The following is a 144,179-nucleotide window of genomic DNA, read 5'->3' as shown; positions in this document are numbered from 1 at the left end:
CTACTTACCTGCGGTCGCAGGGTTTTAAACACCTTGGAGCAGCTCACCATCCTGCAAAATGATTATGAGTGTTGTCATATGAACAGAGCTTGTCAGGTCAAAGAGAAACTAGCACCAGCGCCAGATTAGCATCTATAACTGTGAAGTATCGCATAGTGATTATCTGACTTTGATCAATTTTGTTTATATTATGATACAGATGATTTTTAATTGGGCGGGACGTTGGCGCAGCAGGTAGTGTCGCAGTCACACAGCTCCAGGGACCTGGGGGTTGTGGGTTTGATTCCCGCTCCGGGTGACTGTCTGTGAGGGGTTGGTGTGTTCTCCCCGTGTCCGCGTGGGTTTCCTCCGGGTGCTCCGGTTTCCTCCCACAGTCCAAAAACACACGTTGGTAGGTGGATTGGCGACTCAAAAGTGTCCGTAGGTGTGAATGTGTGTGTGTCTGTGTTGCCCTGTGAAGGACTGGCGCCCCCTCCAGGGTTTATTCCCGCCTTGCGCCCAATGATTCCAGGTAGGCTCTGGACCCACCGCGACCCTGAACTGGATAAGCGCTTACAGATAATGAATGAATGAATGAATGAATGATTTTTAATTGATGAAATACATTTGACCTCCATCCCTTGTTAGAATGAGTTTAAATTGGGATCAACAGTGATGTTAAAATTTAGGAAGTACTATGTTTACATGTATTCTAATGTAAACCCTACTTTATGTTTCATTTGCACTTTAGTTTTATACATATTTATACAGATTTGAATGTATCATATTTAAGCCTGGATTCCATACACATATGTTCACCACAAATGACCTCAGATTTAATTACTGAGATGTAGTGTATATTTTGTTTGACCCCTGCTGTAATGGAACCCCCTCAGGGTGATCTGGGTGGCACTCGGACCCTGCAGAAGAAGTGGACAACCTTTCAGAAAGCCCGGCTGGTCTGTTCCATCCCTGAGCGCCACATCACTTTCAACAACCTGAGAGCCGTCTTCACTCTCCCAGCTACGGACTGGAGAAGCACGGTCTTCTACGGCCTGTTCCACGCACAGTGGTGAGATACAGGAGCACAGAACACACCCACTTTCTCACAGACTATGCCCCTCTCTCTCTCTCTCTCTCTCTGTTTCTATACTTCTGCTCTTTTCTATTTCCATCTCTTTCTCACGTTGTCATTACCTCCTGTTTTTTTGCTTCCTTTCACTTTCTTTCCCTTTCTGCTGCTTAATTTTCTCTCTCCATCACTTTTACTGTTCTTTGCATTTTTATGTCTGTCTTCTAACCCTGTTATTTTTCATTTCTTTCCCTCCCCCCTCCTTCTTTCTTTTCATATTTATCAGTAGCCCTACTTCATTTATCCATCCCTCACTCTCCATCTCTCTCCATCGCTCTCTCTGATGACCCCATCTATTCCTTTCTATCAATTTTTACACTGTCTCTCCAGCCTACTCATTTTCTCTATGTCCTTTTTCCATTCTTCTCTCACATTTCTTCCACATTCCTTTTTATTCTTTTTTCATCACTCCCTCACTTTTTCATTCCCTCCTCTTTGGCATATTTTCTGCTTATTTGTGTCTCCCTTTTTTCTCTTTTTCTTTCTGTTTATATCTCCCCTTGGGTTTACTGTTATTTTTATTTTTATGTCTTTCTACCCATCTGTTACTTTTTACTCTTTCTGTCTCCCTCCTCCCCTCCCTTCATTTTTTCATATTTCTCCGTACGTCTACTGTTTTGTTTTATCTTTTTTTTCTGTAGCTCTACTTCACGTATCTGCCCCCCTTCTCTCTCAGTAGTTGTAAAAGTCACTCTGTCCTCAGTATTTATAAGAGTGTGACAGTGCCAGAAGTCCAGCCGCGCCCTCCTCTGCACTGGAGGAAATGTTGATGTGTAATTATGATCACAAAGACACTTTCAAACTATAATTCAGCAGCCTGCAACATCCCAATCATTCACAGACCCCTCCCCCCCGACACACACACTGTCTCTATCAATATAGTTGAGCAGTGCTTTGTCCAAGCTATTAAGAAAAAACATAAATAGGAGAAAGTGATGATAACTCACTAAATTGTTCACTAAAATCTCTTTCTCGCACTCTCTATCTCTCTCGCTCTGTCCCTATCCTTCTCTCTCCATCTCAGGGGGGACGTGGACGTGTCCGCTGTGTGTCAGTACCAGATAGCGGAAGTGAAAAGTGTGTTCGAGGGTCCGTATAAGGAGTATCGTGAGTCGTCTCAGAGATGGGGGAGATACACCGGCACCGTGCCCAGCCCTCGCCCCGGAGCGGTGAGCGCTCAGCCAAACCATGACTCAGCACTTTCAGCCAAAAACACAGCCAAGAGCATAAGTCTCTGATGTTCAGACTTTAAAGGGCCCATATCATACAAAACCTAGTGCACCTTACAGGGTTTGATATTAAACATAAACACAGTCAGAGATTCAAAATATAATATTTACTCCTGAGTTTGCATGTACATAAATACATTAATAAAATAAAGATGCCTAAGGGCTTAGCTTTCACTCACTGAAAGGCTCTTTAGGGAATCAGAAAGTTCTCCTTTGGCATCAATGCAAAGGGCCCTCTCATTGCACCTTTATTTATTAAACAAGTTAATAATAAATAAGAAAACTAGACTTCCAGACCAGTTCAGCTTTAAAGAGGCAGTGAGAAAAATGTCTGTGTACTTCTAAAGGCTGGAGAATGTTACAACTGTATTTATAAACACATATAAACATTATAAGTGGACTTTAGTGGGAAAAAAACTAGCATATGGGTCATTTAATGGGAGGACAACAACTGTTCATTTGGACGGAGAGAAGTAATGAGTCGGAGAGTTTAGTGTACAGTTAGCCAGGATGCAATGTTCTAAACAGATCCGCTGATATAAAATGATACAGTTAGATAGGATCTGATTACACAGTGTTATATTACAGAGTTCAGGACACAGTTTAAATGGAAAGCCAATCTCTCCTTCTCCTGTTTACTGCTCTCTCTCCCTCACTAACATTTTTTTTCTCCTGTGCTCTGCAGTGCATCACGAACTTTGACCGGGAGAATGGCTATAACAGCTCACTGCAGTTGCCGGACGCTACACTGAACTTTGCAAAGAAACACCCTCTAATGGAGCTGAGAGCAGAATCTCGCCCCCTGCTTCTCACAAAGGGAATTAACTTCACCAGACTGGCAGTGGACAGAGTCAATGCCCTGGACCAGAGAGCATACAACATGCTCTTTATTGGAACAGGTACACAACGATGGTTTAAAAAAGACGGATGGATGGATGGATGGATGGACAGACACGTAACGGCTGGGCGAATGAATGTACTAATCATTGAACTGATGAATAAACAGGGTGATGTAATGATGGAAGGCAGGATATAGGACTCTATGCCTGGACAGATGTCACACAGTCAAGTACTGACGTGGATGAATGGAAGGATGAATAAAGGAATTGATGTCAATATAGGGATGGAGGGGAGGATACAGAAGTGGATGGAGGGATAGACGGTTGGATGGGTAAATGAACAGATGAATAGATGCCAAAGTGCATAGATACAAAATGGAGGAGAAGCAATAAGGGTGAACAGTCACGTACCTAGATGGGTGGATAGATGGATGAGGCAGATGGATGGATGGATGGATAAATAGCAAGGAACTGACTGATGGATGAATGATGAAGACAGATGGACAGATATAAGGAAGGATGGATAGACAGAATAAGTGGACAGCGGTAATAAATGCAGTTATGTTAAGTGTAAAGCAGCTCAGATGAAGAAATGGAAGAATGGAAACGGATTAATAGACATAGGGACGGATGGATGAATTGATTTATACATGGATAGATGCAGGGAGAGAGGATTAGACAGAAAAACATGGTTAAATGTACAGAGGCACACATAAAGAGAGACAGGGTAAAGGCAGAGATGGAACGATTGTGGCATTCATGGATGAATGGATGTATGGATGAAACAATCTTTGAAAAAGAACGGTTGGATGTATGAATTCTTAGAGGGAGGATGGGAGAAGGGATGAATGGACAGACAGATGGAAGGAAGACCAGATGGATAGAGGGGCACATGGATCAATGGATGGAGAGATGGCAGGTTGGATGGATGAACAGATGGAAGGATAAGTAGGTGAATAGACACCCAAACAGAATGAAATGAATCCGAATAAGCCCCAGTCAGGATGAGCTCCACTGTTCGTGTGGGTTCAGAGCAGTTTCGCTATGGAATTGAAGAGAGTCTGATTGGCTGCTTCATGCCTGAAGGAACAGCGATTTAAATTCTGTCTTTTCACATTTCGTTGTTGTTCGATTGAGTTGGGGGAAGAAAAAAAATAAATAAAACGCTGACTGAAACCTTGCATTTGAAACCCAATCCTTCTCTAAAATTGGAGGCAGGGTACTATAGCCATGGCTGTTTTCCAGGAAATATTCTCGCTAAGAAATTGACACCGGAATGAAGGAGTAATATAAGGACCAGATGGATGCATACTATTTGTGAGCAGTGTAGAGCGACAGGGTCATACACCACATGCAGAACCTGGATTTATAATCTAAGCCCATCTGTACGTGTTTGATGACACCTATTTTAAGGAGTGTTTTGAGCAGCACTGTGTCTGTTATCTCCGGAGGAATGTATAGACCAATAGATTGGGACATTTGAAGCAGCTGAATATGAGCCTCATCTCAGTGCCCAATGCCAACCATGAGTACTAAACTTGTGGCGTATCAGATCCCAAAACAACCTGGGGAGACAAATGTAAAACAGACATTTTAGTTTTCAGTTTGAAATGATTGAACAGACCTGACCCCACTCTGCTCACCGGGAGCCTCACTCTCCACCACACACATCACACGTGGACATGTAGTGAACTGCGGCGCTAACAGGGTGCTTTGTTAAAAGAACGGTTTGTGATAATTCTACCTCAGAATTACAGGATTTACTGACCTGTAATACGGAGAATACAATACCTCTGCCATTGCTATTCTGGGGGAGGGTAGGAACACCCCCCACCACCATCACCACCACCCCATTGATTTCAGTACCGTTACTGCTCTAAGAAAAAAAAAATAAAGGTGCGGTGCAGCCTTGAGGTCCAATACTGGGAAGCTTAGGCTTACTTGATCTTGTCTACTTCCAACTCACATCTTTCTGTATTAGCCTCTTTGTCCTTCCTGGCTTTTCTCCTAAAATCTAAACAGGTTGGACAGGTGAAAGCAGGCGCTTCATTAAAGCTAATGCTGCGTCTGATTTAGGAGTCTAGAAAATCACTTCTGCCAATTGATTTAGGGGGAAGGACGGTCATTTAACTAAAAAACGCTGAAGATGTGTTTGTCCTTGGTCACCTTTGAAATGCACACACACACACACACACACACACACACACACACACACACATACAGGCCTTCTCTGTTCCATGCATGGCCAAAATTTTGGCTCTAGTTATGTATACCCAGACACACACACACACACACATTATAACCTGCCAGGGCCACCTATGCCTGACTGTGAATAAAGCATTCTCACTTAAGGATTCAGCTCAGTTTGACTAAGCTCAGTGTGGCTGCTGTCACAGCACGAGTGATATTGAGTCTCTGACACATTCTCTCTCACACTCACTCTCTCTCTCTCTTCCTTTCCATGTATTTTTCTGTCCAACTCCCTCTTTTTTTCTCTTCTTCTTTGTCTCTGACACTCTACCTCACTATCCCTCTCTCTGTCCATCTATCTATCTATCTTTCTTTCTGTCATTATAGCTGACACACTCTTACTTCCCCCTCTCTCTCTCTTTCTTTGTCCAATGACATTGACTCTATTTTTTCTGTCTCTCTAGCTTTGTTCTTCTTTCTCTTTTCTTTTCCTCTGTCTAGGTACTGATGTAGTTTGACACACTACAACTAATTTTCACCGAGTCTTCTCTCTCTCTCTCTCTCTTTCTCTCTCTCTCTCTCTATCTATCTCTTTATCTATCTATCTATCTCTACTGGCACTGACTCTCAGTCTCTCCTCTCCTTTTTTTTCTCCCACCCATGCTCTTGAAGCTGACATTGAATCTCTGACGCACTTCACTTTTTGTTTCTTGTTCTCTAACTCTTTCCCTCTCTTCTTGCCCGCTGTGCTTTGGAGCACAGACTCCATACAACCCTGCCAACGGACACACACGGAAGCACACACCTCCACAAACACACATTGCCAGTTGGACTAGAGGCTTGATTAGCCATTAAGTGAGGAGAGAGCAGCCCAAGCACTGAGACGTGCGTGTGTGTGTGTGTGTGTGTGTGTGTGTGTGTGTGTGTGTGTGTGTGTTTATTTGCCAGTGCATGTCATGTACTCATAATCTAACTTGGTTGCTGCAGTGTTGAGTACTGGTGTCGGATGGTTATGCTCCATCACTCCTAAACATGGAGTACTAATGCTCCACAGCCCTGTGTTGTGGGCCTTTAAACCTCTTAAAAAACAGTTTAATTCCATGTGCTTCTGTGGAGATTTAACAACCCGTGTGTGCACAACTGAATGTCTGTGGCCACAGCGAGGGCACCTTAAAGGAGCCTAGTTCATTTGTTAGAAAATCTGTCCATGAACTTTAGGACACCATGTAATTCCGAACACAAGCTAACATTTAGACCGGATGAATATTTTTGGAGAACAGGAATGCCTTGGCTTTTAAACTTCTCACTCTGTCTCTCCCTGCTCTCTCTCTCTCTGTGTGTTTCTGTCCATCTTTCACTCCTTCACTGGGTTATCCCTCTCTTTCAGCATCTGTCCGTACAGAAGTTAGAAGGGTCAGTGCCACATTATCTGTGACAAGCAGTGTGTGTAAGGGGGCATGATGTTTACACACACACACTAAATCCCCTCAAATCTCTCACACTCGTGCGCACACACACACAGTCACACACTCAGACTCACACACATTTGGTCACAGTTCAGCTGGATCTGATTCAATTGTGCTGGAGATAATGTGTGTAACCTGGTTCTCAGTGACAGACCTACAGACACCCATGTTCCGCTAATAGACGTTCTCTCTTCTCTTGTCTTGTCTATTCTTGCTTTTCTTCTCCTTCCTTCCCTTCTCTTCCTTTCCCTATTTATCGCTGTCATTTATCTGTGCCTCATATCTCTCTGTTGTCTGTGTTTATCTGTAGCGGACGGCTGGCTGCAGCGTGTGGTCATTCTGATGTCAGAAGCTCACGTAATTGAAGAGATTCAGCTCTTTGTTTCTCCACAGCCAGTGGATAGCCTGACAATCTCACACAGCAAGGTAACACTGACCACAGTGAAAAACACACACAAACACACACACTAATCACAGTGGAGCTATATTTATGTGCCCTAAGCATCTTGACCAATCAGTTCCAGATGAGACGCTCAGAATGTGTTTTGATTAATCAAGGTGCAGACATAGCCAACATACAAAATTTCTTTATAGTAAAAATGATTCAGGCTTTAAACCCTTTTAACCAATGCTTGGCATTGAGTATGGTGACCAGCTCCAGAATTTCCTACTACTCTGACTGTGTGGTCATTTGATTTGATGCACCTAGGAGTGAAGGAATCAGTATGGGCACACAGCCCCTACACAGCAACCTGCAAGGCACTGTGTGCACTGAAACCTGTCTGTCAGAGCCAGCATTAACTTTACAGCAGCATGCGCCACACTAGCTCCTCCATGGGATTAGACCAGATGAGCCTTGGGACCCATGACAAATTTTGTTCAGTACTAGGCCCTGCATACAGAGAACACCACCTCAAGACCTGCACTTTAGGAGATACCCTGACCATCACAATTCCGCCCTTGTCAAAGTGTCTCAGGACCTTACGCCCATATTTCCTGCCTCCTATGCATATCATTCAGCATTAACGGTGCCTTCACAGATGTGCATGTCACCCAAGCCAAGTGCACTATACTGTACCTCCTTATCTTCACGGATGCTGGCTTTTGAACTGTACTAGCCCAGAGGATGTCCATGAATTGAGGAAAATGAAAAAAGAATTTCAAATGTTGATTTGACTGACAAAAAAAATGCTATTCCATTTAGCCTCAGTCCATCTTAAATGAGCTTAGGTCCAAAAAAGGTGATAGTATTTCAGGACTTTCTTTATTTATAGGGTTTCTTCTTAGTCTACGGACCCACCGGAATGGGATAAACAGTTACGGTTAATGACTGAATGAATGAATCTTTGTTGCATTATCACATTTTACATTGGATTTCAGGATGCATAAATGAACTGTGTTCATAGACAGAGTTTTTGGGAAATATTTCTGAGCCCATGAAGTCATTTCCGCTATAGAATATTATTTGTATTTTAATGCAGTGGCTTCTGAAGGCCTGAAGATCGCAACCACCCACTGTTGGTTTTGGGCCTTGTCCCTTGCAAGTAAAGCTTTCTCTAGGTTCTCTCAAACTTTTAATCATCTTATGTACTGTAGATGAAGCAATCCTCGGGTTCATTACTATTTTACATTGAGAAGCATTGTTCTTGAATTTTTGCATTATATTCCCATTTATTTTCTGCATACTATTTTAAAATAAATATAGGGTTTAAAGTTTTTTTTCGCATCATTGCATTCTGTTTTTATTTATGCTTTGCAAAGCATCCCAACATTTTGGAAACAAGGTTTGTATATCCCACCCCCTGACAGGTGACACTGTAATGTGATAATTAGTGTTATTCACTTTTCATACACATCATTGGTATTAATCATGTGGCTAACTAATGTATAGAGCACATATGCACTTGCACACACATTCAGAACGTTTTAATGTCTGTTTCTCACTGATCCTTATCAATCTTATCAAGTTTGTGTGTGTTGACCCACCGCTGCTAACCAGCTTTGCTAAAAGTGTTGCTAAAAATGGAACAGCGCAGGAAAACCAGGTTGTGTTAAGGTGTTAAAGGCTGAAAATTATTATCCTAATATTTTTCGTTCTCAACATTTTTCTCCCTCTCTCTCTCTCTCTCTCTCTCTCTCTCTCTCTCTCTCTCTCTTTCATTCTGTGCCCCCATCTTTCTCACTGTCTAGAAGTATTTATATATAGGCTCGAGGTCAGAGGTTCTTCAGTTGCCCTTGGCTAATTGTAGCCGGTATCAGTCTCAGCCGGACTGCCTTTTGTCCAGAGATCCGTACTGTGCCTGGGACAGTGAGGGACGAGCCTGTGTTCGGATCGACCTCCACCGGGGGTACACACACACACACACACACACACACACACACACACACAAACGTGCACGCAAACACACGTCTTTATCTCTAAATCCTCCAATCAGCTCTGTCTCTCACACAATCATCCTTTGCCCTATATGACGCCATAGCCTATACTCTCCTTATCTTTTCGCTCCTGTTTTCTCCTCCTCTACTTTTCTCCTTTCTCAGATTGATCCCCCTTACTATACATATTCACTTTATCTTCCCTTTATCTTGTCTTTATTCTTCCCTCTTTTTCTCTTTCCCTCCTATCCTCTGTTCTTAATCTCTTCTCCTCTCTACATAATTATGTACACACATATATACAGATACGCATACATACATACATACATAAATATACATATATGTGTGTGTGTCTGTTGTTTATCAATATATCTGTACCTGTCCACCTGCAGGTCCATGTCCACTCTGACTCAGGACCTCATGCTGGAGAGGTTTAAATCCAAAGCCAAGTTTGAGAAGCCCGTCTCCATCCCTAGCCCTGGTGAGCTCCTACTGCCCCCTGCTGGTCATTGTGTATATGAGGGCCAGCTCAATGGGGTTAATGCCGAATGTCTGAATATTAACATATACCATATTACTGTTACCATAGACATGTGTGCATTAAGGCCTGTTTATATTATTAATATTTACTTGTTGACTAGTTAAAGTACTCATGTTTTAGTATAAAAATGCTAGTATGTTTCCACCAGTGAGTTACAGTCATCCTTGATATGATTGCTGCAAATTCTGGAGTGCCAAAATGTGGCCAGAATTTGTAGACACCTGCCGATCTTTTTAAAGTCACTATGAGTCATTATGAACTCTGCCCCCATTTGCTCTGCTGGGATGTTAGAACATTGCTGTGAGGGTGTGATTTAATTTTACCACTCATGTTGCTGTGGAGCTTCTAGAAGCTATCCATCAGTGTTCACACCAGGTGCACAAGTAGTTCAGACTTTTTTTTTTTTTTTAATCTTACCTATTATATCTTTTCCTTTTTCCAGAACATTCCCGTTTACGGAACGTGACTGTGGTTGTGGGATCTGATTTGGTCCTCCCCTGTCAGCTCGTGTCCAACCTGGCTCAGCCGTCCTGGTTTCTGAATGACAATGAGCTGCCACTGTCCCCTGATGAGGAGTCTGGGGGGCCTCGTTTTGACCAGGCTCTTAGTGCACTGGTGGTCCCACAGGCTGGTGCACCGCAGGTGGGGCGCTATGTCTGTTACTCAGAGGAACGAGGAGTGAAATTCCAGACGGAGCGCTACCAGGTGGGTTTTGATGAGGATTATTTTTTTATTATTATTAAATAAATCGTCAACTGATGATGTATTTGTTGAGCATATTTGCATTAACTATAATATACATTTAAAACCAACATAACCAGTTTAGCAGCTATACTGCAGATGTAATATATAGGTATGGTAGCCTTATTGTAGTGGAGTTATACTGTAATTCCACAGCTGCTGTATTATAGCTGTATTACAATGGAGGGCAGCACAGTTGTGTTCTCCCTGTGTCTGTGTGGGTTTCCTCTCTCAGTCCAAAAAGACGCATGTTGGTGGGTGGTTTGGCTAGTTGGTTGATGAGCGTGTGAAACACTCTGATGGATTGGCGCCCTGTCCTGTGTGACCCATGAATTGGAATGGGTGCCTAAACAAAACTCACTTTAATCATCACATTCCTCATCAATGTTTCTTTCTCTCAGGTGGCTGTGGTGGCCAGTGCTCCGGTCTTCATGGAGGCCCGAGTGCCGGACGCCAGCATGGGTCTGTTCTGGGTCCTGGTCATCACTCTGGGTGCCGCCTGCCTAATGCTGCTCATCATGGCCCTGTACCTGCGGAGAAGGCTGAAGTTGGCTCTGGGGAAAGGTGCTGAGATGAAGCCCCTGGAGAGCACGCTGGTCTACCCCATCACTTTACCCAAGGAGCCTCCCACTTTGGTGCCCAGCAAGATGGCTAACGACGAGGACCGCTTCTGGGAGACAGGCGCTAATTATTACTGCTCCGATGGGTCATTAAAGATTGTGCCTGGCCATGCCATGTGTCCGACCGGCACTTCGTCCTCTCCTAGCGCTATCCCTGGTCAGCCCCTACATTCCCCCAGCCGGCTGAGTCTGACAAATATCCGCGGCTCCAGCTCTAACGGCTACGTCCGGCTCAACCTGAGCGTAGGTGGGGAGGAAAGGAGCGGAGCCAGTGGAGGAATAAGTGGAGCCAGCGCACTGGGCTTGAGCAGCCGAGAGAATGAGTACACCAGCACATTTAAGGAGGAACTGAGGAGGACCCTACAGCAAAGGAGCGTGCTGCCTGACGCTAATCCTGAAGAGTCCAGTGTGTAAAGGTCGCAACGTGACCCCGAAACAACCTCACCTACCTCCCTCCTTCACGGAGAAACACCCTCTCTTACTCTATCATTGATTTCTCTCGCTCTTTCTCCATTCAGACCGTTCTCTCTCTGAAGACGCTGTCCAGCTAAGGCTGTGTATGTTTTTTTGTTGTTGTTGTCCTTTTCAGCACTAGTTAGGTCATTTCTATTTCGCAAGGACACAAGCTTCACTGCTAGCCTTGCTTCAATGCATCTTAACAGAGCAGGTCTTTTTTTGTATTTTAAACAACACGACGGCAGGCCCACGTCCAAAGTGGTCAGCAAATATAACATAAGGTACAGCTCAGCGACTGGATAATTGGGCCTCAATAAAATAACTGACAAGTGAAAGGATCTGCATTGCTTTCATTCTAAAGCACAGCTTTTTGGCTTGAGGCAAGTGAAGGGGTCTGGATTTATTTCACTTTTTTGCGAGAAGAGAGGGAGAAGAAAAAGGATTTTGGACAAATCAGAACTTTGCGCTAGATGACAATCATGCTTTTCTCTCAGGCGGTGAAACCTGAGGAGGAGAAAGTGTGAAAAAAGAAGAGAGGAGAAGAAAAAAACAATGAAGGAAACTGTAAAATAAAGAAATAGCGAATGGATACTGACATAAGAGAAACAATCAGACTTTCTATACAGCTCGGTTTCAGATATTTTTTCATGTTGTCTTTTTCTCTCGGAATGTCTCGAGACTCAAAGCACTAATATATTGTGATGTTGTTTGTAATTTAAAAGACTTTTACAAATTTTTCTGCTTTTTTCTGCAACATTTGGACTGATGAAAAGTGAGACTTGCTGATTTTTATGGGTTTTGAGAATGTGAAAAGAGAATGGCTCATTTCTCTCTCTCCCCAAAAACCAAACCTTTATTTCACTCCCACTGTGTAGAAGGAGAGCGGAATGGCTTGAGGGGACCTTGTATATCATGACTGTACTGGATGTTTCAACAAGTGCATTATTGTGTGTTTGGCTGGGGGGAAACAAGGACAAAATGCCAAGTGAAATGGACCCCCAGCAAAACTGCGTAGTGGATAAAACTGTGGGTGGTGAAATTTTCTACACACTGCCTGTTGAGCATGAATTGCTTTAAATGAACTGGATACCAAACTTGACTTGGATGGATGCTTCCACAAAAAAAAAAAAAAAAAACAAAAACAAAAAAAAGGGTCACCTGATTGGATACTTGAGCAAACCCAAAGGATGGATTAAAACAGCAGTGACCAATAAGAGGCTGAGACTGGCTGACACAGGTAAATGTTTTTAGGAATATATGATGACTCAAGTATTTCATTGTGATGGACTGCATCATCAGTTTTGAAAGATGTTTCATATTTAATACACATTTTGCTGTAGCCATATGGGTGAAAAAAGTCATCTTTAATAGTTCACTTAAATTACTCCATTACAGATTCTAGTCCATCTGTTGCTCTGCATACTTGGTTAGCCACCTTTCACCCTGTCCTTTAAAGGTCAGGACCCCCAGAGGACCACCATGGTAAACATGGATCAGACACAGCAGTGCTGCTGGAGTTTTTAAAAACTGTGCCCACTCACTGTCCACTCTGTTACCCACACCAAACTTGTTAGTCCACCTTACAGACGTAAAGTTAGAGATAGCTCATCTGTTGGTCATCCTCAGTGACATTGAGGGATTTACAAATTTCAGCAGCACTGCTGTTTTAGATCCACTCATACAACACCGTAACCATTGAAGGAATCCTGGAAATTGCAAGACAGATGAAAGTGGGCTAACGAAGTATGCTGAGCATCAGATGGACTACAATCTGTAATCGTAAAACTACAAAGTGCATCTGTATGGCAATTGTGGTTAACGTAATGGATAACTATAGGAATGTAATTTTAAAGTTTTGGCTGATTGATGTAGGTCATATATTTGATAGAACACATAGCTCCTCCTAGGACTCGTCACAGTGGAGCCTCTTGAGGTAAACTAGAATGTTCCACTTTGGTGGTGCTTTTGTTAGTTGGCTGCTCATTGACTTATTCATAGTTTTTCTGCATGCACTGCCCAGCGTGATCTGCTGAAGGAGCAAAAAGTATTGCTTTAAAAGCCATTAAGCTGTATTAGCTATATTTGGTATCGTGTTTTTGATCTGTTTTTACTAAACGACAAAGCAGCTATTCTGTAAAACTATAGTTCTATGAAACTTTGACTGGGTGGTATGGGCACAGCAAGAAAAAATGATTTGTTATTTCAGCTTGGAACTGGTTCTGTGTGGTTTGCGGTTTGAGAGGTTTGAGCAGTTTTAGCATCTCAGCACTTCCAAGAGAAATAAAGGTGTGCCTGTTTCTCTCCTGTACAGGGTCCTGTATCACATCCACATGGACTGAAGCTTCAGAAGGACTCTTGCAGGACATGAGAGATGGACATTTTTCTTATTTGTGCTCAGAGAGAAGCAAAATAAGGAAACCATTGGTCATTTAGTGTAACTCCAGTGCTGAAGAGGTACTACCAAGGACAGCGTGGGTCTCTACTTTGTTTGCATGATGCGCTGCAGAAGCACCGTGGTCCACCACAACCCACCGTTCTCCACTGTCATGACTGCTGAAACGTAAAAACTTCAACAGATCCTATTCATGGTTGAAACCTTTTAAAGAAAACATTGTGATTCTGTTGGGTTTTTTTTCTTTCTTTCTTTCGCTGTGCCTCTTCACCTTGAGTTAAGCCAAAGTAGACTGCAGATGTGTTTTATTTTCTTTTCTACCCATTTCCTTTTTCTTATTTTTTTTTTCCTCTCCCATTTCTTTATTTAAGTCTGGAGTCCGTCCACTGCACAGGAAAAAAGAAAAACTGCTCTACAGAAACTTACTGAATATTCTTGTTGTTATTAATCTCTTTTTGATGGAAAAAAAATATATATATTTTGTGGCATGACAGCTTTATGATGTTTTCCAGCAGCTATTTGTTCTGTAGCGATCTCTACCATCGTTCATTACAGAAGGAAACTTAAAATACGATTAAAAAACAACCACAGTAAAGAAAATCCAAGGTTTAGAACAGGGATTTACAGGCTTTCACGTTAGTTTTCTAGCTCATTATTCACAAGTCAGCCTTGCTTATTGAGGCAAAAAAAAAAGAAAGAAAACCTTCTCAGGGTGGGGCTTTTTTGACTATATGAAAAAAAAAGAGAATACAAAAATCCTGTGCCAGCTACAGGTGGGAATTTCATTATTTGTTTCCATTTTGTTGTGTTAATTAGTTATGATTTCATTCAACAAGAACAAATGTCTTAAACGATGGAGCCATATGGCCCGGTTTATTGCTGCCTTTAGTGAATACGAATCTGAGAGCTGTTGCTATGAAGCCTATGATTGCCATTTCAAGCACTGTTCATGGTAAAAGGTTACTAAAAATCCATATGTGCACATTTAAATTGCATTTTGTTGCTGTTGTTCAGTCTCTGTCCTTCCTTGTTTACACCTAATGTTAAAGTTAAACTTGTTTAACATCACCCAGTCCAAAACTTGCTTTCATTTATTGGACACTGCCCAAAATGTGGTATAATGTGATATATTCTGGAGCGACTACTAATGATCCAAGTGGACTAGAGGTTCTGAAAACCCTAGCATTGGCACAATGCTAATTTTTGTCCCTTATGCTTCCATTAGCTACTAGCTAGCTATATTATCCTTGTCGCTCCAGTGAAAAATGAAAAAAGCATATTCAAATCACCAAACATGTCTTGGCTGAATGATCCCATCTGAGGTAAGGGGGAACATGTGTAAATCTGATTGCCCACCACTGACTTTATGACCAGAAGTAAAGAAGTAAATAAGTGCAGAAGTAAAGAGACTGAGAAACAGCTTATGCGCTAAATGCTAAATTCTTCCGAAATCAGGACACTGACCCGAGTTTAACCCGTACAATAGACTTGAAAGTTATCAGAGAAGAACGCGGTGCATGGCTTGTTTTGTAGCGTTTCTTAAATTGTGTTGTCACCAACAGTGTCAACTTGGGCTTTGTTCAATTCCAGGCCATTTCTGCTCCTGTCTCTACTTCTACTAGATTCTAAATCTGCTGTTTCTTGCTTTAATTTGTGTTTTTTATTGATAGCTTGCCTACTTTTTTAATATTTGTCTCTTGTTGTCGCTGTTTTGTTTAGTTTTTATTACTATTATTGTTTTTTATTTTATTTTAAGGATTAAGTAACTTATTTTGCTTGTACAAAAAATGTTGATATTTATTATCATTGTACATATGCCCTTATTTTTTATATATGTATATATCTACATGAAATAAAGTAGAGTTCAATTCACAGTGTGGACTGTTTCTGTTGTGCTCCTTGGAGTGATCAAACTCCATCGAGTAAGACTGGGTTGAGATGGAGTGGTAGGTTTGTCGCAGAAGAAACCATGGGCAGTACCTAACTGGACATATGCTCTTTTGGAAAAATGCCTTTAAATTGTCACTGAACTGTTTCACCATCTAGTGTACATCATTACATTCCAATGCTCCTAGCAAAGTAGATTAACATTGAGTTAATATTGATATACATGTGCATACACAATCAGACCAAAGAAATAGCACACTCATTGTCCCATTATCAGCTCCACTGACCATAGCATTGTACTTTGTAGATCTACAATTACAGACTGTCGTCAATCTGTTGCTCTGCATATTTTGTTAGCTTCCTTTCACTTTTTTTTAATTTACAAGACCACCACAGAGCAGGTATTATTTGAGTGGCGGCATAGTGCGTTACAGTGCTGCAGTGACACTGATATGGTCATGGAATGCTGTGTTTTAAAGTTATACAAGTGGATCAGACACAGTACTGCTGTCACACACTCAGTGTCACTGTGGGACTGAGAATAGTACACCAACCAAACAGATCCAGCTAAAGGTGTCCTGTTGGACCACTGAAGGGCTAGACAAACCCAAATTCTGTGGCGACAGATGAGCTGCTATCTCTGATTTTACATCTTCGAGGTGAACCTACAGGATGGGTGTTGTCAGAGAGTGGGCACAAATTTGAAAAACATCAGATGTTCATGGTTTCCATGCCATTTAAGGTGGAACAGTGGAAAGGAATGTGTAACATTTCAGACACTGGAAATAATCACAGAGCTAGTATTTGCCATTCCACCTTAAATGGCGTATCGGTTATTAGTACCGTTTTGAATGAGTTAGCAAAAAGTTAACACTAATTAAAAAATAAATAAAAAAGTACACAGCAAAACAGCTTCCACCTCTTGAAGTGTCTGGAGACTAGTCTGCTAGGTATTTATGCTGAGCACACTTTTCTGGATATATGAGGCACAACAATGACATAGAACTCATTGTCATTTATTTACTCTAGTTATTGCAGTATGTGATTTGCATCTTGAAAAATTGTGGATTTGAAATAGGAATGTATTTAAACATTTGAGAAAGAAACAAGGGGAGAAATTGAAATTTATTTTTCTCATTTTCTGAGCCCAGCTGGCACTGTAACAGAAAAAGAACATGATGTTGTGTCTCCTGTGCTTTGTTGGGATGTAATTATGATCTATGGCCTGTAAAACGGTTATTAGTTTTCAGGATGCGACGGTTATAAACATTTCAATCATAATCTTTATCGCTAGTTATCAAAGCTGTATCGCTGGCATTGTTTCAGAGTTGTGCTGGTGACTGTCGTACTGCTGATATCACATATTCACTCATCCCCAGCTGACATTCACACAGCCCCAGACACCAATCTAATCTCGCTATTGTGCAATCTATTCTCATTAAGTCTCTCTCTGTTTCTCTGTCTCTCTCTCACTCTCTCTCTCACTCTCTCTCTCTCTCTCCCTCTCTCCCTCTCTCTCTCTCTCTTTCGTTTATCTTACTGTTTTAGTCCAAAGTAGTTTTATTATTATGACAGCAAAGAAAACAATATGGCTGCAAATGCACTGCTCATTAGTCTCAATGTCTCATTCTTGTTATCCGTTTGTGTGTAAGTCACACACACACATGCATAAACACACACACACACACACACACACTCACACAGCTGCAGGGATCAAGCTTGGAGCTGACCTGATAAATACACCCATCCTCATCCCCTACTCTGACAGTTTATAATTACAGCTATCAACCTTTACCACCTTACAAAACAAAGCCTGAATCATTTGCATTCCACTGCATCTGTGAGAAAACGGAAGGGAGGGATGAGAGAATAGACAAAGGAATGGAGAGATGAGGGAGACAAATAATGTTCCGGTGGACATGAACAGGATCAAAAGCTTCTTCTTTTGAATCTCTCTGATCAGCAGCTATTTATTCCCCACAGACATTCAATCAGTAATCCAGTGTCCAGCCAACCATCACACACACACACACACACACACACACTCACTCTCTCTCTCTCTCTTATTCGTGACCTATGCCGGCCTGTAGAGGATTAAAGCAGAATAGCTCCAGCTGGGAACCTTTCTAATGCACACAGCTGTGGCATCACATGTGTGTGTGTGTGTGTGTGCGTGTGCTGGTATTACTACACTACACATCCTAAACACCTGAACATCCTATATTTCTTCAGAGATGAATAAAATCAATGGTGAGTTTGTCCCTGCAACACTAACCCTTTCTAACTTGTAAGAAAACGCCAAATTGAATAGTTTGAACATTTCTCTGATGATTTGATGCCATTCACCTACAAGAGCAATTGAGATGATGGATGATTAGTTCACAAGGTCACAAAAGTGCTCCATCATTCAGGTCCAACATATATGGGCTTTACATCTCTCTGGTTGATTCTTGCCACTGGACCAGTTGATCCTGTACAGCTCCAGAACATCTTCTTTCATGTCGTCCATTTTCTATGGAGGTCATCTTCGCTGTCCAATGGGAATGATTAGTTTACATCATCATTTGAACACAGCAGCTGTCCTTCATATTGTGTAAAAATTCATGGACCAATGCTCCACAGTTACTTGGGATAAAATCGTTTTACATTCACTTCTACTGAAAGATTTTTTTCCTTCTTCTGTAAAGTTACTAGGTTTGGGAGTTAAATGTTTTTCACTGGACAGCGATGTTATAGAAACTGGATAATGTTTGTATGGAGTGTGGACACAAATAAATGTCTATAATAAATGTTCATATGATTTAAAGTAATGAGTTCACCCATTATAAGATGTGTCAAAAGATTTTCGACATATTACACAGCCATCACTTGCAATAGAAAATATATACATTGTTTGACTGGGTTATGTTCAGTTTAAATTAGCCCCTTTTTTTTGTTTTTCTAATGGAAAATATACATTAATAATATATTTAAGTATCACAGAAAATAAATTTCTGTGCATTTAATGCACAATTACTGGGGAAAATATAACATGTCACTATATTTATATATTATGTTGTTTTCCCCAGTATGTTAAACCCAGCACATAAATAGAAACAGTGCCCTGAATTTGCAGAATGCTATATTTAGGTGTGTTCCCCGTAGGGGATGTGTTCACATATGGTCTCTCAGAAAATCTACAAAACATGTAAAAACAAAACTGAAAGCAGGATATATTTTCTTTCATTTTATCTTAAATTGCCATCTTTGTGAGTGAACTAATGCCCTTATACTAATGAATAAACTTGTCTTTAAATATCACACTCAGTATTCACTGGAAAATGAAAGGAATTAATTGTAATATGTGTAATTATGTGTAAAATTATGGAAACAATTTGTGTGTAACCATAAATGGAATATCAGTTTCCTAAATATTAATTCAGTAGTTGCACCTTTAATAAAGGTTATTGCCCCAAACATTGCCATGGTCCTGAAAAAATTGTATGTTTGTAGTGTAAAAAAATACTTTCACTTGTTTCTGCATTGTTTCACATTACGTGGACCCAGTGCAGTGATTAGAGTGACCCTGGTGAAGTGGAAGACAACACACTAGAAGTGTTTGCTATCTACATTTAATGCCAAAATGACTCATTTTTTACCCTCTCTTCAGACATAGACAGATCACAGGAAAAGGACTGGGTTGTTGTATTTTATGTTTGTGGATCGGTAAGAAATACAGAATACAGTTCCCCAAAATGATGAGCTACTGCACTCCAAAAGCAATTTTTTTCGTAATATATCCCATTTAAGAAGCCTCTATTGCTGACAAAGGTGTTCAGCTGTGTAAACAAAGTTTGTATTATTTGCAAAGAAATTCAAACTGTATGCCTACAAATGGATAGAATAATCTTTAACATTATAACAGTATTATATTACCATAATTTAAGACTATGTTTCTGACCGGGGTATTATTTTATCCAGTGTAGAAAAGTGTGTGTGCTCATGCTCTGCTGTTGTATACAGAGAGAGGAGATGGTGAGATCAAATATAAATATAAAAGGCCAGTGTTAGTTGTGTTCCAGCTGAATGCTGGCGTGAAGCAACTAATGAGGGAAAAGCCAGAGAGGTTTGCTTGCTTTGACAGAAATGGGCCAGGCTGAATCAGCCGAGCTCCAAGCCATGCTGTATGAAGTCCCAACTGACTTCATAGCACAATCCTGCCTCCGTTTTTTCAGGGTTGTAAAATCAGCGCTGTGCATTCAGCAGCACAACTCCGTGTTAAAATACCCCACTGCAAACTATACAACGCCAGCTTTTACCTTAAATCTATAAATGTGTTCCAAAATATCCTGTGCTGCTTAAGACACCAATAGCAGTAGTGAACATACCCTGCAAAACAATACTGCATATAGTAGGGGTCATATAAATAACATTTTTTACTTGTGTAAAAAATGTCTGAAAAAATGGGACCCAATACTTTTCACATGATTATTAGATGCTAATTATTTTACACCAATCATTCAAATGACTCTCTCTCTCTCTCTCTCTCTCTCTCTCTCTCTCTCCCCAGTAGCTCCTCAGTAATGGAACCTTCAATCAAACATTTAATTGTAATTGTATCTCATTTTTGAGGGCAGCCGTGGCCTTGAGGTTCAAGATGTGAGCTTGAGGACCGAGGGTCACCCGTTTAATTTCTGGGACTGGCAAGGAAAAATTAATTCACGGCTGAAGTACTCTTGAGCAAGACACCTAACCACCAAACTGCTCCCTGGGCGTTGAGGTGGTTGGCAGCCCCCTGCTCAGGTTGTGTGTGTGTGTTAACTGCACCTAGTGTTTGTGAAGAATTGCTCTCTAGTGTTTGTTGTTGTGTTCACTGCCACCGATGGGTCAAATGCAGAGACGTAATTTCCCTAAGGGGATCACTAAAGGTGTTTGTTCTGGCTAGTTGTCTGGTAAGAGATATTTGGAAACCACCATGATGCATCTGATTAAAATGCCTTAGATGTAGTTCAGTGCTTTCTCTTTACTGCAACGGGTGGAATATATAGAATAATACCGTAGTAATATATTTCTAGAACCCTGCTGTGTGTGTGGTTCTTAAAGAAACAGGTACAGACGATACGTAATATCAACAAAGTACACACACACACAACAGCTGCTAACAGCATAAAAACCTAAAGTGGCTAAATGAAGGTACTTGTGTCAATGAGGGGTTTCTTAACAACATTATTATTAAACACTGAGTTAGGTGAGGAGCAGAGGGCCATATGCCTCCACTATAAGCAATTACTACTTGGTATACAAGTTACATGTCAATTAACAATATTAGTGTACAATTGAGCTCACACTTTGTTTTACCAATGCAGTCCCAGTGGTAATAATAATGCTAACATTTGAACATTATCTAAGTTAAGGGAGCTGTATTATGACCGTAATAAACTCACAGGTATCTGAACGCACACAGTGGGGGAAAAAAATCAACAAATGTTCCACACAAACTATAAACTACTTTCCCCCATCCACTAATATAGGTCCACTCCACTTGTTTAAACTGCTACACTGCTGAGCACTCTCAGCTAGTCTCTAGACTCACAGTCTGATTGGCTAAAGGAGGGGAGCAATGAGGGGTGCATGCACTGTGAGTGTGATTCAGTGGCAGCAACCAATCAGGATAGTCTATGATCCAAACCTTCAGGCCTTTGTAACAGTGGTTCTTATTATTATTATTATTATTATTATTATTATTATTATTGTTTTACATTTGTTACAGCAGCTAAAACTAAAGTAAATAAGCACAACACAAGGTGCATTTTGAACTCTACAGAGAACATATATGTTCTCGACCTGAGCACTCCAGCCAAAATGTGGACTGTACAACTGGACTCATGATGATTCTTAAAGCATCAACAGATGTTTTATTCAAATGCCACATTTCATGGGTTTGACCACCTTGTGGCACCACAAAGGTGCAGCTCTATCAGAGCCACCAAGTGCAGCAGAATTGGTTATCTACAAATAAATCTCTCGAGGTGGGCCTCCTGGCTTAAGTTTAAGCTTACCAAACTTTATCAACAAAAATGGTAATACAAGTCTGATTCACCTCAGTGCATTGCCCTTCTTTTTTGAGTTTTATGCATTTTAAAAATGACCCCCAAATAAGTGAAATAAGTTATTTTTTAAAATATAAATATAAATGCAAAATAAATGTAAGTGCTTCACAATATGTTATGCTTCACATAAACTTCAGTTCCTATGCTGAAAGATGTACTAGAGATTGTGGAAGTTCTGCTGCAGTGCCGTAGGGAACTCAGAATTGAGGTGTTTTGGCCTCAAACTCCTTTAGTTATTTAAAGATTTGAAATATCTGGGGTTTAAGCAGAAACATCTGAGGCCTTTTGAAGGCTGGGATGGGGGTGGGGGTGGTGTAGTCCTAACTTCCATTCAAAGAAAAAAAGTTTATATTTTAACACTGGTTAGCGCTATTTAAGATCAATTCATCAAAACCTATTTTTAAAACATCAGCAGCAATTAATTTGTTGTTGAAATTCCATGGTTAATTGAACCAACAGGGCTGCTCCAAAACTGATCAGAGTAAAGTCTGATTATAGTAGGTTACATGGAAACTTTGGATTTCTGCTGTATAGCTGCTATTTTGGAGCTACAAAAGTTGTTCTTAGAGTGACACTATGCTCATTTTTTCACTACCACTTCTTCTTAATCTGTTTATATAAGATTAACCGTCAGCTACCTTTTTATTTTACTTGCACATGATTTTCATAAATATTAATGTATTGTGGACCGGTTTCCTGAGGATTTAAGTAGAATTCCTACAGCCCCCCTTGACCTCAGGCTGTAAAAACACAATCTAGATAATACTCTAGTAATAAACTGTACAGAGTTGTCATTATTTGTGATATTCCAGAACCAAAGATGATATCCACCCTGAGCTGTAATAGCTGCTCACAGCAATATTTCCAATTCAAACTAATTAGGCCCTCAGGCCAAAATCTGAACGAGGAATTATAAAGTAGGACGCAAATGTATTCTGTTCTCTATTGGTCAGTGTCAATACACATTCAAAATGTATGGGATATATTTTTTTAATATGTATGAGATTTACAAAAAAACACAAGCAGGTGCAGCATGAGAAACAGAAACAGAAAAACAAGTTTACAATTATTGAGTTTTTCAGCCTTAAATTTCAGCAAGTGACATCACTCACCATCAATGCCCAAATTATACCAAAGTCGTCTCATTGTCATGAATTGCCCTGTCTAGTGTCTTCCTGCTCTGCCTGTGTCCCTTGTTTACTGTCATGCTTTGTCTCTCTGTCTTTTCACTTTGTCTTTCTATCCTTGTTTTGTGCTTTGTCATGTTCCCACCATGTGCTCTACTTGTTTATGTCAACCATGTGCTTGTGACTCCTCATGTGATATCTAGGCCCCTCATTTGTGTCATGTGACTCTTGTTCTCAGGTGTATCTCATTTCCCTTTAGTTTATAAGCCCTGTCCCAAGTCTCAGTGTTTGTCCACCATTTATCTTCTTGCCTTTCTCTGTCTAGGTTTTTCTCTATTTGGGTCAAGCTTTCTAGGTCTCTCTGTTTAGCTTTCTATGTCTCTGTTTAGCTTTCTATGTCTCTGTTTAGCTTTCTATGTCTCTGTTTAGTTTAGTCTCTCCGTTTAGGTATTGTCTTGTAATTCTGAGTATTTGTTTAGGTCTCCATAGTGTCTAGGTCTGCAGGTCTCTGTCTTGGTCTTCAGATTGTCTAGGTTTTTGTTCTCCTTTTATTCAGTTATTTGAGATTCTTTTCTTGTCAATCTTAGTCTTCATGTCTGTGTCTAGTGTTTTGTGAAGTTTCACATTCTTTGATAAGTTATTTTTAGTTAATGTATCCTTGTTTGCTCTATTGTGTCCTTTTGTTATTTAATAAACCCTCCCTGGATTTACCTCTGTCCCCCGGGTGACATGCATTGGTCATTACCATGACACTCATGCATTGGTGTGATTGTGCTAATTTGTGCAGTTACAAGAAACATTTGTGCTCTTTTACAAATCTTGTTGTTAAGCAATAATTATTGAATTTGTGATGTCAGCAGCCCCTCATTTGTGGCCAAATTGCACCAAATTGGGCTCATTCATTAGTCCTACGTTTGTGTGGTTAAAATAAATACTTATGCTCATTTACTGGGTTATTGGCTATGAAACATTTATTTGAGCCGGTGATGTAACCTGCCCTTTTCTCACCAGGTTGAAGGCAACATGAAACTTGGAAGTATGGATGTCATTATAGGTTTAAAATCACACAGTCTGATCAGCCACAACATTGAAACCGATCTGCCTAATATGATCTAGACCTTAATACTTGCCTGCCCATATTACCTACTTTCAACACATCAACTTCAAGACCTTAATGTTCACTTAAGGTATCCCCCCATGACAGGTGCCACTCTAACAACATATGTCATCTGTCAGTGGTTTTAATCTTCTTTCTGATTGGTGTATGGTATAAGTAAAACATATTACTATTTCTTCTTCAAAGAAGCCAAAATTTTGTGTTGTATGATTCCTGTTATGTCTCTTCCACAATCCCTCTCCAGGTCCAACCAGACCTTTGATGCTGGTTTAAGATGCCCCTAAACAGGAGAAGAATTGCAACCTAGCAATCTCAGATTCAAACACCTTTAGAAACATTAACATGAGGCTTTCTCAACAGAAAAGAAATCTCTCAGAGAAAGTGTGTCTCAGAGCAAGTGTGTCTTGAAGGTTGAAAGTATCTATATAGTAGTGTATAGTAGTGTTCCTCTAAAAGGTTCCTTTGGCACAAATTTTTCGATTCAGCTCAAGAAAAAGTACTCAGTCATTTATTGCTCAAGTAATCTGGTTTATAAATCTCCTTGAGACACAGCATGGGAATCTCAAATCAGAATGTCCAAGCAACATAGTGCTTTTGAATAGCACTGAAGAGCTACCCCCTTGTTTAAGCAGTTCCTAAATGTGTGTGAGTGAGTGATGCTTCACATCTCCAAACAAAAGCTTTTGGCTCAGCAGTAGAATCTATAGCTTTGAAATCCTATGCACAAGGTAAGACCTTCTCTGCAAAACCATCGATTTTCTCAGTGAACAGCTTTTTTAAAGGACCTGCAACTGGCCTTAATAAGCTGGCAAGCCTCAGCTGACGCTACCAATCAAAGCCACAGTGAAGACCACCTGAAGTAATAAAGATACAGGAACAAAAATATGACCAGAGCCAAGATTTAAGTTGTATTGATTTTATGTCATAAATCTAATTAAATCTAATAAATATTTTTTATATTCAACAAAATGCTGAAATAGTGAGCTACTATAATAAAAACAATGTTGAAAATCTACTGAACAAGCAGAAGTTGTGTTCTAATATGGAACACACAGTTGATAAAATAGTAAAATATGCCTCTAAGTGTATCAACAATGGGCAAACAATGTATGAGCATTCAGCAGCTCATGAGCCAATAGTTGTCCTCATGGGTAGATTTGAGGGTTTAACAATAAATCCTGCTCTATTTTCACCCTCTACCACACTACCCTTCAGATCATTAGATTTCAAGTGTCTTTCTCACAGTTATCTAATATTATTTAATATAGTTGTTTAATATAATTATTTACTTCCACCACTGTTCTCACTACAGGTGAGTTCCTTAACTTCATAGAGGATTTAGAGCCCAGACTAAGGGTGTTATCTCAGCCCACCAAATGAAGTTAGAATCCATGTCCTAAATTAAATCATATATCATGTACCTCAACAGAAAAAAAAAATATGAGAAGGACAAGTCAATAGCAAATTTGCATTTTTCCAATAACAGAGATATAATAAATAAAATACTGACATACATTAATGTCAAAATAGGCAAACAATGCATAATAGTTAATAATTCCTCATTAGTAAACTCAGGATAAGATGTCATAGATATATATTTGATCAAAATGTAAAATAGAGGACAAACAATGTCCTGGTTTCCAACAGAAATCGTCCCCTAGCTCTTTATATGCTTAATTTATTCAAAGCCCACAGCAGTACAGAAAGAATATAATATTCTGCACTATTATCAGACTCATCAAGCTGAAGAATACAACAATTTGCAAGGGCAACTGAGAACAGTTGGGGTTGAAGAAATAGCAGTTTTACTCATAGCCTGAACATCAGAAATGCAGCTGTTCATCTCATTTTTATAATGAATTGCGTCTGTTCATCTGTTTTATAGATGAACAGACTGCCCACTTGAGATTGGATTGAGAATAAAGTGGACCATTACCTAAAATCAGTTTGACATTCTTGGCTTCCTAAGCAGTGATTGATTAGGAACTGGGCAGTTATTCCTATCAGCAAGCTGGTCGGCTCTTTTCATTAAAAGGCTCTAATACAGACGCCATGCTGAGCATTATGAGCTTTCCTACTCACTTCGCAGCCAGTTAACTATGTCTAATATATATGATTCAGTACCAGATATCAAACTTCAGTACCAGATATTTAAGTGTTCCAACTTGGAATTATAATTTTTTATAAATTATAATTTATAAAAACTTTGGATACACTGTGTTACACTCTCTCTCTCTCTCTCTCTCTCTCTCTCTCTCTCTCTCTCTCTCTCTCTCTCTCTCTCTCTCTGTGGACCATGCTGAAACACTGTAAACATTAGTTAAATTGTGGGATTTGCTGATTTGTCACCCATTTACAATACTCCCTCAAGATCACAGCACTTCCTGATAACACAAACAGATGGAACCAGAAATGGTAACTAAAGCTCATTCATTAGAAATGACACATTGCAGACATAGTGGCTTTATTTATTATTAATTATATATTCTCTAACCTTTATTTAACTTTTTTTCTCAGAATTATTCTTAATCTTAATCTGTTAGTCTTAAACTTTTTTGTTTATATATATATATTAGTACACTTATATAATAACGTTTTAAATAATAGTACAACAGTAAATAAAATTAGATCTGTTTTTAAGGTCTCAAACAGCTCCTTAATCCCTACCTTAATCCCTACCTATGTTGTACACACTACTAAGGGAGCAGGGAGCTTTATGAGATTTGAGATTCAACCAGTCTCTTCACTACGCTACCCTGGAGGCTGCGTATCACTTTCAGTTACAATTCATTGGACGGCTTTTTATCACGTGACAACGATCTTAAACCTGATTGGATTATTCATATGAAAAGGGGCGTACTCTGTAGTTCTCTTCGGTTAGAGTTTTACTGTTGAATTTTAGAGGTTATGTTATATATTTTGCTAGTTTTAGTGTCATTTTCATGTTTTAAATATGATACAAGTTACTTTACTGTAAGTAAAGGAGGTCCTTTCCATTTTTATATAGCTCTTTTCAGAGGTTTTGATTGGTGAGTCGGCGGCTTGTTTCTGTAAGACCCGGTAAGGAGCGAATTTTGAATTTTAAGTTAACCTTAGCGGTTAGGGCTCCTTTTTCTACAGAAAGAATATAACATTCTGCACTATTATCACACTCACCAAATGAAAACTACAATATTTTGCAAGCTGAGAGCAGATATCGCTATTGGGGTTGAAGAAATAGACAGCAGTTTTACTCGTAGCGTCGAACGTCAAAAATGCAGCCTGTTCATCTCATTTTTATAATGAATTGCGCCTGTTCATCTGTTAGATTTATAGATGAACAGACTGCTTACTTGAAACTGGATTGAGGATGTTTGTTTTCTAATGTTCGGTTCCACCTTAAATGGTGCAGCAGTACAACGTATCCCTATTTAAGGTGGACGGTATTGTGATATAATATGTGATATAGTGATAAATATTAGCACCGTTTCGAAACTACTTGTCAATGGTAGAAACAGACGTGCACTTTTACAATTCCAGTGTCTTCACAAGTGTAACAAATCTGTTTTTTCATGTCTACAGACCCACGTGTCAGATAAAAGGTAACGTTATTTTAGTTTTAGCTAACGTTACAGTAAAGTCACCTGCTAACGTAAAAAATTAACGTTAACCCAGCAGATGAGACTGAGATATTATCCGTTGAGCTCAGTGACTTTTAAACTGGATTTCCATTTTGTTTCTAAACCTTGTTAACCATTCAGTCTTGCGATGTAAACAAAGGCATCAAAAGTGATATGATGTTGCTCCACAGAGAAACTCATTTACCGGGTTGATAGTTGGAACCAGATATTTGAGGTTGTTCAATGCCTCTGAATACTGCACTACATAAATACATTATAGTGGAATGGATACAAATGCTATGAGACTTTGCTTTTATGTAGTTTTGAAACATTTGGCCTTAAACTCTTTGCAATAATTTGTTCTTGGCTTAGAAACGCACACAGGGCTTATTTCATCTTATTCATAACTTCTATTGTAAAGATCTGTTTATGTAGTGATACATGTGTAAGAACCAAGAAGTTGCATGCATTTTTACGGCTGGATTTGGGTAGTAAATAAAATTCAAAATTGCATTATAAAAATTGGTCTCTTTGCTCTGCAACGAACCACTTTACATCCAGACAATCTGAATTAGTTTTTTCCCCTTCTAAACATCAACCTAATCAGATGATCTAAAAACTCTGTTGATTATTCTTTTAATTTATACCCAATCCACATGGATCTGAATATTTTCACAAAAGCTTTTGTCTGTATTTTAGCCTCTCATCCACAAAAAAATGGCATTTTAGGTCACTGAAAATGGAGGTTATTGAAAACGCCATGATCAGTGGCGTAATGTTTACAGCAAAAACACAACTTTTTGGAAATGCTGACATCATCTACCATGCTTGTCTCAGAATGCAATTCAAATAGCTCCTTGCTCCCTATATAGTGAATATGTAAGCCATAAAACTACAATGCATACATGCAGATAGCACTAGATTTCAGATTCATACATATGAATAAGGGTGCCTACACACTAGATAATGTGGTAGATGCATACGCATTCATTGCACGTCCGTCTAGAAGGCATGTACATGGCTGGAGCAAGGGTGGGGTTTGTAGCCCGAAATTCATCAGGAAACAAGACATTTTACAACTGGAAGGAAATATGGACCATTGAAAACCAGACAAAAACCTGAAAAAACAGTTATTTCATGCACTACATCGCGAGTATGGAGTGATTTCAGATTAAACATGCCTAAACATTTCTTTCATGTTGTTGTCTGCTCCTGTTGTTTTGATGTCTCTGGAGATACTATGGCCCACTACTGTACTGACATGATGATGCAGGAAAGAAAACATCCAGTTTAAAAAAAAAAAAAAAGGTCCGTGTGGACGTAGCCTTAGACATACGAGCTGTATGCACATGTTACCATATAACAACTCGGCCTACGTATTTTCCCCCAGAATTAATCTGTTTAGATGCTGAACATAGAGATACAGAACATAATTCATGACATAATACCTAAATTAATTTATTTAATAAAATAAACATTATAAAATTGGTCTTTAAATGATGATTTTTTTTATCCGTCTTATTCTGTTGTAATAAATCCAGTTTATTTATCGTCTTTCTTATACTGTGCATTAAAACAACTCTATTGACCAATTTACATCTTTTGTTTAAAAAACATTTTGGCTCCAAATTCTGAGACAAGTCCGCCTTCTGTAATCAGGATGCATGTCTAAATTGTTTATCTTTTCTTGTGTTTAGTGAGCAGATTCTAACAGGACATCAGCATGGACAGTATTGAGGTTGTGGGCAGCCGGACCCCACTGGGTGCCCTCTCTTCTTCCCAGCAGAACAGTGAAGCTGGGGATGCAGATTTTACAAAACTCACCCCATCTGACTTCGGCATATCAACAGACAGCTTTTTAACTTTTTCCAAAGAAAAAGGTAAGAAATCATAGAACATTTGATGTGTCTTTTAAGGCCACTAAAGTGCCAGATATTGCATAGGGTTGTCATATTCAGGATTAGAGTTTTATTGTAATATGCCAAATTAAACAGGAACTTATTTTGACTAGGGATGCATAAATACTATTTTTTTCCAACCAAGGACGAGTACAAGTATATGTTTTTGTTCTTGCCAATACCGATACTTAAACTTAAGCAATCAGGAGCATTGTGTAATAGTATAGTTATCAATTAAATCATTTTTTAAAACTTTATTGTTCACACTGTCAATCTTTTATTTAGCATTTTCCCACATTAAACCATAGTGCTGGACAATGTAAGCGCAAATCAATATCACGATTAATTGTACATTTTACCATAATTATGATTAATGAATGATTTTGTGTTTGTATTTTTGACCCTCATACTCAGTGACGAGGCTTGTACTGTAAATGTACAAAGTGCTGACGTAAATTTTACTTCTTGACAACTGCCACCACCTCATAACACAAAAGACATACTGGTTTTTCTCCTTGAAGCACAAACATGTATTCACCTTCCCATCTCTCTTGAAACTGTCTTCCATTGGCATCAATTTAAATTTTCCTGGACAATTTGGGATCAATATTTGTAGCTATTTCTTAATTCCACTTGTTGAAAAAAATCACATCGAAGATGATACACTGTAATCTAGTGGTGGAATGCCATCACTTAGCGGGCAACATAATCGGCATGAATTGTGGGAAATGTAGTTTAAGGTCAATGCATGCTTTAGAATTAGTGGCGGAATAATTAAGTCTAAAAGCGTGTATTGACCCTAAACTCCATTTCCCACGATTCATGCCGATTATGTTACCCGTGAAGTGACGGTATTCAGCCACTAGATTGCAGTCAATCAGATCTTAAAAGCTCTTGCGGGCCACATCAAATCACACGGCGGGCCACATTTGCCCTGCGGGCCTTGAGTTTGACACATTAGCTGTAGAGTATATTGCTAAATGAAAAAGAAGTCATTGAAATACATGTACGTTTTTTGGGTTATGACATTTTAAAGACTTACACAATATGTCCTACGGCACAATATGGCTTTATATTCACAACTTAAGATTTTATATATAGTCTAGAATAACAAAACAAACAAAGATATTAGCCCTAATTTAAAAAACAATGCTGCAATTTAAATTTCAGTTACAATGTTGATTCCATATTTTGCCCAGAATAATTCAGCCTTGGCTATAATATGATAAAGTAACTTTTGTTTATCCCCAGATAAATCCAGAGTGGCACAACTGAAACTAAGACGGCGATCCAATATTGGGGCAAGGGGATCACCTGAAACCAATTCCCTCATTCGCTTTAGAGCCAAGGCTGCTCTAAAAACGCAGACACCACAGGTGTGTATTTATCATGCAAAAACATAATTTTATCAACATTTATTTTGATAATTCTTAATGTATATTTTCCATAATCAAAATCAAGCCACAAGAAACAGGCATCTAGACTCTACTCTGCTAATGAGAAACTGTTTACATATACAGTCTCCATTCACTGTCAAAACAATGTGTTGATTTGATGTTCTTGTCCTTGTGAAGCACATGCTGCCGAGCCCGCTGTTTTCAGGCTGCAACTCCATAAAACAGAAGATGGCTGCCTTCCAACGGCTGATGGGAGAAGATGAGGAGAATTTAGAACAATCTGCCACCCTGATGGCAAAAGAGGAGGAGGGCGATGGAGGAGTGAGCGGCAGTTTATCAAAAGATGTCCAGACTGGTTAGTTTCTCTAAAGATAGACTTGCCTCTAATGTTCCATAAAACATCTAATGTCCCTGACTGAGTGCCTGGGCACTTGAAATAGATCATTGTCCACCCAGGACTGTTACTATCATTTGGTGGCTTCATGAATGCCTAATATTGTTTTGGTTTTCATTAGATGTACATCAGACTGGAAACAAGCTATTCATTCCTCAATATAATTTTTGTTTCATCTATATTTTTAATACATAATCATGTCTGTGATGTGAAGTCAGTAGTGGCAGTATTTGCCTGTATCTGACATTTTAGATTTTTGTTTGTCTTCTCTGGTCATAACTGAGCATACATTTCTCAAGTCCATGATTTGAATGACATTTGAACTAATAGTTTATGGGTTTCGTGGTGGGATTTCTGCTTTTTAAAAAAACAATCGGAAATCTCTATTTTATTGTTTAAAGTTTAAAATAAGTCGGAATGTCATGAGTAATTAAAAAAAACAACAACTTTATTTTAAATGTCCTATGAATTTTTTCCATTGCACACTGAATGTAGTTTTGGAGAATAATAGATTAGTTGCTTTTTCTTCTTAAGTTCTTCCTTCGGTCTGTGTTTGCAGATACAGATTTCTGTTTGGAGGAAAGGGAGGACCAGCTAACTACTAGTAGACACCAGCCTGCTACAACAGCACCTCCATCTAAGAAACGCCGCAGGGTCCCACTTGGCTTATGTGCAGAGGAAATTCAGGAGGAACCACTTTCTGATCTTCAGAAAACAGAGGAGCCAGGGGTCAGTATATTAGCTGTTAACTCACGTCACCGTTATGTCATAGTAATATTTATCATATAAATATGCTGTTTATTAGTGCTGTGTGATAAACTAAATGTTTGTAGTCACACCTTGTATACAAATTCATCTACTAAAATGTGCCCATGTGGAAACAGATCTTCAGCTGCACAGAAACAGCTTTTTCAATCTCCATTGAAGTGCATGAAGTGAAAGGCAATGCTTTGGAACAGCTGTAGCTTAAGGTCACCAAGTTTAATGACAAGTATAGATGCACCCATCTGGGAATTCTGGGCTAATGCCAATATATGATATTATACATGTACATATCTACCAGTGTAGATATAGAATCCAACATATAAAATAAAGATGTCCCCAATTGGCATTACACGGTTTCCCGCAGTGCTTTATGGTTAGGGTAGCCGCCTTGACAATGTCATCCACCCTTTTCTGTGGGAAATCCTGCATTGTAGACAAAAGTGTCATATTTTAACTTTCATCCAGCTGTATACAAACAATAAAATGATATGTTTAGCTAACTGAATAACTATTTTATAAAATAGAATAATAGAGCTATTCAAGCTAATAATAGTTGAAAGTTAATTAGTCCAACCGTTAAACAGAAATAAATCCCAATGGACCTTTAGCAGTGTAACTATTCAGTGATACAAAAATAAGAGCCACAGCTCTGCTATTTTGCTCCATTGAGTCTGACACTGATAATCTTTAAAAAAGCAAATATCTGTGGACACCGATATTATTCTGATATGTGCATCACAAATGTCAAAATTTGCATACAAAGAAAACAAGGCCCCTTTTATTGGCCTGTGGAGCTACATTGGAGTAATTAAGCTCCATCCAGTACCTCAAGTATGGAGTGGAGAAAAGTTTGTGTGGAATTTGATAGGGTGTTAGGAGAAGAGAAGATCAAAACAGTCAGCTCAGAACAAGCTGTGTTTTTTGTAAGGCATTCTTTTTTTAGTATTGAGTAGCAGCAATCAGGAAGCATAATTACTTATGTTTATTTGTTCTGTTTATGTAAAGTAAAATGATACATACCAAGATGTATTAAAATGACTGTGATATATTTTATCAAAGTCTGTCAAAAACTGTATAAAATGTATGGGCTAGTTTTCCAGACAGGGATTAAGCCTAGTCCTGGTCTAGAATCATGATTCAAAGTTCAGCGTAGTCCTCGACTAGGCTTAATCCCTGTCTGGGAAACCGTCCAGTTACTTAACTACTGACTGTATTTGGTGATTAAACTTCCAGCTTGTCTTACAATAATTAGTGCACATTCATATCTGACTTCTGCTGTATTTAACATATTGGCCGGTATGGCAAAAAATACAAAATATGCTCTAAATGTTTTTCAGTTATGATAGAGTCAATAACTGTGCTTAAGAATTTAAATTTGTAGAACTCTCTATGGAGGATATGCTGTCTTATTGTTACTTAAAATAACAACAAAGCGTCTTTTGACTAGGATGAGCCAAACTTTTGATTGTAATACTGAAGGAGAGCTTTATTATTTAAATTTAAACTGTGTTAGCTGAACATAAGGCTTGGTTATCTAGAGCCTGTCTGTACAGCACAAAACATTAATAGACAGGCGTGCATTGTACCGCTGTCAGATTGAGGTGCTGTACGTAACCCTTTCTAACCCTTTCTTTTAATTTGGCCCTTTTAAAAGAAAAAAAAAAGACATATTTGAAGTACCCTTTGTTTTACATCAGACAGTTTTTCAAGAAGAATTTGAAACTCATGAGTATTCAGCCATGCCTCAGTTCTGTTTTTATCTCACCTGGAGCCTGTCTGCTTTCGGTGTACGCTTTTATTTTCTAATCAGCCCTGGTCTGAGGTATGTTCTATTCCGTTAGGCCTAGATGTTTTGTGTCAAATGCAGGACCGCATTCAATAAAGTATACTAAAAGCTAGCTTTCAAACTAAATACCGCTGAAAGCGTTATAGCCAGTGACAGTAACACCCGCTGATATCCAGTACTGAAGCTGAAAATGAAATCTTTTGTTTGAACCACTTCATAGCCTCCTGGAGTCTGCATGATGATAATACATTAATTAGAAAGTTGTTTGAGGTGATAAAGGGAAAAGATAACCAGATATTAAAAGTCTCATCTATTGTAGCTAATTTCAAAGGTTTTTAGACTTAGACAGGTATTTAGACTTTTAGCTGTGTTGCACTGGAACAATGCCTGTTTTGTGATAATTGTTACCCACTGTGGTTCTGTGATCATTTTATTTTACTGCTGCAATGCATCTGAATCATATGGATAACTATTTAACTTGCCAATGAGAACTGAAATAGTGTTTTAATGGGTTTTTCCACCTCCTGGGGATGACCTCAAGCTTGTGTACAGCTGTTTCGTAGCATCTCATTTTATAACATGTTTTTCTAGGGAGATTATACAAGATGTGTCTGCAAAACTGACCTAGTGTGTCCTGCATGGCTTGCCTTAAAGCAGGCAAACTCTCTCATTATAGGGGGTGACTACAAATATTTGGACACACAGGGCATCAGTGACCCAAGAAGCATGCTGTGTTCCAAAACATAGGCTGATGTCACAAATTTTAAGTCACACCCACATTGTTTGTGATCTTTAAAAAAAAAGATAATGTAAAGAAAGTTCAGTCAATAATAAAGTGTCACATATACCTATATCAATACTTCTGACATATAAAATGTCCAATATATTTAGGAGGTCCAAACAAAGAATGCATTATAACAGTAATGTGACTTACAAAATATAGCCTACAAAATTAGCATGTATGCTTTGCTTAAGACAGAACAGGAGGGGGAAGAACAAACCATTAGTAGAAGGAATGAAATTACATTAATATCATAATTTGCTGACAGCATTAGTTACTTTTTACTGTATACATGCATGATGACTCAAAATTAGTGACAATGTCAGCACTGTTCCTCCTTAAATAACTTCTTTTTCTGTTGCATTTAAGTGGAACAGAAAATAAGAATACAAAGTCACCATCAACATTCTAAAGGTAGTAATTTGTTTAAATAATTTGTCCTTGGGTTTGTGAAAAGCGCTATAGAAATTGAACACAGTGGAAAATGTCATTGTAAAGCAATGCTTTGTCACCATAGCATTTTGCTAATGATATCACAATCACCCCACAATACAAACTGATGGGATTGGTTGATTAGGTTTATGATGTCAGAATCTGTTGGTATTTGCCAGGTTATATAAGTGCTAATTTCACTAATAATACATCTTCTAGATAAAAAAAAAAACTATATATATGGTCTTGTGAACCCGATTTTCACTGAAGGGGGGTCTTTCAGAAATCTTTTTTTTTTTTGTTTGTTTGTTTTTTTAACTAAATTTAAGGATAGAAAAGTTTTATGAAACTAGAAGACTGATAATTAACACTTTTAGAACATTTTCACAAACAGTTTGGGAGGTCATAGGGAGCAGCAAAAGCCCATGAATCAACAAAATGATTACATTTGAGCTTCATGTTCAAAATTACTAGAACTTTGGAACAGTGTGTTCTATGGAGTGAGCATAGTTCTCATTCAGTTCTTTGCATTTGTTATTAGTTCCTGACCCTGCTTGAATTTGGTTTATGCAGTTACTATGCACTACATTATTAATTGACTTTGTGTTATTGCCATTTTTTTCCCCTCAATAAACCCATGATACACTCAGTAAGAGAGTGGGATATAATGTATCACAACAACAAGCTTTTATCATATTCTCACCCCTACTGTACATTATAGTGGCCCCAAGACCAAATTTCAACAGTTATGGTCTTGGATGCTTGATCAGTTATTTACCTTCTGTGTGGTTGTTTTTTTTACTGTTTCTTAACTGTGCAGGCACTCTCTTCAGAGTTCAAATGCCCAGAGCCAAAACCGGGACCGGGTTTGGACTCTCAGTCTCAGCTTATGTCTTTCCCCATGCTGTCAAAGCCTGAGGTTATCAGAACAGGTAAGAAAGAGAGTGCTGACAACATGACAGGTGCCTTCAGAGCTGATCTCTCATTTTTTAAATTTATTTATTTTTTAATAATCTCTTCTGCCCTTTTATGATGGGTATCTCTGACATGGGGTGTGCACAGACTATCAATTACTTGGTTATTTTTCAGGTACCAGTATCTGAATACTAGATTGAGTACTCGGGTTAAGACTAAAAATTATATTATATTTAAAACAAATGTGTGGCTGTTTTGTTTGTTTCATTAACTGTATATTTTATGTTACATTTAAAAATCTTTACCTGAAATTGAGCATATTTAAATTATTGAGTCACACGTGTAGAATCACTGAGGTATTTCTAATGCAAAGCATCTCACAAAAAGGTAGATTTTTCAATTTAAACAAGCAGTAGTTTACTAGAAACAGGTTTCTCCTCCAGTCCAGAGGAGCCATTGTCCTTTGTTGTCCATTGTCCACAGTTTTAGGTATTCTGTGTCCCAGCCGACTTGATCCAGCTAATGAAGATCTTTTATAATGTGCTGATTTGTCTGTGTGGACTTTTCCTCACCAGGACTGGAGCTGAAAACTGCTGGGTTGTTGTACTAAAGGTCGATGTGGCCACTTCAACAAAGAAAAAGTTCCAACCAGTGAAGTTGTTAATTTGAAAAACAGAATAGTACTCATTACTTAAGTGGAAACACCAATACAACTTATGTTTCTTTATAAGAATGGTGCTTTGCATCTGTGACACACCGTTTCCTTATTAATGTTTTGAAATGAAGTTCACGTCACTTTGGTGTGTTCTGATATGACCTCTCTGCGGTTTATGGGAAAAATAAGCTACATTCAATTTAAAGGCAACACATTAGAGGGAATAAATCACTTTAGTGTGTGTGAATAATAATATGGTTGGTTACCTGACATTCTGTGTTCTATCCAAGTCTGAAACATGGGGAGAAAACAAGTCAGTCTGATATCTGGCTGCATCTTATGCACTTTAGGATTGTCCCGCACCTTATTTGAGTATCTCCCATCACATCACTCAACCCGTGTTTTATAGGAGAGGGCAATATCAAGGTTAAACCAAGCAAAACCAACACAAAAAACACTGAGAAATATGAATACTGAGGAAATATGGTGAAAATAAGATGGCCAAATGGTTTCTTCTACTCCTCGCTTATTGCAATCGCGTACTCAGTGTAAGCTGTGGCTCATTCTCATTTAAAGGAATAGTAGTTGAAATTGGTCATTCTGAACATCTCTGTTTAAAATTGGGAGAGCTCAGTGTTGGTGGTTGTGTTTGATCACTGTACAAGGTCTGTCACCAATATTTCATTTAAACCCCGGGGAAATGTGTAAATATGGTGCAATATGTCCTCATTTAAACAAACATTTTAAAAGGAGTTTTCAGTTCTTCTGCTTTAGAGAATGTTTTCTAAAAAAACGGATAGAAGGTCAAAACGCAGAGATTGAAATAGGTGGATAATACCTTGGACTTACAGCATTCTCTCTTGCTTCATTTGAGTTAGCGTGAGTATTTGTCTGGCCAAATTTGTGACAGTTATAAAGCAGTGTTATAATATGTACACATTATATATGTATTTTGCATTACATTCTATATATCCCTTAAGAAATCTGTGTCTTTGCAGATGACATTGAGGTTTCTTCTGTGTCCAAGAAGAAGCATGTTCGCTTTGGTGTGCCCCTGTCTCCTGAGTTTTTTGACAAGACTCTTCCTCCCAGCACCCCACTTCGGAAAGGAGCTACCCCCATGGGCCTTCCAACATCAACCGGACGCAAGAGCTCACTTCGCAAAACGCCCCAAAGATTTGATCCTCCTCTCCCGCAGCCAGACTTCAATAGCCCCAATAATGGAGCTTCTCCAGTCCTCTCTACATTCAGATGCAGGTCCACAGAAGTAGACAATGATGAGGTCTTCCTGGAAATCGAAAAGGTTATTGTTTTTGTTTGTTGAATCAGCTGTTTGTTATATCCATCCTGCCCAGTCAGCTACAATAAGATTTATATTAGATGTCAATAAATTCTTAATAAATTTACAATAATTTTTGGGCAAAAGTCCTAATGCCTACATTTTGCCAGTTGTATGTTGATTTAGTTAAATGTTATTGCATGAATTAAAATAGTGTTATTCTGTTTGTGTAAACTGAATGAGGTACAGTTTTTTTTATTTATATTTTAACCACCTACTAGAATTATTTTTAAATAAATTTAAATGAAGCAATTAATCTTGGTTCATGAACTATATTAAAAGAATGAGAATATGCAAAGCTGTGACACAACATCCCAGTATATGGGTTTCTTAGTGTTTGGTGGAGAAAGTTGTGTTACTGTTGTGCTCTGGGTTTTAATGTAAAGAGATTAAGGGGAGAAGCATACAATTATAAATAAAAGACAAATGATAGGATGGTTTCAGAGTAGGAAATTATGAATTATCACCAGACACTAACAGTCTAGTGGGTATATGATTAACTACAGAAAATGACATGGATATTCATAGTCAGTGGCCTGTAAGCCTGTGCCTTCATTTTTCAGTCTTCAAAAATGCCTTTGGAAAAACTGATATCAATTCATCTGCCCTCAGATCAGTTTCCCCATTATGGATGAGGAATTTGATAATCCATCAGCTGACAGCAAAGGTAATTTATTAAACTCTTTTTAATGGAATTTTAAACCAGGTTCAGTCATCTGCTTCTTGTGCGCTTAATATGACTGATACACAATGTTTCTGATATAAACAGTACTCCGGTAGAGTTCCCACTAAAATGTTATAGTAAGCAAATTTTAAATAAACAGTTTTATGTACTAATATATATGGATTGCAAGAACAACCTGAAGTCTGTATAACAATACATATATATTCAGTAATAAAATACATTATGTGGTTATATAAATATGCAAAGTCATATAGTAGTCAATGCTAATAGAATAAGATGCAAAAACATATTGCTGAGTCTTGATATCTATTAATCTGGCTCCACAGACACTTCCTTGGCTGAAGGCCCTGAGCTGACACTGCACCATAAGTGTCCAACTGCACAACCTGGGCTTATGAACACTGCTTTCCAAGAGGAAGAGGACCACCTGCCCCCACCTACTGCTGACCATTCTTTACCTTTCAAAGGTGACAATTAGCTGCAGAGTTTAAAAATACACTTCTATAATTATTCCACTTTCCATCAGGCATATTGCCAAATGAAAGAAAAAAAAACACACTTGTGATCTATTAGTGACAAGGTTAAATACTGATCCGACAGGGACTTAAAGACTTAGTCACAGCAATGAATCACAGATGATTTTCTTTTCCCCTGACGGAAATTAGCTGGTGATTTGTTTAATGGCTTATTTGCATTTTTTTGCGTATTCCTGGCATCGCTTTTGCAGGTGAAAATATTGAAATCTTATATATAATATATTGAAACATCTTAACATTTCTCTGCTGTTCAGTAAAAATAGCTAAGATAAGTTGCTTTAGGTTGTGTTCAGCCATTTGTTCTGTGTTTCACGAAAAAAGTAGCCCTTACATCCAGGGCCTATGGCTATCCTCTAAAGTCCATCGTGTTCATTAACAGAAGTCTTCTAAAATGACTCTATAATAACTGAATAAATAAACAAGCCTGTGTGGAGTACTTCAGTTTAGGATGATGAGCTTTTTGCTGGCCTGAATAGAGTGCTTCAGCAAAAACTGTCAATTCATTTCATTGTGGGTAACAGGGAAGTCTATACTGTAGGGTGTTTTCTCTCTCAATGCTTCTTCCATCACGGTTTATGAACACTGTCTTTGAATTTGTCATAGTTCTAGCCAGTAGGTTTCAGGAGGCTGTTCAATTGGCAGAGACTTAATTCACATTCCTATCACTGCAGATCTTTTCTTGTTGAGTAAATCCTACAGCTTCCCTTTCTCTTCTATGAATGTATGTTGTAGTTCTAACCAGGTGACTTTGTTCTTAAAGAGTGACGGTACCCCACTGGTTCAGGCAATTTCACACCTAGTTCAACTCTTAAAAATGCTCAAAAATGGGTGCGGTGTGTCACTGCAGTGCTGTGCAGGTTTAGAGATGAGGCAGGTGGGAGAGTTAACAATCGTCAAGGACCAGCAGCCAGTACCGTTCTCTCTCTCTCTCTCTCTCTCTCTCTCTCTCTCTCTCTCTCTCTCTCTCTCTCTCTCTCTTATTGGGGGGGGGGGTGTAACATTTGTCAATGCAAACTGAAATGCAAACTGTGACGTGTCCTCTTACTTTCGGATATTGACACAGCAGAGGTGGAACTGAATTATTGTTTTGGCAGTTTGGGGGGAAAAGTGTTTAAATTTCAGTCAGGGTCAGTATATTTTATTATGACAGAGCAATACATTACAGTTGTTAATTAAAAGTATAGGTCTTAGGGCACAGTGCCTCTATAAGGGTCTAATCAGAGAACTGCAGGCCACAGAGGAACAGAATGGATATACAGTTCTACTATTTCACCTCTTGTCTAGGGGAAGGGATTGGATTATTATTTCTTACCTTCTGGTCCTGAAGTACACCTGCACTAGTGTTTTCTTTCTCTACAATACCTAATTCAGTATGATTATCTCTGTATCAGTCCATTGCCTCAGGTTTGGATAGATTATGGTCTGTATTAATTGTATTTATTGCTAGTTGGCTCTGTTTTACTGTTATGTTCCAATGAACTAAATTACTTCCCTCCCTCATCCCAGGCCTATGATTAATCAAGCTGTTTCTGAGGTGCATGTTGTTAGACTCAGCAAAAAATTTATAAGTACATTTTTTTTTCTCTATGCTGAATAACATTCTAGATGTTCTTCATGATCTATGTTGGTATAAACAGAAGCAACAGCCAGTATAACATGGCAACATTGTGCACAGCTGTAGTATCCTGGATGTAAATGGAAAGTTCCTTGACAGCTGGTGATATATAAAATCCACAAAGTGTGAGCAGGATTTTTAGATTTTTATGTATGTTTGGCACCTGTGGGTTCTCAGAACTTTCTCTGTCATCCATTACTGTGCTCTAGTTTGGGAAAGAGATGCTTCATATTTAGAATTTGTTTAGTATGTAATTCTATGGTTAAAAATGTATTTCATTTGATATGTAAACCATAGCACCTCTTTTCCGCAGGTTTAACAGTAATGTCCTTGTTCTTAGAATTATTTCCTCAAGACATATTTCTGTACTGATGTTACTGATGTTCAGTGCCAAAACAGACATTTTTATGAAGGCTACAGATTCTACACTTTCAAAAGCAGGTTCTGATAAAATCTAAAAAGGTCTACTTTAGCAGTAAAGTAATGAGCAACTAATTAACTCATTAGCGTTAGTGCAGAAGGACATTGGATAGCTCCGTCATGCAGTTTGCTGTCAAGGAATATGTTTGAACTGACTCCTCTGCCAAATATATCGTCTCCTAGGACTATATTCTAATTAAAAATCAGATCCATGGGGCACTATCAAACCAAAACCAAAGTGATCTACTTAAAGAAATTTAAAAAATAGAGAGAGAGTCTGATTCACATTTATCCCTGAATACAGGAATGAAGGAATGCACTCCTACTTGCAGTGATATGAAAGCATTATATGGTGTTGCTAGATGATGTATTTTTCAGTGAGCTTCTTCAAATAAATTTACATCAGATTTAAAGCCTTGGTAAGAGTTTCAGTATTTCATGTCAGTCAGAAAAGAATCTGAGACAATTATCCTTCCACCCTGTTCAACTGAATTTTTGAAGAAACACCATACAGTCTTATATATGATCAACTAGTTTTGAGAGTGTCAGAAGTTTAAAAATGTGAATTGTGTGTTTGGTTTACACCAGAAGCAGAGCCAGAGCCTGACCTTCAGCAACAAAGTCAGCAAGAGTCTCCTGTGTCTACTACTGAAACGCCTCGCTCTCGTGGCAGAAAGAGAAAGGTAGTGTAGAGCTTTCGTACTGTGAACACTTTGCAAGGCTCTTTACAAGGTACATTGTAGCATTTGCTATGATAACATCATGTTTCATCGTTAGCAGCAACCTTTAGTAATGTACTTACAGCTATTAGGAACAATTAGTGTGTTTAATTAGCCTTTTCTACAGGGTGGTTTTTTTTTTTTTAAGTTAAAGATGCCTGTAGTGTCATGATTTAATTTAAAGTCCACATACTGAGTGTTTATTATGGTGTCTTACTTATTTCCCAGTAAGCCATCTGAATCACTCCAGTGAAATTTGTTCTCAGGCACCTTAGTAAAGCTCAGAGTGTCAGGACTTGTTCGGATAATAAAAAATGTCTTCGCTATGTTCCAGCAACCAGCAGAGAAAGAGAAGGAGACAGAGACCAGGAGGAGCTCTCGCACAGCTGCCGCTTCTGACAAAGGAAAGATGAAGGTATAGTGCTTCACTCGTCCTTTTGATCATCCCCTTATCCTTCACACTGTGTTTAATGAGCCGTAGAGCTCAATGCAGTGGAAATGTTTTGCACAGTGTGAGCAAGAAAGGTATTGCAGTGCCCTGCTGCTGCAAGCCTTATGTAGAGCACTTCTAAAACAAATTATTGTCTTGTAGCACTCTGCATGTGCTGAGGTAGCCAGGAAGAACATTTTAACAGACATGTTGAACAACTTGAGTGGTTAGAAGTTTGCCTTTTTCTCCAAATCAGAGTTTCCATTCTTCTATGAGATTGATATATGGCTTGAGATATGTTGAAAATGTACATTTTGCAGTGCTTACACTCTTTGTAGTGCAAGTTACTGATGTTCAAATGTTGAAAATATCTATGATTTACTCAGAAATCCATATTTGGTTGTAAAAATAGGGCAATTTTACATGATGACGATAAACACTGTCATATTTCCCACTCTTGGATTAGTATTTGGATACAGACAGCGGGTCCTAGATTTTTGAAATGGACATCTATGTTTTCAGTGCAGCAATTTTGCCTCAAGTGATGCCAGAATAGTCCTTGCATTATGCTGAAAGCAAAGTGCATTTCCAACATCTGTTATTTGCAGTCTGTCTGTTAAATAACTGTCCTGTGGTATTTTCAATTTATGGTTTACCATCTTGTTTTATTTTCAATACTGCCCACCAGACTCAGTCCAATTGATTTTACAGTGAAACTGCCCCCAATCCAGGCACATTTTCTAAAACACAGTTTGTGCAATTTATTGTTAGGTTATTTACCTTTAAACGTTGCTTTATTACTGCCTACATCTTTGTTCCAGCAACCAGCAGAGAATGAGAGAGAAACCAGGAGGAGCTCTCGCACAGCTGCAGCATCTGCCAACGGGAAATTGAAGGTATAGTGCTTTGGTGCTTCCTTTTAGTCATCCCTTTATCCTTCACACTGTATTTAATGAACTGTAGAACTCAATGCGCTAGAAATGCCCTGAACATCAACTGCTGGGCTTCTTTATGTTAGACTTTGATAACTTCTAGACCATGTGACTCTATAGACACGTCTAATGACAAGGGAAGCTCTGCCTTGTTCCTGTAGGGCTTTATCTTCATGCTGCAAACTGATGTATAAAAAAGCAAAACATCTGCCTGTTTTGTGTGCTTGCAGTTTTGTGGATGCAGAAAGCCTTAGATTGAGAGTGTTTTGATGTTTTTGAAGTGTTTCGCCTATTATATTAATTGTAATGGGAATATAAAAACCGTTTCCTGAGGTACTAGAGGCTTTTATCTATTCAGAATATTTTTAGTTCTCCATGATAATTTGAGTGATGTGTTTTGTTTTTTTGTTTTTTCTGTAGATATCTGCAGCAAAGAAAAAGTTTGGGAGTAAGGAAGTGGACCGGTCACTTTATGGGAAAAGGGAGTATGCCTCCAAAAACCCTCTGCTCAGCCCCATCATTGAGTCTGCAGCCTCCCGCTTGACAATAACAGCAGCACAAGCTCATCCAGGCAAGCTCAGTGTGGAGATCAGTGCATCATTCAGTCCTATCTAATGGATTTACATTAAACACAGCATATTATATTAAGGCTTTCAATAACCATAACCTATATGATATTTTAAAGGGGAGTTAATACAAAAAAAAACAACACTTGGTATTAGCTCATTCGTTTGGAGATCTTAGGCTCCTACCCACCCACAAACTGTGAGATTAAACAACCCAAACAGTTTTTTTGTTTTCTGCCTACATCTGATGGCATGAGATTAAACGAGTCGTCCTGATGTTTTTTTGTAGTGAATTAGCCGTTTCCTGCCTTCTGATCTGAGTCTTTGGACCTGTGAGTACCTTAAATCAGAGCGCGGGTTCCATACTAGTGAGAAGACAAGGTGAAACAGCAAATCAAACAAGGCAAGCATGGAGAAATTAGCATACAGATTGTATAATGTGAAAACAAAAGTGGAGAAAAAGAGAACCTAGCGAAATTGGTTACAATATACTGGCTGTGAACGTGGCTGCTTAGACGGGGTAAAAAAAAAGTGCTGTGTTTGATCCTTGTGGTATTGTGGCCAAATACTATCATTTATTAAGACCCAAAAGCTTTTAACTTGTGAAAGATGTGTGTAATATGTCCCCTTTTAACGGTGTGGTAAGTGTAGCATTTATAGCTTTTAGCAGAAGTCTGAATGTGTGAGCTCAGAATCCTGGCATTCAGTTCTGTTTGCCCTGATAACACACTGTGAATCAACATTTGTTCTTTCCTCCTCTAACACGCGCACACACACGTATATCAACTCATAAGTGGCTTCATACCCAGCTGATGACTTGTCATCATGGTCATTATTCACCATAGACCATCATTTAATGACGTGTCTGTTGTACTTTTAATAGAAAGCTTCCTGACTCAAAACACTTTATATGGAAAGAAGTGGCTATTTGCTTGGGTTTTAGCCATTACAAGTTACAAAATGCAACTGAACTAATGTTTTTGGTAATTAATTGAATTAAATAGATGCATCCCACAGAGCCAGTTTTCCAAGAGGGGAATTAACTCTACACCTATATTGCATAGCTTTTAGACTGGGTAAAGGTAAATACATAGTCTAGACTGTATTAAGGAAAATGCCCCATAGACGTAAGGTTAAAACAAGAATTTGTTTAATGTCACATCAGATAACTTTACCTCAGTAGTGCATGTGAATGAAATAACAGTGACTTTTATTATCCACAGATGAGAATTCTGACTCCAGTCCAACTACAACTCCCAGCATTCACCATGGAATTTATCATGGTCAAAAGACAGACCCAGACCACTCTAATGTAACGACTGGGCTAGTGGCCGCAGCTGCTCTATGGCGAAAGCGCTTCTTGCAACAACCCAAAGAGAACAATGCCACCAATGAGGGCACACATGTCAGCAATTCAGTCGGTGATTTACAAGCAGTGGATGAGAGTGTTGATACCATAGCCCACACAGGAACAGTCAGTTCAGGTAGAAAGGCTCTGAGAAGTAGACGCAGCACTGGAAGGCCTGCAGGCCGTCGTCGTAGCTGGAACAGTGCAAGAATGAACAAAATTGGTAATGCACTAGAATCTGAACAAGAAGGAGGGTTAGACAAAGAACTAAATGGACAAATGAGACTCACAGACCGCCCACAGGCTGAATCTGTACTTGGAGGGAAGATAATGCATGAAAACAGCAATCAATCTGAATCTTCTGAGAATATAGTTGGGTGTGAAACTGACCATGAGGAGGTTAATGGTCATTTTTTTACTGCAGAACACAGCGATGCAAAATTAGTCAAGGACACAGATGAAGAACCTGAGCTGAAGGCTCCTGATGAAAAGAAACATGGTCAGAAAACGCTTTGTGTGAAATCTACCACTGTGATGAATGAAAAGGAGGAAGAACCATGTCAGGGTCCATTAGAGACAATGCAGTCAGCAGACCATAAAGAAGAAGGGGAAAAAGGACAGGAGCTGACCGTATCTTCACTGGCTGTGAAACAGAGTGAATTAAGCTCAGTGGAGACATTACGAGCCCAAAATGAACCTGTCTTAGAGTCCTGGCAGCAGGCCAATTTCAATATTGAAGACATCTTCAAGCCTGTGGTTAAGAACCGAGGGTCAGTGCGGCGTAGCCTGAGGAACCGCAGAAGCATGGATATCCAGGCCAGTGGACTAGCCTGGGTGGACCACACGTCCCCGGAGCTGGTTACAGCCAGCCGCAGGAGGACACGCAGCAGACTGAGCGCCGTCTACCAGCCTGCAGATCCTGAAGAAACACAGGCAAACCAGGGAGAATAACACACTCAGGACTTAAAGCTATATTAGAACCATGTGGCATAATCTTAAAGTTAATTTTTCAAAAGAATCTTTAGCTCATTTTTAACAGTAATGACTCATTCTAACAGTAAATAAATGGCCTGTTTAGTTGGAAAATCACTTCTGACATACTATGCGTTTTCCTGCCATTTTTCTACTTATTAAATCTTGTGTGAAAGTGATTTTGAAGGTGTATTCTTTTCATATCACTCGTATACTACGTTGGTTTTTACAAGTGATTTGAAATCTCACAAGATCCTGGGACGGATGTTAGGACAGAGTATGTGCCATGGTTGGGGAGAGACTTTCCAAGGGAGCACAGATGGCGTCTCTTAATTGTGGCTTATAAATGTATTCACCTGTAAACCGTTAAGGAGTCAGTGTCAGAGCTGGCCCAAGCTTGGCATCTTCAAGTAAAAACCACTGGGGCAGAGAAAGCAGAGGCAACTGGGGTAAGCTGGCCTCTCCTGTGGCTACTTGGACAGGTTCATATACCCAGTGTAGAACTGAGTTGTATGATTTTCAGCATGAAGGGATATCGTTCTCTGTACAGACTGGATATATGGTCAAATATTCTGAGAGTTTTTGGCAAGTCTTGTTTTAGTGTGGTTCATAACTAATAAGCCAATAACTCATATTTTCATGGCAGCACGGTGGCGCAGTCACACAGCTCTAGGAACCTGGAGCTTGTGGGTTCAAGTCCCACTTTGGGTGACTGTTAGGCGTTTAGGCACATTCATGAACCCAGCTAAATCAAATGTCTTTACTCAAGAGTCGACTGCTCATATTAGGGCAAGCATCATCTATTTTCACAAATGTGGCATGTAAAGTGGGCCAGAGAGAAAACGCCTGACAAGAATTGTCACAGGCTTTAGTTAATATTTTATTGCTTGCGTTAATCTTTGAATATCTCAATTAATTCGAATTAACTAAAAGGCACTCGGCTGCTACAAAGACACAAAATGAATATGGTTATTGTTTTGCTCCAACTAACAGAGGGCGCTCAAACTATTTAGTACTGGTTAATACTGGTCATCGGGCCCAGTTTTACTTGAGACAGTGGTAACCGGAGGTGCACAGTGGTCTAACCCTTTACATTTGTAAAGCTTATGATCGTCCAGTGAAATAGCATTAAGGGAAAAAAATGGTTAATTATAGAAACAGCTGGTTAAAGGTATTCTTTAAAGGCTAAGCACCAGCTACATATTAAAGTGTCAAACAAATAAAAACAGTGAAATTTTAGTTCCTAACTTGTTTATTGATAGTCAGAAAACATGTTATAAGGAAGAAGGTTTAAAAGACCCTAGAAGTTGCACTTAATTTAATGCAAAATAACGAAAAGGTGTGTTGTTTTTGGCTGCAATCATTCAATGTACAGTGGGACATCTGTGAACAAAGATCCCAAAATATCCAGAAAATTTACTACATTTTTCAACTTTAAACGGGCACTTTGGAAAGGACCATCCGCTCACTCCGTTATCTGTAGCTCATTTCACTGGCGCTTTTCCAACAATATGGGCATGTAAGGACACCAACGAAAGGTGTTGAAGAGCCTTTGTAACATGGAGGTAAACAGGGTAAGGACACTTACTTCTCCTGTTTTAGTTGGTGTTAGTTAACGTTAGCTTGACTCGCTAAACTCGGTGGCTCAGATTATACTCGGCTACGTAGCTGCATTATAGTGTCGGATGAATTCGAGTTTGTCTTCGATCACATTTACAAGAATAACGGTACCTCTAAATTTGAGTTTAGCTTATTGCTAGGCTACTGTCATGAATAATGTTGGTTATTTAGCTAGATACTGTCATAACAGTCAGTCATAACGGCGTTGTTCAGCTGTTGTCCACCAGTGACGTCACGGTTGCGTTCAAGAATTTCCGTAGCGAGCTCGGGTTTTTCCGTCAAATTAATAACATTGTCAGTTTTAAAGCATATTAAGCTGCTATTTTCATGTTAATTCATATTTATATATGTCAGTAACTAAAATAATGTGAAATATTCATGGAGGTCCATTAAGTGGTGCTTAGCCTTTAAAGGAGCATTCTGGAATAAACTAGAGTTTAAAATATTATTACTCATTTTTTCTACCACCCGATTATAAAGAACTAAAAAGCATAGCGCCAGAAGTTTTATATTTTCATTCTCTTTTTAAGATCTCTTTAAACAAAATGATGAGTAAATGGCTCAGACCAATCACGTAGCAGTACTAAAAGAAACTGTAAAATAGAAGAAAAAACTTTAATGACAAATAGACCCAAGTAAAAATAGAATTATGTCCTCTTTAATGTAATTGAGTAGAAGTACAAATACCCTGACAAAACTTTTTACATGGTTTTGATTTAAGTAAAACAGAAGCAAGAAAATGGAGCACAGTTCGTGCTTTAAAGAATGGTTTGAAAATTAGCTGAAGAGTTGAGTTTGAAGGGGATGGAGCAGCTGATATAATGTTAGCTTTTTTATTCTGTTCATTTATTATTGAAGGTTATATGACGAGTGGCACTGTGATACAGCAGGTAGTGTCAATGTCTATGAGACGTTTGGTGTGATCTCCCGTTTGTGTAGGTTTCCTCCGGTTTTCCTCTGGTTTTCTTCCACAGAAACACATGGGAGAACTGGGAACACCAAACTCCCCACAGATATCAACCCAAGGCAGTTTGAACCAACAACCCCAGAACCCTGGAGGTGTTTAATAGTGACTCTACCTGTTGTGCCTCTGTGCTGCTCATCTCAGGTTTTATTTACTACGTCATTTGAACACAGCAGCTTTCCTTCACATTGTGAGAAAATAACTTTGAATTAAATCTTTAAACACTGATCCCACTATAAGTTAAGATTTCTTCTGTAAAGTTACTATTTTGGAGAAACATGTCTTTCTTTGGACAGTGCCAATTCACAATGACTGTGTGTTGTATTTTAGTCATCTAAAGCAAATCTGTGTGAATAGCAGTGAAAATATAACAAACCACAGACATTTAAAGTTTATCATAAACCCAAAAGATTGAATCCTGAGTGCTAATTATGAACTGTTTTTAAATTCTAGTGGAGATTTTGTTTAATGAACACTTTGACCTCAGCTGCCAGCTTTTAAAATTTAATTTATAAGGGGGAAAGAGTAATGATTAATTCAGTTTGTCTTAGTTCTTGCTTGAAACATGATTTAAAGTAATTGGACACTAGCGCCATCTAGTGGATAGGAAATACAGCGTTCAGCTTGGTATTGTTTTGAGGGCGGTTGACTGCTGTGGTAGAACAGCGGATTGGAGTCAGTGCATCTAGAGTCAGTACGTCTACTCCATCTAGTGGCGCCAGTGAGAATGCAGGGGAATCAGCAGACTATTTTTAAAGTGTTTTTTAACGCTTATATCTGCTGATGATGATATATTAAGACCATTTTGAAATATAATGTTAATTAACTTGCAATAATTGGCTTTATCTTTAATAATACACAGTTTAAAATCCTGGTTAACTAGCACGTGACAGTAGTCAGTGTCTTTTTAATGTGTCTTGGCAGCAAGTTAACCAATGTTAATATTTAAACAACATATTCATGCACTGATATGATGATTATGTCTTATGGGTTAATAATTCTGTTAATAATGCGGTTACAATAAGTGAATTAATTTGGAAAATGAGCAGCATATATAGTCTTTTATCTGCAGTTATGCTCTGAACGAAAGATCAGTGTCAACCACTGCTATCAAGACCAGGGATGACATACAATGTGCTTAATGGCCATACACTAATCATCCATAACATTGAACATTACTGCTCTGAGTACTTTGCCCCTTTTCATTCTGTAGTTCAATGGTCAGGACCACCACAGAGCAGCAGGCATGACTTGGGTGATGAATCAGAGTAAAGTCAGACACGGCCTACAGGATGCCATTAGCTGGATATTTTTAGCTGTTGGACTATTCACAAACCATTAGGGACACTAAGGGTTTTAAAAACAGCAACACTGCCATGTGTGATCCATTCATGCCAACTATTACACACACCACCAACATGTGACTATTACTGCAGCGCTGAGAATGGTCCACCTCTCAAATCTTACCTGTTCTGTAGTGGTCCTGAGTGGGTCCTGACCATTGAAGGACAGGGTGTAAGGGGCCAAACAAAGTATACAGAGCAACTGATGGACTACAGTTTGTATTTGTAGAACTACAAAGTGTTCCAATATGGTGAGTGGAACTGGGAGAATGGGCAGTGGTCACTAAAACAGGGCTGATCAGTACTGCGTGAAAAAATTCATGATAAATGAACCAATAAAAATGCTCTAAATTACTTAAGTAACAGCATTTTACTTTCAGTTTCACTGAAGTTAAGAAGGGTTTTTTTTCCCCCACCTGTGAAGTTAATATTTTTGGGAGATTGTTTTTGGACAGTGACGATATGTAGAAATGTATTGCTTCTCTACCTGGAATACTTATCATGACTTTGTTAAAATATAACTCAGAAAAACTATCACCAGAGATCTTATTGCGGAGTACCACCAAATACTCACTGTATATTTCAGTATAAACTCTAAAGCTTTTCCAGGAGATTAGAGGCTGTTAGTACAGCAAAGGAGTGTTAACGTCTTTGTCTACCCAGGTACTATAAAGAAAAAAGTCTGTATAATTATTCAAAGTTTGTATTTACAGAACGTAACCATTTTGTCTCCAACCAAAAAGTAAATTATTTGTACAGTGTTCCTATTAATTAGAAACAAACCAGAAATTACAGGCCTATATTGATTTTATTTATTCATTTTTTTAAATGTATTATGTAGACTTTTATTTATTAGACATTCTCTGCTCAAACTGAACTCTAATGATCGTGTTATCAATTATTCTGACAATACAGTTAATATTTCCATCTTAGGAACTAAAATTATTTGTACACTCTTTTTTGTTCAGTGGTCTCTAGCATTTGGATATATATATATTTATTATTATTATTATTATAATATATTATAATATATTTTTAATTTTATCATTTGAAAATCTAATTGTTTTGTTGATTTATTGTTTGGATTTTTGTGTAAAACTGATCACAGTTATGGGTCACTAATGAAACTGCATTGTAGTAAAACAGTAAAAACCCATGTTGTTGTTTTTTTTTTCAGAATGAGAGTATTAGTGTTTTCCCCCCACACGTCTGGCCTCAGCTGCCCTTTTTGGAGGCGTCTCCAGACTGAGGGTGTTTGTGTACGTCCCACCATTGGTGTTCAAATGGTTGTACTAACTGTTTTTTTTTTTTTTTTCTCCCCTCCTTCCCCCCGGAGTAGGAGGGGGTCCCGCTCCAAGGCCGGCTTAGCGGCCAAACAATGGACTCCTTTGACCAAAGAGAGGCCCTCAAGACATGTGGCCTCCTGTCACCGTGGCAACACCCCCCATGGGACGGCACGCTAGCTGACAGCTGGAGAGGCAGAGGAACAAAAATGGAGTTCCCGTTCTTTCAGCTGGAGCGTCCTCCACTTTGTTCTGTCTCATCGTTCCTCGCAGACGGCCGTGTGTTAAGAGGTTTTAGTGCACGGAGGCGTCAGACAGAGGCCCCTGAGGGCCACAGCACCACACAGGTCTGACTGTTTCAGTCCTCACACACCTGATTACACCCATCAGCTCATTATCACAGTCTTCATGAGCTGGTCTGCCTGTGGTAGAGGAGGGAAACTGTGTTTATTGGCTCTGGACTCAGTAAGTGGCAACTAACCATTTAGTACAAGTGCTCCATTATTGGAGTCCTGTAACCAGCACCACTCCTTTTCTATATCGTCTCACACAAACACAAAAACACACACACATACACACACACACAATATATATATGTAAAAATATATATATTGTGTGTGTGTTCCACTGATTGTACAGGATCGCTCTCTAGTTCTACAATTACAGAAAATAGTCTGACTGTTGCTCTGCATACTTGAATTGCCCCTTTCACCCTGTTCTTCAATGGTCGGTAACCACCATAATATGATCGGGTAGTGGATAATTCTCAGTGCTGCAGTGACCCGTGGATGTGTGTTACATTATGTTTTGCCGGTGCGAGTGGATCAGACACAGCAGTGACACTGAGGAGTTTAAAGGTGTGGAGAATTGTTTAGAATAGGAATATCACATGCTTCTTCCAAAGCATATCAAGCAGACACATGAAATCACTGGAGCGCAACACACTTAGAGGAGAGCTCTAAAGCACAGTCTCACTGGCAATGGCCCTCAAGTTCAGTTCTGCCTTAGATGCATGTGACATGTGTCCGTACTGAAGTGTGTTTCACATGTCACAGTGTACAAATTACTGTCCACACCCCTTGATGACCCCCTTCTCAGGATATGTACACATCTACGTGGTCTCCTCATGCGGCCATTTCTTTTCTGTTATTGAAATAAAACAAACTACAAAGTTGAGCCCTGCCCCCAGTTACAGCGCCCCTCGCAATGGCCTCCTGAGAGTTTCTCAAAGTTCAGCAAGAGGTACAGCTGAAGCTAGGGGTGTAGTTACATTTTAATAATCATTTCTCCATATACGATACGTGCAGTAGTTCATTTGTAATGTGATTACAATTTGGATAAAGTTTTGAAATTTTGGATTAAGTTCAATATTAGCACTGCGCACATGGTTATCCTGGGAACACTGCCTACTCTCAGACTCTGCTGAACTATTTACAGCTACTAGATCTGTCCAAAAGCTGAAAGATATTACTTCTGTATTCATGTAATAAATTTTGGGTAGGTGTGAGTGAATTGCCTGAGCAGGTGGCTGGAGGTGGCCTCTGGACTTGGGTTTATTTGCCAGAGAAAACCTTTTTAGAGCTAAATACTCTTCACTCCAACACAGAACCCTTTGTGTTTTATAAAGAATATGCAACGACTTACATCAAATCACACAGATTCGTTTCAGCTTGCATGACTGACTCTGTCCTATTTACCATGAGCCAATTAAAAAGCAGTTATGTCAAAATGATTTAAAACACTGTTACTTTTTTACTAGATTTTTAAATGTTGGTCATGCAAAATCATTGACCCTTTTATTATTTGGCAGATTGCATATTCCTATGTGTTTTTTTTCTATTCAGATCATTTCCTTATTACTGTATTGTTTGCTGCAGTTTGGTAAAATGGGTTGCGATGTGATAACTTCAGTATACCAAGCTAACCTATGTCTAAAAGTGGTCAGTTGGTGACAGATGTTTACAGCCGTGCAGATGGCTGTACAATCTGAAGTATACAGCTGGACCTATTACCAAATAGATGTGCAGTCTGTGCACAAATTATTGTAAAGAGGTGACGGTTTGCCAAACTAACAGAAGTTACTGTGAGCCATTTGCAAAATTCAAACTTAAAAATGTGTACAGGTGGGCATCCTGCAAATGAATAGATGTTTACACAGAGACCATTTGCAAACCAGGAGTGTACAAGTGAATCATTGTCGAATCAAACAACAATTTACATGTGTACAGTTTGTCAAACAAACCTGTGTACAAGTGTATAATGTGCCAAACCAACAGATGTGTACAAGCAGACAGTTTGCCAAACAGAAGCGTAGAGGTGTACAACTGGCCAAACAAACTGATGTTGCAAGATGTACAGCTGTTCAAATGAACAAATGTGAATGCATTACAGAGCTGGTGGATGGATGGTATGTAGTGCATTACGCAGCATTGCAGACAGATAGGACTGAGAGGGAGAGAAAGAGAGATAGAGACTTTGAATTTGCCATGTGTAGAGGTCAAATGTGACCGTGCCTCAGGGCGCGGCGTCTGTCCGAGGGAGAGATTTAATGATAACCTTTTGAAACAAAGCAAAAATCACTCTGCTGGTCAGTCATGCTTATCCACTCATTTCACAGCTGAGCTGGTGTGACACAGTAATTACTCACATCTTTAATTACGGCTGTGTTTTAACTATGGGGCATTTCTATTTCCATTTCTACTGGGGCACATTTGAGATTTAAGTGCCTTTCTGTTTCCGACAGAATGAGTATCTGAGTTTAAAAAATGGGTGACTAATTAAAATACACAATCATTCAGACAGTGTTTGTGTCAGGAACTAATCTGTCGATTTTTACAATTGAATTAAAGCTGCATCTCTGAGACCCTTAACTTGAGTTTGTGAGTAATTGGTCTTCATTGGTGACCACACAGAGGCCTCAGCTGATTAGGAAGAGCACTAATGAGATGATGTGTGTGCTTGAAAGGACCAAAGAGAGTGTTATTGCATCAGATGTGTGCTCCTTTTACAAAGAAGTTTGTAAAATCTTGTATTTCGTTGTGTATTGGGGCAATTTTAGAGGATTTGTTCACACTTTGCCATAGTAAAGTTTTTTCTCTTCGGGGAAGGCTTTACTCTGGGTACTGGAACATTTCTGTGAGGTTTTTTTATTGTATTTAGCCACAAACACATTATTGTGGTCTGGTACTGTTTTTAGACATAGGTTTTGGTCAGAAACAACACTTCAAATCTTTGCATATGTATCTGATGGAGTGTTATCGCTTGGATTTTGGTGTGGTGACCTTAGACTCAGAAAAAAAGGCATGCATTGCATAATGTTTATATAAAATGCAATTACACGGATGCGAAAGGTGATTTAAGATCATTCATCCATTCACTCATTCATTCTTTTGTCTAACTGCTTTGTCATGTTCAGGCTCACAGTGGGTCCAGAGCTGACCTGGAATCATTGGGCGGATGGCAGGAATGGCAGGATGGCCCCTGGACCGGGCAACACACATCCACTCAGTCACTCGCCCTCACACCTATGGACACATTTGAATAATCCAACCAACTATCAGCATGTGTTTCTGGACTGTGGGAGGAAACCCACGCAGACACAGGGTGAACACCAAACTCCTCACAGACAGTCACCCGAGATGGTGTTTGAACCTACAACCCCAAGACCCTTGAGCTGTGTGAGAGCAACACTACCTGTTACACCACAGTGCTCCCCCAATATAAGATCATAAATCATGTTTTGGAAAAGCTTGTGTTCACATCCAACATTTCCTCTATCATGAAAGATATAAATAGAGCATTTGTTCCCTTCGCTGCTGCAACAACATCCACTCTTCTGGAAGGGTTTACACTAGATGTAAGAACACTGCTGAGAAGGACTATAAGGACTTGATTGCATTCAATGTGAGAACCAGCAATGATGTGATGTTCGATGATTAGTCCTGCATCATAAACACACTCCAATTTCTAAAATACATAATGGAGCTTTGTCACCCCTGCAACCACAGTATTAATGCACATTTGTCCACAGGCCAGAGCTTGAGGGCTTTATATTCTTGTAGCTGAGTCTTGGAAATGTTGACATGATGCTTATGAACAGGTGCTGCACAGCGTCCCATTGGATTTCATAATTTTCTATGGAGATTACACAAGATGTGTGTGCTCAGCTGAATATCTGCGTATACAATGTAGCTAAATTCACGAATTACAATGGGCGTCTACACATATTAGGACAAAATGTGTATGCATTTTTTTTTCAAAAGCTCTGGTTCCTACAGCTCTTATAGGTTTATGATTAAGCCTGGGTTGAAATTGAAATACTTGTTAAGCATAAATGCCTATAAGTTGTGCAAACTTGCACCCCACCAATTATCACTGGGCAAACTGCATGCCTTGCATACTTCTGACTCAAAGTTATACTTGTCTCAAAGTTTGCTGCGATGTTTAGCATTCTTAATTCCAAAGCTTCTGACACTATCTGTGAACATGGACTGAGAAGGAGAAGGGGTGAGTTAGAGAGTGAGAGAATGTGAAAAAGAATAAGATAAAAGAGGGGGAAAGAGTGTGAGGGTGAGAGAGTGTTTGTGTGTGTGTGTGTGTGTGTGTGTTGGGCTCTAAAGGAGAAATCCCCTGCAGCAGGCCCTGCAGGAATGTGAGGGTCGTGGGGGCTTCATTGTTGTCTGCGCAGTATCCTGCCCTGGAAGAACGAGGGGCTGGGTTAGAGTCACATGACCAGCTCCAGCCTACTGTTTATGTTACTCTGTGGAGTCTGACTCCACTGATTTCTTTCCGCTTCAGACGCAGCTCACTTTTGTGTGGGCCTAGAACCCTTCTGACCTTGGATGTGGACAGAGCTGGTGATATGGACCCCAGGGCAGCAAAGGGCAATGTTGGACAAAGCTGTTGCATAGAAACAAGTTACTAGTTTCTCCTGTAGTTATGTATATTAATGTATAAGAAGACAGTAGGTTTATACAGCTAAGTATAATCCTGCCTATTGTTGGACTGAGGGGGCATTCCACCAATATTCCAAGAATGTTCATTCATTCATTCATACATTATCTGTAACAGCTTATCCATTTCAGGGTCGCGGTGGGGCTGGAGCCTACCCAGAATCACTGAGTGCAAGGTAGGAACACACCCTGGAGGGGGCGCCAGGCCTTCACAGGTCAACACATTCACTCACACCTACGGACACTTTTGAGTCATCAATCCACCTACCAACGTGGGTTTTTGGACTGTGGGAGGAACCCGGAGCACCCGGAGGAAACCCACGTGGACACGGGGAGAACATACCAACACACCTCACGCTACCTGCTGCGCTACCGTGCCGCCCTTCCAAGATTTAATAGTTAATATATAAACAGCATCGCTGAAAATTGTCTGATGTTAAATGCTGTATATTAAAATGAAGGATTACCAAGTCTGATTTGTTTAAAGTGTTGGTAAGAGCAAGAAAATTTACATGAGACAAAGCCTGATTACTTCAGTCATGGTGGGACTGGTGCCTAACTGGAATGATCTGGTTACACCCTGAACAGGGCACCTGTCCATCACAGGGTACCAAGTCTGGGCAGTGTCAAATTAGTTTATTCATTCATTCATTCATTATCTGTAACCGCTTATCCAGTTCAGGGTCGTGGTGGGTCCAGAGCCTACCTGGAATCATTGGGTGCAATGCGTGAATACACCCTGGAGGGGGCGCCAGGTCTTCACAGGGCAACACAGACACACACACCTACGGACACTTTTGAGTCATCAATCCACCTACCAACGTGGGTTTTTGGACTGTGGGAGGAAACAGGAGCACCTGGAGGAAACCCATGTGGACACAGTGAGAACAAACTAAACTCCTCACAGAGAGTCACCCAGAGCAGCACTTAAACCCACAACCTCCAGGTCCCTGGAGTTGTGTGACTGCGACACTACCTGCTGTACCACCGTGCCGCCCTACAAATTGGTTTAATTATGTTTTATTTTAGAACATATATTTAGACCCCAAATTATTATAGCTATTTCCATAACATCTCATTTTAAAAGTAAGCGTCCGGCTGTGGGGTATTAGTGTGCCACATGCAGGATCTGTTAAATGAAGGCTTTGTTTCCATTCCAGATTCACTCGGTCACTTAGAGTGGACGGAAATGATGATCTGGATGTCAAGGGACCTGCCCTCTGCCTGTTTCTCAACACTCTAATCAGCCCCTGTAACATGAGCTATTGCCCCCCTGAGAACAGCCCTCAGTGAACCGCAGAGAACAAACACTACTGCTTAATAGCTTGGAATTACTGTCAGAAATATAAAACGGGTCTTTCTCAAACGCATACGATATTTGCCCAAAGGTTTGTAGTCACCCATTATAATTAGCGTTAAGGTGCAGTCACTGCTGACGCCACTATTCCATTATTCACACTGAGCTTGTTTAAACTCCACAGAAAAGCATTGTGCTTTGTCTATAAAGGTCACCATGCTCAATGTCAAGTGTCAGCTAAAGGTATAGCCTCATTCACCTGGCTGCGGAACCACAGAACTGCGCTCTCTGGAGTGATGATAGAGCTCCATTCAGAAAATTTCACAATTTCCTCTTTACACTTCCACATCCTTTCAAAGCCTTATTGTTGAGTAGTCTTTTCACAGTGGAAGAATGGATGGAAACACCTGTGGGATTTTTCATTGCTAAAGTGAAAGTAGAGTTTTCTCTTGAAGTCCTTTTTAACTGAAGGACAGTTCTGGTGATCAACCATGTCTTGCATGGCTGTAATGAGTCACTTTTTATTTTACTGCTTTATCCTGTTCAGGGTCATGGTGGGTTTGGAGACTGGAATTATAGGGTGGAAGTCAGGAGCACACCCAGGACACGGCACCAGTCCATGCACATGTTTTTGAACTGTGTGTGGAAACTGGATCACCCAGAGGAAACCCACGCAGACACAGGGAGAACACACTAAACTCCTCACAAACATTGACCCAACGTCAGTATTGAACCCAGGTGTCCAAGACACTGGAGCTATAGGGCAGAAAGGCTTCATGAGGCACCACAGTGCTAGAAAGCATTCTGGAAACCAGACATGAATTACTAAGTGCTGCTCACGGTTTACTACATGCTTAGCACCAGATTTTTGCCAAAAAAAAACTCTCATCATGTCCCTTCAGGGGCTGCTTAGTTATATAATGTTTCACAGAGGAAAAATAAAATTCAGAATATGATAAGGAACTTTTGAATGGTAGTGTACTGTTTCGTAGCCAGAGAACTAAGCAGAATATCCTGGCTTACTGTTTGAGGCCACTGTGGGTTCGGTCTTCAGGCTAAAAGACATTAGATTTTGCGTGACCAGTGCTGGAATTATATGGCTTGTGAAGAAATGCACGGATGAATGACCTTAGAAGAACTGAGAGTTTGTTCCACAACCTCTGCTTTAGCAAGGTTAACCCTTTAAGGCTCCTGATGACCAGAAGTGGGCAGTAACTTGTTACATTTGCTGAAGTGCAGGTATTTTGATGGATGAGTACTTTCCTAATCATAATTCATATTTTAGCTATTTATATTTAGTTACTAGGTTTTTTTTCCTCGATTCTTTGGCTTTCTTTGTGATTAGCCACCCTGACCAAATAATTAATAAAACAGTAAGACTAGTCATACAAACTTCAGCTACTACGCTGGCAGATGCTGGATGTACTCAGAAGATCCATTGAAGTTCTCAGTACTTTTGTATCTTTTATTTTTACCCAATTTTCTCCTCAGTGTTTTCTGTGCTAGAAGTCGCTCATCACACAATGCTGTCAAGTTATGAGAGTGAAGTCTAGTGTATGCTTCCTCTGAAGAAAGTACAGCCAGACACCTACACTCTTCGAACTGTCACTGTCACATCATCTGACAGTTGACGCTTGCAGGAGAACACAAAATGCCCAATGTTGTTAGGTCAGGTGATCTCTTACTCCTGGCCAAGAATAGCTGAGGTGTCATGGGGTGAGTGAACACACAATGTGTGACATGATAATGGTGTGTTAGTGTGTGTTGAACATGTACGACTGGATCAGACACAACAGTGCTGCTGGAGTTTGTAAACACTACGTCATACAGGATGCTGCCCACAGGACGCTTTTTTGGTTGGTGAACGCTTGTTAGTCCAGCAGTGACACTGAGGCATTAAAAATTTCCAGCTGCACTGCTGTGTCTGATCCACACAACACACACTAATACACCACCACCATGTCAGTGTCACTGGGTTGATAATGATCCACCACCCAGATGATGCCTAATCTTTGGTGGTGCTGTGGGGGTCCTGACCATTGAAGAGCAGGGTGAAAGGGGGCAAGCAAAGCGTGTAGAGCAACAGATGAACTGTTTGTATTTGTAAAACTATGAAGTGCTCCTGTGTGGATAGTGGGGCTGAGAGAATCGATAATGCGTTTAAAAACAAGGAGTTCGTTTTAATACTATAGTGGATAGCTGGATGTCATATGCAATTTAAAAACTAAAATGCAGTAACTCTAGGTTTGAAACAAAACATACAGAGTCTTTCAAAACTTGGTGTGAACTATAAGAACTTTGCTTGGTCTGCGTGGCCAGGATTGCAGCAAGCAGTGGATATTTGGTTGGTGGAAGTGTGTATACTTATTTATTTATTTATTTATTTTTGGTTTTCTCTGTGAGAGTGCCCGAGGGCCTCTGTTCTGGCTGGAATAAACCTGAAGGCACAGATGAGTGGAAGAAAGAAGGAACACAGCTAACAGCAATGTTTTATTGAGAGCTCAGTGAAGGACATGTTGTGCTGTGGGTTCTTGGTGGAAACTTTAGTGGTTTGGGTGAGTCAGAGATTTTTAGGTTGATTTGAGAACAGAGCGGAGAAGAAGGCTGAGTGTCCGAAACATAACACACACTGCCCACTCACACAAGATTCCCATACAGAAGTTTGCATAAAATACTGTAAATCTAAGCAACATGTGTGCAAACGTTTGTGGTGAACTCCTGCTCGTCTGGCATCTTTTCTGAAACAAATTATATTAATAGGAAGGTTGCCCTTCTTTTGCTGCAGTAACAACCTCTTGAAACACATTACACTAGAGGTTGGAACATTGCTGTAAGGATTTGCTTGCAGTGTGTCACTCCAACACATCCCAAAGGTTTTGCATTGGGACACACAGTCCAATGCTGGGGGATTCACAGCCCTTTAGCTGACACTAACCGTCTGGTATTGAGCATGGTGACATTAGGCTCGTCTTATTATAATGTGTGGATAAAACATTTGACATGCAATGTATTTTTAAAAAAATGGGCATCACATCACAAAGCAGATTGCCTCTGATAAAATATTTAACAAATAATAAATGACACTACTCTGGAATCAGTTCATTATTTAACATTTAAATCCACAGTAATTTTAAATATTTTGTATGTTGTCAGTGTAAAAAGATTTTGTGGCAAAATTTTAACAAAAATAGAGAAACTCTCACTGGATGGTGATAATCTGTTAATTTGTCTTATATATACAATAATATCAAACTATCATACTGATTAAAAACTTTAAAATAGGATTGTACAACCAGGCTTAATGGGTCGTTGAGGGTTCCCATGTAGACTGGGGACCCAAAGTGATTTAAACCACTTATAGTGAGAAAGGGCTGTAGTTACATGGCATTAAAGCCATGCTGTTCAGGTTTGGGTACAGGCAGTGTCTCATTTGGGACAAAACTTCCCCCAGTGTGGACACACTTACGCAGACACACACACACATACAGGTGGGTGGGGGTCTCTGAACTCAGCCTGGAAATTTCCGTTTGTAATCCCTGCCCTGTTCCAGGATGGAAGGGACTGTGTGCGTGCGTGTGTGTGTCTGTGTGTGAGACAGAGCTGTGGTTTAAGGCTGAGTTTGGGGGGTTTGGCTGTGTGCCAGCCACAGCAGGACACTCGCTAGTTTACACAGACAAAAGCAGTAATAGCCAGTTTCATGGATATCTCTGGTGAACACAAGTGCCATCTTGTAAATCCTCTGAGGATCCCCTCTGTGTCTCTCTCTCTCTCTCTCTCTCTCTCTCTCTCTCTCTCTCTCTCTCTCTCTCACACACACACACACACACACAGACACACATAAACAAGTGCACACTGAAATTTTAAAATATGTGTAAATCTTTTGCAAATAAAAATAAATAAATAAAGAATTTGTACATTTCGTCGTAAATTGTCGGCACTAAAATAGGGTAAAAATTCAGAATTGTGCTATGAGACATTTTACTATTTCTATCAGAATTTTGTGCATTAACGGCACACTGACAATTCAAAACAAAATATCTATGCTAAAGAATTCATTCATTGTCTGTAACTGCTTATCCAGTTCAGGGTAGCAGTGGGTCCAGAGTCTACCCAGAATCACTAGGGGCAAGATGGGAGAACACCCTGGAGGGGGCGCCAGTCCTTCGCAGGGTGACACACACTCACACATTCACTCACATGGGCACTTTTGAGTCACCACTCCACCTACCAATGTGTGTTTTTGGACTGTGGGAGGAAACCGGAGCACCCAGAGGAAACCCACGCGGACACAGGGAGAACACACCAAACTCCTCACAGTCACCTGGAGCAGGATTCGAACCCACAACCTCCAGGTCTCTGGAGCTGTGTGACTGCGATAATACCTGCTGCACCACCGTGCCGACCCATACTAAAGAATTTCCACAATAATACTGAACACTGGTAGAGAACCTTGTTGTTAAAGTTAGGAGCTTAGAAACTATAAACTGTAAACACAGACATAAAAGTTCAGTTGCCAGGACAAAAGTGGCAAAGTTAATGCCTTCAAGTTAGTCTAAAAATCACTCATTTAAACTCTCAGGAAAAACTGTCACTAAGGGTACGTTTACAGTACTTTTATTTAGTGAACATAACTGTACCATCTTCTTTATTAATATGTTTTTATGTTGTGTTGATTTTATACAGCCCATTTTAACTCCAAGATTTTATTTATTTTTATTTATTTATTATTTTCTTAGGTGGCACGTTGGCGCAGCAGGTAGTGTCGCAGTCACACAGCTCCAGGGGCCTGGAGGTTGTGGGTTCGATTCCCGCTCCGGGTGACTGTCTGTGAGGAGTTGGTGTGTTCTCCCCGCGTCCGTGTGGGTTTCCTCCGGGTGCTCTGGTTTCCTCCCACAGTCCAAAAACACACGTTGGTAGGTGGATTGGTGACTCAAAATTGTCCGTGAATGTGTGTGTGTGTCTGTGTTGCCCTGTGAAGGACTGGCGCCCCCTCCAGGGTGTATTCCTGCCTCGCACCCAATGATTCCAGGTAGGCTCTGGACCCACCGCGACCCTGAACTGGTTACAGATAATGAATGAATTAATTAATATTATTTTCTTAACAAAGCTTACAATTATTCACCCCTTCCTCTGGCGAAGAGAATGTAATGAACACAACTGGATGTTAAAACCACTGATTTACCTTTGAAGGTACATTTACACTGATTACACCTTTAGTGACAATAATGTACATACATTTATTTATTTCATTATTTTTCAGCGTGTATATGCTAACTTCTTTTATCCATCTGTGCGTTTATAGAAATTAGGTTAGAGCTGAGCTAATGCTAGTGTAAATGAACACTGTTGTTCACAAACTGATATTCCAAGTGTTGTGTTTTAGGTTTGTTAAAGACATTTACATATACAGTACTGCGCAAACGTTTTAGGCACCAGAGATTATGAGATTTAAAAAGCTATTTATCTGAGCAGTAAGTGTTTACTTGCTCAAACAAACAAACAAACAAACAAACAAATAACGCCCAACATTGGAATAAACACAACATGATTCCAGTAAGTGTGATATTCTGTGTGAATGTGTTGGTTTAACTTTTTCCAAATCTCTCCCCGTTTAGTCCATATTATCTTCCAATACCTTGTTTTACCAGTAAATAAATAATAATTTTAAATAATGTGTGCTGTTGATTTAACAAATTCATGCAATCAAGGAAAAAATCTGTTTGTCATATATATATATATATATATAGTTATTATTTATATATTTTTTTTTGGATTTACTGTGATTATATATAATTTTATACAAGCACTACGCTTACTGAGAAGGCATTGGTTTAAATATATATAATTGTCTTAGGAGCCAAAGACTTCTGCACAGTACTGTATGTGACATTATGCAAAGTGCTTTCAGTGATTCTTTCAGTATAGTTGCCAGTCACAGTCACTGCTGTTGCATTTCATTTCTAAAAACCTGATAAGACCACTTTCTATATTCACAGTCAGTGACATATTAGTCTACAGAATCCATACCACCTGGTCGAGAGACTTTTCATTTTGATGTCTGAGTTGACTGGGTTGCAAGCTTTGGGAATTTCACACCTCAGTAGCAGAGTTTATAGTTGTAAGCCAAGGGTTTTTCACTTGGCAGTGAGTCACAAGCTGTGGATTAATCATGATATATAAATTAAATTTACAGTTAAAACTGGAGAATGTATGTCAGCTCCCAAGATTCACAAAAAAGTGTAATGGCATTCTAAAATGCAAAAAAACACTATGTAGACTTCCCTGTAGTCAAAAAAAGAGGGGGCTGGGGGGTGTAGCTGTGTCACTGAGTAATGTAATAATTGTGAGTTTTGATGACACTAATTCAGACTAATAATCTTCTTCTGTGTTAATGTAAGTTTACTCAGTCAGTAGAATTAGGGATGCATATTACAGAACACTACTCTGTCCCATTATGTGTCAAACACATACAGGGAGATAAACTCTCATCTTATTCATAATTTTCGCTGATGATTTCACAAGAAAAAATAATTTAATTAATTATAATAGACCTGGAAATGACAAATATCATGTCATAAATTAATATGAATTATTTCTGACTTGTAGCTCAATGAAAAAAGTGGTAACACTTTACAATACAGGTGCACAAATAAGCATATATTAATACGTCATGAATTATCTCTTCATAGTATATTAATACATACATTAATGCTTAATATATCAGGAACTAACAAAGGATATACATTAATGACCACATTACTCATACATAAATCGCCATTAGCAAGGGTAAACATTAAGTATCAACATCTTGTTAATTCAATCTCTTAATTAACACTATGACTTGCCTTATTAATTAACACCTTTGTGGGTTAATTTAATTATTTAATTAATTATTGTGGCCAATAACAACCCTAAAGTCAAGTGACTTTGCATCAGTAATTACAAAACTCGTAATAAACTCATAATAATCACTGCTTATGTCCCTGCCTATAATTTTGCCTACATCAATGCACAAAGATATGTAACACACAGTATCCAAATAGATCCAATATGTAAAGGGTGTTAATTAATAAGGCAAGTCATAGTGTTAATTAAGAGATTGAATTAACAAGATGTTGATACTTAATATTTACCCTTGCTAATGGCGATGTATGTATAAGTAATGTGGTCATTAATGTATTTCCTTTGTTAGTTCCTGATATATTAAGCATTAATGTATGTATTAATATACTATGAAGAGATAATTCATGACGTATTAATATATGCTTATTTGTGCACCCGTATTGTAAAGTGTTACCAAAAAGGGTTATATGTAAAATGTAAAGCACACTAGTATGTGTGTGTGTGTGTGTATTAATTAACTATACTGTGGAACTAAATATTACATTACTGAATATATATTACTGAATAAAACCTTTGTAAATGTCTCTCTCTCTCTCTCTCTCTCTCTCTCTTTCTCTCTTCCTCTGTGTCTCTGCAGGCCTCTAGTGTTAATCAGTTTATGTCCAGTTTCCAGCTTTATCTAATTCAATAGAAGAAGCAGCAGTTATTATCCCTCTCTAATTCTAATCAAAACATTGGATGTTCAGAGAGTGAGCAGCACTGCTCTTTTCTCACTAATGTGTTAATAATTTCATTTCCACCGCTGTCTGTGTCCGAATCTAAACATTTGTAGCTATGAGCCTTTAAATTTTATTTAAACTGGTGATAAAGTAGAAGAGTAACCACAGAATAAAATCAGATTAACAGAGTAAAAGCAGCATTAAAATGAAGTAACAACCAAGTAGAGGAAGAGATAGAGTAGATTAACATTAGAATAACAGCAGTGCAACAGCAGAGTTAAATCATAGTAATGGCAGTGTAACAGCAGAGTAACAACAGAGTAACAGGAGAGAATAAGCAGTCCAACAGCAGTAACAACAGGGAAACTGCAAAGTAACCGTAGAGAAAATAAATGGAGATGAAATAATATTAGTCATTATTTTATGAACTGTACGTGAAGAAGCCCTCAACTGTCCAGAAATCAGAAATTATTCTGTAATAAAAAATGACAGGCATTATTAGGCTAATTGCTTTTGTAAATTGTTATTGCGTATTCCATTTTTTAAAGCAGATAGATTAGTAGCCAGGCTTGAGTGCGTGGTTAATTGACCCACTTCTACCCAGCCGGAAAATATTAACATTAAAGCAATTATTTTCGGGCGATAATGATAAGCTGATGAAAAGAGCCTAAGAAAGAGATCTATTAAGGGGTAATGATTTGTAAGGCCACCTCCTTCTTCTCTGGGTTTTACAGGGCTGGGTTACAGTAGGCAAAGTTTTATTGGGTAATAAACAGATTATACAATTAGCAGAGCAATTAGTTTGTACAGTAAACAGGGTTTTATTATTGGGCGGCTGATTCTGAAATTACAACTAACACCTTTGGCAAAAGAGGCTCATTTGCGTCCTGGTTATGTCTCATCTTTCATTTTCCTGCAGCTGAGGCAAAGCTGAGATGATTCACTGATCCACTGTGAGAATCACAATATATACTATACAGTCAAAATAGGTTGGATTACTGCGTTTAAATGTATCTATATTTATCTTTCACAGCTTTTGTTAGATACTTGTACAAAGTAACTAAACATTTGTAGTCATGAAACAAACATAGGTGAGTGTTGGGTTAGGAGTCTTGCCCAAGGACTCGTAAGGTCTCTGCAAATGTTTAGGGGAGAAAAGGCCCTTTGGTTTTGTTTTGCCTGTTGACCAATCACAAGCTTTGATAAGCAGTGCATTTGTTCACAATGTTTTCCCAGCTGTCATATGCATGATAGAGCAAGCAAAGCTTCAGCACAGTATCTGTAGTTGTCCATTTGTTCACCAAAACCCTGTGAGAGTTGTCTCTGCCAGACGTATGTTAAGGCCTTCAGTGGCATGTTCTGTTGAACCACTCACAACCACTGTCCATCCAACATTTGTCCCTCCTTTGCAGCAGTAAGAGCTTTTACTCTTCAGGGAAGGCTGTAAGCTAGATGTGGAAATATTTCTGTGAGGATTTGATGACATTCATTGTTAAGGTCAAGTGCATATATTGGACGATTAAGTCTAGATCATAAAACTTAGCTTGTTCCAATTGTAATCTCCCCACAGGATGAGCCCAGAGGATTGCCTACGGACACTTTTGAGTCGCCGAGTGGGACTCAAACTCACTACCTGCTGCACCACTATGCCGCCCTAATTGGATAGTTGCAAAATTTAATTAAAATTGTGTATCAAATATAAACTATATTGAAAATGAATTATCAGATGCACTGAAATCACACAGAATGAACATCTTTCATATATTATATCACATCCTTTAACTATCACTGGTGGTGCTTTGATTTTCTTCCACTGTCACCTGTAATGTATAAAATCCAGACACTCCCTTACTATGCTTCATGTCCATGTGCCTTGGCAGCAGAAGAGCACATCTTTTTCCCGCTTTCTTGTCCACACACTCACACAGTGGGTCATGTCGCCCTTCAGATCTGACCACCCCCCCCAAACACACACACACACACACACCACCACCACAACCACACACATGCCCTACTACCACTATTACTGCTTCTACACACGTGAAAATTATGGTTCTGCAAAGGTTATTTAGTATTGAAATGGTTCTATATAAAATCCTTGACATTGTAACAATTGAAGACATTTTTGGTGCCATATATAACCTAATAATGAGATATAGAACCATCTATAGAACATTCTCCAGCAATCTGAGGAACTTATTTATGATGCAAAGAAACATTTAATCACGCATAAGGTTTTTCGTGTGTCCAGGGTTTTATATAGAACCAGTTTTTTTTACTAAAGAACACTTGAGAAACCATATTATTTGTCTCAGGTCCTTTGTGGTCTTATTATTATTATTATTTTGTGGAATCATCAAACTTGTATATAATCTGTGTAAATGTTATAGTAATATTCATAATATTGTAGTAAGTTAGTTATGTTCAGAGGATTGTGGAAATTAGAGCTAGGAGGTCTGGTGGAATGAGCAATGAAAATTCTATCTTTTCCGAAGTCGATGCAAATGAGAAGCAAATTTCACAGGGTGGAGGTCAATCAACAGCATGCAATAAATGTTTCATCATTACAACTCTGGGACAGAAAAATGTATTTACCCACAAATGGCTAGCAGAAGCAAGTGCTTCAAATCTTTAAATGAAGGAAAATCTTTTAAATTGCCACAAGGTCAATTTTATGTTACTGTGTCTGTCACTACCTCAAAATAATTGAATGTATTTTTACAAGTTTCAAACATCTGTAATTAATTTAGTGTGGAATTAAAAACCTTTCTGCTCACAAATGTATTTTTGACTGATTTTTCACAGTTTCACAGCATATAGCGATGGACTACTAAACAAACTCATTGTTTAGATGATGCTATATGACACTTGTAGTAAATATATACCTAGGACCAAACTTATAAGATTTGGAACAATTTATTTACCACAGGATGTGACAGATAAAAACATACAAAAATCTGTTCACACTCAAAGCTCCTAGTACAGACATGACATCAGATGTCTATTAGGGACTTGCCATCTGTTAGTGTAGGCATATACTTAATGAACTAATCACTTTGCTTCTGAGAGGCATTCTCGGTTGTTGTCTGTCTATATGTGGTTAAACCACCTGAAATGCATGTTAAAGCCATGTACCATGGCTTACCTGTAGCCAACACAAACACAAACATGCTTTCATTCGTTATTAAAGGATGGGTGTTAGTTGGAGGACAGTGCCTAAGGCAACCTCAGTTCACTGCATTGCTTTTCCTCACCCTCACTCCACACTCCTCTCACGCGTTCATATTCGTTTCTGAGGGGAGGGAGTGAGTTTGCTGCCGTTCCCTGTCCCCTTGTTGTGAAACACAAACACACACAGGTTCTCTCTCGTTTCTGAGGAGTGTGAGTGAGTTTGTTGTCGCTCCCCGCGCCCCGCTGGCCGCCCCTCCCCCTCCCCCTCGCTGCTGTTTCTCTGAAAGATGGCGCTCGCTCCGGAGGCTCGTCTCTCTGGCTGCGCTGCTGCGGGCTCGCTGTGCGCTTTTCTCACTGCTCCTCAGCGCTCCGTCCGCGGCCACAAGACCTCGCAACCCCGGTGAGCTTACACGGTCAGCACACCCGCGCTAAAACAGCGCGCTTTTCTCTCTGTTTGTTTATTATTTTTATGGAGGGAGGGGGAGAGGGTCTGTCCCGATTTGAAACAAACCCGAAGCCGAGAGACGCGGGCGCACGCACGACCGGCAGGGGGCGCAACGAGCGCGGGGAATGCGGGTAACTACAGCCAAGGCCCGCGTCGCTTCCCTCGGCATCGACTGCTGCGCTGCACCGCTATGTGCTGGAGGACGTACGGAGGGCGTGTTACTGGGAGATTGCGATTATTCCCGAGGAAAGCCGCGAAGGACAAAACAAGATATTAAAAAAAGGTAAATAATAGCTCTTTCAGTGCTGTAAGAGTTGTACAAAGCTATTTTGAAAGCATTTTCTACCGCTTACTCTGAGGTTTGAGGCCGCGTAAAAATGTTAGTGGGGGAAGGAGGGAGAAGGAGGAGGGAGAAATCGGGATGTTTTCCTCTTAAAAATAATCCACTCGTTCGTGATTGCGGCGTATTGTTTATTTGGGGTCGTTTAAATATACAGTATCTACCACCTTGGACACCAACTATGTATTTGTGAGGTATAATTACAGAATCTAAGCCTAAATCGCGCCGATTCTCTTCGCGGCTCGGTCGCATTGTGTGTCTCCACAGGCCGCGGCTCTCTCTCAGTGGGAGATCGGCTAAAGCTAACGTAGCGAGCCCCAAAGAATCGACTCCTCGTGTCCTGTGTTTCGGGAATCCAGAGTTGACTCGGATGCTTCAGACTCTGTTGAGCACTAATGTCTAGTTTTATTTCTTAGAATTAGGCTTGGACTTCTCATTTCAACCATATTTAAGGTTTCAGTTAAGTAAAATAGTGTGCCCTCAAGTTGAAGAACATGTTTATTTACAGACATAATACAAGAAACATTAAATGGCCAGTATAAAAGTAACACTATAGAAATGTCCTAACTCTTCGTCACAAAAGTACAAATTTCACATCTATGAAAAGTTGTATTTGGCCTAACTTATATTTTGGCTGATGTAACATACTACATTCAGTGTCCAAGACTGGCAAAAAAGGCTTGTGATGTCTGCAATGGCAATATTGGTTTAATATTTACAATGTAGCTTAGGTATTTTCCTCATTTTGTTCAGCTGACCTGTCTGATTTTTAAGATCCCTCTACTGGGACTCACAAGTTTGCCAAAGTTATGTATTTACAAGTTGTTTCCCAGATGTAATTACCCTAATGATGAATTTTTTAAACTATTTAAGTCATTCAGTGTCCTGCCCTGCAAGCTGGCTTTATTGCTTCCCTAAGTTTATTACTGATTAAACCCTGGCTGTCTGAATCTGCTTGTTTTTGACAGTCATTGCAGTTTCAAATAGGAAAAGCTCATCCATCTTCCAGTACATAATGAACACCAAATGGACATAATACAATAAACTTTAAAAGTTATTTGAAATTGGAAATGTGGAAACCAGAGTAAAATGTAATATGTTTAATGAAAACAGACTTAAACTAGTGCACAAATATCTCCCCACAGTTACAAAGAAGAGTGTAATACAGATTACCCAGTATGATTTAAATTTATGTAGTGGTTTATGGAGGATCAGTTAATTAAATGTCCTAAAACTGCCAGACTTTTTTTACTATGGTGAATATAATTGATTAGGGTGCTTCTTGTGATTATCAGCTGTACCTCTAAAGATCTTGTGTTTTGGACTTCCAGCAATGTGAAGGAACCGACTCCCATAGTTTTGAATCTGGCTGGGAGTCGACTCCGGAATTTCTGGAATCTACCTGCTCTAAGGCTAAAGCTAAGGCTAATGCTAGGCTAACAGTAGCAGCGCGTAGAAAACAGAAGCTTTCTCCGTGTTTTTGCTTGCGCGGATACAAAATAGATTAGTTTTCATTTCGGTGTAAGTGCTTCGCCGTTGTTTATTGTTAGTGATGAACTCCTTAATCTTTTACGTTTCGTTTGGACAAAATGTTTCCGTTTCATGATTTTTTTCCTGTTTCATTTTTTTGGCTGTTTTTTGGGTGCTAAGCTAACCAAGCGGGAAGGGTTGTAGCGAGTTAGCTTCTGTGTTATTCACCAAAGTAAAACGTTACTCTGGTTAAAATTACAACTACATGAAAATGAATATTCTGGGTCTTATTATGAACCCATTGACTTTATTATTTAATTGTATAAATGTGCACGTTAGTCTCCAGTGCGTTATTTCAGTCTGAAGTAGCGAGCAAAGTGTTTGTTGTTTATAGTTTTTGCTTCATGTTTTGCACCACGTTTCTGTATTGCTTTAAGTTTTATGTTTTTGGATTTATTGTGGGCTAAGTCTAGACCATAACTGACTGTTCAGTAGCCTTACAATCTCTCGGTTTTTAAGGATGTTGTTGTCATAGAAGGACTGGTCTAATAGTTGTTTGAAAGTACTTTGCAGCCAGTCTGAATAGATAGTAAATTAAAAGTTTGACACTTCAAACTGGTGAGGTAAAAGTAGCTTTGCTGAAAATGAACAACGTAAAAAAACTACATGTGCACTGGGATCTTTGGCATTTGTTTTGGTCGGTACTCGTGCTGTTTATATCCCCAGAATAGCTTGTGTGTAAGCTCTTAATGCAAGAGTTTTGTTTTGTAGGCCAGTATGCTATGAAACACACAACCTGGTCTGTTTTGTGACAGCTCAGACACACGTTCTAAGAGAAAATATTATAACTATAAAGTCAGCACAAGGCAATTATGATCACCAAATAATCTGTTAGGTGTTTGAAGAAAGGTCCATCTGTGTGGAATGTTGGACTTTAGAGTGAATAATATTTTCTTTAATTCAACTTAAGGTTGGGTCTGTTTCTGAACTTTTGGTTCGGTTTTGTTTGGGCACCCATTCATTTTCACTTGTTGATTTCCAAAAAGTTGTCAAAAAAAATGTTCTTTTTAAGGGTTTTGTAAAGTGTTTCTAGAAAATAAGCAAGAACACTCAGAGCCATTTTAATGCATAAAAGTTTCTTTGCTTGGTTAAATTTTTCTTCACTGTGTGATTGGAAACTGGTTGTTAGTGGTTCTTTTTAAAAGAGAAAGATTTTTTTTTTCTTTCTTCTCCTGTAGCACCAAAAAGTTTTCACTGTAGTTTTAAGTCAAATACGGTCTTGCTAAAAGTTTGAGATCTTGTGTTAGTTTTTCTTTGGTGATATGCTGTGAAACATCCAATTCAGTTTTATGACCCCCTCAGAATCATTACTGCTTGTCACAGACTTGTTGACCATTGCTATTTACATCCTGTGTTAAGCTCCTTTGAAAAGAATATTGCACTTCAGTCCCCCTTCCTTCTGTCTAAGAGGTATAACCAAGTCAAAAAAGTGTAGAAAGGCTTCCTTCTTTCTTATTTTGATGCTCTTGTGTTTTGTTAGAATACAGATAAAGGTTTCTAAGGCTTAGATGGACAAAATGAAGAAGACACCTCATAACCAACAGACATTTCTCTTTTTACAACGTTGTCTCATTTTTTTTCTTTTTTATGTATTTATTTATTTATTTCTTTTCCACACACACTTAATGCCTATTCATCAGTGTAGTTCAGCTTATTTACACACCTGTTTGAATTTGTATGTAGTGGATAGGATTTATGCTTAGTGGAGTTATGAAGATGATATATATATATAATTTTTTATTATTTTTTTAATCTTTTAAGTTGTCAAAATAAATCGTCCCCCAAGCTCCAGTGGTCTTTTGAAGATTGAATAGATGTTGATAGCACCTACATCCCAATCTGCAAATGCTTAGTTTTTATTTGGATTTGCTTATTTGACAGATCCAGATTACATCTCAATCATTTTGTCATGGTAATGAATTCTCCAGTTTGCATTACCTGTCCAGATGTGTGTATTTGCCAAGTGCAAGTGATTTATTTAAGAGAAATTAAGCAATTACAGTGTCTAAACTACATGTGACTTATGTCTTTCACTAATTTTTCTCTTTCTGTGTGCAGGGTTCTGCAGCTGAAGAGTATTTTGGCATGAGGGGGATTGCCTATTGAGTGAAAGGATCTGTTTTGGACCACGTACGAAAAAGTGCAAACAGTCAGAATTGTGGATAAATTAAGAAGCAAGAAAACAGAAGAGAACTTCTGAATGAAGTCCACGTTTTTTCTCTGAATAGTTTTTGTTTATTTTTGTCTTTTTTTTGTGGAGTTGTTTCCCTCATGCACTCTGTGGAAGACTGAAAAATTCACAGCTTACCTAAAATGCATTCTAACTTTACTGGATAATACATCTTCTTGCACACACTGATTTGGAGGCTAAGACGTGGTGTGAGTTTACGCTCTTTGGAATTGTCCTGGACTCCTGCCGCTGTTGGGCATTCTCTCTTTGCTCTCGTGCTACCCAGCGTGGAGGGAGGGGGGTTGCTGGGGTAGCCGGATTTGTTTTTGGGGCTGGGGGGTTGGTGGGGGGGGAAAGAAAAAGCTTATGCTATGGTGATCAGCCCCCTCCCTCATTGCTTTTGCTCAGGCTTTGAGAGACTTGCCACACGGCCCAGGGACAAAGGATAGCCTCCTAGGACGTGGAGCAGGAGGAGTAGAGTGAAGAACAGGCAGCTCCAGGGCTGAGGCCTCTGGGTGCTTCCTGTATATTTGTGTTTGTTTTGAGTGTTTGTGTGCACAACTGACTGCAGCCATGGTGAAGCTTGCCAATCCGCTCTACACCACCTGGATCCTGGAGGCCATCCGGAAGGTCAAGAAACAGAAGCAAAGGCCTTCAGAGGAGCGTATCTGCAATGCTGTGTCTATGTCACATGGCCTGGACCGGAAAACGATTCTGGAGCACCTTGAGCTCAGCGTTAAAGATGGATCCATTCTCAAGGTCTCAAATAAAGGCCTGAATTCCTACAAAGATCCGGACAATCCAGGCCGCCTGGCTCTTCCTAAGCCTCGTGGCGGAAGCGGAGGTGGAGGTGGAGGTGGAAGTGCAGGCGGAGGCGGGGGCGGAAGTGGTAGTTGTAGTGGAGGTGGAGGAGGAGGAAGCAGTACCACCTCCAGTTCTTCCAAAAAGCCAGGCCTGGACTGGAACAAGCTGATAAAACGGGCCCTGGATGGGCTCCACGAGGCAGGAGGCTCATCCCTGAAGAGCATTGAGCGATTTCTGAAGTGCCAGGCTGATGTTGCTGGCTATCTCTCAGGCAGTGGCTCTATGGGACCAGGTCTCTTCCACCAGCAGCTGCGACTGGCACTGAAGAGGGCCGTAGCCCATGGACGAGTGTCTAAGGCAGGACCACTATTTAGGCTTGTGAGTCGCAGTTCACAAAATGATGGCACTGGCTGCGTCTCACTCGACTCACTGCCTCCTGTCCGTCTGCTGCCACATGAGAAGGATCGGGTAAGGAGAATTAAAAACACAAAAAAAAAAAGACACGCGCATTCCCTACTGTAGGGTGGTTTATTGCTGATATCTGAATTTTGCCAAAAGCAGGTAGAAACATGGATAAAGTCTTGAAACTGGTACAAAATGTAAAAGATAGCATCACAAAAATATGTAGTAAATATGTAATTGAGTATTTGTCTAAAATATCTTGAGTGAAACATCTTTCAGATCTCTTGAGTCAATATAAGCAGATGCCAATATGATTTTGATATTCCTGTAGATAAAAAAAATACTCTTAATTCCTTTAATCTGTACATTACCATAACCATATTGACTTAAATAATGCCTTCCTGAGCAAACCTGCTTTTGGACATTTTCTTACATTCACACTGGGCAACACTGCTCTAGACGTATTTTTCGTTCACAATAGTTCCTTCAATTTACTTGACATTTTTTTCCCCAGATTGTGTTAAAGCTAAAATTTGGACTGTTGAGGTGTGGAATAACTTTAAAGCATTAATATTATACAGTAATACAGTTGCACTTTGACTTTATCCTTGCCTATTAGAACAGATAGTCCACTGTGGACTGTATCTTGTGTGTGATGAAGTAGTCTCACTTTAAAGCTCAAATTGAGTGAAAAATGTAGTGTTTGTTAATTGTAGCTGATTGGGCATGGCATGTTTGACATCTGGAGTTTACTTTTGAAGCAATAGGGCTAATACAGTTAACAAGGACTTAATGTTGCCTAAATTCTTTTTACTTTGTCATATTAGCCTGTGTAAAAGATACAAAATTTATATATAACAATTCAGAAGTAGGTTCACCAATGTAGAAGCACTGGTTGATTTGGATAGTAAATATGACTATTACTAAGAAATTCTAGTTAGCAAGTTTCTCTACAGAACGCCTTCTTAGCTTAAAATATTCAGAAATACTTGGTGTACAGTTGTTAAATCATTAAGAAACTTTCAGTTTCTTTTTCACACATTCTCCTGTGCCAGCTTTGACTTCCGCCTTTACAGCCAGTAACAAACAAAGATGAAATTGATTGACAGCATCTCTAGAGAATGACTTGTCTTTAAGGTATCAGTTCACATACTCTGCAGATCCTAATTGTACTTTAGATTGTTCATTTTCAATATAGCCTTACCTGTGATGTGGCCTACAGTCACTGTAAATGATCCAGATACAGGGTTTTGAGAATGTGTGTCTTCAACACTTAAAAACACTACACAAACGTTTTTGTTAAAAGCAGTTTAGAGCAAGGTTCCAGATGTTGGCTCAGTCCTGTTATGGTAAAGTTTATCAACCCTCACCCCCCAAGGTAAAATATCGTCCTTAATGTCAGTCAGTTTCACCTTTTGTTGGCAGTTATTTTAGATTTGCATAGTAGTTTAAAATTAATTTAAAAGAAAACACATCTAAAATAGCTGCCATCAGGGGCCAGATTCTAATATACTTCTATATAGCTAGGGCATTTCTTCATGTGACATCTAACTCCCATTCACTCACATTTAAATATAATCCTTTATTCACGTTTATTCATTTACTGTCTGTAACTTCTTATCCAGTGTATGGTTGCGGTGCATCTGGAGCTGTTTTTATGTGGTGATGCATGGTGTGTTGGTGGGGGGGGGGGTATTTTGTGGTGTTGTGTGGTTTTTGTAGAGTGGTCCGGTTAGGCAGGTAGTGGCAAAAAGAAAGAGAGAAAAAGGCAGCTAAGCTTTGAGGCAAAGGTGGCTGCCAGGCCTGTTTTCTAGTCACTTCTTGCAGCTGAAACACTGGTGGGGCTGGAGCATGGAAACTAAGAGAAAGAAGGAAAGGAAGAGGGGAAAGACGAGAGGTGGTGGTGGTGAGGAGGGTCACGTGATTATTCACATCCTGCTGAAGCTGGCCACCAGCTGCAGGACTGCTCACTGTCAGAGAGTGTAGTTACAGAAAAGAGAGTGAGACAATGTGAGACCTAGAAAGATGAAAAAGGAGTGTGTCATTGAGATGGAACTGTGTTCGGCATATGGCACCTTTGTTAGGAGGTACATTAATACAGTTGTCACAATGCCAGAATTGTTACTTTGATATTGATACTAAGTGTGGTGTCAGTCCTTAATAGACCTCTAGAGTGTCTTGCTATTTAAAATCTAATGGAAAAAAATGGATAATATAATTGTATTAAATTCACAGTTGCAAATGTTGGTCAGATAATTAGCAATTGGATATCTTCCACAAATTGCACGCTTATTGAAATTTGTGAAAGTTTGACTGTTTAATTGTAGTAGCTTTAAATTACCATCTAGTATTAGATTATTTACATAAATACTTGGAAGTATTTGACTTATTTTTCTTTAACATTTAACATTAGTTTGTTTTAAATAGAGAATAAGATATTGAACGTTAAGTAATTATATTGTTTACCAACATAGACTAATTCAAGAAATAATTGTTTACCATGTGGTTTGAAAAAGCATTGAACTGTTGATTATGCAACCCAAGTGTGTATGTGCTCTCTCTTGCTAAGCTCAGAGAGAAATAGAAAGAAAGAAGGCGTTGGCAGACTCGCAGGCGACAAGAGAAGCCCAGTACACACCCACTTTTGTAACCCGATAAACAGCAGCCCTGCCTTATGTTCTGCTCCCTAGAGGCAAAACAAACACACAAGAATATGCACACTCAAGATGCATGCTCTTATCATGTCAAATCTGGGCCATGGCAATGAGGATGTGGGCTGCAGGGTGTCTGCTGTCATTGTGATGCTATGTGTAGTGTTCATTATGAGGTGGACTACTTTAGTCTGTGTTTTGATCAGGAGCTTCAGAGCTCCAGGCTTTAAAGCAGTTGTTCATTGAAAAAAATCAAATGAATATATTCCCTCCCACATCCACAAATATGTTTCATCAGCTAAGATTAAACAAATCTAAAATTTGCCTGTGTTTCTGCCACTATATGAAAGTATCCCTTAAACAATCAAAAAAATTCAAAGACTTACATTTTGGCTTACTACCTCTACAGTTTTTAGCAGCTTTTTGCCCTTAAAAGAAGTTGCAGATTGTACAATTTTGTTCAGTTCAAGGTCTGCTTGTGGTGAAGTTGCGGGCAGTCTACTACCCCAGCTTCATTAGATTATTTTTTTGTGTCCAGCATTTTCTGGTGACACAATATCAACACCCATACCATTTGATATTGATATGCTTTCTAGGGTTCAAGACATATTGCTTATTCAATTATTATTCAGTGTATATTTACATATATATCAGTCCTGATATCAGTATTGTAGTGATACAGTATACTGCAAAACTAGTAATACCACAAACGGACAACAAACTGATGTCTGATTCCTAATGTAATGTATACAATCATCTGGACTTATAAGAAACTAAACATGAATAGAGTTGCTGCTTTATTGCTACAAATGCAGTTAGTATATGTACACTTAGGATTTGAGAATACTCAGGAATGAACCTTTTCTGCCATAATTCCAAAATCTCATTAATGCATTTAAAATGTTATCAAGTTTATAATTATAATAATGATTTTTATCTTCAATGTTTAAAATGTTATGCCTCACAATTTATTTAAACAAAATGAAGTATGCTCTTTTCAGTGATGTTTGAAAAAGCTTTTCCTGAAGTCCTGACAATATCCACAGTGTGTCTACAGTGAAATGTGATGTTATTTATAACAATTATTATACAGTATCATATTGCCAAACCCTGCTGGCTGCTATCTACCTACTAAGTGTACCATATGCCTTTTCATGCACTTTCAGGCAGACACAAGTGGAGAAGACGATAAAAGGCAAAACAAATGGATAAGCACATGCTTTGACCTCAGCTCAGTGCAGAACGATTAGTGTACTCAACAGCCGAATTACTGTGTCACACTTCTCCATTCAAGCCTGATCACCCAGTCACACTTTCGCTCACACTCTCCATCTCTGATAGGGGTTCACTGCCAGGGCACATGTGGGGAGCGAAGGGGGGGGGGGACCGAGTCAAACAGAGGTCATGGATACATAGATTGGACATCTCATTGCTTTTGGGAATGGTAGCAGGCGTATATGTCTGTGTGGGAGACACATTAAGAGGGTGGGGTTCCAGCTAATGATGTAAGAGTCAGCATTGGGAGCAGTTGTAACCCCTCATTTGCCCTTTCACAGCTGCAGGCGTTTCAGGATTGAAAATGCAGTTCCTGTGGCCCCTTTTTGTCAGGGTCAACCTTCGGACGTGAGAAAATCAGGACTTGGCGCCAATTTACGTTTACAACCTGTAGGCTACAGTTGTATGCACATTGCAGTCTTATGTGATCGGGCTATTTTTGTGGACACAGACGTTTAATTTCACACACAGCTAGTATGCGCTCCTTAGAACACCACGAAATGTATAGCGAGGCTTTGAATCAACTGCTCATGTGTTTAAGGTGTCCATGCTTGATGGCAAGTGTCTGCTAGAGTGTTGGATAGATCCGCATACACAACATGAATCCCAGATGCATTTGTCTGTGGAGCAGTATAACTGCATTCTGGGAAGTGGTGTTTGTCACCCAGATCTAATCATCCAACGTCATTGCTTCACCTCACTAATGTTCTTGTGGCTGAATGCAAACAAATCTATGATTTTCCGTTTTTCCTAGAAAATTAGTAATATCATATTTTGTATAATGGAATCATGGTGATGATGCTCACAGTACAAAGTAAAACAATTTTTTGCCTTATCACTAAATAATAAAATATTTTTGTTTTTTAGCTTGTGTGAGGTTTGTCCCTCTGGTCTTGTTAGCCGTTTAATTGCTGACGCTGCTTGTACGTATGCTCAGCAGCTCCTAGCCAGCAGCCACTGCTGCTGTTCTTGTCCTCTTTTCATTTTCTTACTCTGGCTCAAGGTGAAAGAGGGCTGAGGTTAGAGAAGAGCTGAATACAGAATGACTCTGTGCATTGATTATGTGCCCTGTGCGAATCTTGTCCACTTGCTACACCATGGCCATTTCAGGGTCAGATTGGATCAGGATTGGCCTTAGGGTCGCCTGACAACCAAGACACCAAAGAGTGTTTATGCACTATTGCATCTCTAGACCCTTTGCAGGTTATTTAACATCTTTGGGATGTCATATTGCTGAATATGGTGAAAGAAGTCGTGGTGGTGGTGGTGGTGGTTATTGTTGGTTGTATTACCAGTCAGAAATGTCCAAAATTATTTTTATGTTCCCATTCTCCCAAAGTTTATGCAGATATCTGAGTTATTGTTACTTTTGACTCAAATTAGAACAAAAATTCTTATGAAAAATTTAAACATGAATGCTAATTTGGAAGAATTTTCATCAGTAGTTGCCCACAGATGCATTTATTATGGCTGATATTATAGAGTCAGTAAGTGGCCCTAGCTTGTCACATAATGCTTTGTTTTATTCTGTCTCATGTACACACACATTGTCAGAATGAGCCTATAACATGCGCTCACACAGCGAAGACCTTTAGATGAACCCATGCTCTATGATAGATTTGATGCTGACAGTTGAACACATGATCACACACACCACCCATTCACTGGCTCATTACTTCCTGATGTTAGTTGTGTAGGTTACGCTCTGTTGTCTGAGAGCCGCTGAATGAGTAGAAACGTCTGTAGGACTCAAATCTCCGTCAGAATGTGCTAACATTTAATGTACCGTGTCCCACTTATCTCTCACACTCTTCCACATGTACACACACTCTTATGCCTTCAGGAGCATAAACCGATTAGCATCCTTGTTTGTCAAGATGTGAAACACATTTTGCTTTTCTTTGCATTTTTAGACCCCACTGTTTCAAATTACAGCATTAAATAAAGCCTTGTACTGACATTCTAAAGATGAGGTCTAGCACTGTTTTGATGCATAACTCATTGTTTGGTTTCACATCAGAACAATGGCACAGATTCTTGCAGTTTGTGATAGTCATGCTGAACTTCAGTGGGTATAAAAGCTGGGTTTTAAAGTTAGTTCAAATCTCTTCCTCATCAAGCGACTGACCCGTTATACACCGTGATATGTTATATAGTGATTTACTTAAATAACAATTTGCCTTGGTCAAAAATGGAATTCAGGTCCACCTGGGCCATCTTAATGAAAATGAAAAGCTGGACAAATTTGATGTAGAATCCACATAATAAATTGATTATACTGGGAGGATGCAGTACATCCCATAAACAGGGCCAACATCATATATATTGCACCATAAGGGTGTAATTTCCTCACATGCATTTGGAGACTGTTGCACAAGGCCATGCTATTGTGTGTCACATTGACAATATTCTGGTTTATTCAAAACTTATCATGTTATGATTTTCGTATTCTCACATTGCGTGTCTTTCTCCCTTAACATGGCCAAGAACTGCCTCCTACAGGAAAATAGATTTTTGCGAAGGACTAATCACAAATTGTTTTGGTATGATGTGTAGAAAGAGGAATGCTGGACTGGTACCAAACGATATATGGAAATGTATATATGCAGATAGCCAATTATAATGCAACTAGTAGAATCTTGACAGTGAGGCCGTCTTAACACACTGAGGGAATCACAATCTCTGTCTACATGATATGAATTGTATTTAGGGCTGCAACTAATGATTATTTTGATAATCGATTAATGTGTCGATTATTTTTTCGATTAATCGTTTCTTAATCGGATAAAACGGAAGACAAGCCAAATTTGGTTTCCTGTCTGTTACTAGCATATTCAGGATACCATCAGTGAGAACAGCTGCTTGCTGTAGTGTGCAGATCTTCTTTAAAACCTAGTCAGCAATGCTGGGCTGTTTTTATCTGAGGTGAGAAAGAAAGTGTAGATATGAACATACACCTTTTTTAAGTTAATAACTACTGATCTAAAATGCAGACAACAATGCAGGCAAATTGAAATTACATAAATGGATATTGGGTGATGCTGCCATGTGCTGAGAATAAAAGGGAATTTCAACTAACACATATGATCAGATATCGTTAAGATATTTAAGATTTTAGAGAACTAATGTTGTAATTTTATAAGGAACACACAACCTACCATTATTAAAAATTAGCGTTTACATGAAGTATTAACCGAACCATTACATTAATTTTATATTTATCAATATTTAACACAGTGTATGTAATGTAATACACACTTGGCTGTGATACTCAAACACTAACACGCAATGCCAGTCAGAAATGACCTTGAAAAAGGCTTTAAATATATTATTTTAAAAAATGTTTGGATTTTTTTTTAACTCTGAATGTAACTGCCGCCACATTTAAGGTGGAACGGAAAACTCGCTAAATACAAGAGTGATATAAATTTACTAAAAATGAGACATCTCGTTTAACTATTCTAGCAGGCTCTAGTGACATTGAGTGAGAGAAAAACTAACATCGCAAACGTTAGCTTGACTAAAACTACGGCTTGTTTTGGAACTGCTGGTCGAGCATTGACACATTTAAGGTGGAAGAGAAAACTCGGGGGGATGCTAAAGCTTGTTCGCTAAACGCGAGTGTAATATCAATGTACTAAGAAAAACAAATGTTGTTTAACTACTCTAGGAGTCTCTAGTAACATTTTAGTGAGAGAAAAATTAGAATTAACTTACTATACTTAATCTCTTTCACACATAGCTCCAACAGGCTTCATTTTCAGGCCCTCATGCAGTGATGGTGTGCTGCTGTGCCATGCGAGATCAGCGAGAACATTTTGCACCTAACGCTGTTCCTTGAAAGCATTAATATAAAGTGCTCCCATACTTTTGATGACTTGGGTCGTACATTTTTCTCTCAGCTTGTGCTAACATTATCCTCTGCTGTGACCGCCTCCGCCATTTTTCAAACCCTTCTTCCAGAGTTCGTCACGTGTAGCAACTGTACCTATGTGTATAATAGCTTAGACCCAACTAATCGATTATTAAATTAGTTGCCAACTATTTTAACAATCAATTTTAATCGATTTAATCGATTAGTTGTTGCAGCCCTAATTGTATTCTATTATTATTAGTAGCATTTATCATTTTACCAAAAATGTTGAATATTTCATATACTATAACCAGGAAGTCTCAGCAACTAAATATAAAATATGTATTTTTTTTCAGTACTTCTCATGTCCTACTTTTGATTTATAATAGTTTTCTTTCTTCATGTTGGTCTTGTTCAAGAGTTAATTCAGTATTTGTCTGTAACCGCTTATCCAGTTCAGGGTCGTGATTGGTCTGGAACCTACCTGGAATCATCAGGCGCAAGGCAGGAATACACCCCGGAGGGGGTGCCAGCCCTTCACAGGTCAACATACACATTCACACTTTTTTTTTTTTTTTACTTTTTTATTTATTTATCTATTTTTTTGAGTTGCCAATCCACCTACCAAAGTGTTTTTTGGACCATGGGAGGAAACCCATGCAAACATGCGGAGAACACACCAAACTCCTCACAGACAGTCACCCTGAGCAAGACTTGAACCCACAAACTCCAGGTCTCTGGAGTTGTGAGACTGCGACACTACCTGCTGCACCACTGTGCTGCCCTTTTGTTCAAGAGTTCTGTTTTAGAATTTGGTTGTATTTTGTGCTTTTCATGACCTGAGAGATCTCAGTAGCAAACTGAGTGTAGGATTATTTTGAATTTCCTCTGAAATACCTGCTGAAAGATGAGTATGTTTTCTTTCAAGGAATGTTGAGTGAAAGGTGAAGGATATACATATTTGATATTTGCATAGTGCTGTCTATGGTGGATATTATTTCTGTCAAGAGGCAAAAGTCGCAGTGTTGTTCACTATAATGCTAGCATACCTTCCCACCTCTACTACATGTCCACTTTGGGGATGAGTTAGAAATCTGTGCAGCTCCTTTTAACAGAAGTAGAAAAATGAAAGAAAGCACTGGCTATGTGAAAGAAGTGTGGTTAGATGTGTAATTTACTTGTGTTTTGAGCAATGTCAGATGCCACACACGAAGACAACCCTGCAGTTAAAATGAAAACTGTTCTAAGGCCAAAACAAGAAGGGGGGGGGGTGTGTGGAAAAGGCCATAACCTCATCCAAATGGTTCAGTGTGACTAAGGCTGTATTTCACATACGTGAGGTTTTAAGTCTTACTGTAGACGTGTCCATTTTCCACTCATTCTGTGCGCATGTGTAAGTGATGGAAGAGTATAAAATACCAGTCTTGTGAACTGCATTACAACATATTGTCATTTTGATATGCCTCCCTCTATAGTTAATGTCAAAATTAACACAACTTTGTGCTTTAGAGCTATTCAAATTAAATAATAACCATTTGTTGTTGTTTTCTCAGAATGCCCACATTATGCAAAATACATTCTACAAAGATGAGCACACTATGTATTGAGGTGTTAGGGTATAGCTTTACGTAAAAGGTTAGCAAGCAGGTAGACAAATGGAAACAAGGAAATGTGTGAGTAAAAAGCAAAAAGAGAGAAAGAGATGGTTACTCATGTTAATGAGAACCTTGACTGAAGCTGAGACAAGGACAGTAAGTGTCATTCTCTTTCTCTCTGGCTCTCTCTCTGCCTATTTACCCTTTTCTAAAAGTATCAGCCTTCATTCTCTCACTGTTTTCTACATTTTCTTCTCATTTTTTCACCTTTTTCCTCATCATTTTCAAAATGAATTTTTAAATAGGGATGTACCAATACCACTTTTTACCTGCTGATATTTCATGTTCAAGTATCTGCCGATACCGAGCACCGATACCAACTCTTAATCTTAATTACTAGATAGGTGCCTATAAATCCAGAAAGTTATCTTGCTATGTTTACAGATTTTATTTAGTTAAAGCAGTGTTCTGTATGGCTAATAAGATATAATAAGCTTGAATGAACAATATTTACTTTATATTAACTGCACATAAATCATTTTAAAGTTTCACTGCCATGAAAAAATAAATATTTCCACCATGCAGTAACAAGTACAAATAGAAAGACATAGTCTAGGGTGACTGAACAGCTTTGTACACTGTCATGGGGATTTTTGTCACGACTGTGAAATGCATTTTAAGGACTGCTGCTGACCTGTGTTAGCGTGCTTCTTTGTGGTTGCTTGAATGAAGTCAGTTTTCTTCGGCATTCCTTAAGCTGGGGTTACACTAACACGACTTTTAGCCGGATTCTAAATATTTTTGCCCCATAATCACGTTTTGGACCAGTTGCAGCATGTCAAACATTTGATGTTTTCAACCTGACTTTGGAAGTAGTCGCATAGTGTAAACTCTCCATCAACTCAAGGCTGAATGAGTCCCTTCAATGGCCAATGAGAACAGAGCACAGATAGTAAATATAGGTGCTTGCACCTTCACCTCTTTAGTGGACAGATTAAACGGTAAAACTAAAATATATTACATGGTGTTGGACGCACATGTCCCCAAATAACGAGTATTACCTGTAGCAGAACATAGTGAGCCACAAAACACGCCGTTACAGCCTTTATTCCAACTGTTTTCTAATTTTCCATTCCACCTTAAATGATGCAACACTGGCGCACACTACCGCTAGCACAGTTTCTGAACCATTTAAATCGGAACATAGCCGCAACTATTGTCGCATGTGTCCGGCTCTAACCGACTCACTGGCTTTTCAAAAACCGCAACAATGAAAGCGGGAAAGTTAGCCGCTGTTCACTCATTTGCGTGTTGTTTTTATTTTTTGGACTGAAAATGGCTCCAACCCCATTTCTCATTTTTCCTTGTTGCACGTTCTGCTTTCACTGGACATTTTCTTCGGCCACCGACCCAAGGAGCATATAAACCTCTTCAAAACACCTTGAGGTAAAGTGAGTTTGATTAAAAATTAATATGCTGCTGTAATTTTAAGAGATTTTACAAGTAGTGAGATTGTGCTGGATTTGAATGAGCTTTGCGTTTTGTGGTGATTGACGTGGACCTGGCCAATCAGCACTCTGCAGGGTTTACACGTCACCATTTAGTACCTACTCGGCACGGTTGGATTCCTGGACTGAGCTGGGACTGAAAACCTACCCGGTTCCAGGGACCAGATTTGGCCAGTGGAAAAGCAAAAGAACCGTGCAGAGTCGAGTAGAGTCTTGCAGGTTCTGTGCGGTGGAGAAGTGCCATATGTTCTATTCTCCTAATCTCCAGCTCCCACTGCAGTGTGTAGAGACAGCACTGAGAGAATTTTCATATCCATGACCCATTTTTACATGTTTTTTTTTCTTTGTGAATCTATACAAACAGCAGCGCAAACAATAACCGCAGAGACGTGTACATCTGTGCTTAGCTGTTTTTAGTCTTTATAAAGAATAAAACCCCACCATTTGTATATTACTCCTAGAGCTGGTATAAACTGTCATGCAACGTTTTAAAATCCGCTGTTCTGTAAGTAATGTTGGTTACAAGTAGGGCTGGCCACACAAATTCACTATTTCGATATAAGTTCGTTGGGTAGGAATTCGGTTTATAAATCTGAGATTTGGATTTTTTTTTTTTAATTTTTTTTTTCTCAATGAATGTGGCGATTAACACTTAACATAAAACTCTTCAACACAGCCTAATAGGCTACGGCAACCTACTTACAACGAAGCATGTCAAAGCTACAATTAATTTTATCAGCTTTACATCTCAAATTAGAACACCTCCACGAAGCTTTGGTTTATTTGTGTACACTGTGCCCTTTGTGGCACCCTGTATGCACAAGTTAGCCAGTGACTCAGCGATGGAGCCATGCTGGGAGCCGCAGTGCAGCGTTAATTTTAAAGTGGGTGCTGAGCACTGATTTTCTGAACAGTAGGGCAGGCTCCAAATATTCGGGTATTCCGATATTTGTTCATTAGGTATGTATTCGGATTCTAATCAGTTTTTTGGATAAATGTAGTTATTGATAAAGGCAATGCTCCACCACATTCAGGTGTAAGTGCTTTTCGCACTTCACCCATATTCAGGCTCATCAACATAAGTCTTTGTGCAAATGAACTCTAAAACTTACAAAACAGCCTAACATGCTAAAAAAACACACACAACGAAGCGATGCAACACCACAGTATATTTTATCAGAATTGTGCCTGAAATTAGAACGCTGCTGCTCAAACTGGTTAAATTGTGTATACTGTGTCCTTAGTTAGCAGGTTAGTGAGCATAGGTAGCAAGCGAAGCCATGCTGTGAGCCACAGCGTGGCCTGGAGAGAGGGATATTAAAGCAACGGTTGGAAGTGGATTTTGTTAATGACAAGAACACACAGCACCCCACTCCCTGAATATTCTAATATTCTTCGAATATCCTGCCCTATGCTCTGAAGCCCCAAAAATGGTATTCGGGACAGCCCTAGTTACAAGGTGGAGTATTTTTATAGTATTATGAACTCAAGGTGTGTTTTCGCTGCATAAAAAGCTGTAACTCTGTTGCTTGTCGTTTTCTTTGCGTGCTGACAATTTATTTTATTAGGATAACCTATATTTATATATTTACCACTCTTTTATTGTAGTGCTAAATATTTAAATTTAGTCATGATGTACTTGTCTTTGCAACGACTTTTCTTCTGTGTGTGTGTGCGGAGAGTGAATAAAAGATTCTGAAGTCAGAGAAATGAGCCGGCTAAATCACACACTGTGGCCTGTCTCTTCCCTGCCTGGACCTGTTTAGCGCGCACACACATGAACTCATGCACACCTGCCCCTTTATCCACCAACATGATATACACACACAAACACACACACACACACACACACACAGACAGACTCCCTTCTGTCCAATGACCTGGTGTGCATGCATGCACTGCTTTTTTTTTCTTACTCATGTCTGGACCTGTTTACTAATCAGTACTAACAAGACAGAAATTCCTATAAACTTGTTTGCAAATACACTGCAAATACATTTCACGCATAACCATACTCTTAGTAGCCGATTGTACCAACTAAACGCAAGTTCTGTCATAACCTACTTTGAATGTTAACTACTGTTATATTATAGTTTGAGAGCTGCTAACATTTAAATAGATGCACAAAGTAAAATAGTTTCAATATACTCTTATAATTTAAATTTACACATACCCTACACTACGTCTAAGGTCTGCCATAGTAAATCTGTTTGAATGAAAAGTAGTGTTTAACTCTGTTTATCGCTCTATAGCTGGGTTTCCATCCAAAACATTTGTAAATGTTTTGCATAATAAAGAAATATCGGCAGAAAAGATTAGCTAGATGAGTCATGTTTCCACCCACTGTACTTTTGCAAATAAACTTTAGATGACGTAGGCCCCCGTGATCAGGGATGGCATTGAAACAATGGACGAGAAAGATCTGAGTGGGTGGTTTACATTAACAACACTTCATATCAAAACATCAGCTTGATTTAATATAATCTGTGTTTAAGGTAGTACATGGGGATTAATAAAGAAAAAGAGGTAGGTACATGGACATAAGTGGGTTTTCCAAGTTTTTGCAAATTATGAAAAGGTGCATGAAAAACCTGGAAAAAGGCCAACATTCAAAATTAAATACCATTTATGTATTGATCCCTATTTACTTACATACTCATTGGACTGTGTGTATAATTCTCAGCTTGGTTTGAGTATGATGTAAACTTCTCTCAAATAGAAATAGTGATGTTGTTTGTCGCAGCTTTGCTAATGTTGCTGACAGTTAATTGATAGAATTATTAAAATGTGTGTGAATATCCCCGTTTAAATATCATAAACCTTTCAAGTGGCAGCAGGACAGAATGAACACACACAACATATGGGCACTTTGGAATCTCTTATTTTAAACTCTCTGCAAAAATAACTAAATAAAAAAATTTGATACGACAATGTTTGGAACTTCCTGCCATTCATGCACTACTAGTTGATATGTAGCTCAAGTCTCTGTGTTGCTATTGAAATTCTTCATCCTAACTTTGCTGGTGCAAAGTTGCCATCTTAACTTTGCAGGTGCAACTGGCTGCGGGACTTTACTTCTAAACACACGCAAGCTCTTATTTTACCCACTTTTGACTGTACTCTTGGCCCTATACTTAAAGGAATATTTAAGGCCAAAGTTGCCTTAAGTTGATTTTTTATGTGGGCCATCACACTAAATCCACCCTCTCAAGAGAAAAAACATACTCTGACTGCTGAAGCAGAATTTTGTCTATATATTTATCTGCCAGCTACTGTTTACAATGCCCAAATTTCACAATGAAATCTATAGAAATCGTTTTTAATTTTCTAATGCTTATCATTGTATTGTTATATTGTATCCATTTTGTGTATCCCTGCATTTGTTTTTTTCTTTTTAATATTTTGTAATTGAGAAATGCCACATTCAATAGTTGTCAGAATTTTGTGAAAATACATTGTTTAGCTTTATTCCATGGACTGGACTAAATATTGAATAGCACATGAATGGAAGCCCCAGCAGGAGTTTGAAGCTGTATGAAAGTGATTTACACTCTTAACAAACTCTACTCAGTTTGGAGTAATTTAGTCTGACTGGGATGTTAGTAGTCAGTGTTTATAGATCTATTGGCACCCTGCTCTGTCTGCTTAATGCCCACAATGTGCCTGTTCAGCTTCTGCATGTTTGTTTCTGCTCCCTTTTCATCGTTCTGTCTCTTTTGTTCCTTCCAGCCTGTGGCCGAGCCCATCCCCATCTGTAGTTTCTGTCTGGGGACCAAAGAGCAGAACCGGGACAAAAAACCAGAGGAGCTCATTTCCTGTGCTGACTGTGGCAACAGTGGTGAGTTTTAGACTTTATGGTTTTTACTGGTTAACAACATCTGAACAGGTCCCACAAATTTCACGTTTCATTCCTGCATTCAAAAACACATTATTTAGTAGTAGGTAAAATATGCCCTACATGCATGGTAATCCTGAAATGTTCCAGTGTTTTACCTGGAAGAGCTGTATGGGTGAACACCACCACTCGCAACATTTGTCCTCGACCTTACTTTCATTTTATTCTCCTTGGCCCTAGTAAATGTTTCGGGTAATGTCCGAGTCAGCGCATGTTAGAACGGCACAGGAAATGTTTCTTCTGCACACGATATACAAGCGCATAAACTTGTCTATATTGATTGTATAGATTATTTTTATTCTGCTATGTCCCCACTGTGTTCATGTACTGTCCCTTTTAAAAATCACGCCACCAAGCTGCAGTCACATGATTCTGCCCCATCTGCTACATGGATGCAACCTAAACACCAATGTAGACCAAGCGACTTGAGCAGCTAGTACCAAAGAAAAACACAGCGTCTGAGGTTTAGACATGATGTGTTTGACTATAATTAAGACACTGAACAAAATGAAATCAAATGTAACAACAAGCTCCCAGCAACCTAAGGAGAAATATCCCATATTTAACACTGGAGCATATTTACAGTACAAGCCTCATCACTGAACTATGAGGGTCAAAAATACAAAAACAAAATACTTGTTCATTAATCGTAATCGTAGTAAAATGTACAGTTAATTGTGATATTGATTTGCGCTCATCGCTCAGCACTACTAATTAGTTTCACTGCTGTAGAGGTTTAACAACAAATGTCATGAACTGAATGCCCCAATAAGTAACTGAGCAACATTTAGAAATGGCTCTAGATCAGATCAACCATTGTAAATGATTTATTTATAATAACAGTATTAACAGTATATATATAACAATATAACAGTGTTAACTGTTATTTTTGTTGTCCAATGACAATTTGTGTAGCTGTCCCAAAACGGTGCTATTAAATTGAGCCTACTTCAGTTACTGATTGGGTTTTTTGAAGGTCACTGAAGTGGCCTTTAAAATGCTTTCGTCCGCTGCCATTAATGAATTCCTACACCCACACCCCATGACGTGTTTCAACATAGAGTCCAGCTTTTCCAAATGAAGAGAATGTTTGCAAAGATGTTCCACAGATCTGTCTGTGCCTAGCATATCTGTAAAAAAAAAAACGTTAAAACAATCATAATGAATCATTCATTTTGCAATTTATTATTTTTACAACATAAGGGATTGTAGTGGGCAATCTCAATGCTTGACGTCTAAAAATGTAATGATACTGGATGTCTAGTGTTTTTGTTGCTGGTCCCTCTAATGATGTAAGTGATACTTCTCATTACCCTGTGTTCTTAAAATAATGACTACAAGGTTTAGACTATTGTGTGCTTTAGGGACAATTGGAAATGAAAATGGGCAGTATTGGATTGATTGTACAGACTGATTAGTGTTAATGCAGTACAGTATGCTTAAAGTTAATTTCAATTTCTTTTAGCATTGGAATATTTTGCTTCATTTTTTTTTTACCCCCCCCCCCCCCCCAACCCCCTGCTTTTTTTTTCTTCTTTGTAGGCCACCCATCCTGTCTGAAGTTTTCGCCAGAGCTGACAGCGCGGGTCAAGGCTCTGTGGTGGCAGTGCATTGAATGCAAAACCTGCAGCAGCTGCCAGGACCAGGGGAAAAATGCAGTGTGTTTTGTTCATCTTTTTATTTATTTCCGTTTTCTGTACAGTTGCCTGTTTGCTCAGTTTGGTTAAATTTTGTGCATATGTTTTAAATGGAGCATATACTTCATGTTTTATAGATTGTATTGTTGGAGGGAAATTCCAGATGTAAACCTTCTGTTTGTCTATTTCTATACAGGAAAACATGTTGTTCTGTGACTCCTGTGATCGAGGTTTTCACATGGAGTGCTGTGACCCACCACTGACGCGAATGCCAAAAGGTATAGGAAGCAGCTGTTCCCTCTTGCTACCATATTCTTTCATACAAAGTTTCACATGCCACTATATCACTGTTATTAATTATAAACAGTATAAAAATAGTACAGGGAAATGCGTACATATTAATGCCGTTAAACAATAGAAACAAAAGCAAAATGACATTTATAATGACCAGTGCAACATCAGTGACATAGCACTACTCTGTGGAAGAACCTTTTGCAATTTTATAGTCTTTAAGAAGAAATTCTGTGTCTCTTTGGTTTTTAAGGGAAGCGTATGCATGCAAAATATAGCATAACTGAATCAGCATGTCACAGCAACTTGTCTAAAGTCCAATTTAGAGTTCTGTTTCGAACCTACGCCGCAGGCAATGTGTCGATGTGGACCTACAGCATATTCTGACATCTCTCCAGAAATGTAACTACGTGCTGCGACGACTGTGATTGGTTTGTAATCAGATGGACATTGTTTAAGTTAAATCAAAGAAGTTCAGAAACATGAACTCATCCACATTTATAGAGACTGCAGACAGCAGCAAATTCATGGTGAAAATTTCCTCAGACATGGTGTGGATGTCAGGGAAGGATAAAAGTTTGAACAAAAGAAATATATAGATGTGCTTTCAAGGAGAAACGTGACCATGTGGGGAAAGCGTAGTGAACACAAACCTCAGTAAACACAGACCACGTGTAAAGTACTAATGCACCCTTTAAAATACTTGGAAAATAAACTGAAAACAAAATAGGATAAAAGAGATGAATTAGAAATAATAAAAAAATATACACAAATATAAGTTTTGATCTGACAGTACTGACATACTCCGTCATATTTAGTGTTTATTTACACCTCGTACAAATATAGAGTTACGACTTAAACCAATAGAGGTCACATGCTTTAACTAGAACTATACAAAACCACTACACAGCAAGAAGTTTATGTGCCATTTATATTCAAGTGCATGATGAACACTTCTCCTATGTAATCCATGTTACATATTTCACTACCCCCCTCCCCCTTCCACAGGTATGTGGATCTGTCAGATCTGCAGCCCAAGGAAAAAGGGAAAAAAGCTTTTGCATGAAAAAGCAGCACAAATCAAACGGCGATACAATGCACCGCTAGGGCGACCGAAGGGCAGGTAATGTAAAGATTTTAGTTCAGTTAATATTATGGTTGTTATCATGATTTGTTTCCAAAAATGTTAAATTCAGTAAATTAATTATAATTACTTATTACTATTTTATATATATTATTGCTAATTAATGTTTAAAAATGTTTTCTGTAGAGGGCAAAAGTATTCATTCAGAACATCAGCATGCAATTGTAAATCTCATATCCACAGACCGGGTCGCCCCTTTAAGAAGCTGCGGGGAGGTGGGCGTGGACGGCGGAGGCGTGGTGCTGGGGATCAGTGTTCTCAAGGCTCCTCCTCCCCACATTCTTCCTCTAGTTCATCATGTGAGGGTTACCCTGGTGATGACAGCCTGCTTTTCTCAAACCGAGATGACGACTCCGGCCAGGGTGGCCTGCGGTTCAATAAGAAAACAAAGGGTCTGATCGATGCCCTCACCAAATTTTTCACACCCTCGCCGGATGGTCGCAAAGCCCGCACCGAAGTGGTGGACTACTCAGAGCAATACCGCATCCGCAAGAAGAAGAGGGACTCAGATGGCAAGACAGGAGGTGAGAAATGGAGGAGTTTGATGTTTCTTTTATTTTTTTTTCTCCTTTAGGATCTAAGGTGAGAAACCAAATTTTCAGTTTTCTCCAACATGATTTTAAATTTGCTTCAAAAAATTATTTTTTACATATTTTAGCAATCTGTAATACCAACCTGTAAGCCTTTAAATTGGCAACAGCAATATAGGTTCAAAGCACTGGAAAGACTTGTCTGCCCCATTTCCCTCCTCCCCAGTCGCAAAGCTCATGCAGGTGGCCAAGTTTCAAAAGTACACCTACGCGAAAGAGCACAAGATGAGAATTTGAGTATGTCCGACTGCGTGAGCCTCATATCCCCATGAGTGTGGGTCAAGTAAAGGGTTTTCAGCAAAGTGGAGTTCAGCTAGGCACAACCTAACAGTGCACGCAGACACCTGTGTTGAAAATGATAAAACCTTTTTCTTAGAGAGCAAATTTCAATGATTCTTTGGCTTTGTACATGAGTAAGAGAACAGATACTTGACACAACAATAATTTTGAGATGCAGTCCACATTTTTGAATACTGCAATCTTTGGAATTACCATAGTACTTTACAACTCTAATGCTAAGGCCTTTTAAATCCAGGAGAATCTAACATTGTCTCTGATTTCTTGCTGTGTTCCATAGGCACAGCACACTAAATCTGCTATTGTGTGTCATACCTGGCAACCCAGGGTGTTCACATTCAATCGAACAGAGACTCATCAGAGAACATCATACTGGCTGCAGCAATGAGTTGCTTGTGCTTCAGCTTAACATGTTTCCTTAATCTCTAATGGCACACCCTGGGCATTTTATGATTGAGTACAGTAAAAATGACAGAACCCTCCTGTTATGTTGCGGGTCAAATTGACCCGTTTTAAAGTTTGAAGATCTAGGAAAAATAGTTAAGTATTTTTTTAGTATGAAACTTTTCTGCTTGCCTTAATTAGTGTAATCAACATGTAATATAAAAATGGATCCTCTCACATATTTGCAACCACCCTCTGCATGTTTATATCACATAGATACTGTTCAGGTCAATTTAACCCGGTAGTCAAACTGGAGGTAAAAGGGTGTCAGAAATGTCAGCATATTTCTTCGTTTGCAACTGTGAGACATGTTTCACCCCAATCTCTCTCTCACACACGCATGCACGCACGGGTGCAGATGTTATGACTTTTGATATTAACCATTTATGTTCTCGCTGGAAAACTCCACCCACATTCAATGGACACTCAACAGGGGAAGGGCAAAACATAAGAGTCTCTGCATGGGAGACCTACCAACATTACACTATGGCAGGCAAACCTTTACAAAATGAGCAGCCGAAGCAAAAGGATGACAGTCCAGGAGGCTCTGGAAATCATCATTGATCATGACAGTGAAATGGAGGAGGATGTGTCTAAAGACGAAGACTATCTTGAGCTAAATTCTGATTCTAATGATTCTGATATTGGGGTTTCTTGGTGGCGCAGCAGGTAGTGTATCTGTCACAGCTCCAGGGACCTGGAGGTTGTGTGTTTGAGTCCTGCTCCGGGTGACTGTGAGGAGTGTGGTGTGTTCTCCCTGTGTCTGCATGGGTTTCCTTCAGGTGAGTGTCTGTGAGGAGTGTGGTGTGTTCTCACTGTGTCTGCGTGGGTTTCCTTCGGGTGCTCCGGTTTCCTCCCACAGTCCAAAAACACACGGTGGTAGGTGGATTGGTGACTCAAGTGTCTGTAGGTGTGTGTGTGTCGCCCTGTGAAGTACTCCCCCCTCGAAGGTGTGTTCCCACCTTGCGCCCAGTGATTCTGAGTAGGCTCCAGACCCACCACGACCCTGAGCTGGATAAGCGGTTATAGACAATGAATGAATGACAAATCCTCCGGGGTCTCTGGTTTTCTCCCACAATCCCAAAACATGGAAGTTAGGTGAATTGGCTTCTCTCATAAATGTCCTGGTGTGTGAGTGAATGAGTGTGTATGTGAAAGAATGTCTGTATGTGTGAGTGAATGTGTATGTGCCCAGATATGGATTGGCACTCTATCCTGGGTGAAACCCTAGTGCCCGATGCAGTCCTCCAGGTGGCCGGTCGTTCCTGGTCGAGGGTACACTTGAATGTTCAGTGTTGATTGTAAAGCGTCCTTGGGTTTCTAGAAAGGCACTATATATGTGTAACATTAAGTTAAACACATTTAGATGCATATTTGGGGCTCCTCGTCCTGGCTGGGGTCTATAAGAGTCAAAGGATGAGTCGACAGCCAGTCTTTCAAAAGTAATAAAGTAGTGAAAAAAAAGTTGTTTTTTTTTGTTTTTTTTTATGCAAAACGAGTGAATGATCCTAATTGAACCATTACCTGTTAGAGGTAAGGAACACCACTGCACTAAATATTAATTGAATAATTAGTAATGGACTTAGCAATTAAATATTCACACTTACATATTCACAATTATCTTTTGGATAATTAAACATGCACCGAGTCAAATTGACACCATTGCTGTTCCTGACAAATGAACATAACATGAGGGTTAAAAGGGGGGAAAAAAAAAGCTATGTTTTATTGGTTGCCAGCAATGAGCGGTTCCTAATTGGAATAACTCTGAATGAGTAGCGTGTGAGTAACCACACACTGCTTTTTATTGAACTGATGGTAACAAGTGGGTAGATATGGAGCTATTTGAGGGTCAAAAGTTTTATTCAGCTGAAAAAAAAAATCTGAAACTGAAGGTTCAAATCTTGAAGACAACAGGATATTCCAAATTAAAATAAGTGTTAAATATTTTAACAAATTTAAAGTTTTTCAGAGTTTTGGTGGGACATCAGCAGAGAGAGGCATGGTATTTAATGACTGACAGCATAGCAATGAAGACGGAAGACCTTCCTCATTTTTGACTGAGAAATACCACTGAACCCTCACGTTATATGCAATTTTCAGTGTAAAACATTGACTTTATTGACAAAGTCCTTTTATAGTGAACTCTTTTAGATCAACGTTCGGCACCAATTGCAGTAAAAGGGCTATAAACTCTATCAGAGTGCGTAGTTCCACAGTCGCACTTTGCTGGCGATGGCATCCTCTCCATCAGGACAAGCTGCAGCGACCCAGTAACGAATCTGAATAAGCTCCTTATTCTCCAGGGTCTTAGTCTGATGTTCCGTTCCACCTTAAATTGTGCTTTAAATTAAACTGGTTCTGTTGCTGTGCTGGCAGCTTGTCTTGATGGAGCGAACGCCATCGCCAGTAAAGTGCTGGGAAACTAAAGTGTGGCTGTGGAACTACACAATCTGACAGAGTTTATAGCTCTTTTACTGCGATGCACTTTGCTGGCAATGGCGTCCGCCCCATCAGGACAAGCTGCTGGCTCTAGTGTGCAGATAACTAATGTTAAAAATGGTGAAATTAACTTTCACCCCAGGATTTTAGGTATATTTCCTGTTCCACCTTAAATGTTATTGCAGCTGCTTACTGTGTTTTAACACTGAGAAAAGTGCATGTAAATAAAACATTGTGTAAACGTATGGAATATAAAGTAAATCACAGCATTAATATTTTTATTTTTGGCCCTCATACTTCAGTGATGATGCTTGTTTTCTAATGTTGCTGGGAGCTTGTACCTCTCGTTTTTTGAGCATTGTTAGTATTTGGTATGTGATGGTGCTTTGGTCACAGAAACTTTTTTTCCTTTTGTTTAGTGTTGTCTGACTTATAGTCAAAACTCCAAACGTCCAAACCACACAAGCGGTGTTTTTCTTTGGTACGAGCTGCTTGAGTGGCTCGGCTGGCCTGAGTTTAGGTTGCTTCCATGTGGCAGATAGGGGCAGAATCACAATGACTACAGGTTGGTGGTGTGGTTTTAAAGAGAGTACATGAACACACAGTAGGAACATAACAGAATGAAAATAATTAATATAGACAAGATTATGTCGATTAGATAGTCGTTTTCAATTAATTGCCCAGCCCTACATACCAGTGATTTCACTTGTCGCTCTGTCTGCTACACTGCCCCCACAATTTCCAGTAGTTCTGCTCTGTTCTGTCCGCATCCATACGCTTTCAGAGCATACAGGTGAAATAAACAGAGTACTATCAGAAGGCTTTAAGCTTATTTGTGTTTAACGTTGAGCACAAATGAGCCTTTTAGGATAAGAGGGGAAACTGGTTATTAGATTTTATCTAATCATTGCTTTTGAGCTGTATAAAATTAATACAACTTATTAAAAAAAATTATTTTAATCAGATGAAACCTGAAAAATATTTGGTCATGTTCTCTTCACCATTTTTTCATGTTTGTGTCTGGGTTTTACACATGCAGACAATCAGGAGTGTGGTGATGACTGGCGAGAGGATGAGGAGAAGATACCAGGACACGAAAACCTGACAGAAAAGGATCTAGAGCTTTTCCGACACATCCAGGAGCTAGCACTGCAGGTTGGTGGGATGAATTTTATGGTTAAATTAACAGCTTTCACTGTTAGGTTGTTATTTTGAATGTGAAACTTTCACATACTGTTTTGTGCTAGTTTAGCTAAACAAAGCACCTTTCAGTTTCCTATATCCTTAACTTGTCCTTTGGTTCCTGTCATGATAATCTAATAATTTTAGAGAAGTTGCCTTGGCATTATTTTATTTGTGTAAGATAAATGTTTTCTCCTAAAAAGCCTGTTTTTATTTATTTATTGAAACTTATTTAGTGCCATAGATGAGTATTAAGGGCTGAGGGGAGCCTGGCTTTATGGTGCCAGATTGATATGAAGGCTCCTAATGTCATAGATTTTTGGCAGGATATTTTTTTCCCCCTCACTCATATACACACACACACACATTCATGGAGCTGTGTGTTGAGCCTATAAGTCATCTGTCTTTGCCTGAAGCAATACTTCTCACCAGAAAACCCACAAAAGACCTCTCTGATGAGGATAATTTCTGTAGCAGCTGGTAGACAGGAGCACTATTTCAACAAGAGAAAACACAGAAATATTTATTGTTTAAGAAAAAGAAAAGTCCACACCTGGCCCATGTGTTATGAGCTTTCCTGAGTCTAAATCTAAACACGTTTTTCAAATCGAACTTTTTAGTCACTTTTTAAAGTGCCCATTACCAAAATTGTTTAATTATTGTAAATATAACCTGATGATAATGGTTTTGTGGTTTCACCAAAATTAATACAAAGCATTTGATTTATTGATATATACAAATAAAATTACACTCCAAGTTCTGATTTTTGAAAAGTAATTTAGTAATAAAAGGACCTTCAGGCATACATTTTTCAAATATGTATGTACAATTATGTCAAGTAATATTTAATGTAAATCAAATTAGAGGGTGGGAAATGCTCAGTATAGATAAGAGATGAGGATGATGAAGAATGTTAAAGATTTTTTGATTGATTGTTTGCTTGGGATGTTTATAATATTATCATTGTAATGACCTGTGTGTTGTGGTGTGAGAAGGTTTTGGCCGTCTGTCATGTGGCAGATGCCATAAGTTTCCATTTGACTGAGACCATTGAGCTACTGTAATCCTAATCCTGTAAGCATCTTAGAGAGAGGGTTTTATAAATATATATACGCACACCAAACTTTTAAAAATTATACTTACTTTGCTCCACTTGAAATGCAGATGGTATATAGTGTTGTGCAGGTAGTGTTGTGAAAACTTAAAGTACTGTTACAGTAAAATAAAATTGGATGTGGGAGATTGCACATGTATTTCTATAGTTATTTATAGAATTCTGTAAACAATTATGGAAGGAAAAATGTAGAGTAATATATAGTGCTTGCTCAGTTTTTTTACATTTAAGTGTAAAAACAGAAATTGTTGTCGTATGTTGGCTCAGTGCCTTTAGATTTGATACTAAATATTAGATATATTTATTAAATGTATACTGTGACTGAATTTTATACCCACAGTGTTGAGAAAATAATAAAAAATAAATTCCGGAAATAATTTATATATATATATATATATAATAATAATTTTTTTTTTTTTTTTTTTTTTTTCATAGAATAACTTCGTATTATTTAGAGAAACGTATATGCTTCCTTCCACATGACATGACAACTAAACACGTCAGTGCATCTACTGACTGCGATGCATATGGCTTTAGTTTATTAATGTCTTTGTGAAACCTCTTCAGCTTTCAGATGCTAGTAACAATCTGGTCCTCGTGCCAGAGGACTGAGTATTTATTCCTGTAATCTAGACGATAGTATGATGTCAACAATACACTGCATTCCTCAGTTACACTGCAAAGGGTTGTCTGCCTTATTATACATGCAGCAAAATATTCTGTTTTCATTCTCTGAATTATTCTTTTTTTCTCAAATTTATCCTGACTTTAATCTCAGAATTATTCGAACTTTATTCTCAGAATTCTGAATTTATTCTCAGCATATATTTTTCAGTGCTGTGGCCCTAAAACTCTGTCATAGGATTCTAATAAAACTCTTATATTATTAGTGATATTACAAGCTCAGGGTAGAAGTGTAATGCCTGTTGCTTACTGAGCTGCCATTTCTGTTTCTCCTTTGTTTTTATTTCTTTCTCATCTCCTTCCTTCCCTTTGTAGAAAGTTGGTGTGACTGGGCCACCAGACCCTCAGATGCGCTGTCCGTCTGTGATTGAATTTGGAAAGTATGAGATTCAGACGTGGTATTCATCGCCATACCCACAGGAATACAGCAGGTAAATAACACATATGCACATAGTGTGTGTAGAAATGTAGAAGACCCTGGACAAGTTACATTAATTACATCTGTTTGTCAAATTTCAGCCTAGAACAAATTTACTGAAAGCATTTTGCACACATGTTAATATATTTATTTTTGTAAGGATATTTACTAATTTGAAGTGTCCAGCAGTAAGTGTGAATGAAAGTATTGAATAGTACATAGCAGTGCGTGCAAATGCTGCGCTCGGTACCCGATATGATATTTGCTGTGTATTGTAAGATTAGATTCTAAGATATATATATATATATATATATATATATATATATATATATATATATATATATATACATATAATTTTTTATTTTTTTTATTTATTTTTTTTTTTTATTGAAAAGGGCGTCATGGGAAACGATGACACAAGCACACAGTGAAAAGAAAACCAGTTTTACAATGAGAGAAATAAGATAAATAACTGCAAAATCATGTGTACTCTAAGGATAAAAAAGAGAGAAGCACATTGGTCTCACTCAGACGTGTGTGTATCACTATTACATTTAACAGCACAGAAACTCCAAATATATCTTGAGTGAATATCATTTTTTAAATTAATTTTTATTATTTAAATTTTTTGTTTACTTTGTTAATCGTGGCCATTTTAGCATCTTATTCTTGGATTTTAAACAAGCAGCCTGTATGAAAATTGAGGGAGAGAGGCCGTTGGAGCACAGATTGGTGACTGTAAGCACTGCTCCCTTGTGGCATGGAGATGCCAATTTATGTTTAAAGTGAGAACACTTAGACAACTACAACAAAACAGTTGTACATACCCAGATTGACAGATTATGTGCTATAGAATAAACATATACCAGCTAATCAAGATGAAATGTATCATTAATTAAATTTTTTAATCAGTATTTATAGATTGAATCAATTAGTTGCAGCCCTAGTTTCACTCCAGCTAATCAAGACACTTCAAAATGATTATTTCAACAGCTTTCTGTGTGACTTAGCTGTCTGGTTGAAATGTGTTCTATTCATATTATATCTGATAGCTATCTGATTATTTGTGGCAGCTTATTTTTGATAGATAAAATGTGTTAAGTCATAGGCTTTAATTAGGCTTTGATTTTCAGAACATGTTTGCTTTGCAAATATTTGCTTAATTGTAGGCATTGTTGCTGTGCTTGGCCTTTAGAGCTTAGGTTAATATTTTAATTCCAGTGTTTCTGTATTACTGTGCTGAAATAACTACTTAAAGTAATAACTATGCTCTCCTCTTGCTGTCTCCCTCACCCACATACTTCCTCTCTTTTTGTCTCTCTCTCTTCCGTTCTCTCTTCCTCTCTCCCCCAGACTTCCTAAGCTCTATCTGTGTGAGTTTTGCCTGCGTTACATGAAAAGCCGCAGTATTCTGTTCCAGCACATGCGCAAGTGCACCTGGTTTCATCCGCCTGCCAATGAGATATACAGGAAGGACGATGTCTCTGTATTTGAGGTCAGATTTAAAGACTTACTCTTGGCCACAAACCACACACAAACGTAAGATTTTGTACAGTGTAGCGTTGTAAATTTTTTGACGAATATAATGAATGGGCAGACCATTGTTTAACAAATATTGTCAGTTGAAGCATTTTGAAACAAATGTTTAAACATTTTCATTCCAAAGCATGGCTTTCTTTTTTTAATTGAATATGTTATAATTCAAGTTGATTGTTTTTAAATTGTGTGTGAAGAAGAAATAGACAACTGGTTTCTCTTAATAGGTCGGATATAGCAAAAGCACAGATATGGTGATTTATTTATTTATTTATTTTTTCCTGATACTCTGCTTTAAAGAAACATTAATCACTTGTTTAAAAAGTTGTTTACAGTTCTGTTTGTCAGAGCTATTGATGATATAGTGTAGTCTGGGTTTTCCCTGTTTTTGTGTAAATGTACAACATGCGTGCACACACAGTGCCTAACTACAGTCTGAACAAATAAACACAGCCATGGTGAGCTTGTCTTTTGGCCTACGCCCATATCCTGTTCTTCTGCGAGATTAAACTCTCTCTGACTTGTCAGAGCTTACGGAGAGCTAATATAAAGTGGAAATATAGTCCCCTGAAATTAGACTTCAAAAATGTTTGGACACACGGGTAGCTCTGTGAGCCTTTTCTGGGGGGGAAAAAAATAATAAAATGCTGTCTAAATGTAAGCGGTTCCCATTTCACAATTACAGGCAATTTAGAAAAAGTTAGGTAAGGAAATTTTGGGGAAAAAAAAAAAACTGTTACGCGCTGGTCATTTAGGTGAGTTTAACAATTTTTATTACATTTTTTTCCCCTCCAATAAAGGTGTCCACACACTAGACACTATTTGTGTTGCCTCCTTCAGGCTGGTTTCTGAGAAGTTTCAGATTAGATTCTGGCAAGGAAGCAGTGCAGATCTTAATAGTTTCTGACTGTCAATCTAGATTCCTCCTCTTTCAGAAACAAACATTTTAACATGAACAAAATAGTAGCTAAGCACTCTGCTGCTTTATGTTGCCTTTATTGTTACTGAGTTCTTTAACGTAACGTAAATCTTTGATGCATGATATCATTCATCATACCAATAAATGTTAGTGTTATGCACTACTCCTATTTTAATGTGTCCAAAATTAACTTCAACATGACTATATATAGACACACAGAATTGAAAACTACATAATGTAAAATTTATTTTAAAAATCTTGTTTGAAGAGCATATCAGCAGCCAGGCTAGTGTTTGTATCTTGTTTTTAAGAAATGAATATTTCTGTTTTGGCCTTTTTCAATATTTGTGGTTATGTATTTATAATTTTTTTTTTCTTCCCATAGGTGGATGGCAATGTCAGTACAATTTACTGTCAGAACCTCTGTCTGCTGGCCAAGCTCTTCCTGGATCATAAAACGCTTTACTATGACGTGGAGCCCTTCTTGTTTTATGTGCTCACGCAAAATGACTCCAAAGGTTGTCATCTTGTTGGATACTTCTCCAAGGTGAGCTCGATCTGCCTATATATTACTTGTATGTTATCCTCGAGGTATTTAACAAGAGATGTTATGAGGTTACTTTTCTTTTCGTCTTTAGATAGCCTGTGTTGATTGTTTTGAATGTACAGAATTTTAATTACGTTCTACTTCTATAGAATATGTACAGTACTTGTACAGTTGTGTTTTATACTTCTGTTCAAAAATGTTGAGGTTACTTTACTTTCTGGAGTCTGTTATGTTATCCAAGTAACATTTACATTTTTCATCATTACATAAATTACTCTATATGCCTCTGTAACAGACACAGACACAACAGGATTTTGAAGTTCAGGTAGATTTTGATTATGCCTGCTTTATGCTATGTGAAAAGGCCTGGTAAACAGTCACACTCACCCTAGGAAATTTAAGGTTCAGCTGGATTTAGAGGTCTGTATTATAAGTAATCACAATGGCAGACATTCTGTGTATTGAAAATGTGCATGAGAGGATTTGTGAAGTTCTGTAATAACTGGAACTGGCAAAAAATCTTTTGTTAAAACCTCAGTTGAGCATTGCAGACAGTGTTGCATCCACCCCAGACTTAGTTTATTAATAGAGATCATGGTGAAATGGTCAAGCCTAGTAATGAGTTGTATTTCTTTACCTTTTTTCCAAATGGAATGATTCCTGGGATGGACTTGGCTAAAAATATATTTTCTCTCTCATTATTTTATTTCCTGTGTGGTTCTTGCTTTTTTACAGGAGAAGCATTGCCAACAAAAGTACAATGTGTCCTGCATCATGATTCTTCCACAGTATCAGCGCAAAGGCTATGGACGGTTCCTCATCGACTTCAGTAAGTCTGACAAAAATTGTCTTCACTTTTTTGTAGACAAGTAGGGATATACAAACCCCTCTTCCAGGAAAGTGGGGACTCTTATTAAAAATGCAGTAAAAATGGAAATGTCTAATTTATTTGACTTGACCCAGACAAAATGACAAAAAAAAATGTACAGTTTTCAGTGACAAATCTAATTCTAACTTAGAAATTAAAAACAATTTTTTAGAAATTGATGCCTAAAACACAAGAAAAAGGGGGACAAAGGCAGGCATGCCAGTCAAGCACACAAATGGTCTTTTTCCAGGGACTCAATGTCTATATCAGCAGGTTACAAGAGCATGGTTTCATAGACAGAGTCATAACGTTTCTCCAAAGTAAAGATATAACCTCTGCCTCAATTCTACCTTCCCATATATGCAGATAATCTACCCATCAGAGATTCTGTTTTTTTTTTTTTTTTTCACAAATCTAGGTCTAGTCTTTTTCATGTTTGGCATGACGAATCCACCGTCCTGGATTTTTTTCTTTCCCCCCCAAAACAAATTGAAACTTGGACTTGTCTTACCACAGAACATGTTTTTGCTGTCTCTCTATTTCTATCTTGTGTGTGTGTGTGTGTGTGTGTGTGTGTGTGTGTTTAATGTTTCATTATGTAATTTGTGATGGTAGATAACACTTTAGGAGATGCAAGTTAACTGACATGGTTTAAAATAGGTAAACAGTACAAGTCAAGTTGATTAAAAGCCCAGAGAAATTATTTATAATCTAAAAATAGATTTTCTTCTGTTTATCAAATGTAGATATCGAACACCTGCTCAAACCAACAATTCCCCCCCCCCCTTTTAATTGGCTAGTTCAGATGCACTTGTGTAAGAGGCAAACTGTCACTGAGGATTGATTACCACTGTTAAAACTGACACCTGGTGGTTGTTGTTTCTATGCATTAAGGAGTAAATGCATGTATGACACATGCTGGTGAATCCATTGTTACTTTATTTAATTTGTTAACGTTAATTTTACTGCCAGAATATAAATTTATAATCACGTAATTACAGTTTTGACATACAATGCGAGAACAGAAAGGATGTTTATTTCCTTCCACAAAACTGCATACATAACAGTAGCATCATCAAAATCAATTTGTATTTAAAAATGATCTCCTTTTTCACTTGAAAACACAAGTGAGATATGGATTGAAAGTGAAAGAAATGTTGTTGAATTCTTCAATGAGCCGAGAAAGAATGAGATTGTGCTTTTGTCACTTGCATTAAGGGGTAGTCTTCTAAGTCAATCTAAGTTTTAGCCAGTGGTGGGTTGATAAATTATTATTGTTTTTAGGTTACCTGTTGTCCAAGCGAGAAGGCCAGCCGGGGTCTCCGGAAAAGCCTCTGTCTGACCTCGGCCGGCTGTCCTACATGGCATACTGGCGCAGTGTTGTGCTTGAATGTCTACATGAAGTGCAAGACAAGAAGCTTACCATCCGCCGACTCAGCAAGATCACTGGCATTTGCCCTCAAGACATCACAGCAACACTGCAGAATCTCAACATGCTTGAGCACAGAGGGGGCCGGTGAGAGAATGCACACAAGTGCATATGTCATAAGTAAAATTCTACAGTATAAAAGATAATTTAATATAATTTTATCACAGTCTTGTCTAGAATCTCAAATACCTCTATGGTCCCAGTGTTGTGAGCTACAGACATTATAAAGCCACTACATAAATGATGAAACTCTGTCAAACAATTAGCACATTTTTCAGAGCAGAGGTCAAAGTTATGTGACAAATGACTAAATATACCCCGCTTCCTATTTGACTTAGGAAAAATTCCTAAGCCATTTAGGGAAACAATAAATATATAAATTCAGTATGAATAATAGAATATTATGTGCTTTAAAATGCTTGGGTTCACATTTATTTAAAAAAACAGGATCGCTGTATAATCACCACCTGATTGAGCAAAGAGCAAGTATGTGGATAATCAGGATGTGATAACCTTGTAGCGCCTCGTGTTTGAGAGAAAGGACTTCAGTAATATTTTGATAACAGCTTTTGCATCTAATAATTTCAGCAAAAATGTGTTTGAATCTACTTGATTTCTGGCACTGTGTAAATATATTTATCTGTAAAAATGTAGAAAAACAGATTTTTTTTTCATGGAGTTTGTGAATTTATTGTGACTAGATATTGTTACATTCTGCTGCAAAAGAAAGTCATGAATGGAAATAAACAGTATTTTTATATAGCACCTTGTACACATGAAAATGGAGTTTAGGGGTATGGGTGGGGTGTGTTTGATTAATTGAAATAAATATGTTTTTACCAATATATGATCATTAAAAAAAATCCTTTTGTTTCATTCTTTTCATTTTATTTTAGGCTGGTGTTGGTTCGCAGGGAGAAGCTAGTGACAAATCACATGGCGAGGCTTCAGGCCCGTCCACGGCTGCTGGAAGTTGATCCCGACTGTTTACGATGGACTCCTGTCATTGTCACCAACACGGTAGTGTCTGAGGGGGAAGGGGATGATGATGATGATGATGAAGAGGAAAGAGATCAGGAAAACAGCAAAGAGGTCAGTAAATAAACTTTTTTTTTTTTTTTTTTTTTTTTTCAGATTTAGTTTTATCACTGTTAAATCAACAGGCTTTACCTGACCCGACTGCTTTACTTTGTGCATTGTAGGTGAAATCCAGTCACAAAAGTCCTCCACTACCCTGGAATGTAAGAGCAGAGAGGGAGGAAGACGAAGACAAAAAGTGCTTCCCATCGTTCTCCCACAGTCAAAGCTCTCAACCTTCCTCCCCCATACACAATAGCCTCACAAGTCCTGAGCATTCTCCCCTTCAGACAAACGGGGAGCGCAGGGGGCGTGGCCGCCCTCCCAAAAGCTGGCCATGGGGGAAAGTCAAAGACAGGCCTCGGCAGGGTCCAGGGCGGCCCAGGAAAACTAGACCTGAGGAAGATGAAGACGAGGAATACAGATCTCCTGCGAATAAAGTGACTGCATCATCCACCTCTCCCCCCATGTTGTTCACCTCAGACAATGAGCCAAACTCTGCATCAGATCAGACAACTGAAATCCTGCAGCACTCAGCAATCACGCCCCAGCGCAGCAGAGGGCGCCCCCCACGAAAAAAGAGGGGACCAAAGCGCAGGCTAAGTGATGATGGGGAGGAAGACATGCCGTTGTTGCCTGTGACAACAAGACTTAATGATCCTCTGCCAAGCCAAGAGTCCTGTTCCAGTGAGAGCAGTGAGGAGGAGGAGGAAGAGGAGGAGGAGGAGGAGGAGAATGATGATTATGATGAAGACATGGGCACTCGTTCTCCACCTGTACTGACCAAGCCAACATTAGGACTCAAATGCAAGGTAAAAGGAAATATCTCAGCAGGCCTCTGAATCGTTTGCCTTTCTAGAGTTGTAATACTTGGGTAGCCATTAATATAGGCAGTCATTTCACTTAATCACTCTCATAGATTGAGTGCTTTTTTGCTACAGTTGTGCAGTTAGAAGCACAGACAGAACCGGAGATTTTTAAAATTGCAGAAATGTCTCTTCATTGAGTGATACTTCAGGTCCTTTTGTGGATTTGATCATGGTGATTCGTTGAGCCGCTGAACTTAAGAATGGAGAAGATGGAGGAGGTGTTTAGTGATGAAATAAACAGTTTGAGGGAACCCGCAAATATCTCCTTTTACCCCGGCATATGGTGCAATGAATATATTTCACATGTCAGTTCGGACAGGATTATTACAACCTGGTGTTAAATTTACTGCACATATTACATTAGGTAAAAGGCTCTGGAATCTTTAAAACTACTGAGAAACTCTGGTAATAATTACTTTACCTCACATCCAAAGGTAAAATAGGGCTATACTTAAGCATTTTTGTTTTAAAAAATTTCTGTAAAGCATTTTGAGCTGCATTTATATATGAAAAGTGCTATACATATTTGTTAGTTCAGTAACAGATTTTGAAAGATTTAACAGCTTTTTTGAGAACTTGTCAATATGTTTGCTTATTATTCACTTTATCACTGAATAACTAAATTTTTCAAATGGATTCAGCATTAAAATTATAGATATTTTTGTGATTCATTTTTATTTTCCCCTTTCCCAGAAACCCTTGAGAAAACGACGTGTTCGGCAACGCAGTCATCCACATAGCAGTGTGGTGACAGAAACGATATCAGAGACCACAGAAGTTCTGGATGAGCCCTTTGTGGACTCAGACACCGAGAGGCCTATGCCCCGACTAGAGGAGGAGACTCCATTTGGGAATGCACTCCGTTGTTACCCTCCTGCCCGCAAACATTTAGACCCTGCCCCAAAAAGAGTCCGCCCTGCCAATCTCTCCGAATCTGATGAAGATGGTAAGTTAACCTACATTTATCTATGCAGGTATACACCTGTATATGTATGTATCTATCCAGCATTTTCTACATGTTATATCATCACTTTGTAACATTTTGAAAATATGAAAATTTACATCAAATATACTGAGCTAAAAACGTGTCAAGCATGTGAAATGAGCTTTCTCCCACGGGTTGCTGGGCGTACTTTCCATGATCGGGTGCGAAGCTGAGTGATTAGGGAGGAGCTCAGAGTAGAGTCACTGCTCCTTCGTGTTGAGAGTAGTCAGTTGAGGTGGTTTGGGCATCGGATAAAGATGTCTCCTAGACTCCTCCAACTGGAAGGAGGCCCCAGGGTAGATCCAGTACACGCTGAAGGGATTATATCTCCTGACAGGCCTAGGAACACTTGGGGATCCCCCAGGAGAAGCTGGTGGAAGTCGTGGGGACAGAGACGTCTGGGCATTTTTGCTTGCACTGTTTCCACAGTGACCCTGATATGGATAAATGGAAATGATGATGATAAAAAATGTGTCAATAGATACTACACACTGATCAAACTCCACTGACATCCTCCTGGATGAGGATGATATTTGTTTCCTATTTTAATTTTCCTTCACTCTTAATTGGATACATCAGTTAAACTATTCAGCAACTTTTTAAATATTCAGAAATTTTGACTCTACTCTAAATGGTACTGCAGTAAACATTGCATTCAACCCCTTATTCAAATTTCAAACACTACCTCAAAATAAATTGTTGCAACAGATTATATTCAGTCAAATACAAATTCCATTAAGCATTCAGTATAAGGGAAATATACTTAATCAAATTAACTAACGCTCAACACTTCTAAATGCAAATTGCATTAAAATATTTTGGTTTGGCTTTAATTCTAAGCTGTCTTAGGAAAGTCTACAGTAGAATACCAGAATACCTGTGTTTGTTGTCTAAAACCCATAAGAGTTAGTAATCCAAAACACTGGTACATTGGTGTCGGAGGGAGAACTTCTCATGTTGATCTGTTTGCCTTAATCCCACGGATATACTTTGACATAATTTATTTTGGGCATGGAAAAACCTGAATTAATCAATTTAATATGTTAAATATATTAAAGTTACATATTTTTGTGCTGCACTGATCATTAGCTGAAATGTTTTTAAATATATAAGCCTTTCAAATTTTCCTTAATATTTTGCATAATATTTTTTAAATTTTGATGAATAAATACAAGTTACAGTAACTTTTATTTTACTTTGTGTAGTCATTAATGTTTGTTAAATAGCAAGATGATGTATGTTTTATGTATTATTTTATTTAGGTGTATTGATTTTAAGCACACACTATATACATTTTTGTTCTTGTCTCATCTTAACACATCTCTTGCAAATCATTAACTAATAGATGCACACTTTTATCTTAATAAAGCATGCCAGTAGGAAACGTTCAGGGTGACAGGACTGAACCACTGGTTTAAGTGCATTTTTATACTTCGGTTGTTAATAAACTTAATTTTCTTCTTCTACATTCAGATCCCACTCCTGTGCTGAAACCAGTTGCTGGCCTGAGGAGGCCAGAGCCAACAGAGGAAGATGAGATGATGGAACCACCTGTTGTCACCCCAGAGGCCCCGGTGAAGAAGAAAAAAGGCTGGCCTAAGGGCAAGAGCCGCAAGCCACCACACTGGACAAAGCGTCCTGGAAAAAAGCTTGGTAGTGAGTCCAGTGAGGTTGCTGACAGTAGTCTGACAGCACAGTCCACCGAGGACCCACCACCTCAAAAGATCAAGGGGAAACCTGGCAGGAAGCCTCGAAGCTTTTACCTGCAGCGTGCCCAGGAGGAGGCTGCCAGGCAGGAGCTGGAACACGGTAGGTTGGCTCAGCTGCAGTTGGAAAAGCCTCCACCTGAGGACCGATCCAGCAAGAGAAGAATGTCCGACCTGGACAGTGAAAAGCACAAAGACTCAGACGACGAAGATGATTTCCTCCAGAAAACATCAGACCTGCCCAAGCCTAGGAGGCGAGGAAGGCCACCAAAAAACTTGAACCTTCAGCCTCCGGTCCTCAAACCTCCACAGGCATCCGAGCTGGATGAAGAAGAGGAGGCGGAGGATCAAGATCAAGAGTGGAATGAGGAAAAGCCCAGCCGTCCACCCTCTTGTGCCTTGTCTCAGTCTTCCAGCTCCAGAGTTCCTCAGAGCAGAGATGAGGATATGGCTGACACTGAAGATTTTGAGGAGAGAGATGATGAGGATCACAGGGAACCAGTCAGCAGAAGAACAGCAGCGCCCCCCGTCAGCCGGAGGAGTGACGATCATGATGCTGATGATGAAGGCGATGGTCACCTAGAAGAGAAAAGTGACAGCAGCAGCAAACGTAGAAAGAACCAGGAATCTGAGGATGATGAGGATGAAGAGCTGGAGGATGAAGAAGAGGAAGAACAGTCATCCCCTGCTCGGTCACCACCTGTGAAAGAGGAACCCCAGACCACTGGGGAAGGTTTTTTAGACATGCAGACAAGCACGACGCAGGAGTACGTAAGTAAGCAGGAAGAAGACGAGGAGGAGGAAGAGGAAGATGACGCAGAGGAGGTGCAGGAAATTAAAGCACGGTCTGTTGATTCCCAAGATGAACAGCGACGACGGGAACAGGAGGAATCTGCTGCTGCTGCTGCTGCTGTAGAAACTGTAACTTCAATTGCGGTCCCTTCCGAACCACCAGACCTTCAGCCATTGGAAGACAAATCCGTCTTGATGATGGAGACTGAGCACCCACACCCTAGTTCTGAGTTCAAGGATGAGCTTAGTAGCCACCATCAGCATGACCACCACAGCAGTGAGCTGGACCTGGAGACCGTACAGGCCGTCCAGTCTCTCACGCAAGGAGAGGCCCAGGACGAAGAAGCAGAACAACATGGTGCCTACCAGGACTGTGAAGAAACTCTAGCTGCCTGTCGTACCTTGCAGAATTACAGCCATGGAGAGGGAGAAGAAGAAGCTCTTGCAATGGTGGAAGACTGCAGCGCTTCCCAGCATAACAGCCCCATGCCTAACCCGCCAATAGCCCCTTTAGCCAGTCAGTCAGTACGGTCAGTAAACAGCCCTGGGATGACCCCTGGCCCTATGGAGACAGGGACAGGGGTGCCTGGACCTACAGGGACTGGAGGGGGAAATGGGGGAGGATATACCCAGATAACTCCGGAGCACCCTAGCTCACTTTCAGCGCCATCTTTGCAAAACATGGAAACTTCGCCCATGATGGATGTACCTTCTGTTTCAGATCACTCGCAACAGGTAGTGGACAGCGGCTTCAGCGATTTAGGGAGCATCGAGAGCACCACAGAAAACTATGACAACCCCAGCAGCTATGACTCCACCATGGGCAGTGGAGGTAGTGGAGGCAGCGGAGGTGGCATGTCTGTGTCTGTAGCTGCCGCTTCGTCGTCTGCTTCTTCTTCATCTTCCACCCCATCTTCGTCCTCCTCTCAAGGCAACAGCTGTTCGTTTGTCTCCACCCCGGGACTGTCATCTTCCAGTTCCGCAGTAAGCTCACAGATAGCCATGGGCAGTTGCAGTTTGATTCAGCAAGCAGCTCCTGGCCCAAACAGTGGCAATTCTGGTTCCAGTGCTGCTGCGGCCACTGTCCCTCAGCCTCCACCTCCACCTCCTCCACCAACATCAAACACCCCAAGCTGTGGCATTAAGTCTCCCCAGAGCTGTGTTATTGAAAGGCCTCCTAGTGCTAGCCAGCAACAACAGCAGCAGAAGAAAGTTTCCCAGCAGCAACAGCAGCAGCAGACAAACCCTCAGCCCCAACCACCACCTTCAGCCCCACCTCCCCCGCCACCCCAGCAACAGCCTTTATCCCAGTGCAGTGTCGGAAACGGCTTCGCCTCCACACCAATGATCATGGAGATCCCTGAAAGTGCAGGGAGTGGCGGAAGTGGTCGGAGCCTTTATGACCGAATGGGCCAGGACTTCGGTGCTGGAGGCTATGCCCAGCCATCAGCCACCTTCAGCCTAGCCAAGCTCCAGCAGCTAACCAACACAATCATGGACCCCCATGCCATGCCTTACTCTCATTCAGCTGCTGTCACTTCCTATGCCACCAGTGTCTCTCTGTCCAGCCCTGGTTTGGCTCAGCTCGCTTCTTCCCCTCACCCACCACTTCCACAGGCCCAGGCCACCATGACCCCGCCCCCAAACCTCAGCTCTGGCTCCATGAACCTTGGTTCTCCTCTAATCCAGTGCAACATGCCAGGAGCGAATATTGGCCTTCCTCCGCCACCTCACGCCCAACGTCTCCAGGGGCAAATGGCCACAGTGAAAGGCCACATCTCTATCCGCTCCAAAGCCTCCCAAATACCTGCCAGCTCTCCACACCAGCAGCAGCTTTATGGACGTAGCTCGGGCCCTGTGGCCATGCAGGGCTCCCCAAGGACTTTAGCTGTGCAGCGTGGCATGATGCCCAACCTTATGCCAACTCCGGCTGCCTACAACTCCATGAACATGAACCCCTTAAACGCGGCAATGTCGGCTGGCTACCGCATGCCGCAGCCCATGATGAACAGTGGTTACCATGGCAACCCACCTTACATGAACCAGCCCGCCCAATATCCAATGCAGATGCAAATGGGAATGATGGGAGGCCAGGCATACCCCCAGCAGCCTATGCAGCCCAATCATCATGGCAACATGATGTATGCTGGGCCCTCGCACCACAGCTATGCTGGAGTCCCCAAACAGTCGCCTTACATGAGTAGATGAGCGAGACAACTGAAGACATGCAGAGATAGGAGATCATGATTAAAAAGACAGTAAACACCCCCTCCCCCATGCAGGAACTGGACTCGCATACACTTTGTATTGTTTTCAGAGCCTTCCCATGACCTTGGCGACAGGAGCTGGTTTGTGGCGGGATAGGAGATTGCAGGGTGTGCGTTGTGGTATTAAATTCTGTCCAGGGGGTTTTTGGTTTACTATGAGCCACGCTCTGAGCCTACCAGGCCAGGGAATTGGTGTCAGCAAACATGTATCGCGATGTACCAAAAGGGGGTGCACTCTCTCTCCTCCAACGGCATCCACTTGCAGAGCAGAGGAAGAAACAGCTGTTGTGTGGAGGACTTACATTTTCGAATGGAGAAACAAATTTACATTTGACATAATGTGTACTGAACCATGTACACGGTCTTTGGAATTGACATAGGAAGCCTTACGTAAAAAAAAAATGACAAAACAGTTGTAGATGGGCTTTGCTCTTTTATTATTAAGTAATTAATTATCACCATCTTTGTTTATTTTTAAATATGTTGGTTTTTTTTTTTTTTTTTTTTTTGGTTTTGTTTTTTTTATTTTATTTTATTTTTTTTCTCTGAATGACAGTTGAACTGCTTGTGTTTCAGTCTAGCCTCATGCTAAGTTTAAATATATATAAATATATATGTGTGTGGCTATACCTTTGGGGAATCCACACTTTTTTTGCTCTTATCAAACTTCTGGAACACAAACACACGCACACATTTCTATAGCCACTTCAGAGTCAAGGTGGAGGCACTTCTATGTGTGCGTGATGTAGAACTATCACAAAGACACCATGAAAAGCATCCAGTAATCCGTGTCTTCCCAGTTTTCAGCATAGGACAGCATGAATTAGGTTCAGTAAAGATCAGCAGAAGAACACAGAGGTTCTGCTGTGTATTTGTATGTCCCTATGTAATGAGAGGAAGTCCCAAACTCAGTCTGGCGGACTGGGCAAGAGCGCCTGTGAAACTCCTAGATGTAAATATTCTGGTACTTCCTGATTCACAGCACAGACTCCCAAACTGTAACGTGAGCACCCTTTGTCACACTCCACTAGAGGGCAGTCGAATCAAGGGAGAATTACATTTTATTTTTAATATTATTATTTTTTTTTTCTTTTACACGGTGGAAGGGATTTTTTGCTTCTTTGTTTTGTTTTCCTTTCTCTTTTAAAACAACCACCATGCTAGAATGACCGCTATGTCTGTGCCCCTTTTGCCCTAATAACACTGCAGGTGTAATGCACTGCAGTGGACCATGGCTGGAGTGGGCCTTAAAGTCACAACACAAGTCAGACTGTCAACGCTTCTGCTAAGAATACGGAGGTGTTAGCCTTTAGCAATGAAGGAGATGTGGAAGACTCCCTGTGGCGCACACAAGACGCGCCAACATCTCAGTTCAAGTGCATGTCGTACAGGGATGGTTACCAGTATAGGACAAGGGGCAGTGAATTGCCTATGTATTCAGTGTCCAGTATTCAATGTCAGTATGAGGATTATTTCTGAAGACCTGATGTTTTCATATGTTATTTGTGTGGAATTTTGTTTTCTTTTTTTCTTTTTAATTTTCTGAATTTTATCAGACTGGGCAGCTTTCTTTTATGACACAAGCTGACTCTTTTTGACTTTAGCAAACTTATTGTAGAGAAAATGTTTTTTCTATAATATAAAACAAAAAATTCTGACATGGATATTGGTACTGTCATTTTTTTCACTTCTGTTTCAGGAAAAAAAAAACAATACATATTTTTTAGCTCAACTCTTGGGGTAATATTATTAAGAAATTCAAAACTAAAAAAATTACAGCTCACTTCTAGTGAATAAGATGCCTTTAACCTTTCCATTCCATCTCATCTCTAGAGTTTTCTATCTTTGTGTAGTATATTAATGCTATTTTAAAACAAAAAGGAAACGACAAATATCTAAAGGTCATTTCGTCATTATTTTTGTTTTCCCCTAATTTTTTCTTTTTTTTCTTTTTCTTTTTTTTTTTTAATTTCCGTGTGTGTATAGGATGACTTCCTTACATTTAAGAGGCATGTAAAAATGAGCTCAGTATGTTTGTCTGTTTATATTGCTTCCCTTTTTGTATCCTTTGTAATTGTACATGGTGAGTTGTAAGCTAAGAGAGAGCGCGGTAGATGGAGAGAAAGCAAAGCAGTGGCAGGACACCTGCCATCATCTCTCCTCTCTATTTCGTCCCTGTATGTATTTCCATTTATTTGTTCTTTTTCTTTATTTCTTAGCAAGTACTTTCAAAGAACTCTGTACATTTTAACATGAAACAAAAATAAATTATGTTGAGCCATTTCACTTGTTTTCTGTATTATTCTTACCATACTAAAGTGTCAGAAAGGTAAATAAAAGTGGATGATGTAGGATTGGACCAATATATTTAATGAGAATAAGACCCCGCCCCGCCCACACCTAATCTAACTTGCCTGTTTCTTTCAAGATATTAAAGATGTTTCAAATAATAATCATTGAATATTTCAAATTACATTTGTGTGAATACAGACAGCCTGAGTAGTTTCTGTTGTCATAAACCTGAGGAGCTATAATCACATCAGCGTGTGGGGTGGGGCTTTTACGATGCAGACGAGTAGAGAAGGGGTCAGTGGAAATGAATCTGAACCACATGCATATTCATGTAAGACAAACCTATCCAAACGCCACTTTTAAGACATTTAGACATATCGTCTTGAAAATAAATAATATGCATATTTGGTGAACTAATGATAATTTGTGTTTAATTGTTGACTTTAAATTGTATTAAGAAATTCAGTCGCCGTGTCAGCTGACTCCTCTCTGGTTTCTCTGCAGCACACAAAATGTCAGCAATGGCTCATAGCTGTGTAACCAATCACAGCCCGTGTTTCTTGTGAGGTCAAACGGACTGCTAAAGCCTGTGTGACCAATTGCTTTTGTTTGGAGGGGCGGGACTAAGTAAGAAACGCGTCTTGCTGTTGGTCTGTCCAAATGACAATCACTGGGCTGAATAACGGGGAACATTACGCTGAATATTGAGAAGAAGCGAAAGCTGCGGACGCTTTTCACCGCAGAATACTGTAAGCATTTACCGTTCTTGTGAAACGTTGGTGTTCAGGATTAATGTGTATGGAGGTGTCTGTTAAATGCTTGTCGAATCAGTGAAATTGGTGAGTGCCTTATTCAAATCTGCCCGTTCCACCTTAAATGGTGCAGCGGTTCCATGTTTGAGGACTGTTTTTTTACAGTTTAATAGTCGTAATCCGAAATTCGCTCTCTTATCGCATAGATTTGACTGTGGTGCTTTATTCCGTATTCGCCTTTTCACTTTAAAAGCCACCTTTAATTTAGTGCGGCGACTAAAATGCCGGCCTCAGCTCCGTGTCAAAACAGTCACAAGACGGTCCTGTGATGGAGAGAACAGAGGCAGGAGAAAATGGATGTAGAAAAAACGGGAGGTTTGTGGATTATTAATTAAGATGAGTATGTGTCTCCCTTTAGGACATTCAAGTAAATTTATTATAATTTGGATAAAATCTGTTTACATTAAAAATAAAGACAGTTTTTTCCTTCTTCTGTAAAGGGACGTTTTGGAAATTATTTTTGTTCGTTTGGGTGACTGTTTGATTTTGGACAAATAATGACAAGTGGATTATTTTCCGTTGTTGATGAATATATATTCGGAAATCAGGAAATATATTTGACACAGGTGCTTGCCCTCTGTCCTGTCCACCTCAAAGGTAATGTGATGCTCTTCAATAATAAATAAGGGAGTTTAAGTTTCCTCTTGCACAACAGAGACGACTGTCCCACCAGAGTTACTACATTAGGGCCAAATAAATGTACTCATCATGCATTTAAGATTTAAGAATTACGACTAGATTTATTACTAGATACACTCAGAAAAACTGTGACTCTGGTTGTACTCTCAAAACCACACATTCAGTTCCTTTAGTTAGGGAACATGATTGTACCATATTCTGTGGTAATTTTACATTTTAAAGTTGTGTTTATTTCATGCACCCAATTTTATCTCCTGGACTTATATGTGTTTTTTTTTATTTTGCAGTTCAATAATAGAGAAAAGAATGCAATATACTTTTAGGGAACACAATTGGACTTAAAAATCACAGTTATACCTTTTATATAGTAAGTACGGACACTTTTGAGTCTACCAACGTGTGTTTTTGGACTGTGGGTGGAAACCGGAGCACCCGGAGGAAACCCACACAGACACGGGGAGAACACAGAGGGAGGAGAGGGACTCGAACCCACAACCTTTAGGTCCCTGGAGCTGTGTGACTGCGCCACCGTTCCGCCCTAATTAAACTCATGTATCTACATTTTTTTTAAGTATTTGGTTTTTATTTACTACATCCTTTTATGTAGCAGCTATTATTTATGTTGTGTGAAAATTAAATGATGAATGAACCAATAGATATGCTGGAAATTACTTTATATATAATATAATAATTTTTTTTACATTCAATTTCATTGAAATGTAAATATTTTTTCTTCCCCACGTAAAGCTATTTTGGGATGTATGTGGTTTTAATCGGACAGCGACGATCTTACCTTCTCTGTGGTGGTCCTCTGGGTTTCCTGACCATTTAAATAGCAGGGTGAAATGAAGATAAAGTATGCAGAGAAACAGGTGGACTACAATTTGTACCTGTAAAACTACAAAGTGCTTCGGTATGGAGAGTGGAGCTGATAAAATGAAAACTGAGTGCAGATACAAGGCAGTTGTTTCTAATCCAGTGATTGTTTGGAGTGTGAGTGAATGCGTGAGTATGTTGTCCTGCAGTTGACTAGGGCCCTGTCCAGGGTATGTTCCTGCCTTGTGCCCAATGACTTGGGATACACTCTTTACCCACCGTGACCCTGATCAGGATGACGCAGTAACAGAAGATGAATGAAAATTCAACATTATATTTTTCATACTCCTATAGGTGTAACAGTGTTCTCTTGTGTTTGTGATACCAGGCTGCAAAGCTGTAAAGATGATCCATAGTCTGTTCCTCGTGAACGCTACGGGGGACATATTCCTGGAGAAGCACTGGAAGAGTGTGGTGAGCCGTTCAGTATGTGATTACTTCTTTGAGGCTCAGGAGCGTGCCACGGAACCTGAGAATGTCCCCCCGGTCATCCCCACCCCTCATCACTACCTCATCAGCGTCCTCCGCCACCGCATCTACTTTGTGGCTGTCATCCAGAGTGAGGTCCCTCCGCTCTTCGTAATCGAGTTTCTCCATCGCGTCGTGGACACTTTTCAGGTTTGTTTAGTTACATCTCAGACAAGCTTCTGTAAGGAGAAACACTGCTGCATAAATGATTAAGCAGTTTTTCAAGTTAAATTAAACAGCCAAAAATGTACCCTGTGTTTGGCATTGTGCATGTTGAGTGCAAACTATTGACTGCTTTTGTGTAGAGATTGTACAAACTCTTACAAGATATGCCTTTATACCTTTGGACATATAGTTTACTTGTGTGCACACATAGGGTGATGTTCTTGAGTCATGTTTGAACCAGTTTTCAGCAGCTTCAATAAGAATTCTGTTCTTTATTTTTGTGATAGGTAAGGGAAACTAGACTAGATTAATATGGGCTTGGAGCTATTGATCATAATCATATGAACTTATATCAGTCAGTACAGAGAAGGGACAACTGGATGACTATTACTGTCATGTTATTATGTTGCGTTTCTTTTTATGTCAGTTATTACTTGACCATTACTTGATTATTCTTTGATACTTTGAATACTTTTCTTGGGCTGGAAGTGCCAATGAAATTTTGTTGTGTTGCTGTGACAGTATACAATGACAATAATCTTTCTAATTTAATCTAAAGCATTTTCTATTTGAAAAAAATACTGATTATATGTATTTTAACTTACAGAAAAATATAGGATTAGAGAATGGTTTTAATAACAAACACATTAAGCTGGATGTTGTTTCATAACAAACAGCATGGTTATTTTTGATTTGTTGAGTTGTAGTGGGTAACACTGAACTAAAACCATTTTTGAGGACTACTAGTGAACTACATCACAATGTTGGGATACATGTTGTGTATCATGAAAGTGCATACAGAATTATTTCAAATGCTGACCACTTTCTACCTGTTTTTTACACTCAGGACTATTTTGGTGTGTGTACTGAAGCAGCTATCAAAGACAATGTGGTTGTGGTGTATGAGTTGCTGGAGGAGATGCTGGACAATGGCTTCCCTCTGGCCACAGAGTCCAACATCCTGAAAGAGCTCATCAAACCTCCCACCATCCTGCGTACTGTGGTTAACACCATCACAGGTCATTTACTACTTTTCTTTTTCTGTTTTCTGTTTAGTGACAAAACATCACTTAACTCTTATGTGCATTAATATTACTAAATTGTACACTGTAATGTCTTAAAGATTATATTTCAGAATGATGATGAAATATTGACACAACAAAAAGGCCAAGTGGCATTAAAAAGCAAAATTAATAAAAATAGGGAAAACAGATATAGGTTTTGGTACAACACTGTAACATCTTGTCAAAACCTTTTTTTTATTCCATTTCTGGAAAATGTGAGATATTTTTGTAACATAAAATAAAAACAAGAATCTGAATTGTCCATTCACTTTAAACTTTGTTTAACTGAACAAAGTACAATGAACATTTTTAACCAACTTTGATTGTATTTTGTAAATATAAACAAATTTAGAGTATGATGTCTGCAACACATTCCAAAGAAAAGGTTGGGACGGGGGCAAAATAAGAATGAAATGTTTACACAATATTAAAGTAACATAATATTGAAACATTCCACAGTAAGCAGGTGAAATAACAGCTGATAAGGTTATCATGATTGTTTATAAAAGGAGCATACATATAAGGTTTTTTAAGTAAAGATGGTTTGAGAAATTTGTCAAAGCTATAAAAAGAATACTTCTCAGCGCAAGATGGTAATTCACCATCTACTTTACATAATAATGTGAAAAGGTTCAGGAAACCCAGAGAAATCTCTTGATCTCAGAAAATCCTTGTAGGCTAAGGCTAGAAGCCCCTGTTGAATGAGCATGACCTTCAAGCCCTCAGACTGCACTGCATGAGAAACCATCACAATACATGGACTTCTGAGTATTTTGTAAAACTGGTGTCACTTAACAGTCTGCTGTTCCCTCAAGAAATGCAACTTGAAATTCTGTTTTCCACTGAGAAAACAATACATTAATTCAATGCAAAAATGCTGCTGAGTTCTTTAGGCCCAAGCACATGTCAGGTGGTCCGAAAGACAGTGGAAACACATGTCAGTATTCAGGAAGAATGCAAGTTAAGATTCCTGTTCCTACTGTACTTGACAAACAATACCACCTGTTTTTCAGCAATAGAAGTGTGGCTTTTTGGATTAGAAGGTACAAACAGTGAAGTCTATAGCTGTTCCTGTAGGGAAAATCTCGATTCACATTGTGTCTGATATTTTATTGCTGTGTTTTCTCTGTAAAACAGGAAGCACTAATGTTGGGGAGCAGCTACCCACAGGTCAGCTCTCTGTGGTGCCATGGCGACGCACTGGAGTCAAATACACCAACAATGAAGCTTATTTTGATGTGGTGGAAGAGATCGATGCCATTATTGATAAGTCAGGTAAATCCACCGTTACGTTCAGGAATTGAAATCGTGTGTACACGTTTTTTTGCTATATATATTTGGACACGCCAAGTTGAAAGTTTGGACATTGTTCCTAATGTACAATTTATATATGACTACGTTTGCATGGATTTGTGCAAGCGTACATTCACATTCAGACTTTCTCCATAATTTTAGCCCAGTCTGAATCTGCTGTATCAAACTTCACACTGCTTTAAAATGAAATGTAGAAATTACTTTATATTATTATGTTTATTATTGTGTATATATATATATTTTTTACATTAAAGCTATGTGTAAACTGCCATATCTATAAGTATTCCATTATATCTTCTGTAGGTTCTACTATCACTGCAGAGATCCAGGGGGTGATTGATGCTTGTGTGAAACTGACTGGGATGCCTGATTTGACTTTGTCCTTTATGGTAAGTTTCTTCACTGTATTAGTCTTCAGTTCCTTTGTCTCTCGTTTTCTTTTTTTTCTCTCCCTCTTCTTGTTCTCTCTAACCTTTTCCCTCCATCACTTTCCCTCTGCCATTCTGTCTCTTTTTATCTTTTTTCACTTAATATCTCACTCTAAATCTTCCTCTCTGTCACCTTTCTCAGAATCCCCGTCTGTTGGATGATGTGAGTTTCCACCCATGTGTGCGGTTTAAGCGCTGGGAAGCCGAGCGGATTCTCTCCTTTATTCCCCCAGATGGAAACTTCCGTCTGCTCTCCTACCACGTCAGCTCACAGAAGTGAGATATCATGCTTCTCTTACTTTATTTAACCATTTGAACCCCTTTACATTCTATTTAATGCGTTGAAACTGCTTCAAAGTGAATTGATTTCATCGTTAAGCTATTACTATATTGTATTGTAAACTAATCTAAGTACTGACTGTAACAGACTCTTTTGCACCGCTGACTAGTTTTTCTTTCTAGGCTTGAGCACTGACTCGATTGTATTGTGTTTTGCACTTACTACTTTACTACTACTTGTTCTTTCTACGTCTCAGCACTGGCCCTTGTTCTGAAAAGCATCTGGGCTCAGAGGAAATCTGGACCCATATCTATTTGTACTAGCTAGGATACATATTCTGTGTGAACACTAAGCACTTTTGTGAGTCACTCTGGATAAAAGCGTCAGCAAGCAAATGTCAATTTCCAACATAAACTTTATGCACATCCTACACACAAAACCATTTACCTGCATTTGTGTAGGACACTATTTTACATATTTTAATGCACAATTACTCTTAATTTGCTGATTGTTTAAAAGCACATCATGACATTGGGCTTGTGCAAAAGTGAATGATAAATTGCACACTTACATATTTACATTTTAAGGTTGGTACCATGTTAATTTAAAAATCCAAGCATGTAATTTCATCAAGGTATTCATGACTAAACTAATCTCTTTCTCCTGTCTTTATTTTTGCTGGTATCTGTAAAACTTAGTTTTGAAATCTCTGTCTATGTTTATGTCTTCAGTCTGGTGGCCATTCCTGTTTATGTGAAGCACAACATCACGTTTCGTGAGGGCAGTTCTCAGGGCCGATTTGACCTGACTCTGGGGCCGAAGCAAACAATGGGAAAGGCGGTGGAGTCTGTGTTAGTCAGCAGTCAGCTGCCCCGTGGAGTTCTGAACACCAGCCTTAACCCCTCACAGGGCACTTACACATTTGACCCTGTAACCAAGGTACACATGGACCTACACACCTGGAGCTTGCATTTGAAACTGGGCTGTTTTATTTCAAAAGAAGCACAATAACCTGGCCATTATGGGTTACGTTGGATTTACATTCTGTATTGAAATCTGTCCTTTTTTCAATTTTGTATTTCTGAAATAACATCCTTTGCACATTTGCAATGATTTTTTGCCAGGTATGAATATACCGTCATTACAGTTACTTAGTAAAATTATACTTCTTGATTATTAATGCACTATTAGTACTAGGGGTGGGACGAAATATTGCTTCTGCGATATATCGTATCATTTTCGTTTGCAATACATTTTGAATAAGTGGCGTCAAATATGACGTGTTTTCTAAACTCCCTAAGACTCGCCCTCCAGTTTGACTTACTAAATTCACTGCTACATTACTTCACGTGGTGCTGCAAATCAAATTCAGCCTAGACAGTTTAACAGCAGAACTGTTCCAATTTATGACCGTTTATGGTTATTATATATAACATTGGAATGGTGACACACTTCTAAGGGTTGCCGTCAGTGTATGTGTGTTAAAGAGACTCGAACAAGCTAAGCTATGCTGTACATTGTTTCATATTGGTTGTCAAATGCTGTGAAACTGACACCAATAAATACATAAATCCAGGTATTTGCATATTTCAGTGTAACTTACCCTCTTTGTTTACACAGATGCTGTGATGTATTATAGACAATTGTCAAGCAATATACAGAGTCTCACAGAATCACAGTATTACAATATCATCATGGTGGGCAATGTATTGCGATACTATCGTATCGTGAGATGCCCTGTGACTCCCACCCCTAATTAGTACATTACTGAGAGTGTACTATGTGGTATGTGCACTCAGTAATATTTAACCCCATCAAAATCTATTTAATTACACTTACTGCATTTGACAGATGCCAGAGCATCTTGGGATATTTAAAAACATTACAGATTAAGGCAAATGAATCTTGCCCTGTTACTTAACATTATAGTGTGATTTCCTGCCCAAGCAGAGAGTTAAACCCTTGTCTGCTATTTGGAAGGCTGCTGTGCACTGTACTAAACACTGTGTGATAACAAAGTTTGATTAATATGTAATCCCTCTTTTCACAAAGGCCTAATTATGTTACAGTTGTAACACAAACTGTCATCAACACAATAAAGGAGAAATAACACATTCTGTATTTATACACGTTAGGTAGTACAAGTTCCCCCGCAGCTTGTGTCTGAAATTGAGTGGCATGGTGGCTTGGTAGTTAGCATGTTTGTTTCTCTGCCCTGGGATCTTGGATCTCGAATCAAGTCCAATTTGGGGGGAATTCCATGTTCTCCTCATGTCTGTGTGGGATTCCTTCATTTCCTTCCATTCTGTGCAATGTGCAACGTTGAATGCAAAGTGTCATTGGGTGTCTGGAAAGGGCAAATGTATTTAAATGTAACTATAAATACAATATATATAGGTGGCAGGGTGGCGCAGCAGGTAGTGTCGCAGTCACACAGCTCCAGGGACCTGGAGGTTGTGGGTTCGATTCCCGCTCCGGGTGACTGTCTGTGAGGAGTTCGTGTGTTCTCCCTGTGTCCGCGTGGGTTTCCTCCGGGTGCTCCGGTTTCCTCCCACAGTCCAAAAACACACGTTGGTAGGTGGATTGGCGACTCAAAAGTGTCCGTAGGTGTGAGTGAATGTGTGTGTGTGTGTTGCCCTGTGAAGGACTGGCGCCCCCTCCAGGGTGTATTCCCGCCTTGCGCCCAATGATTCCAGGTAGGCTCTGGACCCACCGCAACCCTGAATTGGATAAGTGTTTACAGATAATGAATGAATATAAATATAATCTGATCACCTGACTTTATACAGGTGTTTTCGCACATTTCTGTTTCCCTATTTTGAGACATCCTCTACAGCAGTGTGTAACAGATCATCAGTGACACTAAGGCAAACGTACAGCACTGAAACTTGTAAGTATTAATGTAATGATGGTTTGTGTGTGTTTATTTGTACAGCTGTTGACATGGGACGTGGGAAAGATTAACCCCCAGAAATTGCCCAGTCTGAAGGGTACCATGAGCCTGCAGGCCGGAGCCTCCAAACCAGACGAGAACCCAACAATTAACATCCAGTTCAAAATCCAGCAACTTGCCATATCAGGTACTTCATTAACAAACCCACCAGCTTTATACACAGACAAACAGAATGCATTTCACTTTCTTTAGTCAGATCTATTAAACCTAATGACAAGATGTAATGTATTCATGCTGAAATCACAAGTTAAATTTTGTCATGTCCATTCCTCAGTGTATATTAGATAAATAATAAATAACAACAGAATATTACGCAGGATCTACATAAAGTCCAGAAAAACAACACTGTTGAATAAATACACAAGGCAATAAACATGCATGGCAAATACATTAGACAAAAAAGCTACACTAACCAGGCAAGTATGCATAGCAAAATATATATGGTCATGTTATGTCTTTACAGATGTTACAGCAGCTTATGTATTGAATAATTAATCAATACATAAGTCAACTCTATGGAACATTAAAGTATACACCATATAGGCAAAAGTTTGTTTGACACTTGTGCATCAAAGGGTACTTTGGATATGATGGGTATTCAAAGGTGGTTTGTCCCCTATTCGCTGCAGTAACAGTTTCAGCTCTTCAGAAAAGACTTTACACAACAGTTGAAACATTTCTGGGAGGATTTAATGGCACTCAGCCACAAGAGCTTTGGTGAGATCGTGTACTGATATGCAGATGATTATTTCTGAATCAAAAATGCCACCCCATCTCATCCTGAAATTTTCAGTGGAGATTATGCAAGTTGTGTGTACACAACTGAATGTGTGTGTGTCCGGGATGGGTGTACCTTAAAGTAGCTGTATTCACTAATTACACGGGGTGTCTACATAATTATGTAGGAGGCTCTAAAAAGTGGCCAGGGAATGAAAGCACAAGGTTGAGGTTTAGACTGAATTGGAGTTTTGTAAGATAACACAACCCTGTACTGATCCTGAAGTAAGTTCCAGCATAAACGTAACACAAAATATTGCACAGACACATGTATTTGCCTAAAATAAGGAAATGTACAGAGCTACTTAATAAAGTTAAATTAACAAGCATAAAAAATACATGTACACGAAATGAATATAAATATGAGCTATGTACCTGACATCAGGTTTACTTTAAGAACTTCAGTGGGTATTACACTATTACAAAGGCATGAGGAAGGGTTATTACCGAAAGCAGTAATCATTTTTCAACATCAAAAAAGTGCTCAAATATTCTGGTGTTTTAATTTGTGAAATACAAGCAATACTCTTCAAAAGTCATTTGATAGACTGAATGGCCTAACCCATCCAGAATACTGTTATTACAATCATAAAACCCCACTAGTGTGCATTCATGACATACCATTGTTTGACCACGAGGTGTCGCCGGTGTACGGTGTTGTACTACTCCATAGCTCCTAATCCCACAGGTCTATGGGTTCACATGCAAATGAGGTTTGCCCAGTTCAGTGTGTGCCTGTAAGTGTCACATACCTATACAAGAGTCACCATGGAAACATATTGTACAGTACGGATTCTCCTCTGACACGTGGTCTCTTTTCTCTTTGTTCCAAAGGCCTGAAGGTAAATCGCTTGGACATGTACGGCGAAAAATACAAACCATTCAAAGGCATTAAGTACATGACTAAGGCTGGCAAATTCCAGGTCCGGACCTAGAGGCTGACCGCCCTGCAGCTTCCAGCTAACACCGACCACAACAGAAATACACCAGGGGGTCACAGTGGAACAACAGGGGCTTGAAAACTGACAGCTTGGAGTTTGGACGTTCTGAGTGGGTACGCCTTTCAGGAAATTGAAGGAATTCTTCAGCCAAAAATGCTAACAATTTATGAGATATGGCATCAGTCCCAGCTGGCATGATCTCACCCTGATAATGTTGTCTGGCCTTTGCTAGATTTCATTAATTGTTTTTCCAAATTTTCACATTCCTGAGGTAGAAGAATTCCTTTTTAATCTAGCACAGCCCCTATTCTCAACTGAGGGAACCAAGGTACGCAGTCAGAAAAGCAGCTGCTTACACAGAAAGTGGCAGTGTATTGTTGTGATTTACAGCCTGAAAACAGTCCTACTGTTGAATCCTTTACCAAAATGTCCTATCATGCTAAGGCGTTCTATTCAAATGGAATGTTTTTCACAGAAATACAAACGTTGTAGCACCTGCTCTTCAAAAGTTAAAGAGAGTTTGTCTCATCTCTTCTTTAGGGACAGCATTTACTGTTCTGTGAAGGCTTTACATTAGATATTGGATAAACGGCATTAAGCTGAGGGCACAGTACAGTTTGATGCCCGTGTTAATGCCTGTTCCAAATATTTTTTAGCTCTGCATTAATATTCTCTTTCACTCCTGAGAACCAGTTTACACTGATACAGTCCATTGCTGGGGGCTTTAAACCCCTCTATCCAGTTTTTAACACTGAGCATTGAGATATTAGACGCATCTGTTCCATTGTGTTTTATTCTATTGGTTACATTTAAAAAAAAAAAAAAACTAGCAGTGCATGTTAATTGGCAACATTTAAAAGCTAGTTTTAGCTCAGAATGTCCTATCATGTTCTACAGTGCAATTACACCCCTTTAAATCCCATTGATTTATAGGTTTGACAGAATTTGTCATTTTTCCATCTTTTTATCCATAGCCAATTTCAATTTGAATTATGTTACATTGGTAGGCATATGTAGGGTTGTGAGTCTAGTCCAATGACTGTTTGTTGCTGTAGCATGGTGTTCTTACATACACAGGGAATCAAATGCTAGTTTTCTGCAAAGAAGCCAGGGATTACCCACCATCCTCCACCAACCAGGTATAGAGGCTAATATTAAAGGTATATTTGTCAGTTACCTAGCAGTAAATATTTCCTCTATTCATACAGTCAGTCTAAGGTGGATTGGAGCAAGTCTAAAATCTGAGATAATTTGCTAATAATTGCATTATCAAACCTCTCTGTAAAACTAATCCATTTGAATAGTGCTTTAGAAACCGTCTCTTTTTGTTTGCATCTTAAACTTTTTCCTTCTTGTTTTGTTTTTTATTCTTTTTTCATTGTGTTCTGATATTCATCCTCCTCAAAAGAGCAAGGGAAGGGATAACTCATGGCTCCAGTTAAAATGATGAAATAGTGCTGCTCTCCCATCAATCATGCACTTTAATGGGGAATACCCCCATTTCTAAATTTCTGTCTAATTCACTTGTTGAGAGGTAAAGTCCTACAGAGTTGCTTGATGTGAATGGCTCTGTTCTAGAAAATGTGTTCTAGAAAGACTCAAAATTGATAAGAATCAGATTATCTAAATCACCTGCCTCTAGAAGCGCCACAAAGAAGGCTATTACATAAAATGGTTGTAAACGCCTGATGTCTGGCTTATTGTTTTATGATAGTCTGGTGATAAGGCCTGGGTCATAAATGTATTTTTAAAAACAATGCCTTGCAGATTGGTACTTGTAATGCAGGTAAGGCTAATTGTATTTTTTCAGATTCATAGGTAAAATCTGAAAAATAAATGTAAGTACTCATATATTGTAAATATTTGTGTCACATACGTGGTGACTCATGGATCCTATCATGACTTTTTAAAACAAAACAAAAATCTCACCCTTTGAAATGCAGTGCATTTCCCTTCAAACCACTCTGGATGACTTATATTACATCTTATATTATATTCATTTTATAATTTTTTTTGGTCATTTAAAACAAATGGTTACACTACTGAGACACTTCCATTATCAAAACTGCATCAGTATATCAGTGCCACATTTCAGACCTCAGAATAATCCACTGCTGTATTTACTATTGTTTGAATTAATGCATAAAGTCATACCATGCAGCTAATGATGAACTTTTGAAACACGTTTATTTTATTGGTAATCAAAGGTCCACTTTAGTTTCAAGGTGTTATGGACCAAAAGAACAGATTCCAATGTCCATGGGATTATTGTGATTATTTATGTTCATTTATATTACCTGTATGATCACAGTTGCAGTTTTTAAAGATTCTATGATTTGTTTCTTCTTGTTTCTGAATGGTTTTACAAAATGTTCAAAAATAAAAGACCTGAACAGAGTGTAATTTTTGGTTTATCCAAAGCAGAGGTGGACAGTAACTCAGTAAATGGTATTCGTTACTGTACTTAAGTTTTTTTTTTTTTCTGTACTTAAGTATTTTCATTTTGGGTGACTTTTTACTTTAAATCCACTACACTACACTACATTTATAATCTACTTTTTCTTCTTCCTGACGCAACCCTTCCCATTTTATCCGGGCTCTGGGACCAGCGCTGCAACGCAGTGGCTAGGTACACACACACATCTATGGACACTTTTGAGCATTACCAATCAGCTTACCAACGTGTGTTTTTGGACCGGAGCACCCGGAGGAAACCCACACGGACACAGGGAGAACACACCAACTCCTCACAGACAGTCACCCGGCGCGGGACTCGAACCCACAACCCCAGGTCCCTGGAGCTGTGTGACTGCGACACTAACCTGCTGCACCACCGTGCCTCCCTTACTGTTTACTCCACTACATTATGAAAATCTGCCCTTCCGTTTGGTTTAAATGTGAGTAAAACAAATCTCTCGGCTCTGCACAGCTCTCCCCAAGGCACCGTTGCTAGGAGACAGACAAGACACAGTTGGAGCTCTAAAACGAGAACATCAGGTTTCTCCACCTAAAACCAAGTAATAAGAAAGGGGGACTTTTTATTTTAACTGTTGTGCGTATTTGAGACTAAGTAATCACTTGTTTCAGATCTTAGAACCGTTTAGTTACAGTCAGCAGTGACTACTTTTCATTCATATAATAGCAAGGAGACGGCTGACCACTGTTGGACAAAGTCAAAGGTAAAGTTGGGGGTCCACTAGTGTTTTGCACAGCGTTTTCTTGGCGGGCCGCTGGTGATTAAACAATTTTAGACAAAATCACATTTTAGCACTTTTCCATTCAGAGTCCAATTTACATTTTCCCCTTCATTGGGTTCTTTTGTTATTCTTTATAAATAAGATTAGTCAATAATTTTAATCCAGCACAGTGTCAACATTTTTAGCATAATCATTTTATATCAGGCTTTTACTCATTATATCTCTGATAGTGGTTGGTAATATTTGTATTAGTTTGTTTTCCAGAATAAAAGTCTCTGTGAATTTAAAATCTGTTTGAGGATATTAAACATGAGTCATATCCTGTACAGGACAGTAATCTGAGATGGACCGATATGTGCTCGCTGTCTGGGGAATCACTCCAAAACGAGGGTGAGAATCATTTGCAGGTTCAATAAAGCAAATCCAAAATCGATTATCAGACAAAAGGTCGGGAAAAAATAAAACCATATTTAAGAAACAGAAGGCTCAGAATTGTAGAAATAGCTCAAACTATAGGCCTACTTTGCAATAACAAAACAGAGAGCTTAATATTACAACTTCAAAATTACTGATGACTCACTGAGCTGTAATAGGGAGAGCAGAGACTCTGAGGAAGCTACTCTTGGCTCAGCACTGCAGAAACTGCACTTTTGGAAGAGGGAAGGCACATTTTTTCCGTGTGTTTCCGCACCTTTTTGTGAGTTTTTTTTCTGAGACTTTAGTACGCGTAGTTAGTTATTTTTCTGAAGAGGAGAGTCAGGCTACGACGTGGAAACAGCGACCTCTGTTGGTTTGGAGGGGAAAAACATTGGGAGAATGAGAAAATGTTAAAATAACATTCATTGTAATTCATCTTTGGCTGTTTCTGTTGTGTTCATCAGTGTCAGACTAATTCATGACATTCTATTAAGAGACTGGTGAACCAAGAGTGCCACTAGAGTCTTTTCACCTACAATGCGTTGATTGTGCGTGAGCCTTGTTACAAAAATGATAATTGTACATAATAATGAACATTAGAAACATTAAATCATGGTATCTTTGCTTTCAATACCTAAGTACATTTGATGGTAAATACTTTTGTACTTTTACTCAAGTGGTATCTAAAGCGATGACATTTACTGGAGTAATATTTTATTTTGAGTGTCTGTACTTTGTCCACAGCTGTATCCAAGTAAGCTTGTTCTGGCAGAATGTTTTAAAACAACATCTGGAAGCTAAATGTGAAAGGACATGTATGGTACTGAAAAATATATATATATATATTTTCCTTTCCTCACAAATATACCTGAGGAGAAGTACCACTTAAGAGGATCAGTGTTATCAGTGATCTGCAGGAATGGAAAAAGCCTTACTGAAGCAAAAATAGCGTTTCTGCAGTGACATGATAAGTAGACCTAAAAGTAGCTTTCAGAAAACAACCTGAGTGCTACGTTCCAGAACTGCACCAAACATCTCCCCTCGAACATCTCTCAGCAGAGCAACAGAATTTAGTATAACAATGTTCTTCTATTTTCAGTCAAATATAACCTCCTGTTGGTCCCAAATTATACTTCATTTGTTAATTGGTAAAGTGAACAAAGTGGTAATGAAAATGGCTTAAATATATACTTTGTTTTGCTTTGTTTTTGCTTTGTTATTTACTCACTCGTGTTTAGCAGGTTGAAGATTCTCCACAAGATGGAGAAAGGAGATTCAATTTTTTGGTGCTTCATAAAAGTGGCACTTTCCATTAGTGACACTTTTCTTCTCGCTTTGTCCAAAATAACGAGGATGCCTCAGTTCATGACCTGACAAGAACGGCCTAAAAATCTCATCGTTCACTGCAGCATTACACGAATAAGCTCCATCGAAATGACTCCACAAGAACGTTCATCTGGAGAACAGTCTAGTCTTTGTGTTCTTGGGCTTGAGAAACAGCCTTTGTTTTCATTTTACTCTTGCACATTAGTCCAGTCCTTGCACATTTTATGCATTAAAACACAGCAAACCACAGTTATATGATAAAACTACCCACAAAAAAACCATTTTACTTGAGTGTTACCTGATACTTTGTGTTTGAATGTTAATGATAGTTTTTCAGTTTCACTGATTTTAGTAGTAATTCCACTTTTTAACCAATTATGAGTTTGGCACATACTTTTATTAGAAACTACATGTTTCTTTGTATGTTTTTCACTTTGTACCTTCTTATTATTAACAACATTGGTCCACTAATGGACCACTATCTAAAAGGGCAACATATACCTCAGTTATATATACATATATATATATACTGACCGTTTCTCAAACCATTTTTAAATTCTGCCGTTTCACCAAATTAACGGTTCATTATCCCTGCTGCTTCAAATCTTAACCCTCGTTGTCAACACAAGAATTTAACCCTCTCACTCCAGACTGCACTCCACTCCACAGTTTACTGCAACCTGACACCCTCTTCGTCCTCTCCCTCCTCCTCCTCCTCCTCCTTTCTTCTTTTTTTTTGGTCTTTTTAACTCTAATATATCCGACCAGGACGGATATCTTTTTCTTTAGCTCTTTTGCTTTCCTGAATTTGCAGCGTCACGCTTGGCACATGTGCAGCAGCCACCCTATGAACTCCTAACCTTACTTTACATGAGTGCAACTTTTCTTTTTCCCGGCACTTGTTAAAGGACACATTTCCTTCTCTTTTGCTTTATTTTATTCGCTTCTACCCTACAGTACCTCTTGAACTCACTGAGGATGTGTCCATTCGAGCAGGAAGATTCCTTCATCTCGGTAGGTCGCTTTACACACGGATTTCCCTTTAATGTCCTTTACTGTTGGCCGTTTATAGGGTGGTAGAGCTGTGTGCAAGAGTTTTAGAACTAGTTTTAGCTCAAGTGGTTAGAAGTTAGCCCATACTCTGGAAGCACACTTTATTGCACATTCTAATGCAAGATTTCTGCTTAATTTTACCAGTCTAATATTTATATATATGTCTGTTTATTTTCTGTAAAGGGTGCACTACTTTTGAATCATTTGTCTATAAACACATTTCCAACGTGTATTAATTTTCACTGAGACAATCAATAGAATGTCCGTGGACCACTCGAGCAGTGGTATGCAAAGTTGTGCACGCGCCTGTATGCTGTCCCCTTTAAGAGCTCCGCGTGCGTGTTTGCTGTGAGTGAGGGAGAGTGATGAAAGTGATTAGTCGCTGCCCGTGCAATGCAAGCCCTCCAATACACACCTAGGTGAGTCCCTTGCGTGCTTTTATTTTAATGCATACCACCCTCCACAACAGGAAAAGAAAAACAACAACAACAAAACTTTCCTGCTCCTTCATATGGGTCCATCAGTGTTGTGTATTTGCCTTTAGTGTAAATGTGTGTATTCCCCTGTTGGCTTTGCCTTTATCTTACATGCACCCTGGAGCTAAAACAAGAGGGGGGTGCACTTTTCTCACCCATCCGAACGCAACCTGTAAACAGTAGTTAACGTGGCTGCTGTAATCTGCCACATTGCACTGCAGGACATAGTCCGTTTTCACCCTCTAGGGGGGCTCCCAGTTAAAGCCCCCCGTAGAGGCAACTTCAAGCCACGTGCTCTCGGTGTGAGAGCCCCGCTAACATTCAGCCCCACCGACTTCAGGCGGGAGTCCGAGGTGAGATCAGAAAAGTGTTTCAGAAAGATCAGAAAAACGTGTTCAGTAGTGAACAGTGTGGACTATAGAGCCGAGAGTGGAGGGGAAGGGCTCGCGTGCACAGCCGAGAGTGGCGCCTCGTGCTTCAAAACAAACCACACCGCCGTAACATGCGAGCTACACTTATCTTTTGGTCGTTCTGGAGTAAAAAAAAGAACACAACGTTTGTTTTGCGTTTTTTTGACGTTTTAAACGTGTTAGCGGAGAAATATTGCCATATTGGTTGGATAGGTTGTGGTAAATGTGCTCTAATACTGAGTTGAAGCCATGTTTGGCAAACCAAGGATACACCGTGGCTAATTTCAGTGTTTCTGTTATTGTTTCCTGACATAAAATTATTTTTTTAAACTCTTGTCAGGCGTTCACCGAAGAGCCACAACATTAAATCACCTCCTTGTTTCAAATCAGATACACTATCATTTTTGGGCGCTTTGTAATTCTATAATAACAGACTGTGTTGTTCTCCATATCTGATTGTTTTTTGTCAGGAGCACCACAGAGCAGGCAGTTACACTGAGGTGATTAAAAACTCCAAAACCACACTTGAACAGACTCAAAACGCTCATATGTGCCACCGCATGAGTGTCACTTCAGTGTTGAGGATGATCCCCCACCGAAACAATGCCTGCTCTGTGGTGCTCTTAGAGGGTTTTGACCATTGAAGAACGGGATGAAAGGGTGCTAGCAAAGTATGCAGAGCAACAGGTGGACTACAACCAGTAACTCTAGCACACTTATGCATATTTAAATGTACAGTTATTATGTATCATTCACTGAATGCCTAAACTAAAAAAATGTTATTTTTCTTCAATAAATTTAAAAATAAACATTTTTGGCTCATTAGAACACAGCTTAATAATATGCTAAATACATTGGCATAATTGCCTTCTCACAACACAATACAGACTTCCACTGACCATCAGTCTATTTCAGGTGAGGGCTTATAAAAGTCAGTAGCATGTCTGGGAATGTTTGCCCAATGTCTTGTTTTATGCATATTGCATAAATTGCATCCAAGGATGACCCAGTAAACTACTAACAGTCCTTATTCCTGAGCGCCTGCGGTCATATCCATCACAGAATCACGCCTGTTTTAAATGCAGATGCATTTGAGGGACCAAATGTCACAGGCAGGGAGATTTTGGTCTTGCCCAAAGAGGACTAAGGGCCACCCAGTCAGCCATAGCATAATCTGTGTATGGGATTTCACATACACAGAAATACTCTCCTTCCTGGCTGTTCCATGCACATTTCTGCGAATCGGATTTGAAGTTGGAGTGTGCAAGGAGAGGCTCAGCCGGATTTGCCAAAGCCCACCCAATGGTCAACTTCTGACTGTGCTGCTGGTTCATACCTACCGTGTGACGTAACTGTAAGCGAAACGATCAGGCTTACTTGTGCGTACCAGTAAAAAAAAATGAAATAACATCCAACAGCGCCATCCCAGCTATGGCTTTCATGTGTTCGCCAGAGACAGTGGCACAATCAAGCAGTGCAGACGGTCTGGCACTATGGCCCACATGCCATTTTGCATCACATCTTCACTCATCCCCAAAGTGTTGATTGGAGCTTCAGCTCTCCAGTGAAGAGTTCCACAGCCAGCGCTTGGCACTGAGCATGTACAGCTGCTCCAGACAGTTGCATTTGATTTCAGGTTTTCTAGAAAGACCGTTCATGCAGCGTGTGATATAAGCTTTAGGTCATAAACAGCTTCAATCAGCAGGTTTGTAGAGTGAATTTGGCTGGATTATTACACTGAACAAACGCTAAGCAAACGCCAATCACAATATTAAAATGACCTCATTGTTTCAACTCAGCTTCACTACCATGTTTGTGCACTTTGTAATTCTACAATAACAGACAGTAGTCCACGTGTTGCTCTGCATACGTTGCCCCATCAGTTCAGGGTTCCTGTAATTCTTTATAACCACGTAATAAGGTCACATCCACTCACAGTTTCAGTGAACTGGGTTCCTCCTGGGATTCGTAGTGCCCAAAATGCGGCCCAGATTATTTATTTTTATTTTTGCTGTAACCTTATTCTTACCGTACAGAAAGAAAGGAGGAGCAGGAGTATTTTTAGCCCCACATGTCTGCGTTCTCGTGTTTTTGCGCGCGCGCGTGTGTGTGTGTGTGAGTTAGAGACCGAGAGAAACGCTTCGGTCTAGTGGAGTCACGAACAAAGGACAAACCTTTCTCATGCAAAGCGCCGAACAAAGCGCAGAGATTCGCCATTATCCGCGCGCCCCCGCTCACACTGCGCACGTAGCTCGCGCGCGCCCATGTGTGTGTGTATAAATATATATGTGTGTGTAGCCGTGCGCGCGCATGTGTGTGTGTGTGTCTAGACGGGGTGTGTGTGCAGGGCATCAGCAGCAGATTGTTTTGTGGTAATCAGAAGCTCACAGCTGAGGATTAGCAACGATCCAACTTAAAATTCCCTATATAACGTTGCGTAATACACAACACACTACTGCGCATGTCTTTACAGAACATTTCCCAACAGTGAATGAAGATGTAGTGACTATTTAACTCTATTTAATTGTTCTAATTTTAACTATTTTGAAGCTGGATTCCCAGACGAAGGTTTACGTTTGACTAAAACTGCTGTGTTAACAGTGAAACACCAATGGAAATTCTTAATAGTCCACATTTATTTAATTAACAATTCTATTGATTATTTAACAATTTGTTGAATCAACAAACTCTAACAGATGTCTTTGATTTCAGTGTAAAATTTGCTCCCACTATGTTAAACTAATATAAACAATGTTTAACAAAATATAGTGTTCCATTAATAAATGCATACGTGTTCCATTGAATACTTTTAATGTTGAATTAACAGCTGCGAATATTAAAACCAGATACATAACACAGCTTTGAATAAATACTATTTATATTGAAACAATGCAGTTCAGCTACAGTGTTAAACTTAGTGTCACTGTGTGTTGAATGTGAACCGGCAGAACTGAATTAAACCTAGAATGTTTTGGTGATTACATCACATTCAAACTTCACTTTAATCAAACCAAAGCTGACAGTTATACACACCTTGAGAGGATCATATAACATGTACACTTAGGAGACACAAGTGTAAACAGAATCCCACAGAGGTACGTGAAGATACAGTGCACATATGAAAGACATGTTAATGTGTGTAAACAGACTAATTACTTACAGTGTTATGTTTAACACTAGCAATACTGAATTAACTTTTACTGTTGAAAGAACTGCTTCAGTACTTTAGTGTTAAATCTCTCACTTGTAGTGTTGAATTAGCTGTTTGCAATGTATGAATGATTTAGTTTGGAAAAAAACACCTAGAATAATAAACCACAGCTTAGGTGGTAAATTTAACACCTACAGCACTGAATTAACTCCTACAGTTTGAATGAACATCAACAGTGTTGATTTAAGGTAGTGCCTTTACACCCCCAGGCAAGGATGCTTGGGAATTGTTTGCATAGTATACTCACATGGAGGGTTGATAACATGTAAATTCAGGTCACACAATGACATTAACCCATTACTTGTAATTAGAAAGAAACAATGGATCAAAATAAACACATTAGGATCTATTTCCTTTGCACTCCACCCTCTCTGTTGCAACTCTCCTTGCTTAGGTCTGATCACATGACTGACCTTATGGCTGATACATACACAGGAAGGCCTTCCTCCCTCAGGATACTACCTCAGTAGACAGCATTTAGGATGTTTCTGACACACCCTTGTTTGTTGATATTTTAAGTGAAGTACTCATCCTCTACAGACAGTTCTGTACATTTAGAACACCATTACTTTGCACTTACTAAAATTGATTAGTAAACGCCACAGAAAACGCCACATTTAGACTCAACGTAGAGGACACGTTTTACTTCGTAATTCAGTAAAACAGGACTCAAAATTGGCACAAATGTCCAAGCATTGGCCCAGTTATGTTTAGGGTGTTTTCACACCTACCTTGTTTGGTCAAAACTTTCAGGTTTTCAGTTTGGTCGAAACCAAAATTGCAGGTGTGACAGGTGCCTCAGATCACAGTTCCGACCAAAAGAGGTGGTCTCGATCCGGATCAAACTGAACCATGGTTCAGGTCGTATGCAGTGTGAAAACACTTTTTGGATTGGGTGGACTTTCAAACCAATTACAGGAAGTTGAGACACCCAGTAAACAATAGAAGAAGAAACAACAGAACATAAGTAAACATGAGCTGTGGTAGCCCATGTGGAGAGGAGGAAATAAAATATTCAATTGAAAAAACAGCTTGAAACACATAAAAATGCTGAAATGTATCCCTTATTGTCTGAGAGGAAGAGATAGAGTGAATATGACAGGACAAGGGAACAACGCCACTTGCAGGAGCAATATATAAAGACATATGATGCCATCCGGAAAAGCTGTGTGTCCACTAAGGAAGTCTGGGGAGATGCTGTCCACATATGTGGCGATGACAGGATGTGTGTATATCTTGCCAAGTTCTCTAGTTCACTAGTTAAACTGTAGTGTGACACCAAAACTTACCAGGTCAAATGTATACAGTGTAATAAAAACACAAAGCTTGGTTCAGATATTTGTATGACATTGAGGTGTGAAATTGCCCTTAGATTATGATTTCCTTTCCTGGTGTTATCCCCGGACATCTGAGGCCAGGATTTCAAAAAAGCACGGTTGACTTTAATCTCTCTTGGTGGGAGAGATAGCCATGCCTCTCCCTCCGTTACACATCACAGTGCTAGCCAGGGCAAGTGTCTGTTAGCTGATATAAAATAACTGGCTAATTAGTTTTCTCTTCTAAGTGTGTTGAGCTGTTTAATTGTGTTGTTAGCAGCAATTTGGAAAGAACCAATGTCTGACTTCCTGTGTCATAGAGGAAGGATTTGCTAGCTTTTGTCCTCACAGCTTGACTTCGAAAATTCTAGCTGGAAATGGTGGAATGGATGAAATGAAAATGTTAGTCTTATTCTTGTCCTTTTTTCTTTTTACAGTCCATTGGAGGCAGAAGGCGCTCTGAACTGAAATGGCTCCCCTGAAGCCGTCAGAGTTAAACAGGACCCTCACCCTGCCCTGTGGATGAGGGAAATGCTATCCTTGTGTCCAGAAAGGTGACCTAGCATGACCTGGACTGTCTGTTTGCAGTAGGGTACAACCCCAACCTGGCCCTACTGCTTTTATTTCCTTAAATTCTCACAAGTGCCCTTAGACTTGCATAGATCCCTCCACTTCACCACATATTTTATGGACTTCTCTGTGTAGTTGTGAAAACCCTGTGTTGTTTTTAACCCCTCTCTTTCCTTCCCTGACCATTGAGCTGCCTCTGAATCTGTTAGAAGCAACTAACATGCACAAAATAAAGGCTGGTCTCCCAGCTCCAGATAGCTATGAATTCCTGGACCAAGATGACAGCAAAAGTTTTAAAGCACGACCAGCAGAGATAGTGTCTCCGCTGGCCGAATTTATACAGACAGAGCATCAGCATGGGGGACTCTTCACCTTGCAAGAGCCCATTGGGCCCAAGAAGAAGAGGAAAAGATGCGGCATCTGCGGGCCATGCATGCGCTCAGAAAACTGCGGTACCTGCAGCAACTGCCTTAACCGGAAGGTGGGTCATCAGATCTGCAAACTCAGGAAGTGTGAAGAGCTGAAGAGGAGGAGGAACTCCTGGCAGGTAAGTGTTTCATGCCACTGATAACAAGAGATCACAGTATTGTAGATGAAGTTCAAATGCTAAGCCAATATAAAGTGATTTTGCTAAGTTAGATATGTGTATATGTGTATAAAGAACCATAACATATTCAAAAGCATTTTTAAGGAACCACAATTGGTTCTCCTCCTGTCATTGCTTGTAGAGAACCAGTATTGGCAATAATGAAACAAATGAAATCATAAAACAAACCACATATATAACTTTCTGGATTGGAAGTATGGCTAGAAGACACATACTTGAGATTTATACCATGACATTTTTATCACATTGAGTTATATCTTATGAGTTTTCCGCGTGTTAACGTGTGACTAGTGTTAAATTGGCTTAATATTAGCTTCTGTCCAAAACATTACCGTAGAATATAAGGAGCAACTGTCGTTTCAGATACTGTACATTATAAGACAGAGTGCTCTAATAAACTAAAATGGAAACAATTAGTTTGACTTTATTTAAAATCACTGAATCTAGACACTGTTGTAAATTCTGTAATGAATTTTGTGAATGGTTAAATTCCTATGTTTTTCCTTTCTTCACCCAATAATATTAATATAATGACATCACAAAATTAAGAGGGACAAAATATATTTAAAACATCATTCATGTTAACACACACTATTATTATAATTAGTAGTAGTAGTAGTAATTCCAATAGTTGTAGTGCAAGTGGCGGTATTAGTAAAAATGGTAGTCATATAAGTCATAATATTGTTTACAACAAACAATTCTAAAAAGTTTGGGATGCTGTGCAAAATGTAAATAAAAACAGAATGTAAATGTCAAATGTTTTTTGAGATGTGTTGCTGCCAAATGTTCTAAATAAGTTTTTTTGAAATTTTAATTTTAAAATGATATGTGTTGTATGTTCTATTTTGAGTAATGTGTGTTTTTGAGATATTCAAATCATAGCATTCTGTTTTTATTTACATTTATTTACATTTTACAGGGTTTGTGGAAGTGGGGTTGTATATGATGCCAGCTGGTATAAAAAGCTACAAAGCTAAACGTAGGGTTGTGTCAGCATAGTAGTGGTGCAGCTGCCTCTTTTGGACTCAGATGCACATTTTATTTGTTGGTGGTTGATTGGTTAGAATAGTGGGCGACACCACTGCCTTCCGTTCTGCTGGCTGTGGTCTGATTTCTAACTTGGCCTATAGCAAGGGCAAGACACCTAGCACTAAACTTGTTTTCATATATAATGTGATTAAATTCTACATCACTCTGGATCAAAAATGTTTGTCTTAACATCAGAACTCATTAGGGTTCTGGGGCTTATCATGGTATCCACAGTATCAGTCTCAAAAGAGAAAGTCATACTAGTAGCACTTTTATTCGTCCCATCCTTAGATTTGCGAGTTAATGTTATTTAGGGAACCTTACTACTGAGCTAAGAGATGCATTTTATAGGCCTCATCATGTTTTAATGTAAAATAAAAATAGCCTTCATCATGACATTGCTTCCATACTGGCATGCATGGTTGAAAGTAATCAAAAATTTCAGTACAAGTTTATGGGGTAAAAGGCTCTAACATGTAGTTGAACTTTTGGGCCTTGGTTCTACTCATAAATGGTTCATTGGCAGTAGATCATATGCTAATTGTTTTCTTCTGCTCCCACTAAAACAAACTACTTTTATAGTTCAGAAACTCTGATTAGGAAATAACTAATGAATAACTACACTTTACTCAGTTGGAGGTTTGTAATTACTTAGTAACTGTGAAGTGTTACATCTTACCACATGCCTTAATTGAAGAAGGAGTGTTTTAGTATCTCCCTGTGTGTTCCCACAAGTAATTTTGCGGTTCACATTTAATTACTGTGGTTTAAAATATGTGAATGTCTCTAAAAATCAAAGAAGCCAATGGCTAATAAAAAAGGCATTCCACATTTTTTTTAAAATATATGTTGTAGACATAAAAAAGCCAAGGACTCCTTGGTTCTTATCACCAGCACTGTAAAAAAAAAAAACCTGAAGACAGCAGCCTACTCTACAATGAACAATTTCAAACCAGATCACTCAAAACGATATGTTTTATGCTTAACAGTTTATATTTACATATATTTAACATTTTTGCCTGGTTGCTAGCATAGTGATGCCCTCTCCCTCCCTGCCCACAAAAGCAGATTAGGTTTTAATTTCCTTAATTGGGCAAGCACAACACACTATGCCCTTTAAAGTCCTTGGGCAAGACTCCTAAATCTACATTCACCTACCTCTGTAACATGAGTAACACTGTAAATGGCTCTGTGAGAAGTCCTCCCAAATGGTGTACATGTAAATAGAAGCATACTGACTCAGATTTCTTTACCATTGCAATGAAAGGAATTATCCATTTTACATCGAACACATCTGCATGATGTAGTTTACATCTCAGTAATGTAATTATACAAAGATGTGGATAAAGAAAAGATTCAAACGTCCACTGGAATGAGAAAAGCAGGATAGGACTGAAAGGCTCCAGGGCCAGAGAATATTCATAACATCAATTTGAAGTCATGTTTCCAAAGAGTGTAGAAGCCTCTGTATTAGCCTCATAGCTTCAGTGCAAAGCAAAAGAAGCAAACATTAGCGATCAATGTCTGCTTGTCATCAACTACAATTACAGCTGTTTTTTTTTTCTTTCACCCAACCATTTCTTTAAATGGTACACACAATAATTAATTTCCACAAGTTAACACGGTTCTGGGACTTAATAACAGGCCCGTGACATTTTGTGGTCAAAATACCACATGGATCAGACAACACAGCACCATTCTCCACTAGAAAGACTGGTTTCAGCACCTTTTCCTTTTAATGGGAAGGAGCCAAAGCTCAGTTCAGCATGAGAGCCTAAGAGTGAGGAGCAGAAGGGGGTCATGGCGTCAAAGCTTCATTCTGATGTTGAAGTGGGATAACTCTATAATGCCTGCTATCTATGTGAAGATGCAGTGTGAAAATGGTATCAGATCATTTTATCCCATGCCTTCTGACCTGGCTGCCAAAAACAAACCGATTGGGTGGTCTTACTTCACAGGTTGTATGTTGGTAGGCTCCAGATCCCTAAATACACATAAACTGAAAGTTTTTTTCCCTAAAATATATGCCCTTTTATTATGAGAACTTTCACTGAAAACTAAAATTGTAGATAATATGAATGTAGAATAATGATATTATAAATCCTAATAAATTAGGATTGTACTAGTGCTAGATCTAGTCTGCTTAGTCAGATTAGGCACATTCCTCATGTCCTGTCTGAACTTGTCCTGTGGTGTCCTCTATTTGTCACAACCTCCTTTACCTGCTCTTCCTGCAGTCACCTGATGTCATAAACATGAATCATCCACAAGCAACCAGTGAAGGGTCCAACTTGTGACTAACTTGCAGCGTAATTGAGGAAACGCTAAACCAATCCCATAGCCTGAGGGATACTGCTCTGAACATTTTGGTGCGTTTGTACTTGGGTGTGTTAAGAAAACACATACACTGTGCCAAACCAGGTAATTTTTTGGCATATTATGTGTTCTTTATTATAAAACATCTGCCAAGGCAAACAATGGAGAGATTTTTTTTTCAATTTATGGCCTAAGCTTGAAATGGCATGAATAGACACTCACACATTTGCTTTTTATTGTCATTTATTTCTTTCTGTTTAAACAAATCAGTAAAAAGCACTGGCCTATCTGAATTGTGATTCTGACTGGACTCACATGCTTAAAGTGCATCCAACAATAAAGGAAGGACTCTGCATCTATTAAACAAAGGTAGAAAGCATGGAAACACTCAAGAAGTGGATCACACAATGGATCACCAGCAAGATTCTTCATTCATCACTCACACCATCCGTCAACATCCATTCATCAAGAAGAACCATTCAAGACATGTTGGGAAAACAACACAGGCAATCAACTCTGCAAACACAGTTTCTAAAGTTTCCATTGAATATCACTGACAACCAGAATGTCTAGAGTCACTATGTTCAATGGGATGAGTTGGAGTGGCAGTTGTGATCCATAATCCATCTGTCCCAATGTGGGACAGACTACTTATTATCTATTCTACTTACTTTTACACTTAGAAGACACACTGGGCACGTGTGTGTGTGTACAGACTTTATGCTCTGAAGAATTCAGCCAGCGCTGAATTCATTGTTTTTGTGAGGGTCCTTGGCTATGGTTATTAACCAGTTTTAGTTTGTGTTACTCAGCATTTTCTTGTGGCCCACCAAACAGCCAGGGAAACAGATGTTCTGCTCTTTGTTTGGTTGTTTGCTTTGACCTGTTTGTTGAGTGACATTTGGAAGAGATGTGTGGGTGTGTGTGTATTTGTGTGTGCAGTGGTTGCTAAGTCAGAGTTATTCTGAACTATGCATTTATATTAGGCAAAGATACATTAAATCACATTTGCTCTTCTACTTAAAGCCCCAGTGAAGAATTGCTGAAACAGCCTCTAAAGGATTAGATCTTCGTTACTCACAGAGAGCATGGTAAACATGGTGTGCTTTAGCAGGACCCTTATTAATCCAAAGCCTTTGTTGTTACAGTACCAAAAAGCACCCTCCAAGTTACAAGGACTCTTGATTTGGGATTTTAGGCCCAGCTTTCTAAACACAGATTAAACCTAGAGTTGGATAAAGTTTCAGTGTAGAGCTTCTTTATTCAAAATCCTTCAGTAGTTTAGACCTAGTCCAGCTTTGTATCTGGTAAACAAGCCAGATGTGTTTTCACTTTTTTTTCTGAGAGCAGAGAGTTCTTCCTGTCCAGGTGTTGAGCAGATGAATTTGGAATCTCATGAGCCTGATCAACATTAGCTAATATGTTAGCTAATATTTTATATAAAAAAATAAATAAATAAAATAAATAAATATATATATATATAGTCTGTAGGTTTGTTTTCAGTGTTTCATTTAACACAGAAACTCATTTAAAACTCGAGTTGTTTTGGTACTTTCAGTAATGCAGTTAGCCTTCTCCTGAGTTTGCAGACATTTCCAATTTAAGTGATCTGTAACAACAACAACACCAAAAAAAATATCTATATTACCCACTATGGAGCAGGAATAGAGCAATAACCTCATCTCAATTCATGCTTTTTAACGTTTGGCATTCTCTCTGTTGTCTAAAACCTCCCAATGACAGAGAGCGAGAGAGGGAAAACCTAGCATACCTGACCAAACAGTTTGTTTTTTTACTCACTTACAAACACGGGGCCTCTGTAAACACATTAGACAGGTTTTGAGCATGCAGATAGATTGGAGAGCAAATGGTGTGGAAACATCTTCTGAATTTTATAAAAAAAAAAAAAAATTAATTACAGTTGTGAACGTTGCCTTTAAAGGCACATTAACAAAAGCTGCCTCACGAATTATGCCATTAAAGGCATTGGTAGTGTACAAATTAATTATGTTACACAGGGGCAGCGAAAAATAGCGTAAAGAAAAAAACTGCATGGGCCTTTAACGTGTTCCAGCAGCAAAAGTGTTTCAAAGTCTTGACTTGATTTTTTATATTGATTTTCCTGATATTTATGAGATTCACTGTGTGTTTTAGTAAGTGAACCAGCTTTTCCTTCGGCATCTTGAACAGTTTAGAGTGTGCACTGTCTGTTTTTAAAGGGTCACTCTTTCAGCGCTGGAGAATTCCTCCTCCTGCTCTGTGTGAACTGCTTCATGACCTTTGACTTTTGGAGGCACTCCCGTGACTCTTGTGGGGGAAAGAATGCCCTTCTTTCATCTTCCCTGTACACAAAGCTTATTTATTTACAGCTTTTACATTTTTATTCTCTCTGCTCTCCATTCTCTAATCTCAGCATTGATTAGTATCCTGAGTGATTTACAGTGATTTGAAAATAATACTTGACGCAATGAGACATTTTTTATTACCTATTTAGAAATATTTTATATTTAGAGATATTTAAATACTTTAGAAAAATCTAGCTTTTGAGAGATAAGGATGTTGGATCTCACTGATGAAAAATGTAAATAATGGAGTCTCATCACTCAAGAGAAGACAGTTCCACTGCTCCACACTCCTAATGTTGGGGGCTTTAAACTTTTCCTTTACTTTTAAAAATGTCCATCTGATTCCATGTTATGCTGTTCTACAACTGAATTGCACTACTGTGTCCACAGTTATTGCCCCTTACATTAGTTGAATGCACTAATGATAAGGGGTGTCTACTTACATTTAAACATAGTGTTTTTGAGGGGGATAAGGTTCAGCTCTGTATGGAGTCAAAAAAGGGTCAAATATATTAAGAGCTTGTAAAACAATGCTCACAGATGTAACAGAATTTGTAACTGCATTTGGGCAACTACATACACGTAAAATACAAATCCACAAATGTATTGGAATGCTCAGATTTAAAACAAC

The 144,179-nt window shown here is 39.1% G+C and overlaps 4 protein-coding genes across 7 annotated transcripts in view; all 4 read left to right on the top strand.

Moving 5' to 3' along the window:
• The window catches only part of LOC136679662 (semaphorin-4C-like), an 85,017-nt gene extending 69,295 nt beyond the window's left edge, over window positions 1-15,722 (top strand). For both annotated transcript variants that reach the window (XM_066658310.1, XM_066658311.1), the window contains exons 9-17: window positions 876-1,051; window positions 2,136-2,280; window positions 3,026-3,239; window positions 7,146-7,261; window positions 9,026-9,183; window positions 9,604-9,692; window positions 10,195-10,457; window positions 10,895-12,806; window positions 13,881-15,722. In XM_066658310.1, the coding sequence (XP_066514407.1) occupies window positions 876-1,051; window positions 2,136-2,280; window positions 3,026-3,239; window positions 7,146-7,261; window positions 9,026-9,183; window positions 9,604-9,692; window positions 10,195-10,457; window positions 10,895-11,527 (1,794 nt within the window). In that variant the 3' untranslated portion in view covers window positions 11,528-12,806; window positions 13,881-15,722. The remainder of the gene's footprint in view (window positions 1-875; window positions 1,052-2,135; window positions 2,281-3,025; window positions 3,240-7,145; window positions 7,262-9,025; window positions 9,184-9,603; window positions 9,693-10,194; window positions 10,458-10,894; window positions 12,807-13,880) is intronic.
• Window positions 15,723-27,038: 11,316 nt separating this feature from the next.
• LOC136678818 (cell division cycle-associated protein 2-like) lies at window positions 27,039-46,537 on the top strand. Of its 2 annotated transcripts, XM_066656964.1 has the most exons (15): window positions 27,039-27,057; window positions 27,189-27,241; window positions 29,478-29,660; window positions 30,930-31,054; window positions 31,253-31,430; window positions 32,029-32,198; window positions 36,054-36,165; window positions 37,802-38,106; window positions 38,755-38,809; window positions 39,154-39,294; window positions 41,987-42,081; window positions 42,452-42,532; window positions 43,369-43,443; window positions 43,900-44,050; window positions 45,269-46,537. In XM_066656964.1, exons 3-15 carry the CDS (start codon window positions 29,504-29,506, stop codon window positions 46,342-46,344), a joined length of 2,721 nt encoding a protein of 906 aa, XP_066513061.1. In that variant the 5' UTR covers window positions 27,039-27,057; window positions 27,189-27,241; window positions 29,478-29,503; the 3' UTR covers window positions 46,345-46,537. The 2 variants fall into 2 exon arrangements, with proteins under 2 accessions (XP_066513061.1, XP_066513060.1); XM_066656963.1 differs by lacking the exon at window positions 27,039-27,057 and having other exon boundaries at window positions 27,070-27,241.
• Window positions 46,538-73,401: 26,864 nt separating this feature from the next.
• Window positions 73,402-114,537, top strand: LOC136678103 (histone acetyltransferase KAT6A-like). Its single transcript, XM_066655946.1, has 16 exons — window positions 73,402-74,314; window positions 88,860-88,968; window positions 90,568-90,683; window positions 90,859-90,940; window positions 91,962-92,076; window positions 92,281-92,621; window positions 96,910-97,025; window positions 99,166-99,281; window positions 100,622-100,763; window positions 102,109-102,270; window positions 103,006-103,099; window positions 104,423-104,654; window positions 105,464-105,659; window positions 105,770-106,456; window positions 107,207-107,459; window positions 108,972-114,537. The coding sequence occupies exons 1-16, from the start codon at window positions 73,616-73,618 to the stop codon at window positions 112,202-112,204; spliced, it is 6,693 nt and encodes a 2,230-aa protein (XP_066512043.1). The 5' UTR covers window positions 73,402-73,615; the 3' UTR covers window positions 112,205-114,537.
• A 672-nt stretch (window positions 114,538-115,209) lies between these two features.
• LOC136678606 (AP-3 complex subunit mu-2) lies at window positions 115,210-127,660 on the top strand. Of its 2 annotated transcripts, none has more exons than XM_066656655.1 (9): window positions 115,210-115,304; window positions 117,211-117,500; window positions 118,363-118,534; window positions 119,717-119,854; window positions 120,197-120,282; window positions 120,464-120,597; window positions 121,333-121,540; window positions 123,537-123,681; window positions 125,166-127,660. In XM_066656655.1, the coding sequence occupies exons 2-9, from the start codon at window positions 117,228-117,230 to the stop codon at window positions 125,264-125,266; spliced, it is 1,257 nt and encodes a 418-aa protein (XP_066512752.1). In that variant the 5' UTR covers window positions 115,210-115,304; window positions 117,211-117,227; the 3' UTR covers window positions 125,267-127,660. The 2 variants fall into 2 exon arrangements, with proteins under 2 accessions (XP_066512752.1, XP_066512753.1); XM_066656656.1 differs by having other exon boundaries at window positions 115,283-115,394.
• The last annotated feature ends 16,519 nt before the right edge of the window (window positions 127,661-144,179 follow it).

This window comes from Hoplias malabaricus, chromosome Y (assembly GCF_029633855.1).
Source record: "Hoplias malabaricus isolate fHopMal1 chromosome Y, fHopMal1.hap1, whole genome shotgun sequence".
Lineage (NCBI taxonomy): Eukaryota > Metazoa > Chordata > Actinopteri > Characiformes > Erythrinidae > Hoplias > Hoplias malabaricus.
Note: the sequence above shows the minus strand (reverse complement) of the source record. Positions and strands in the feature narration are given on the sequence as shown.

What these genes read in the sequence shown, in the direction of transcription:
- LOC136678606 (XM_066656655.1), top strand. Translation starts at nt 117,228, where the DNA reads ATGATCCATAGTCTGTTCCTCGTGAACGCTACGGGGGACATATTCCTG. An exon ending in ATTTGACTTTGTCCTTTATG is followed by an intron (nt 120,283 to 120,463) that starts GTAAGTTTCTTC and finishes CACCTTTCTCAG; the next exon opens with AATCCCCGTCTGTTGGATGA. An exon ending in TACCACGTCAGCTCACAGAA is followed by an intron (nt 120,598 to 121,332) that starts GTGAGATATCAT and finishes TTATGTCTTCAG; the next exon opens with TCTGGTGGCCATTCCTGTTT.
- LOC136678103 (XM_066655946.1), top strand. Translation starts at nt 73,616, where the DNA reads ATGGTGAAGCTTGCCAATCCGCTCTACACCACCTGGATCCTGGAGGCC. An exon ending in ACTGACGCGAATGCCAAAAG is followed by an intron (nt 90,941 to 91,961) that starts GTATAGGAAGCA and finishes CCCCTTCCACAG; the next exon opens with GTATGTGGATCTGTCAGATC. An exon ending in ATCAGGAAAACAGCAAAGAG is followed by an intron (nt 105,660 to 105,769) that starts GTCAGTAAATAA and finishes TGTGCATTGTAG; the next exon opens with GTGAAATCCAGTCACAAAAG.
- LOC136678818 (XM_066656964.1), top strand. Translation starts at nt 29,504, where the DNA reads ATGGACAGTATTGAGGTTGTGGGCAGCCGGACCCCACTGGGTGCCCTC. An exon ending in CCATTCTTTACCTTTCAAAG is followed by an intron (nt 39,295 to 41,986) that starts GTGACAATTAGC and finishes GGTTTACACCAG; the next exon opens with AAGCAGAGCCAGAGCCTGAC. An exon ending in CTGCCAACGGGAAATTGAAG is followed by an intron (nt 43,444 to 43,899) that starts GTATAGTGCTTT and finishes TTTTTTCTGTAG; the next exon opens with ATATCTGCAGCAAAGAAAAA.